The sequence below is a fragment of the Astatotilapia calliptera genome, chromosome 13, assembly GCF_964374335.1.
Source record: "Astatotilapia calliptera chromosome 13, fAstCal68.1, whole genome shotgun sequence".
NCBI classification, from domain to species: domain Eukaryota; kingdom Metazoa; phylum Chordata; class Actinopteri; order Cichliformes; family Cichlidae; genus Astatotilapia; species Astatotilapia calliptera.
The window spans coordinates 8,428,480-8,570,969 of record NC_137434.1 but is presented as its reverse complement, the minus strand read 5'-3'; the positions used below and the strand labels follow the sequence as shown (position 1 = coordinate 8,570,969).

Genomic DNA, 142,490 nt, shown 5'->3' with positions numbered 1-142,490 from the left:
AGAAAAGTATCGATTTTTGTTTTATAAAGTATTCAAATTAATTGTACCATTGCAAAAATGATAATTTAAAAAACTGTATTGTTTTTTCTTTACATGGCATGAATTAAAATACATTTTGCTTTTATTATTTGTTATCATTACAAGTAAATTATTCTTGGGGTTCCCAGGCACCAAGTTTGGTTTATGAATGTCAAATATTTTCAGAATCAGAATCAGAAACTTTATTGTCATTGTCATGAGAACAACGAAATTAAGAATGGTCCCCGATCATTGCATCATCCCTAGCAATATCAAAATATAAATAAAACAATAAAATTCAATAAATAAAATAGATAGAATACTTAAAATACTAATAAGATATAACAGTAAAACATTCACATACATTCCCACACACATGCTTCAGACCGTGCATAGATTAACACAAGAGTGGCGTGATGGACATTTTTTTGTAGTATTCAGATGTGTTATTGCAGTTGGATAACAGCTGTGTTTGAGTCTATTAGTCCTTGCTCTGATTGCCCTGTACCGTCTGCCTGAGGGCAACAGTTCGAACAGGGAGTGGCCAGGATGTGAGGTGTCTTTTATGATGTTTTGGGCCTTTTTAAAACAGTGGGCGTTGTGTAGAACTTCCAGTGTGGGGAGAGGGCAGCCAGTGATCTTTTGGGCGGTGTTAATGATCCCTTGGAGTGCTTTCCTCTGAGCCCCTGTGCAGCTAGTGTACCAGATGCATATGCAGTAAGTTAGAACACTCTCAATGGTGGCTCTGTAGAAGGACACCAGCAGTCTCTGTGTGATGTTATTCCTCCTGAGAATTCTCAGGAAGTACAGTCTCTGTTGGGCCTTTTTCAGCAGCTCGGAGGTGTTCACACTCCAGGAAAGGTTCTCCTCTATATTGACTCCCAGGAAGCGGAAGCTTGCCACCCTTTCTACACAGTCCCCATTTATGAATAGTGGTTGGATCTCTGCCTTTTTCCTTCTGAAGTCTATTATGAGTTCTTTGGTTTTTGAAGTGTTGAGGAGGAGGTTATTGGCCTTACACCATGACGTCAGCTGCTCCACCTCGTCTCTGTACGTAGACTCGTCTCCCTTGGAAATGAGCCCCACCACTGTGGTGTCATCTGCAAATTTCACAAAGATGTTGCTGTGGTGGCGAGGAGTGCAGTCGTGTGTGTAGAGAGAGTAGAGCAGTGGACTGAGCACACAGCCCTGGGGTGAGCCAGTGCTGAGACTCAGGGTTGAGGATGTGTGATGGCCAACTCTGACTCTCTGTCTACGGCCCGAGAGGAAGCTATTGATCCACATGCAGGTGCTGTATGGAAGCCCCAGGTCTTGTAGCTTGGCCACCAGTTTGTGTGGAAGGATGGTGTTAAAAGCTGAGCAGTAATCCACGAAGAGCATCCGCACATAGCTACCATGCCCTTCAGGTGAGTTAATGCAGCATGGAGTGCTGTGGCTTTTGGGAGGATGAGGGTTAATTAAGTCGATTGGATTATCAGTACCTGGCTGCTATTTACTCTCTCCATTCCTATGAAAGCAGTAAGGATCCTTAGTCCTTAGTTTGTCACACACTGCTTCTGCATTTTATTTTTTGGTAAATAAATAATGACACCGCGTTGTATGTCGTATTTTGTATGTTGTTGTTCATCTAATTTTACAAAGAATGGACCCTATAAGCAGACTTGGACAACTGACGTACAGTTTAAAAGGTTTATCAGGGTGAATAACAGACCGGGGGTTTATCAGGCGATGGCTGATAGTGGTGTTCAGGGTCTGTGAAGAGGGGGACCAGTAGTTTAACAAACGCCAGTTGGGAGCAGAGGGCGGCAATAGCTCACTGGATTTACGCTTAGGGTCCTTACCTGTCAAAGATGAATGCTGAGCTGTGAGAGGGGTACCTGGTGGGCAGGCTGAGGCTTGGAGATGAAGGGAGGAAGTCAGTAGAGGGTGAGCAGGCAACTGAGGTAAGTCCTTGTTTCCGAAGAGATTCAAAAACCCGAGTGATGTTGCTGTACAAGTATTGCTGTGGGCCTAAGACTCCAGGAGGGACTCCAGATAGGAAAGTTTCTCAAACAGTGAGGAGGGAACTCCAGGAAGATAACGAGAAAGCAGACGAGACCGAAAGGTTGCTGATCAGAAGTTGCAAAAGTCTTACAAGTTGACCAATGACTTGACCAATTTACCATCATAATAAAGACAATGATCTGGCAGGGAATCATTGCCACAGCCAGTCCTAAATACACAGCACTGATGAGTTGCAGGTGTGTGAGAGTAATCCCGGGAAAAGACAACCGCCCACGGGCAGAAGCACAGATAATCCACCCACCTCCCCACCTAAGAGAAAACAGAAAAAGAGAGAAAGGCAGAGACAGAGAGAGAGAGAGAGAAAGGAGGAATTTAGAGGAAGAAGCCCCGGCCTGCCCCAGATCCTACAGTAACAGTACTTTGTTTTTGCCATGACTGTATTTCTGGTAGTATGCTGTGCAGTTCTTTTTAGAGACACCGGATCAAACACACGTTATACCAGGACAAATTTATTTTTAACAAAAAACAGAGAACTCGAGGCCACATGACAGTTGTAAATGAGCATGAAAGCAAAGACCTGTTCAAATTAAATATACCCTTCATCTACTGCATCTGAAGCTTGGACAGCCCGTTGAAAGAGATTTAATTGAAGATGACAAACATCTTCAGTCGGCGAGACGGTGCTGGGATTCAAATGTCAGCTGTCAAAACTAAAATGAAACTTTCATGAATTGCGATGCAGCAGGTCACGGTTAGATTTCTCTCTGGGCTCATGAGCAAAGTTTATTGATTAGCAGGAGCAAAAACAAGGAAAAGCTACAGAAGGGCTTGACATGTGATCGATTCTAGGTCAAAGTTTCCTGAAGATTAGTTTCAGTGATCTGCAAGTCTGGAAACGCAGGTGTTTTATGAGCACTTTTGCCAGTAATCTGCTTTTCCCATTGCATTAATTCCAAATTTTCCAACCAGCTTAATATACAAGACTTAAGGTTAGCATTAACCCAAATATCACTTATAAAAGAATTTACAATAATCCGTGAGTGAAACAGGGCTGATTTGTTTCTGCTGTGTTACTTTAGTGAGACTTCATTGCTCAGAGCAAATGCAATTAAATATACGAAAATATCTTTAGCTGAAGGTTTTACTGTCTGCTGAGTTTCGTCTGGTGATAATGCATAAACAGGAGAATTTAGTGAAATGCCTGTCATGTCACTGTCCTCTATTTTAGCACTCTTACAGTGTTGCTGTGGGTCTTTGAGCATAATACAGCTTGACTAATCTGATCATCATCACACTTATCAGTGCTAATGCCATCAGTGAAATTAGTAATTAATGTCAGAAATTAGTTCTGCCTTTGAAAATGGCACACAGCGATGAAATATTAAACTGCGACAAGAATAGGAATGAGCTCTTTTTGTCTGGTCGAGGCCTACAGTGGTTTTATTGATCACTCTGTCACAGTGTCATCCATTTGTCTTATTGTAATGCAAGTTCTCAGACAGCTACAGCGGAGAGGGATTTACTTTCGGGTGGATAAATCATTGGTTTATGAGGGAAAAAGGAAAAAGTGATAGAGAGCTGAAATGCCAAACTTTTACACTGTCGTTTCATTTGTCTGCATGTTCTTGCAGCATGCATGAAAAAATGCCTATATGTCTTTTTTTTTGCAATGATATTTACAAGTTACATTTATACACAGCATGCATACTGGGATGCAGACATACAGAGCGTGACTGTGAAGTATTTTATTGTCTCTGCTCATAATTGGATCAGATTCCTTAGCTCCACAGATAAGCCAATAGTTTCTTGGAATAAGAATCTTGTCAGTGATTAATCTCTCAACCACTGAAAGCAGAAAATTGGTGGAATTTTAAAGTGGCTTTTCAATTCTTTCTTAAAATGAGTGCAAGATAAAATACTTCGATTAAACTCTGAGATGTACTTTCTTGTTGAGTGAAGCAAATCTATTGATTTATCTTGGGTTTGTACTGAGTACACAGCCTCCTATTTGGAGATGGTTCTGTAGTTCAACCACCTGTAGAGATACAGAATCATCCCCAAATAGGAGGATTGTATGGGACACAGAAGAGGCCTGAGGGGTGAAGCGAAGAGTGAGTATCTTCTAATTATGGTAAGCCAGATGAATAGTTTAAGGATATTTTATGTGTTAGAAGCAGGAAAAATGGGCAAACATAAGGATTTGAGCAACTTTAACAAGGGCCAAATTGTGATGGCTAGACAACTGGGTCTGAGTATTTCCAAAACTAAGGTCCTTGTGGGGTGTTCCCACTAGACTGACCCGTGTGGTCAACAGACAACAGACAAGCTACTGTAGCTCATTAGTGCTGGTTCTGATAGAAAGGTGTCAGAATACACAGTCCATCATAGTTTGTTGCATATGGGGCTTCATAGCCACAGACCAGACCAGCTGTACACCACCAACAGCGTCAACAATGGGCACGTGAGCATCAGAACTGGACCACTGAGCAGCGGAAGAAGGTGGCCTGGTCTGATGAACCACGTTTGATGAAACCTTGGCTCCTGCCATCCATGTGACTGTTACTGTGACACGTACCACCAACCTAAGCATTGTTGCGCAGCGTGTACACCCTTTCATAGAAATTCTAATCCATGATGGCTGTGGCCTCTTTCAGCAGGATAATGCGCACTGCCATGAAGTAAAAATGCTCAGGATGGATTGAGGAGCACATAAGTGAGTCTGAGGTGTTGACTCGGTCTCCAAATTTCCCAGATCTCAATTCAGTCGAGCATCTCTGGGATGTGCTGGGGAAACAAGTCTGATAGGTCACTACACCTCACAGCTTACAGGACTTCAGGGATCTGTTGCTAACATCTTGGAGCCAGATATCACAGCACAGTTTCAGCGGTCTAATGAAGTCCATGCCTTGATGAGTCTGGCAGCAGACGATGGACCAACACAACCTTAGGCAGGTGGTCACAATTTAATAGCTAATCAGGGTATAACGTATACCCATATATAATGTATATTTATACATCGGTTTGTTATTGTAAACATACCACTTACAACAACAATCTGTTTTACATGTTGCTTTTTAAAAACAGTGAATGTAAAATACTGGAAATTATTTATGTATAGTTCATTAGCTATTTGGTATTTACTGGATGCTTCTGACTGGCTATTTCAACTAACTTGGCTACTAGATTACATACAAATTACATACACTTTTAATCTTGTGCATCAGCATTATATAGTTTTATGGATAAAATTCATTTTTTTATTTACAGCAGATCTTTGTATATATATTAGGGGATAATGGCTTATATAGCTGGATCTTGATTACTTTGATCTTTTAAAGCTCCCTCAAAGGGCAGATTCGTTTCTGTCTAATCCTTTTCTGTCTAAGCTATATAAGTACAGCTTTTGAAATAGCCACCTCTTTATCTTATCCCTTTGAAGTCCCTACACAGCAGACCCCATGCACACAGATGTTTTCACTTAATTCACTTGATTAGCTCTCTTCTCAGGAGTGTTTGAACGAAATGGTTTGATTGTGTCTCCTAGAAGTTACATGTACTTCATTACTAAAATGTTTCCAATTCAATTTTGGTCACTAATGACATGTATAATCACTGGTTTATGCCCAAAAACTGAATTTATAAATAAAGCTGATCTGCGTCTGCCACTGTTGCATTAGCTTTTATTGAGTATGATCAGTATTCAAAGCATATGCTGTAAGATGCTGTAAGATACAAAGATCTCACTAAATTAGATACTAGTCAGGAATTTATAAGCTGTAATCTCCTCTCTTCCGCCTGCTGTTACAGACGTAGATACTAGACTTCCTCATGGACTTCTGTCAAGGGCTGAGGTTTAGCCCTAGAATGTCTAAGACTTCTATAAAATGCTAAGCACAGTTAAGACTCTAAATTTAAATAAACAGTATTAGATGTTTTTTTTAAAAAATGTTACCTCATCCATACATGTGACGCATGCCATGTTGCATACTGTTAAGAACGTTTCTGTTCCAAAGCGCGAGGGTGTGGAGGTTTGTCTGCGTCTGTCGCTCTATGAACTGTGGAGGCAGAGTCATTCACCTACCATTTAAATGGTTAGTGGTTTGCTCCCTGGCTCACACTGAAGTGTGGGTGTAAGTTTCACTGTTGTAAAAAGACATTTAATATATGGCTTATTGTAAAAAGTGCTATATTTGGGGCCAAACCTCAAAGTCTCTGTTGTAAGTTGTAACTGTATCAATTCTGATATCAGCTATTAGTTCCATTAGTTGTATTGGTTACATTTTATAACCTCCTCTTTAGCTTTATGGTTTTCCAGAAGTATCTATATTTAGATAAAATGGGGATGTAATAAGTTATTAGCTAAGAGCAGACTCAACAGATGTTGTGTACCACACAGCAAGCCATAGTAATAGTCAGGTAATTTTATTAAAGATACTCGGACACCCCACGGAGCTAAAGCTTAGCAGAAATCTGTCTGCTGCAGCTGCTTACATGGATACACCTGTCACTCAAGGGAGTCACATCCCAAAGAGGGAGGCTTTTAAAAGCAAACAATGACTTAAAAAGGTCTAATCAGTCAGAAAGTTTGTGTAGGATTATTAAAATATATTCTCAAGTGTCAGGATCAGGTAGTCTGGATGGGTTTTTTTCCCCCCCATTTCCTCTCCAGGAGGGTTTTCCTTCGGATGAAGTAACCTTCGGGGCCTTCCTGTTCTCTGCACCTGCAAGATTTATTCAGGAGATCTGTACTATCTACCATGGTGGCTCTGTTCTTCATCTCCTTTGTACTCCCTTCTGCTTCTCGTCTCCTGTTTAGAATCCCTGACCCACAACCTGCTCACCCACTACAAGAACCCTCCTGTTTACTCAATACCCCCTGGACTGGCATCTGCCCACAAACTCTCCACTGCACTCGTTATCCTAACTCCAGAACCCAGCCTGCCCGGAGACTTAGTCTCTCACTTCCTTTACTCTTTCAACAACAAGCAAGGATTTCTAATTCAGTCACTACAGACACCATACCCATTTATTTCTATGTTTGCCAGGCGTAACATTGTTTTTACCTGTCCACAGACCCTCCCTGACCCCCGACGTGGTAACGGCCCTCTGCCCGCTCACTTCACTTTTGCACCTTGTAAATAAAAACACCTGAACACCAACATTACTGTCTGTATCTGCTTACTGGGTCCAGTAAAGGTGAGATTGTTACATTAAAGTGCTTTTCCAGTTTTTAATTCTAAAAATATGAAACACTCACAAGCAACAACTCAGGGTGGATCAGTACAGATACTCCCATAGGACACTGAGACACACAATACAAAATTAAAAATTAAAAAGTTAATATTATAGTAATATGATGTTAATAACAATACCTTGCCTCACACCCAAATTAGGCAGAATCAGCTGTCGTGCTTTCAAAGTTTTTTTCCTGTTTAATCGAGAATTTAAACAGTTAACTGAACAACGTGAATCTTAATCGCGTCTTAATATTGCAAATCTTAATATTGCAAATCTTTGGTAAAGGTCAGCACTGGCACTATCATCTTCAGTCTGTGACTCTGTGTTTCCCCAGATTTCCTCACACATGGTAATTTCGATTGCATAACAAAGCCATACACTCCAGTCCTATACAATCCTATTACAATGGTAAAAGAAAAAAGAAAAAAAAGAATACATACTGACAGAGATAAAAGAACAAAATTAAAATATGACCAGCACTGTGTTTGGAAAAATGTCCAATTAAAGTTATTACCAAAGAACGTTTCTAATTCAAACTCGCCAGTGACAGTGAAACTCCATTAGGTGTGGGATCCCTGCACAACTGTAATTAAGTAACGGAGAAGGAGAAGTGGGTTGAGTATCAAACACAGACAGCTATCCAGCGTGTGCTTCTTCTGAGCAAATTATGCTCTCTCTTTTCATGCCATTCTGCTCTCTGTAATTTAATTTTAATACGATTCTAAGAAACAAGCCAAGGTCTACCATGCTCCTTGTTATTCATGAGAACTCAGCCTACCATCTGTTATCGCAACTAAGTCTGTCAAAAAAAAACAACCTAAATGTATTACACTGTCGGCTGCGATGTGTCGGGCGCTTCTGTTTTTTCGATGCACAACAAAAGTAGAATCATGTTACTGCCCTTTATGCTTTTTTTTAAAAAGTGATTCATCCCCTGTAGGCGCTTTAAAACCTCATCAGTTACAGATGTTTCCAAAACTGAACTCCTTTACAGTCTGCATCACATTACAAGTGCAATCAACTGTAAAAGGCGGTAAGTACATTGGCAATTACATCCCTCCAATATAGACTGGCCCCTAGGATTTTGAACATTTAGTGAGTGCTCAGGCTTTCCTTTTGCTAAATCCCTGTGCAATATGTAAATGCATATTTTGGCATGGCTAGAGGTCTAAGTTTTAGGTTAATGATATTTTATTAATTTTTTGTGGAAATAATTCATTCTGTTTAAGAGTGAATTATTTTTAGGCAAACTGGTTACTCTCCACTGACTGAGGGAACGAACAACGGTGATGCCAAGTTTAACAGCAAAACATTGCAAAGTAATCAGATGGGAAATTATATGAAGTTTAACTATATTACTTGTTTGATTCTACTGTTTACACTGCATGATGTTCTGCTGTGCTCTCAGTTGCTGAAAGTGTCTTTAGAACATCACGATTTTTTTTTCTTATCTTTATCTGACTGGCTAGCCCGGAGCAATCCCCCTTCAGCCTTCTCTCTAAAAACATGTTATAACTCACAGAGGCGACATCCATTCTTTGTCGTTGATCCTTTGTATCATATCTTTCCATCACAGATACTGCAATGGCATCCTAAGGTAAGCTTTCATCCTGTATGTAGCTGACAAGAGCAGCTGTGCTTCTAATGTGCATCAGCCTCTCTGTGGAGTAGACAGAAAACACACCTTTGGCAAAGAAGAATGATGGGACAGTAGCGGCAATACTGAACCCAGAGCTGCTTGGCATGGCCTTGCTGTAAGTCCTTCCAAAGGTGTTAGGTAACCCCTACTAACAGGGCTGCGCATTAACCTGCAGCCCAGCAATTGTCTAGGTGTTCATGACTGCCAAGGGAAGCTGCCTTGGAAATACCAGCGTATGATAGACTGAGCTGTCTGCACCCTCCTGCCCATTTTGGCACCAGCTTCTTCCAGATGACAGCTGGGAAGTAATTAGCAAACTACCACATTCTTCAAAATACAGAAGGACCTCTCTCTGTCGACATATAAAGGCGCAACCGCTCGATGTCAGGATACAAGTGCTTCCCCCTGAACTATGTGAAAAACGATCAACTGTTTCTGCAGGTTCAGCCTAAATCTTTTCATTTTGAGCTGAATGCTAATAATTTAAAGGCCGATGTAGCTCTAATAAAAATGAGTGTAACATGAGTAAATGAATCTATCCCCACTGTCAAAACACCAAAATACAGCATGGATACCTCCAAGTAATAGTTTCATAAAGTGGTAATCGAGGTGTGATCTAGCTTCTAAAACTAAATAAGAACAATGCAAGTGTGGCCCAATAAAGCATTATACATATTAAAGTAAGCAACACATTTGTTTAATTTTACAAGAATAGTAATCGCCCACCTTGTCTAATGCGCATATTAGCATAGCATGGAAACACAGTTGCTATTAATCACGTTAATTAAAGCTTTGTGGCTAAACTCTGTTAATGTCATTAGTAACACCTGTGTTTAAAACTACTCTTTTGCTGTATGTTTTTACTTTATGGACATACTCATAGTTTATGGAGCACCTCTTCAACCTGAGCCTGAGGTTAGGAAGAGTCCCACAGCTCTGGAAAACCTCCTGTGTTGTACCAGTGCCAAAGACTTCACGCCCCAAGGACCTCAACAGCTACAGGCCGGTGGCTCTGACATCCCACCTGATGAAGACCCTGGAGCGGTTGGTCCTGGCTCAGCTTCGGCGCCTAATAAGCTCATCACTGGACCCACTTCAGTTTGCCTACCAGCCTGGCATTGGAGCGGATGATGCCGTCATTCACCTCCTACATCGTTCCCTCGCTCACCTGGAGACCGCTGGAAGCACTGTGAGAATCATGTTCTTTGATTTCTCCAGTGCCTTCAACACCATTCTTCCCTCGGTTCTAAAGGACAAGCTGGTGAACTCTGGAGTGGACCATCACCTCACTACCTGGATCCTGGACTACCTCACCGACCGACCACAGTATGTGAGGACTCAGGGCTGTGTGTCGGACAGGGTCGTCTGCAGTACGGGGGCCCCACAGGGAACGGTTCTGGCTCCGTTCCTCTTCACCATCTACACTGCAGACTTCTCCCACAATTCCACCCAGTGCTTCCTGCAGAAGTTCTCTGATGACTCTGCAATAGTCGGCCTCATCACTGATGGGGACGACAAGGAGTACAGAGGTCTGACCCAAGACTTTGTGGACTGGTGCCAGCTGAACTACCTCCAGATCAACGCCAGTAAAACCAAGGAACTGGTAGACTTCCGCAGGCACAAGCATTCTCCACTGCAACCACTGAACATCCAAGGTATGGACATTGAGGCTGTGGACAGCTACAGGTACCTTGGTGTTCATCTGAACAATAGACTGGACTGGACTCATAACTCAGACGCCCTCTACAGGAAAGGGCAGAGCAGGCTGTACCTGCTGCGGAGACTCAGGTCGTTTGGGGTGGAGGGCCCACTCCTGAAGAAATTCTATGACTCTGTTGTGGCTTCTGCTATCTTTTATGGCGTGGTCTGCTGGGGCGGCAGCATCTCTGCTGGGGACAGGAAGAGACTGAACAGGGTGATCCGAAGGGCCAGCTCTGTTCTAGGATGCTCTCTGGACCCAGTGGAGGTGGTGAGTGACAGGAGAACGGCGGCTAAGCTGTCATCCCTGATGGACAACATCTCCCACCCCATGCAGCAGACTGTGACAGCACTGAGCAGCTCCTTCAGTGGGAGACTGCGGCACCCACGGTGTGGGACGGAGAGATTTCGCAGGTCTTTCCTCCCCACTGCTGTCAGACTCCATAATAAAGACTTTAACTGATCAAGCACACACATCCATACATATGCAATAATACTAAGTGCAATAATCCTTTCTGTCATCGTTGTATTTTTACTCAGTTGTATATAGTATTTGTATTTGTATTCTATTTTTATCTTATTGTATATTTATTTTATTTTATTCTACTGTATATAGTATTTTATTTTATTCTATTCTGTACAGCTGTGTACTGTATTTATTCTTATTGTATTCTAATTTTTGCCTCATAACTTTTGCACTGTCCACTTCCTGCTGTGACAAAACAAATTTCCCACGTGTGGGACTAATAAAGGTTATCTTATCTTATCTTATCTTATTTTAATGTCTTGTTTTACTCTAGGTATATGCTACAACTTGTTCATTCAGAGAATGCTACACACAGTTTAAACTGCACTCTAAGCCTCTTGTATTGTTTACAATGGTGTCATTCCGGTTATACCTTAGAAGTGTGCGTTTCCACTAACATGGCTAACTTGGAATGTAACACAAACTAACAGCCATCATCAATTTTATTTGTTCAACTGTGATAGTCTTGGTATGACAAATAAAAATGGCTGCCATAGAAAGGACATGCTGCTAATACTTGAAATGCCTTCAGGTTACAACAGTTCCTGTTTCTGAAAATGTGTTAAAGGTAAGCGTGTTATCATTCTGGCAAGGATTTGTTTTTGTAAGAATATTGGATTTTTATTTCTTCCTTGGCTCATACTTGACGCAGTGACTCGGGTTTTCTTGGCCTGTGTTAACCACGTTAGCAATATTGATCATAAAATAAAAGTGTAACTGGAAAGCATTAGCATGTGTTTTCATTAGCATCAGTGTCTTGATAAATGTTATCTTGGTCAGATATTTGTTAGACAAGAACGTGATGGGAAAGCTTAAAAAGGCATATTACAAATGTTGAGACTGCCTGTTCAATAATAATAACAATAACAATAATAATAATAATAATGATGATGATGATAATGATAAAAAATAATAATTTTGATTTTTGTGGCAGTCAAATTGAAACAGCAGAACATTTACTTTAAGTGTAGTTTTGCAAAATGGTCACTAGAGAGCAGCAAAATATCACTGAATCCTAGTTAGAAAATAGTTGAAACTGTATGTTTCTGTTTTTAGGCTCCATGCCTGTATCACTTGTATTTTAAAAGAAAAACAAATATCCTCAGAACAGCAGCATATTTACCTGAACACAAACAAGCAAACTCTAAATCACTCCCAGACTGGTTTTCATGTGTGTTTCCTTTTGGTAGGACACAAATAAGAAAGTTTTATTTATTTGATATCTATCCTGAGGCATTTGATCCTCAATAATCTAAAGTTCAAAATAAAACACCTGCACACACAACCGGAGGCACTGTTATGATAGTCTTGTCATGTCGGCACAGTGCAGTATTGTAGATGCTATTGTCCAAAAATACTATTGATAGAAATTCAGAAATAGGTACAGAGGGTGTAATAAAACACAGGCAAACATAAATTAAAATAAAGCATATATGGCAAAGACTTTTCAATTCTAAAGAGATTAAAAGGGGAAATTTGGTAGGACCACCTTTGTTTTTAAACACAGCCTGAACTCTCTCAAGTAGTCTTCAGGAATAGTCCTCCAGGCTTCCTGAAGGACGCACAAAGCTCTTCTTTGGATGTTGGCTGCCTTTTGTTCTGTTCTCTGTCCAGATGATCCCACACTGCTTCAGTAATGTCGATGTCCTGCCACTGAGGAGGCCAATTCATGACTGAGGGAGTTCCATTGTTTGTTTACTGTCCAGGTAGGCTTTCACTGCACTGGCCGTGTGTCTCTGCTGACTTCTCCAGTCCACTCCATAAGAGTGATGCCACTGATTTTCAGTCTAGTTTTTGTGTATTTTGGCATACCTGAGCCCTTTTGTCTCTGTTTCCATTTGTTAGGAATGGCTATATGATGGTCACTCTTCCACTGAGAGTGGAATCAACATTTCATTTGATCTGAGGTCACATTACAAGTCTTTGATGTAGACAGTTTCTTTCACCTGCCACTTCTTATTTTGTCTTCCACCCATCAAGTTTCCTCAGATTTTTTTTAAAATCTACACTGCAATCCATGTCAAAATATGCCAAGTTTTCTGGCTAATAGTTCTCTGGGAATCTGGGAATTTTATGGCTGTCGAATTTTCTATTCAGCTAAAGAAATGGGAAAAAAAACAAAATACAAAAAAGAAATTCCAGAGAGGCCGATAGTAACAAAGTGCCTAAAGATACAATTTAAAATTGGTTCTTTGCTGTGTTCATCCATTGCATTAGGTACCCTTTTTGTGCTTGAATGACTCAGGCAGTGTTAAGTGTCTTAATAAATACACTTGACCTGAAAATGGTGAGGTAAAAAAAACTTCACAAAGCCTGGAGAACTATTGCTGAAGACCACTTTAAAAATGTATTAGAAAATCTGGCTCCTTGGAAGCAAAATATAAAAAAAATGAGGGGTAGTTCAAAAGTTTAATACAGTCCTATATTTGCACAGGTACAGTGTGATCTATAGCCCTTGTGTAGTCACATGTTGCAGTGAATTCTGCAGTCTCTTGATGGAGGCAAGTGTTCTATATATCACCGGCCTGGTAATAAAGGGGTTATTCTTGCCCTTGGCTAATATACGCTAATATATGCCATATTCATATGGCATATATTAGCAGAACCAAGTTTCAGCTTCTTTTTGGCAGGCACCTGCTAGTGTTACTGATTTAAGATAAGATAAGATAAGATAAGATAAGATAAGATAAGATAAGATAAGATAAGATAAGATAAGATAAGATAAGATAAGATAAGATAAGATAAGATAGAACTTTATTAATCCCTCGGGTGGGTTCCTCTGGGAAATTCGATTTCCAAAAAAGCACAGCACCGACAGAAGTTACAGAGTTATACACACACACATATATATAAATACAGAGACAATATAAATAAAATATACGAAGGGGATAAATAGAATAAATAGGAATAAAAATAAAAATACAAGTGAATTGCACATTTCAAGTATTGAGTCTATTGCACTGTTGACTATTTACAAAAGTATTGCACAAAAGGTATTGCACAGTGAGGTGAAGAGGCACTACAGCTTAGTTGTTCCCTCCTTTGTCCTCCTGTTTCCCCTCCCTCTCCCCTCCAGAGAGGAGTTAAACAGTCTGATGGCGTGTGGGACAAAGGAGTTTTTAAGTCTGTTAGTTCTTGTCTTTGGGAGAAGCAACCTGTCACTGAACAGACTCTTCTGGTTGTTAATGGCCGTGTGCAGAGGATGCCTGGCATTGTCCATAATGTCCATCAGTTTCTTTAATGTCCTTTTCTCTGCCACTGTCACCAGAGTGTCCAGCTTCATGCCGACCACAGAGCTAGCCCTCCTGATCAGTTTCTCCAGCCTGGATGAGTCCTTCTTTGCTGTGCTGATTTCAGAAAAGCTGAAACACATCACATATTTCTCACAGTTTCAGTTGCAGATCTTCCAAGAAAGTTAAAGAAAATGATCAAAGACATCTATTTACGTTACATAGCAAAATCCATTCAAAGTGTTGTACAGACAAACTAATTAAAAATGTGAGAGTAAGTTAATGTAATAAAACTGTGAGAGAAGGAGATTGCATTAAAATTTTCATTTAAAAACAAATCTTTGATATTACAGTTATAATTCGTGGAATTATAATTTTAGGGTAAAAAAAAACCCCTCTATAATACTAAAGAGAGAAACCCAATAATTTTCTCATGTAGGTGTCACAGGTTGCCTTATTTCGACAATTCTTATAATATGTAATACGTGTAATTCCTATAATGTACACTAGGTGGTGGTATCGCACTGACTATTCGCCTCTTATCAATGAGCTCTGTGATTAACTGATATCAAATTTAATTTGTGCGATATATCAGCTCATGAGCTTATGTAGAAGCTCATAAACAGATCTGTGTAATCGCACCAAATTCATTCTGCTTTGGTGAAGCGCGCAGATGATTTTCAAAATATCTGTTTTACATTTTTCCATTGACCTAAACGCAGCAGCCGGGCCATTCCTGTATGCTTGCTTTTGCAAAAGAAGCTGCAGTCAGTCAATGCCCCAATAAAAGCATAATATGCAAATCATGTGGTGACATATGGGAAAGGATTTGTGCTCGAGGGCTTATGCGAAAAGCAGGTGAAAAAATGTGAAAGAAAAAATATTTAAAAGTTATGGTGCCTGTTGGAGTGCTACCCTGGCTATGGAGCAGTGGGTATAACGCTGGACATTATGGGAGCTTCGGAGAAGAGATGATTTATGCTGCGCTTGGTGGGTTTGCAGTGGCAATTTTGAACACTGAGATTTGAAATTTGCAATCACCGGGGCGTTGGTGGTGATAGAGTAAAGCTAACGGGAGAGACACGGAGAGAGAGAGGGAGAGGGGAGAAAGGAGAGAGGGAGAGGGGAGCAGATACTTGGTAACGCATCACAGCAGGACAGGCAATCGAGTCTAAAGGCGCCCAGCCAGCGACGGACACGGACGAGGAAGGTAGGACAATATGATAATGACATGATCACACAGTTATGAGTTTGTGGACACAAAGCAGAAATGGAGTGATGACTGCAACAGGGGAGAGCTTTCCACATAATCAATAATGTTTTGCGTGATCTGCTCTAGCACTTCACTCACCATGTGCCGCAATTTGCGACTTTTTTATGCTCACATATGTCTCTGACTTCGGCATTTGGTGAGGCAGTGCGTTTTCAATTTCCGCACAAAGAAGAGTTTTGGAACTACTTGCCTGGTGATGCAATTAATGTTTTAATGTGGTCAAATTTTACAGAAATGTTGGACATTAACCAGCACCTGCACTTCATTCAAGTTGGGTCGTTTTCTGGAATGCCTCCGTCCAACTGTTGCTGCTGTATCTTCTTGTTACGTTATTTTGTCAGAGTAACTAAAGAGTCCGTACATGTGAGGTAGGGTGCATTCTTGCGCAGAGGTGTCAGGTGTACGGTGTTATCTCAGGTAGCCCTGGCGACTCTAGAGGTGCCTGCTGGGAAGCGCCCCGGTGCCCACTTACTTATTCATGTGTCACCTGAACACCGCTGCGACGCAACGCTTACTTAGAACTTTTATATATATAAATGCGTGTGTGTGGATTTGCTTCATAAATAGGTGATGCTGCAGCTTTGCATAGTAGCGCCTGTGTACTTGAGGTTGTTATGAAGCTGAATGACATCTTTATATGCTTGCCTCTAGCAAAGTGAAATATGTGACTATGAGGAAAGAGTAGCCCAATCAAGTTCTTTCAAACTGTAAACCTGATAAAGTGGACAGAAATCCACTTTATATGTGTTTTCATGTATTTATTTATGTGAGCAAGCTTCTTACCAAAGCAGTAATGAATCACTTGCGATCAAGGCTAATATAGTAATATCTTTTTGCCTTAAACAGTATAATTCAGATTAAACATTGTAACCAGCAGCTGCAATTTTAATCGGGATTAATTAATTAAACAGTCACCAAGATTTTTGTGCCTCTGAGAACTGAAAGAGTGTCACTACTTTTATTGTAATCCACTGCAAGATCATTTTGGCCTTGGTAATCCCATATTCTGGCTTAATACTGTAAGTGCAAATATAATTGTTATGCTATTGTGACTTTGGTTATAATGTTAAAATATACCATAAAAACTATATTTGCTTGTTTCATAAGCCTTTAAAACGATTGTTAGAACGTGACCTTCTGTTCAAAGAATCTCATGTTTTATATTCTGCGTGTGATAAACTGAAGAGAAACTATTTCAGTGTTTCATGCATTATGTGGGGAAAGCACGCATTTGACAGTTGCCCTTTCTGAGTCACTGTCATTCTTTAAGTTCAAAAATAGGAGAAAAAAATAGTGAAACGGAGAGTCCATATCTGACAGACGCCTTGACTGACAGCCTCAAATGAAACCCAATATGAGGGATAGAGGAATGAATTGCAGATATGGTGACTGTACTGGACTGTTGTATGAGGTCTCAGGCAGGAAGCAGAGCAGAGGATAAAGACAAGAAAAAGCTGTAGTACTGTAAAGTTTAAGAAAGGTAAACTTGCGTAAGAGGAAAAAGTGGGAAGATAATGAAGAGTGTGGAAAAGTGATAGATATTAAAATGAGGCAAGTCATTTTGTTCTGTGGTGTTGGCATAATTGCTGCAGCTCAGCTAATCTGTGGAAATTGTGAGTGGAACCATTGGGAAAGGGCTGCTGTTAATTATCAGGTGTAAAAGCATCTGAACAGGCTGTGTACCTGCTCTTGAGTGACAAAGAAGTGATGGCTGAGTTGGTACTAGTTATTGGTATGTTTGTTTATTTTGAATTAATAGATTTCTAGAAGTCAGAATTGAGTTTAACAGATTTTTTTAAATTGTCATCTATGTACAGTGCACATGTATATTAAACACAGCGCTCTCCATATGACAGCTTTCAGCACAAAGCTCACAGATGAAAGGTTTCCGGCCTTTTGACTTTCAGTTTTAATAACTACACCACATTCCCTATGATTATAGCCATTGCATGTTTCCCACTTTTCCAATTTCTGCACCAGCCTCTCTCCTGGTCCAACTACGTGTGGTCATTAAATCAGCCAAGGCAGTCGGGTAGAACTGAAGAAAACAGGCTGGAGAAGAGGAGAGGGAAGAGGAGACGATTTAGCTCAGCCAGTTGTTTTACAGGTGCTGCCATCCGTACGGATGTGAACACAGGCTTTTCTTTGTAATGGTGTACAAAAGGCACATATTTGATCAGATCAATGACAGTGTCCTCTTAGTGAAGGAGATGGCTAAAAGAGTTGGTTGTAAACCCAACAATCCACAATAATCCTGTTCTGGTCTATTGCTACTAATCCTTGTATTGATTCTTTATTGTGTAAGTGTGAAACCATTATGAAGGAATTTAGAAATTGAAATTTCCCTACGGAGAAGACTGAAGCTTTTTATTCATTGTAGTGAAAACACTGGGGATTCATATCTAAGCCAGTAGCATTTACCATATTGAAATGCGTTCTCCCCTGGAAATAAACCATGCCATGTAAAACAAACAAAACAGCAATTTAATGGCAGCTCTGTGACAAATCCTTGTTGTTGGTATTTATGCCTGGAATACTGCCCTGAAGTCGGAGTGGAACAGAATGAAAGATGATGGAGGGGGAGGAGAGACAGGGAGGGCGAGGAAAGATGGGAGGCAGGACTCGTTGAGGTGAATGGTTGGGATGCAAAGGTCATCTGTGTCGGAGAGGAGCTGCTAAATGTTGTGTTTTAATCTTTCAAACAGAATAGACAGTCAAGTGCAGGCAGAGTAGCATGACTGTATCCTAACAGAGACAGAGACAAAAGGAGATGAATGAGTCTCTACAGGCTATCGGCTGCCCTGTGACACAGCTGTCTGTGTTTATGTTGTCTGATATACACTCGGGCCTCTGCTGGGACAGCGTTACCAAGCTCATCGCGGCGCATGAAGGCCAAGTGGAGAAAGAGCCTGGTGACAATACAGGCGTTTTATGACTGACATGAAAATTTGGGAAGGAAGCAATCAGTTCAGATTATGAGGGAGTTAAATTTGTTTAGCGTCACAGAATCTGAGCGTGAAAGAAAGAAAAATCACAGGTTAGCCCTGAATTGAGGGAAATTTAGTGTATATTGAAATATTTCTCTGATTATGGTATAAAAAGAAGGGAAAGAATTTAAAAGAGCTGTTTTAGGGTATCTACTGTATGGCTGACAGGAGTGGAGATAAAAAACATTGTGATCGAGTAAAATGAAAGTGGAGTTGAGAACAACAAGGACGTGACAGTATATGGATCTTGGCTTTTTAGCAGTAGATGGATGAGAGGAAAAAGTCACCTAGTATATCATTATGTTCACACCACATACTTATACCACATAAAAGCCTAAAATAAGAGCATTAAGATTGCGTTGTCACTGTGCACTTAGGAAAAAGGAGATGACAGGAGGAGATACAGCTGTCTGACTCTGCCGTGGTGTTTTAAATGAAAGTCTTATGAGACAACGAGCTGTAATGTTTATCTTTTTTCCCCACACAAAAGCCCATTATGATACTTTTTTTTGTGCATCATTTTGTGTTTGTTTTTCACTGCGTCGAATATGGATCTAGTCAACTGTTCTCACTTTTTCTGGGAAATTAATATTAAAGACATTCCTTCAGAACCGTTCTCGGCTTTCATAGCGTACATACATCATCATCATTTATCATCCACGCCTAAGCATTCAATCACCTAAACATTTAAAAGACTTGTATATCCACAAATGTGCTCCTTTACTATACTGTAATAACACATGCCTACTCTGTCACAGGTGTTGATTTTTGTCCCTGTGCTCTTTAGCCCACAGCCTCCGTGATTTCCCCAAAGTATTCGAATTTTGATTGGTTAGAGCACTGGATTTTCCAGAGCTTCATCCCAGTCTATCTTAGATGAGCTCAGAAGGCAGCAGCTTTTGTGGATCTATGTTATATGTTTTTCTCTTCTTTGCATATTAGAATTTTAGGTGTGTGTGAATGGGTGGATGACTGAACGTGTAAAGCGCTTTGGGGTCCTTAGGGACTAGTAAAGCGCTATACAAATACAGGCCATTTACCATTTTTAACTCTCAGTGCATTTGTAGTTGGAGTGATACACTGTCTTTGCTAACAGTTCACTAGACTTTTAAAAATTATCCCTGAGCCCATGTAGGGATTTTCACTGCAGAACCTTTCCTCTGAGGGGCTTTTATTGGTTTTTGGCCGTAATGCTGTTATTTCATATTTGTTAACCCCTTAATTCTTTGAGTATCATATTTGATGCAGGCAGTTTTTTGTGAGTCTTGGAGACTTCTGCATCATCAGTGTGATCCCCCCCCCCCCGAAAAACAATACATTTTTGAACAATAAAAAAATGGCAGCAAGTAAGATGCAAATTAACCGTTAAATATGGAAATTAACATTTAATTAATTTTTTTATTTACAGATTTGCGAGATAGTTCAATGAACTCTCAATTTTGTAAGAAACTTGGATTTCTGGCAATCATTTCATGGTTAGGCATTTCATTTTTTAGATTTTTCCATGTAAAATCCCTCTGGGATGGTAATTTTTTCTTATATTGAATCATCTTGTTAATTAACTGAGTTGTGAAATATTTCACCAGATGTCTCTTTTAAGCACTACACTATTTTTGCACTCTTTCCTTGCCCCTGCTCCAACATCCTTGAAACCCTGTTGTTACTGTTATTATCCCATGTAACACTGAACATGCTGAGGACAGACTCTTGGGTCACGCCAGTAAGACCATAATTGTTTTATTAGTAACTGTAATGTGATCACTGAATTTAGGAACAGCAAAACCTTATTATACATTTGAATGTGTTGCACCCAGTGCTGATGGTAACTTGCTTTTCACACGTTGTGGCGTTGGTCAACACGGGACAGGGTGTATCAATTGCACCTTTTCAAGCGTTTTGTTACAGGCTGCTGTAATGATGCGCCATTCAGTGCTCCCGTGCTGTTCTGGATAATTACCATCTCCTCAGGTTCTGTGTAAGCTGCTCCCTCTCCCCTACCGTGTTTTGCAAGGCACTACTGTCAGCCCATACAGGATCAAAGCCGATACAGGCATCTCCATTGGAAGAACAGTGTTGTCTTGGCATGTGATCTACAGTCCCCCATATCTGCTAGTGGGGAGTTAGTGATCTTTTATTGAAGGGAGGTTTCACTCCAGCTGCTTTCTCAACAAGCCAATCAGCAGGGACCAGCTTCGGCTCATCTGAGAACTGGAAGCTGCTTATGTTATGTTTTCTCCAGTTCATTAAGGCTTGTGGTTATTTGGAGTTTGGTGTACATATATACAGGGAGTGCAGAATTATTAGGCAAGTTGTATTTTTGAGGAATAATTTTATTATTGAACAACAACCATGTTCTCAATGAACCCAAAAAACTCATTAATATCAAAGCTGAATGTTTTCGGAAGTAGTTTTTAGTTTGTTTTTAGTTTTAGCTATTTTAGGGGGATATCTGTGTGTGCAGGTGACTATTACTGTGCATAATTATTAGGCAACTTAACAAAAAACAAATATATACCCATTTCAATTATTTATTTTTACCAGTGAAACCAATATAACATCTCCACATTCACAAATATACATTTCTGACATTCAAAAACAAAACAAAAACAAATCAGCGACCAATATAGCCACCTTTCTTTGCAAGGACACTCAAAAGCCTACCATCCATGGATTCTGTCAGTGTTTTGATCTGTTCACCATCAACATTGCGTGCAGCAGCAACCACAGCCTCCCAGACACTGTTCAGAGAGGTGTACTGTCTTCCCTCCTTGTAAATCTCACATTTGATGATGGACCACAGGTTCTCAATGGGGTTCAGATCAGGTGAACAAGGAGGCCATGTCATTAGTTTTTCTTCTTTTATACCCTTTCTTGCCAGCCACGCTGTGGAGTACTTGGACGCGTGTGATGGAGCATTGTCCTGCATGAAAATCATGTTTTTCTTGAAGGATGCAGACTTCTTCCTGTACCACTGCTTGAAGAAGGTGTCTTCCAGAAACTGGCAGTAGGACTGGGAGTTGAGCTTGACTCCATCCTCAACCCGAAAAGGCCCCACAAGCTCATCTTTGATGATACCAGCCCAAACCAGTACTCCACCTCCACCTTGCTGGCGTCGGACTGGAGCTCTCTGCCCTTTACCAATCCAGCCACGGGCCCATCCATCTGGCCCATCAAGACTCACTCTCATTTCATCAGTCCATAAAACCTTAGAAAAATCAGTCTTGAGATATTTCTTGGCCCAGTCTTGACGTTTCAGCTTGTGTGTCTTGTTCAGTGGTGGTCGTCTTTCAGCCTTTCTTACCTTGGCCATGTCTCTGAGTATTGCACACCTTGTGCTTTTGGGCACTCCAGTGATGTTGCAGCTCTGAAATATGGCCAAACTGGTGGCAAGTGGCATCTTGGCAGCTGCACGCTTGACTTTTCTCAGTTCATGGGCAGTTATTTTGCGCCTTGGTTTTTCCACACGCTTCTTGCGACCCTGTTGACTATTTTGAATGAAACGCTTGATTGTTCGATGATCACGCTTCAGAAGCTTTGCAATTTTGAGACTGCTGCATCCCTCTGCAAGATATCTCACTATTTTTGACTTTTCTGAGCCTGTCAAGTCCTTCTTTTGACCCATTTTGCCAAAGGAAAGGAAGTTGCCTAATAATTATGCACACCTGATATAGGGTGTTGATGTCATTAGACCACACCCCTTCTCATTACAGAGATGCACATCACCTAATATGCTTAATTGGTAGTAGGCTTTCGAGCCTATACAGCTTGGAGTAAGACAACATGCATGAAGAGGATGATGTGGACAAAATACTCATTTGCCTAATAATTCTGCACTCCCTGTATGAATGACAACTCACATGGTTATTAGAAGACTGGGCTTAGGTCACTGTCATAAAAACAATAAAACAGAAATATTTTAAAAATCAGTCAAAAACCTGATTAAAAGTAAAAAATTACATTTTTATTCAGTAAGCAAATAATAAACAGTATTCACATTTTTATTCTCAAATTTGAGCCGGCACACCCGGACTTCTCTGAGAAGTATGAAACTAATCAAGCATAACATTTAACCACTAAAGCTAGTTTGTTCTGTTCTGGACTGAAAGTACACAACTGTAATTTAGCATCTTAATAAAAAAAATAACACCTTTTAATTTTCAAAATGTTATTTTATAAAACAGTAAATTTGAAAATTCTGAGCATTAAAAATATAATTTTAATTTAAATGCTTGCTCACACTGGTGGATTTAACCATTACAGAAGCATAAAAAGTGATTTTGATTATTACCAATGCTGTTAGGTAGTTTGCTGGACATGTGTTGTTTTCCAGGATATAGTATCTCAGTGGCTATTGGCTTGATTTTCTCCAAACTTTGACGAAATCAGTTCACTCATAATCAGGGATCTGTGCCAGTTTGATTACAATTTCTACTCAGAAAGCACTGCATGCCCTGCAGTCCAAATGGCATCCTGTTTACACTGCACTCTTGTCATGTAAGTGAGGTTTGCTGACTAAGGGTTTCAGAAAGTCATGTCATATTGGAGATGAAGAGATCAGGAGGGCGGGAAGGAAGACATTACTCAGCTCATCAGAGCGGTGCTGCCCCTCCCTCCTCCCTGACAAAGCCAAATGTCTGCTAATCTGTCTGTGATCACTGTGCTAATGAGTGATGGCTTTTTTATGAGCACCAAGGGCAAGCCGAAATCACTCATTGATTTGCTGTAATAACCCAGATTTGGCTGCCTGCTGAGGTCCAACACTCTCCCCTGAAAACGGTGCCTTTGAGATTAAAGCAAGTCAGACACAATTGCCATGTAATCAATAATATTGAGTGGTGTAAGCCAGGAGACACCATGTGGGAAGGCAAGCCTCTTTGGACAGAACACACTGGGTTCAGACATTACTCTTAACTTTATGGTGCCTTAAAGGTATATCACTGTCAGATAAACTGTGGGGTTGTAAACCATTACACAGACATGGATCACCGCTATCCTAAACTTTACCACCACGACGTGTATAAAAATGTTTCCCTAAATATTAAACAGACAGTAAGTGGACTATTGGACTTAAATTGTGGTGTGCGTAAGTGTGAGAAACTTGTGATCCAACATTTACAGGTAAAGATAAGCTCCTTTAACCACAACAAGCAAGTCCCAAGAACAGCCCAAGGTTCTCCTTTTGAAGTGTAGTTTCGATGAGATGTACTTACCCACAAATAAAAAGAGCACGGCCCTTAAAAATATGTATTTGTTGTGTTGCTGATCTATATTTTAGTAGATATGATTTCTTCCAAAGCTTAGCACAGCGGTCCTCAAACATTTTCTGGACTACCCCACTTCAGAATCGAGTTGCGTGGTAAATCAGAAAAATGTAGAAAACACTAATAGCAGAAAAATGTGATGACTAAAAAGTGAAAAACATGGAAAAGACAGGTAGAAAAAACAGAAATGGGAGAAAGATGAACAGTAGCTCTGACAGAAACTGGGGAGCTGGTGGTGAAGGATTGATATATGGTGACAGTATTACCAGTGGAGTGGGACGGTGCTGGAGAAGGACCCAGGTTAGTTTGAGGACCACCTCCTGCTGAGTCATGTCCTCTGCAGTTTAATTGGCACATTTTGAGTTCAGTTTTTAAAAACTTGTTTAATATTAAAAACAAATATATTCTTTAAATCTGTGTCTTTGATTATACAAAGTTGTTTTTTTTGTTTGTGGACACATATTACTTGAACATGCTTAGAAATATTCTCCAGTTTCGCTTTTGTACATCGTTTATACAAAGTCTGCTATCAAAGAATTGGTTTTAAGTTTGGAGTGTGTAAGACACGTGGCCATGGTTAGTGTTCCCGTGGAGCTATGCCGAGTTTGATTGCAACCCTTCACCTTCCCACACTCCCCTACTGTGAAGTGATTGCAGTGATACATACTGTATGCATGTTGAACTGCACATGTTCACACAATAGGCTGAGTTAAATACTTAACGAATCTAATTACCATTTCATTTTCATTAATGTTTCAAGCTGCACTACAACCTAACAAGAGTGGTTGGGAATATGTTGTATTTCAGACTAATTGGCTTGTGTGATAAGATCACATTATGTGATTAGATCTTTGAAAAACTGATACGTTCTCAGAAACTTAAAATTAATCCATTAAAAAAACACAGTTGATTTGTGGAAGCGGCCATGTTGCCCTGCCATCTTGAATACAGTATACATTTATTTATGCTTCTTTTTGCTAAATTTATAATATAATGTGTTTCAAAACAAGCATTAAACCAGTCAATCAAACTGCAAACCTACACAAGCATTGCTGAAATGATTTTTTACTGAGTTTTCACTTTCCTTCTTTTTGTTACGTGTCCAAAGCTTGGATGCAGCATTTTTCGTTGGAACACAATGCTTCAGTTGTGCAGTCGGCTAGTGTTTGACTTTTCCTTCATGATGTTTCCATGTTACAGACTGGACAGGTTAGATTCAACACACATGGTGTTACAACAACATACATAATACACATAGTGTGACTACACACAGTAATATGTTTTAAAGGGGAAAAAAAATCACAGAATTAACAAACATGGGGCTTAAGTTCTAAACGCTGGTTTTGACTTATTTTTGATTCATTTCTCATCCTTATGTGTTGTCAGATAAAAACAAAACATGTAAAATCATCCTATTTCTGATGCCTACAGTTTAATGAGGGAGATTGTCCATGTATATTCGAAAGTAACTTTATTGCTTTGACCACAAACATGTTGTCCATCATATGTAAACATGTGTAATATGTCTGTAATAATCTATAAAATTTTCAAGGTTTGGAAGCCAAAAGGCAAAATGTATCAAAACCACATTAATCTAAAAGAATCACACCGCAGATACTGTAGACGCTGAGGGGCAGGCAGAGGTGTGAACATCAGACAGAGAGTCAAATCTTCTTCTAACAATGAGGCCAATACTGTCATAACTATGTGAGATCATAAATGGCCATAATTCACGTTGGAAAGAGAAAGTGAAAACGGATCTGGCTTCTGGCATCTGCTGCTGCATAATTCTCTCACAGCTGGATGAATGACGAGAGCCCCGCAAGGTGCAGGAGCAGCTGAGTGTACCTCAGCACATGCTGACAGCAGTATGTCAGTTACAGTGTATTCGTTTGATGGTTCACTAACTGTCTTGTGGCTCATATGTTGGTATAAAAATAGGAGTAATCAGTGGCTGATGCAGACCGTCATCTTAATTTCTGAACAGGAATTTTGAAAAATAGATAAAAGTTTCGAAATACTGCATTATTATAAATGTTGTTACTGTTGTGAGTGCAGCTAATCATTAAAACTTTATCACGCTTCCTAAACCAAAACCAGTGTGTGGAACAGGAACTCTGGTGCCCCGTAGCTGTTATCTGCTCTCCCTGGGGAGCACACTACCCAAAAGGTTCTAATAATTAGTTCCAACTTGCATATCAAGGCTCATCATTGGCATTACGTGCTATGACATGGGGACTCAACAACAGTCTTTACAGTGCAAAAAGCATGCAGGCTCCAGGAACAGGAACATAACCAAGATTATCCTTGTTGTTTTTGAGGATTATGCGCCACGAGTTTGTCCCCTAGGGTCAGACTGTTATCATAGAGTCATAGCATGTCCTGAAGGGTCTGAGGTAAAAAAAAAAATTCTGGAACCAACCTGAGCTGTGGTGCATCACACTGTTCCAGTGTGTTTATGTGTAAATTTCTTTGGCTGGACCAACGCAGTCGTTGCTCATTACCAAGCCTACTCATCGGATTTAGCTCGCGGCAACTTTTGTCTCTTCACAGAAATGAAAATTAAGTAGAAGGGCCACAGCTTTGACAGGAAGCATTCTTAGCATAGACTGGAGAACTAGAAACAGTGTGCTCCTGCAGAAGATCAGTGCATAAAAGTTGCCAAATTTAAATAATGCAGTTTTTTACTTTTTACTGAATTTTTAGAGTTAAGTTATTATGAATAACTTTCAAGTTTGTCATTTGCTCAAAGCAGTACTTAGCAGCTGGTTACTTTGCTTATGCCTCAGGCAGGCCGTGATAGGAGCCTGGAGTGATAGGCACAATCCAGGTTACACACATAGATAAAACAGGAGGCAGGTCGATGTGTGAGATTCCCTCGTCCTCCAGCTACAGCATTGTCCATCTGCAACTTTTGGGGGAATGCATGTTTGTGAGAATGTTTAATAACGAATCCACCTGCATCCAGGTCACAGCAGCGATGCTGATGCAGTAAGACTTTTTTTAATTTTCCATGGCTGCTCCCGACGCTTTCAGATCTAATGTGTCAGTCTCGACCAGTATCCGTCAGTCATATTCACCCATTTGTCATCTCAGAAATGTCCGTTAGCATTTGGAGGATGGCTGAGTAAGGGTCTGGATTATATGTGTGTGTGCGTGTGTGTGTGTTTGTGTGTGTGCAGGTAATGGACTGAGGGATCTGTTTCAGACAGCAATGTAAATATCCACCATTAATATGTAGGACAGGGTAAATAAAAATGATTTATATTGCACAACAGATATTTAGTACAGCTGTATTGTATTTAACAAGTTTGACACATTGTGTCAAATACCAATTAAGACCAGTAACAATATTTGATGATTCAAATATGTGATATTCTGATATACTATTAACCGCCATTTTTTCTATCGGACATGTGAAACATAAACGGATTTCCCTAATAATTTTTATGTGTAGTTATTTACTTGACTGTAGAGTTTATAAATACTTTCGTGAGGGGTCATGAGTTTCTTGTTCACACTCTCTGCTTGGATCAGTTAGTTGTTGTGTTCCTGCTATTCTACACCTGTGTTACCAACAGGGAAGTTGCAGAGTGCCCTCTGGTGGACAAATTCTCCCACATTAAGATGGTTGAAGGGTGTTTCTTCCATCTCAATCAAATTTTAATTTATCAGCCTTTATAAATAATGACACTGATGTGTTTTGTTTTCAGTTACTGTTTGGTTACATTTATCTAGTTCGGTTGTCATAGGAAACCCCCTTTCACAGCATTAAAGGACTTCTGTCCTACATGGGGAAATTTGTTGCAGTGAAGAATTGCCCAGTGTGTTCAGATGTGGCAGTAAGGGGTCTTGTCTAAATGTCAGTATTTGGTGGATTCAAAACAAAACTCCCCTGAAAGCCAGGTGTTCAGGGTCCCAGAGAGATAAATTCATGTGAATAAAAGAGGGGGGAAGGAAAGGATGAAGGGATGAGGTAAAACAAATAATAGTGACAGCCATACAGACTGCATTGTTACAGGAATTGAAATAAAAATAATGCAGAGGAAACTAGAATCCAAATGAAAACAAATGTGCCTATTGAAAGGGACACACATGCATAGCTAAAATAAAGACATATACACATACAAATACACTCACACACATATTTATACAATAAGCAATGACAGCCTATTCTTTACTTGAAATTTCTTTCTCACTCACCTGTAAATTTTAGCTGCCTTGCTGGAATTGAATCCACTGCATACAGAACACCTTTAACGGCACCACAGCAGTATTTGAATTGTATATCCATGCTTCTTACGCTGGTGTCTCTTTAGTCATTTGCCATTCTTCGCTATTAGATACGTGAAGGAAAAGCAGCCCTATATTTGCACCATTTTTACTGTGAGCAATGGCACAGTGGGCTTCAGGAAGGAGGAGGATTTGGAAAGATAACACTCAAAAATTAAGTTGTCACCAAATGAGTTTGCCTACCTGTGAGGCCCTGCTGAAACAAGGCACGGCATATGGACATAGAAGTACATTTCAAAATACTTGGCTTAACATAAAGTTTAACATACAAAACGAATGTTCAGAAGTGCCCAGTGTGTCCCCTGCACTGCATATGTCCATACGATAGTCAAACTCGCCCCATAGTTTTGCGAGCATGTCTGGAGACACTGCAGCCGCTGCTGTTGTTATGCTACCTACCTACTGTACCAGCAACCACATGAAACTCACGAAAACTGTCTTTCTAACAGTACGTGCGGTGATCGTTACTGGTGAATTAAAGGACTTTGAAATGAGTTGATTGTTTGTGATATACCCTGTGCTTGTGTTGGGGTATTATATGGCCAGAGAGCTCCAGCAATACTTGTAGTGTACAGGACAGCTGTATTATTTGACACACACATTTCAGCTTGTGGGCTTCACCAGGTTCACCATAAAACATACTGCAGACACCATTTGAAATAGGACAAGTATAATGAAAAAAAAAAGCTAAAGCACCAGTCATATAATTCAAATACATTACACCCACATGCCATTTACATACAGCCATATGGGTTCAAGCTATTCATTGTCCTGAAGCAGTCCAATAATAATAATTATAAACATTTAAGTGGTAACTTAAATTGGAGCAGTATGTATATATATACATATAAAAAATTAAAAGCCATTAAGAACTTCTGGCTCAATTCATCTGGAAATAAACAATGAAAATTGGGCTTAACCCAAGAAAATGCTTGTAAAATTGAGGATGAAATGTTGTTTTTCATTGATATATTGAGGATCAGGCCTAGTTTTGGTAAACAAAATGATCTGTCTGTATTCTGTGTTTGTCTTTTATCAGGTGCAGGTGATGTCGAGGAGTGTGGGTTTAGGTGGCAGGATGGCAGTCGCCAAGCTCCTCCTTGCCTTCCTCTTTCTCCACTCTTTCTGTGAAGGTAAGTCCTGGCTGCGAAGAATAAGGATCTGTAAATCCACAGACTAGACTTTCATTTTGTCGAGTGTTGGTTATTAGGGAAAGGTCTTTATGCTGCATATTTTATACAGTTACCATAAATCCCTGCAGTAGTGGATGCATTTCAGTTTGATTTATGACCGTGGATAAAAAGTAGCAAATTGTGGTTTTAGTTGGCAGCTATTTTTGTGAATATGTAGAACAGTGTGAATTTGAAACTGAATAACTGAAAAGGTTTTAAATCAGTCAAACTTCCCAGAATAAAAGGCTTTAAAAAATTTATGTGGTGTCAACATTTAACTGCAGATCTACCTTTGTTAGTCAAATAAGGTATCACGAATAACTATGGGTTTTCTAGTATCTTTATCAGTTACTAGGCAAAACAGGAAGATGCTAGTTTATGTTAATTAGGTTGATAGCAGGAGTAGTTGTCCTGCTTCCTTCTCTGTTTCCTGCGCTAAATGATGCTTTCCCACACTTTTTTCCTGGCCTGTGCACCTTTCAATCCTATTTCCCATTTTTTTCTCATTATCATTCCTTCGCTCACGCTTTCCTTCTCTACTCTCCCCCACTGTCTCTTGCATAATGTCTCACATTATTAGTGTTAAGCCATAAGCACCACCAAGAAAAAAATGTCTGGTTTGCTTCCTTGCTGAGTATGAAGGCTTTTGGGGGGGGCAGATAAAGCAAGGGAGAGCTCAGCTGTTGTGGAACGTCATGGTAACTGTCTCTCAGTGACAGGCAGGAGACACCTCCAATCACACGCAGCGCTGAAACAGCATGGAAAGTTATTAAGCGATTGTCACAACCTCTTTCCATCAAGCGCAATGAGTTTATCAAGATCTTCTTTCTCTGGAGTCCTCCAGTCTTTCACTTCGCACATTTTCTTTCCGTGTTGCTCCCTCTTTCTTCTCCTCACCTTTTAAATCCCTCTCTTTCTCTTGCCTCTTCTAACTACCCCATTAGCACACTGACCTTGTGCTTCTCTTGAGCATTACCTCCCTGATCCAGCAAATTGGATTTATGATCATCATTGTGATTATTTTGTAGCTGTAATCAATCCGCATTACTTTAACCAAGCCTGGTGTAAACCACAGGTACGGACAGGAGCTTATTAACCCTCACCCTAACTATCTTCAAACCCTGTCAAGCACGCTCCATGTTCTTGGCACTTGAGCGCTAGAGGCAAGCCAGAGATGAGCATCTTCTTCTGCACAGACGGGCACATGACTGAACAAAAAGCTCGTACTTTCAAAGCACCTATTCACTCTATCAAGCACTCTCACTTCAAACAAGTTGGCCTCCCCTTTCTTTTGCTTCACTGTCTCTGTGGTCTGCCGGCTTGTTCAGCTGATCAAAGACCATCAGCTTTGTTCGCTGATCTTTCCCCCTAAAAAACAGCTTGTATTGCTCTGCCTTCTGACATTACAGAACACTCGCCAAACACGGGACGCTATTAACCCTTTAACAGGCCCTTTTAACCTGTTGTGTTGTAATGGACAATCCCTCCCATACGTAGATCTTCCTACTTTTGTCTTTGCAGATGGTTTTTCTGTTTGTTAAATTTAAGCAGTTGTCATTAAAAATTAATACAAAGAGAAGACATCAAAGATAAAGCTGCAGTGGAGCTTTATCAAAGATAAAGCTCCACTGCTCCACTACTTTTTAATTCCTTTATCTTAAAGGAATTAAAAAGTAGCTCATTTTTAAAAAGTGCAGCTATTGACGCATTTTATACCACAGTACCTACACGTTGCACTAGATCTGCACCATTAAAATTAAAAAAATATTCATGTAAAGTTTTTATAATATTAAAATAATAATAAAAAATTGTTATTTGGGCATTTAGGATAGGACACCAGGAGTCTAGACTCTGGTAGCGATTGTGGGACAGGTGGTAGACATGTAGGACACAATATGAACGATTCACCATCAAAGACCAGGGAAGAGAAGCTGATTGGATCATAAAAGGCAGGCGAGAAGAAAATTGGATGAGTGACGATAACAAAATCAAGGATGAGGAAAGACTAGCCCTGTGATAGACTGGCGATCTCTCCAGGATGTATCCCGGCCCACATCCATTAACAGCTAGGATAGGCTCCAGGTACCCAGTGGCACTGAGAAGGATAAGCAGTTGAGAAAATTGAGGGAGAGATTTGGGAAGCGAACACGGACAGAACAGCAGGAAAAACCCAAACACCCAACTTGCACAAAAGCTTCCTTGAGGTTATTAAAGAAAGCTTTGATTACAAAATCCAAGATAAATGGTGGGAAAATAGAAAATGTCCAAAGTTTGATTTTGCAGTCAAATCAAAGTTTAATGCTGCCTGCAAGACTAACATCATGAACTGAACACACAGCTGTAGTGCAGTTTGATTTATAGACATTCATATTATGATGTTTGCTGTATAAATATTTGAGAGGGAGAGAAATCAAAACATGCTGTTGCCCCTTTTTTTATTTTAACAAAAGCAGCTATGTGCAAAAATATTACAGGAAGACCAATCAGAGACCATGAGCAACACTTGCTATTCATGAATTCTCAAATTCATCAAAGCACATTATTATTTTTTGATAAAAATGCCAAATTGCAGTTATTACTTAAATTCGTGAACATTAAAAATGCTTTTAGTGGTAAACTTCTGACTTCTGAGAGAAGAAGTTAACCTGGGATTAAAAGTTCAAGTTTTTAATAGATTTCTAAAATATTCTTTTTGTTGTTTTTAGGACAAGTTTTCTAAAAAAAAAAAAGTGAAATGTATCTTGAATTGTTCTGTTCTCCCCAAAGGCTCCAACCAGCCACCACGTTTCCTGAACTACTTCTTCTCGACCTACCTTCTCATCTATGAAGACACACCTATTGGTGAGTAGATTCAGCACACATCAGTACATTTTTATACTTCGTATTTTGAAAATGTACTTTTTGTGACATTTTTGTTTGGCAGTGTGATTTTTCTAATGTAAAATATGTGCTGTGGCTCCAAAAGGCTGGGATACACTGTTATGTGTGATGCGTCTACAAGGTCTAAAGTAAGTTAGTCTTTGTTTTGGCTTCGTCGCTGTACTCGCTGCACAGATATGTTCCGTCCTCTCTTCCTTGAATACAAATCGCGGAAGAAAAAGCAAGTCAAGAGGAATGTCATAAAAAACGCTGACAGTGATGGAAATGGATGTCCGTTATCATGATGCGTGTATATGTATGAGTCTGGTTGTCTGAATGATTCTTTATGCTATATAATATTAAGCTTGCACAACAGCTCCTCTTGATGTTGATGTCTGAAAGAACTCGTCCACATCGGGTACCTTTGTGTGATTATAAGCTTGTTCATTACGTGTCCCACTAGTTTTGGCTCTATTATACCCTGTATTTATTTTCTCTTTTTTTTCCATGTCATTTCTGTTGGTTGTGGTGATTGACAGGGCAATTTGAAGATGTCAGGCTTTTCATCATCTCTGAGGGTGTCAGTGGCTTGGAATTAAAATCCTTTATAGTGGATTGATTTTCTAGGAGTTTGTTTTTTATCACATGACCTTTACACTCTACCAGTCTGTCAACACTCCTAGTCTGAGTCTTAAATTGTTCACTTATGTCTACACCCTGAGAGCTGTTTTCTGCGAGTGGTTGCATGTCACGGGCATTGTCTTGTGTTTTTAAAATGCACCATCAAGCTGTCAATGTCATCTCCAGTGTCATCATCTCAGTTAAATGTTTTGTACTATAGCCAGGACAGACTACTGTATCCCACAATAGGACCTACTGTAAATCTGCATAATCATGACCTCAAACACCGTTGCCCTCAATAGTTGCCTGGTGTGCCATATTTATCCAAAAGGACAAAGTCGGTTCTGGCGGAAGGCCATCTCTTCATAAACTCAGCTGCTGTTCTAACCAGTGAAGGGCATGGATATGTTAGTGGGTGGCATTACTAATTTCCCTAACTACTCCATTCCACATTCCAATTGCTCTTAGGCCATGAATTATTGTCCTCCTCTCAAGCAGCTGGACGTTGGTACAGCAACGCCCTCCATTGGTTTAGAGAGCTGTCAGTCATGTCCTTGGCCCGGTCTGTAATGGCTTACTCAGTAATGTGATTGTGAAGCCGGCTTGAATGATCAGACAGTGACAATTTGTCAAGATTATCGTTTATTAGCTCAGCAGATGTCCTCCTCTAGGAGGCCTTCCAATTCATAAACACGTAAACACACAAATGTACTCACACAACCACACGAGCCTATGAGTCAAATGTTGGTGTGTTATGTGAGGAAAGGATGTGACCTAGTGAATAATAGCTTAAGATTCTTTTTCAACCTAAACACCTACAAGTGTAGGTGTACAGAAGCAATTACAGCTGCACTGGATTGACGTTACGCTTGCTTTTCATTTGAATAAAAGGCCATAATGAAAAAGAACCCGCATATTTTCTCATCTCAAGGTTCGGTGCAAAGATTGTGCAAAGAATAAAGAAGTGTTAAATTGGCCTTTCAGGGCACAGTGGAGGCGATTTAATCATATTCAAAACTTAATATGTTCCTCTGTACTTCATTAGACCATTATTTTCACACAAATTTGATGAACGTAAATGAGCACCTGTCTGGCTGACTGGAAGCCAAACTGCTCAACTTGAGCGCAATGATCAGGTTTCCACAGCCACAGTGATTGGTTACATTCGGTTACCATGGAGGTTGCTGGATTAAGTCATTGTGGTGGTGTAACAGTGGTTCGTGTGAGCGGGCTGTCTGAGATGACACCAAGAATTAGTATAACAGGTACAAGAAAAACAGCCTGGGAAAATTGCTGTACATGGATACTCGTGGAGACACTTAAAACACCTTTTATTTGGCCTTGTCTTTTCAGCAGATCGGTAACTTCAGCACATGGCCTCTAAGTCAGTATCCTCATGCCTTCGTACACCATGCAAAAACACATTCAATACAATATTTATCAGGCAGATGAGGGAACACATCCAAACATGGATATTTCACTCACTTCTCTCCTCCTCTCAGCAGCAAGGGATTTGATTTGGGAACTGGCACAAGTTGTTTGAAGGATGCTGCGCAGATGTGTGCTGAAGATGCATATGTAACACAGTGGGATTACGCTGTGACTTGGTGTGAACTCACACAAGTGACATATACTGTATACTGTCAACATACTGGCTGGTCAAATGACTCCGGGGACAACGGCTAACTTGTGGGCGCTTCCAATATAGTCGGTGAGCCAAATCTTCCTGCTACGTGCTCTGACCATTTTGAATAAATAAAATTTTGCTTTTAGGAAGCAAAATTGTGGTCAGGTGATAGACAGTAGTTTTGAGATTATATTTCAGCAACTACAGTTCTTTTTGCACCAAACACAAACGCATGACTGGTCAGCAGAAATCAGTCTGCAAGCAAACAGAAACCAGAAAGCTTGTTTCTTTCCTACGCTTTCTTCTTCAGATTTCTCCTTATACTGATTATTTTGAGTCCAACAGAGGTTCCATTGTTTTTCATGCCCAAAATAAGAACAATTTCAGTTTAAAACACGAGTGAGGAGGACCCAGGAGAAATCTTTTGCCCACCCTGGCATGAACGATGCTTGTGATTATGTTGCATTAGTGGTCTGCTGTACACTGCAGTTATACAGTGATACATGTTATAACATATATTTTAATGTTTTGTTTGGAACCAAATCCTCTCCGCATTTATGTTCAGTCTCTGCATGTCCGTGTGTTTGTGTGCGCATCTCTGTTTAGTTCGAGTCTACATGTGTTCACATTCAGTGACTTTTATTCATTTATTTATTTTGTCACATCCAGGCAGTGCGATCATTCGGTCTTGGAGGGGAGGGCAGCTAAACAGAAGAGCTGGTGTTTAAATGCAATGGCAGATAACAGTGTGTGTTGTGTCAGGAAATGGGATGTGTAATTAGACAGAGAGAACACTTTGATTAAATGCTCTCATCTCCTAATCCACTTTGCCCTGATTCGGCAGATTAAGCTCTCTACTATGTAATTAACTTGTGGAAACACAACATTTGTCGCAAAAACTTCCACACTCTGCTGGGAAGGTTGATGTATGTCTTGTAGTTTATGCCAATTAAGCAAAAGGCTTTGCTGCCTCGTTCTGTTCAACAATTTGGCTCGTGCTTTAACCTCATGCCAACCCATGATCATTTATGTGGGATAAGGTTTTTTTATAATCATTCAAAATAATTTCTTTTCTTTTTTTTTTTTTTTTACCAAGGAAGTGAGAATCCTCAGAGGTCCAAGAAAACAACAGGAGATAAGCTTCTGTGTGCTGTTTGCATGAATGTAGGAGATGTGTTTCTGAAGCAACCCTTTGAGTTATTGTAAGTTGATCATATTCATCATCAACCTGAACAGAGAAAAAAGTCTTTATTTCCTATAGATCACGTAATGGACATACATGACTGGCATATATGATATATATGCCAGGTTTTTTATTAGCCAAACTAGATCTTCCTATCTTACAGTGTATTTTCTTCTTTCTCATGTTTTCTGTCTGATTTTAGAAGAAGCTAAACGAGACCTGAAGCATGGCTCTTCGAGTCACTTTCCCCCCCTCCCTCTCTCCTTTAGTCTGCATGAAGGATGTAGAGCCATAGCTGCATCTCCCATTACCAGGACACTATTAAAACAATTAAAATAACAACCTTCTGTCAGAACGTCTTCCCTCTCCCGTTTCTCTCTTGCTCTCCTCTGCACCCTCACATTCCTCGACTGCCACAGTAAATACCTTGCACTTTTAATTAGCTCTGTGGCGTACCCAATTCAATAATAATTAAAGAGCAAGAGGTAGCCCCAAGGAAGAACTTATTAAAGTGTTCCCCTAAATGTGTTGATAATGTCTGTGTACTCTCCCCAGCCAATTCCCCACTGTCAAGCATGCTCTGCATTAACTGTGGCTCGTCAACTCTCTGTTTTCTGGACACTGTCTCTTTCTCAGCCTTCTAATTCGGTCGATCGGCTCAGTCAGCTTGCCCGCATGCATTGAAAAAGCGGTATTTATAATTTTTGTGGGTTGTTGTGGGTTGATGGTGTCCTAATGTGAATGGTTTTTATTTTTACTGGATCAATACTTTTTGATAGAGTTGTCTTTATCTGACATCTAAAAGCAAGTGTTTGAACCGGCATAGACAAATTTGGTATTAAACAGGTCATGGCAGGGGCGATTGTGGAATCAAGCATTTAGATTTAGGGGAGCTCAGCCCCCAATCATAGTGTGCTTGAAGTTAATATAAAGGGTTAAAGGGAATATGCTGTTGGCACATGTTGTCAACTTTCTGCAACCTAAATAGTTGTATTACCTATTATAGTGTCTCTGAATCATTCAGAAAAATAATCCCAGATTTCAATAACACACCCGTTTTAGGGTGCACCCTTATTGTCAAACCTAAGACAAATATCATGTTGACAAGAATTTTCTACAGCCAGTTAACTATTTGTAGTAGAGGACATGCAATATCAAAGGAGAAACATGCACAACATTATACCAGTTTCTTAACCACATACAGGCACTCAACCAAGTCATCAACGCAACATTATTCAGATATTTAAAAAAAAACAATCTATCATAAACCTGGACTTGTTCAATTTTGCAAATCTTTATTGTCAGGTTGTCCTAAAAAGTCCCAGTGTAATGATATAAATATAGTGAATGTGGTCAAAACAGAAGATACTTTGGATTTATAACTATGCGGTTGATTTTGACTCTTACTTCTTTCTTTTTGCTCTCTCTCTCTTTTGCTGTCACCATCCTGCTCTCATTCTCTTCCTCTGTGCCCTTGTGCTGTCAATAAAAAGATAAATGTAACACTGAAAAAACATTCCAACTCAATAAAGGCATAATTTGATTCAAATCAACGTATGATAATATTCTAATTGAATTTGCTGTTGGCCATTAACATATGAGGTAGCCTTCCGACCAATGTTCCCTCTAATTTTTCACGTGTCTGAGCGAACACACAAACTCCCTGAGCGGTCCCTTGGACCACTGTGAGCGACATCAGACGCGTGCACTGTGGTCACGCCGGCATCTAATCCATCCAAGTTACATGGTTTATTAAAATAATCAAATTACAGCATTTACATTTATGTTAGACTACTTTTAATTAACTGCTTTAGCCCACTTACAATGAAAATTTAAAAAAATCTAGTCATTGACCTGTGTAGTATGTTAACACTATTGGAAGTAAAAATAACTTGTGTTTTCAAAATTGGAGTTCAACTTTCTTTCTTTTTTTTTCTTTTTTTTTTATAAGGCTCTGACTTGTAATATGAGTCTGTGGTCTGGGAGAGAATCTGTAACTCTCTGTCTCCAAAATACAGTATATAATGACCAATGTTGGGCAATTAATTATATAGTTACTTCTTCAAAAAAGTAACTCAGTTTGGCAAACAACAAAGTTTTTTGCAGCTATTTTTTTTTAATGCAGCCAAGGCATTTTTAAATAAACATTTCAAACTATTTACAGAACAATCAGCTGATGCCACACCAATTATTTCTAATTTCTGTCCACTATGAGATAAAGGAGAACAACAGCCGTATACCTGCAGGCCTGACAACAGGAGATGTATCACTCCTGTAACACCTGTAACATTCAGTAGTCGCCTCATTGTTCTGACACACACAATAAAACTATTGACTACACTACACACTAACTGCACAAGATTTGCGCTAAATTGCGCAAATCTCTCATATCTCAAAGCACCGCCGTCAGTCCTAAAAATTCACCCCGTTTCTTAACAACTAGATGCCACATTGCCATATCATTTTTTGATTGATCGACATGGTACTTTTTTGGACGAATAGGAAAGGAAGAGGGGGGTGGGGTTTGTTTTTGCTCATAGGCGGAGAGAGCTTTCGAGCCTTTTTTCTTATAAAACGCCGTTTTTACCGTTTCTTCCCGCAGTAAATATAAACAACGATAGTATTCAGGAAGAAAACCAAACATTGCATATTTTTGTTTATCATAACTCTGGTTTTACGTGGCCTATCAACACAATTTAAAAACTGGTATAAAGTCCACACTTTTTCCATCAATTGTTCCGTCTGTCCTGCTCACATCTCCAATGGTTGTACACGTTGTCATTAACGTGGCTTCACTCCACATCAGCCACGCCGCTTTGCTAACTAAAACACCGGTGTCGGCACATAAGGACGCTGTCATAGCCTGTCAATGACGTTGATTGGCTGCGTATATGCTTTATTGGCTAAACTATGGGATAAATTGGCATCGTTCTAATCCCAAATGGGAGCAGCCAGTCACTCACTGACTAACACTGCAAAACAGGATTGTTGAAGTATTCATTTTAATTTCAATTCAGGTTAGATTTTTTTTGTGCGCAACGCAGATTTTCTGTGCGCAGAGACCGTGCCAGCAGTGCGTAATTGCGCACGTGCGACTTGGTCTCACCTGGATTTAACTTCAATTTTCCTTTTCTTTAAGAAAAGGAAATATATATAATGATGGAAGAAAAAGAAACTTCAAAGTTTCTTTCTTCCCTTTAATACAGTGTCCTTCCCTTTATTTATTGCAAACAACCAATGAAAAAAGTACATCAGCTCCCTGTCTGGCATGTAAAAATATGCTAGCAAATAAATTGGATCAGAAAGGTAAAATAGCCAATAATCTCTTAGCAGTCTAACCTACTTTAGCACTAACGTTTTTCAACAGTATATAGAGATTAAATGAGCAGACACAGCAATAACCCTATGTTATCAGAACTAATGTTTCAAGTATGTATTTTGAATTATTGTGCATCATTTATTTGTGTCGTGACATTACATCTTCATTTTCTTTCTGCTGACGCAAAGTAAGTCTCGTTTATTCATGACAAACCTAGCTGTCGAAGAATGCGAGGCCTCTGTGTGTGTGCACTGTGGCATCAAAGCATCAGGAACATCAGACATTTAAACATGTTTTCACTCTGTGTTCACTTCCATAGACAAGATGGCAAAATATAAGATTAGAGCACATTGTCAGAAAATAATACTAAAATGTGTTATTCCTATAATAATAATAATTATTATTATTATATATTATATATAGTTTGATTGATTGATTGAATCTTTATTTTGAACATGTTGAAAAAGTACAACAACATAGAATCAAAAGAGACAAATGAACAAAGCAAAACAAAAGGCAAACGAACAACCACAACTACAAATAACTTTCATGTTCAAAAAGGAGCAGGAAGAAGCATACGCTTATTTAATCCCACCCCCTTTCCACTATCCACTAATCAGTAGACTGCAGAAATACCTCCTCGCAATTACATTATATGTTACGTGTATTTTTTATATGAATTATATATATATTAGGGGTGCAACGATATTCGTATCGATATTGAACCGTTCGATACAGTGCTTTCGGTTCGCATATGTATCGAACAATACAACATTTGTAATTTATTTTATCAACTTTCCTTCTGACGATGCTGTCTGTGTCGAGCGCAGCTCCACTGAGCGCTCAACACAGACAGCATCGTCAGAAGGAAGAGCGCAGGGCAAGCTAGCGAGACAGAAGTTAAGCTCTCCTTGCAACATTCAGATCTGGCGTTTGGAATTATTTTGGTTTTCATGTGACGTATGACCCTGAAGGTAAGCGAGTCATGGACTAAAGTAAAACAGTATGTTGGATGTGCCATGCAATGCTCAATTACATGGGTGGGAACTAGTGTGTTAGCGCAGTTAGCTCGTTAACGTGTTGGCCGTCTAGCCCCATGCACGATCGGCGGTAGCTCGTTAACGGAGATTTGCCGTGTTGTGGCGTTAAGGTCATTTCAACGAGTTCAACCTGAAAGCACTAGTGGGAACACAACGAATATGACTGCACATTTACGCCGACATCATCCTAGTGCAAAGACAAAAACAACAAGCATGCTACTAACTTTAGCCGAGTCATTTAGACAGCTGTTAGCACGTGATTCTCCTTATGCTGCTAAGAATATAGCCCAGAAGAAGCGGATAGTATAGCTTTTATTTTGGAAAGAGACATTTCTCTGTAATAAACTCTCTTTTCCAAAGATGAGTGATTCCTCAATCAGATACAGGGCTTGCAATATCGCTAGCCCGACGTCCTGGAGCTAGCGATTTTTTTCAGTCGGGCTACCAAAATCTCTCTTCACACACACACACCAGGCAGTCCCGCTACACACATCCCGAATACATTTCCCATCAGGCTTCATCCTTAAAGGGCCATGCCTGTAACACAGGGCTTGCAAAATCGCTAGCCCGACGTCCCGGGGCTAGCGATTTTTCCAGTTGGGCTACCAAAATCTATCTCTTCCCTGCCCGTCGGGCTATTGTAGGAAAAATATATGTCAATGCTTTTGCATTCTTTCAGAAATGTAGCTGGGTAATTATGTCATTGGCATCGGTGAGCCACTGTCAATATGTGACATATTGAAATCGCGTTTGAATTTGCGCTTGTTTTTTGCTTTCACTTTGCAATCCTGCGAACTGTGTATAGAGAGCGACAGCACTGATCTGTGAGTGATGATAATTTGTGCACCAATTCCTCTGACATCGTCTTATTAATCGTTAGCTTACTATGCAAACATGACAAGTGAAATCTCCCGCAGCTTAAACATGTGAGAGGTTGATCGCGCAGAGAATCGCTGAGCTTATGTGAGTGCGTGTGTAAAAGCAGCAGAATATATATTTTAGTTCTGCTGAGCCAAATAAGACAGGTCAGGGTGAAGAAGTGACAGCCAAAGAAAAGCTTACCACAAAACGGAGAAGTTGTGACAAATCAGACTATAAGGCAAAAAGAAAGTGCAGCTTTATGGTTTCATGGACAAAAGAATTTCTGTGGCTGCAATATGACGAGCTAAATAACCAGGGCTGCACATAAGTGGTCCGCAGGTGCGCATTCGCTGTCAAAATAAAAAAACACGCACAAGGGTTAGGGTTAAATTTAAAAACTGTACTTTTGAGTTAAAATATATATTTATAATTTTAATAAATGACAAATTAAAAAGGCATGAACATTTTTTTTGTATCGAAAAAATATCGAACCGTGACACCAAAGTATCGAACCGAACCGTGAATTTTGTGTATCGTTGCACCCCTAATATATATATATATATATATATCTTTCTATCTATCCATACATATATATATATACACATACACACATATACACATTTTCAATAACCCCAGTAACACCTCAAAGGATACACAACCTACAGATATATATACCCATACCAACATACCCGTGCACCTGCACACACATGAAAATATTGGACAAGAACACCCCATCAAATCTCTCCCTCCTCCCTGTACCCTGCAAAAACCATATCCTTAAACCGCTGTTTAAACTGTGCCATGCTCGGACATTGCTTCATCTCTTTACTTAGTCTGTTCCACAGCTTCACTCCACACACAGAGATGGAAAAATATCAGTTATTTTTAGAGTCACTGAAACAGGATTTAGGCATGCATGAATGCCCTGAAAAAGGGTGTAAATTTGCCTATGTTTTATTGACACTTCAGTTGTCTTACTTATGTTACATCAGTACAAATTCTAAAGTTATCCTTTTAAAGATTTTGTTGTATTGAAGTTGTATTGATGTTTAGTCAAGTGTGCAAATGACTTTCTTTTGTTAAGATTTGTTGGAAAGATAAGACAGACTTCAAGGTCAGTTGTGCTACCTTGAAAATAACATTTTCAGTGTAGCACTATAGTGTTTTGAACCATATTTCTGCAGCAATGAAAATCTCTCGGGAACCAGACATGACTGATTTTAATGTTCAGAAAATGACTAAAGAAACATGAATGCTCCTTTGAGGCTTTTCTCTTCCTTGAGAGGCATTTGGAAATCATATCTAATTCCCCATTTGTTGCACCTGGCTGCAGATGAGGACTGCTTTTTTTCTGCTGCTGATCAAATAATTGGCCAGACTATTACCTGCTTGGAGAGAAAAACCTCATACCTGGCTGACACTACTGGTGTGAACCACTGACTGAGGTACAGACTCCCCCATCTTTGGCTCTGAGCTTCTGCATCATCCAGCAATACATTTTCTCTCATTTTAAGGCTCCAACTACACTGTGGTAGCATTTCCTAACACTAACACCTGCTCCTCCTACCACATAGATGTTATATTATACTGTATATATACTGTATATTATAAATATACTTAAAATTATCTTTGCACTACTTTGATTTGACCTATGTTGCTGTCCACCAAACCGCTCTGTTTTGGTGGACAGCAACATCTATTTTTGAACAAGCAGGAATCTAATATGTGTAACATTTTAAAGATGTAATGTTTTTAACAGTTATGTGTGAAATTTTTTAAACCTGCTGAATAATATTAAACTTGAGGTTTTGTCCCATTCTTGCAGAAAAAAATCTTAAGATCTCACAGTTTTAACACACGTTTTCAACATGGTGCAAAGAGCTCACACGTGCTCTAAAGTAATCAGCCAAACATTCGATCAAAAACTCAATTGTCACATTTTTTGTCACATTTAAATATATTTAAATATATATTTAATATATAAATATATATTTAAATATATAGAAAAAAAAGCAAAACACTGAGTTCAAGAAAGTTGCTATGTTTTCAAGTATTTAGTGTTAGCCTTGAAAGGGTCTATCTCTCCGTGAATCTTTTACTTGCTCATCAGGAAGCACAGTCAAAAGCATTTAGAACGATTGTGAACCCTTAATTTTTTTGACATATTAAATACCTCAACACACTGGAGGGCTTTAACAGGACTGGAACATGCCCAGGAATCTTTTGCCTGTCTTTTATGTTTTCTGTGGACAAAGGATGTTGGAACAGAACAGAAGACATAAAAGAAGAAGTAAATAAATATGAGTAGTGATTTTTTTTTAAAAAAAACAGAAAGGGTAATTAGGGTACTGTCAGGAGAAAATGACAGGAGAAGTTCCTCCAAGTGTTTATTTAGTTGTTTTTAGCATATCAGCTGGAATCTGGGACCGTCTCTCGGCAGCATGCATGCTCTAGATGTTTGTTATTGTTACTCCTAGCGGGGCAGCCCATTGGTCTGTTTTTACTCCCACGTTTAGTCCTCATTTAGCCAAATCAGAAAGCTGTGTATGTGTTCTTTTTGAATCTCTGGCAACTGCTTTTGCATCTGTCACTGTGAGTTTGAGTTGGTGGATGTGCTTTGTGCACGACAGTGACTGTGTCTCTGGCTGTGCATGCGCGTCTTGGTTTTATAAATCCTATCTACCAGCTGCAGATGTGAAGTATTCCTTCCTGCTGAGGTTTGAACCATCCGATCTCGGCAGGATATGAGTCCTAACATGTCCGGGAGATATTCTTAATGACTGGAAGTTTTTCCTCTCCACATGAAGAGTCTTCGCCTACCTCAGTTTAGGAAGGGGATACACTTGATCTTTTTACATCTTGTGACAGCTCGCTGCTGTCATTGAGGTGGTGCATTGACTCCCACAATGGCTTACCAATAATGCCAGCAGACTGCCATCCAAGAGGGACCTCTGTTTTGGTTTAGTCAATCATCCCTTATCTCTCCCCGGTGGTGCTTTGCTCCCCCTTTCCTCCCCCAGGAAATAATGGGGTCCACAGTTCAGCAGTGTCTGCAAACACACCATCCATCATGACGCTGCGCTGTGCTATATTGTCTGCGCTTACCTAGCACGTGATATGTTAGTGCTATTATGGCCCGTGCAAACGCTTAACACACAGGTCGTCATTGCAACATTGCTTCCGCTTTTTCTCGAATGCTAAACATCGTGAACACGCTTAATTTTCACTCGTCTTTTTTCTTTCTAAGTATCTGACTTTGTCATTGCTTTCCTGCCCGCACGGTATGCTGTGTCTTACTCAGTTTGGAATGATAAATGATACTGGTGGTGTGGTGGAGTGAAATGTTACCCACAGTATGCATTTCCAATGCAGCCTTTTGGCATGTTTTCCAGGAATGTGCCCTCCAAGCCACTCAATATTTAATTTTTGTCCAGGAGAAAAGTAACATTTTCACCACTCAAATAACAGTTGATGTACAGTAATTTGATATATTTCATTGTCAAACTGTAGTCAAGACCAGGTTTGGAACAATAGCTTTCAGCGTTATCTGTAAATATAAGAGCTATATATTTTGGAATTGTTAATCCATAATAACATGTTACGATTGTGTTTTTTAAAAAACATGTCATTCTTAAAGATAACAGTTTATTACTTCAGCCAACCACAAAAATTTCCCCCCAAATATTTCCAACATTTATATCTGAAAAGTGCTGCATGAAGTGAAATTATTATGAACTAACTATAGCCGTTTTGGCCTTAGTTAGCCAACTTAATCCTGGGAACTAACACCTAACAAAATCATTGCAAGTTTTATTTTAAGATTTTTTAACCATCTGTCATTTTTTCTTTTCAGTGACTTCTTTTTCTTGTCTGTATATACTGCTGTTTAGCAGCAGTGTCATGCGTTCTGCATGAAAAATTTCTAAAGCAAACGTTATACCTTTAAAACTATCTTTCCAACAGTGTAGACTTTTTCTATGGGTGGTATTAAACTGAATCTATGCTGCAGTGTAAATGTTAAATAGACTGGTTCTCATATAGTGCTTTTCTACTGTGAGCTCCCAAACTCACACGCCTCATTCACCCAATCAGACCAGCACGTTTTTATATACCCAAGTTCCTGCAATAGCTGGGGAATCAATCTACCAACCTCCTAATTGGTGAACAACCTGTTCTAAATGCTAAACCATCATATCAAGAAAGGGCACGTTTGATTGGCTCTGATATGTCACTTTTGACTTGAATAACGGGAACGACTCGGCAAGCTCAACTGTAATTTTTCATTTAATTTCACTGCCTGATTACTGTTGACTGTTTATAATTTTGTAGGTATTCCTGGTCATTTGAGGCTCACCTTGAAACAGGTCTTTGTGGAGGTGATATAAAAGTGTTTATTGTCATGCTCTGAATCATCTTCACAGGTCAGCAACCTTTTTAAGGTTTGTTTAGCTGTAATTCGTCAGAGTTGGACTCTTAGACATTTCAGAGTGTAGTGATCTCTCTTTATCTCCCTATCTCCTTTAACACATACTGCTTCTGTGGTGTGCCCCGCTCCATACAGGGTTACTGTCACGGCGGGGCGCGCCGGCGTGAGGAATGAGGTAGACCCAAGAGCAGACACGGTGGAGACAGAACTAGGTTTCCAAAATAAGGCAAGCCTTTATTGTGGCTGCAGGCATAACAAAAACACTAGGGGACACTGAAACTGGGAAAACTAAGAAGACAGAGAACACTGTGTAAACTAAGAAGGCTAAGGCACTCTGTGAAGGAACTATGGAAAAAACTATAAACACAGAGTAACTAAGCAGGCTATGAACACAGTGTCACAATAAGGGAAAATACGAGGTGAGGATAACAGACGATCTGACACTGACACAAAGACACACTGGGCTTAAATACACTGAGGCAGTCATCAAGAAATTAGAGACAGAAGGGGAACACAGCTGGGAGGAATAAGACCTGATAAGACAGAAGGAACAAAGCTAGAAACACTGACATAAGACGGGAACATGAGCCTTCAGAGTAAAACAGGAAACAAGACACCACTAAACAAACACGCAGACACGACACAGAGAGATAGACTAGACACTGAACTAAACCTGCAATAAACATGAGAACACAAAAACCTACGAACTAATCCCTAAACAAGAATAACCGAAACATAGAGTCATAATCATCATTATCATCATAATAAGAAAAGAATCCAAAATGCACACCAAAAGCATAATTCAAAATACTGGGTCAAACTGACCCAGAACCGTGACAGTTTTTTTGTCTTATGACCAGACAGTGTAAGAACGTTGAGAAAAATACAAAGGCGGCGGAAGTGTGAATAACTGTAGGCTGTTTGTGAGATCTTTCTCAGGGTTGTAAAAGTTAATTGAAATTGTCTGTGGGAATGTGCTGCGACACCAGGTTGAGCAGCGCTGCCAGTGCGCCCAGCGCCCAGCTGACAGGCCTCACCGCGACGGTGGCAGTTGTTAGATTAGCTGACTAATCGAAGCTGGGCTCTCACACCGTGATAATCATATTTAGACCCCAAATGAAATTTAGGTTTGAATGAAATTCATCTGTATGCGGGTCTCTAGAGTTTGAAGAATATACAGCACAAGAATTTAGACAAACTAATCTGTGTCACTGGACAAGACACTTACTTGTGAGCTACTTAGTTTAGAGTGTGAGATGGGGGAACATCAAAATCATCAATCAATACCCGAATATATCAGTTTTGGTAAAAAGTTCAGTCTGTTGATCCGTTTGTGTGTGTGTGCAAATGAAATGCCTCGGATTTAAACCCAGTTTAATCGCAGTGGTATCCAGAGGAATTGCCTTCCACCTGATCAGTACTTATGCATTTATGTAGTTTTATATTTAGCTTCTTTTTTTTCATTCTTTCTCCTCAAACGTACTTATTTGTTCAGGTTTTACTGTTTTGTTTACTTATGCATTTGAGCATGTGTATGTGTTAGTTGTATGTGTGCACATGTTACCCCATTCTCCTGTAGTGAGGGGTGCATTGCTGGATGGCGGATCAGCTTCTCGCAGCTGCTTATCTGGCCCAGGTGGGTCACGGCTGATACCTGCCTGAGCCACGCAGAGCAGCTAACCTGGAAATTGATGTTTCACATCAGCGACCACCTCTCTCTGCTCCAGTGCAGGAAAGCTGAGGAGGAGGTATGCATATATGTGCGCATTTCTTTCCATGTGTGTGTTTGTGAGAATGTATCTGTTGCTGTCTCTCTTTGCTCCTTTGAAGATGGACATGCATATGGCGGTTAGTGTCGTGACTCAAATGCTGATACAGATAGGCTCGGGGTTCTTTTATGCATACGGAAAAAGGCCTTCTTTTTAATTATAAAGAAGATGTAAATTCAAAAAAAGAGAAATTAAATGTCATGGAAAACTCTTAATGGTCTTTGAAACTCAGAAGGTCTCAAATACCACAAGAGATGATTTTCAAAAATCGCTTAACTAGGTTGGGATAATTTTCTGAAAATTACCCGAGCATGATAGAAGAAAGTGAGTTCCAGCTGAGGCAAGGACTTGAGTTTAGTGCACATTTTTTTTGCAACACCTCATTTTTGCCATCAGCAGCATCAAAGTTGCGATAGTAACAATACTACGTTTTTGTTTGCTTTACATATCACAAAAATGCGATTGCTTCTGGAGCAAGATATTTGCTAAACCTTCAAATTATTGTTTGGATGACATGCTAGATCAGCCTATATCCTGCGGCTTGCAGTGTGTAATATCACCGTTGGGTCGTCAGAGGCTGGTGTGCATTCTATGAAGAAAGGTTATCTCGTCCTTGTCTTGAAAGCTGACATTTGTTCTCATAAAGGCCATTGTGTTGGTGCCAGATGGAATTAACTGACATGTGGGGTGCCTGCACTCTGTCCCTCATTTTGTGGACCAGTCCCTGGCTCGAATGTGCTTCCTTTGATTTATTCTATTTTAATAATTTTGGTCTGATTATGTTCTCAGTATACTTACATTCACATGCAAAACCACTACAGCCTTTTCAGAACACGTTCATACATTGTGACTTTAGCGGTAGCTCTTTTAAATATGTGCGTGTTTGCTGTAAGCTCCGTAAAAGGCCAAGAGGGCATGTGAGTGTGTTTGTATCTGTATCCTGTAATGTTTATGTGGTTTTTCACGTTGGTGCAGTGGTGAGCTGGAGTGACTGCAGTATAATAGAACTCGTCCCTTTTATCTCACAGCCGAGATGATGTGTGACACAAGGCCTACTTAGAAGTGCGGATCACTTTTTTAAGGAATTAGGCAAGCTTGTCTTCTCTGCCTTTCTTTTTAGCCCCCATTTTTGGTTGGTTGGTGTTTTTTTTTGTTCTCTGCTGTTTGTCTCCAGTTATTTATTTATTTTTATTACAGATTCTGAGCTTTTCCGCTGTCAGTCATTGTGTATTGTAAGGTACCTGCATTCACGCCAGCACAAACTCGCACACTTACCATACAAAATACGAGGTTGTTTGTGCTCACTTTTAACCCACACCTGTCACAGTTCTCGGGTGATAGTGATGACAGTGCGTCTTGCTGAAGGAGACGCTGTTTTGTTCATGAGTTTGTTGTTGTTCGCGAGTTTGAGGACGACACGGCGGAGGGGGGCGGCGTCGCAAACCGATAAACCAGAGCAGCTGTCATTGTCCAGATCTGTCCTGTTTTTTTTTTGGGGGGGGGTTATGCCCCCCCTCATCACTGTGTCCCTTTCCCCAGATTGACCAAAGAGGTCAATTGCCAATTTGCCAGTGCCAATGTCTTTGTCAGGAAACAATATTAATTTTGGCTAATTAGGACCTAAAGCTAATGAGCACTACAGATAATGAGCTCATTTATAATCCATAAAACAACTGCGGCGTGTTATGGGATGGAGGGAAAAAAACTGTGATGGTGGCAAATTCAGCTGCAGCGTAACAAACAGTCTGGACATATGCGTTTACACACACACACACACACACACACACACACACACACACACACACACACACACACACACACAGGGCATCCTCTTCAACACACTCATGCTCTCTCCTTTTCTTTCTAATACACAGACACTCACATACATGCACGCACACACACTTAAGGCTCTGGCATGTCTGCATTGCAGTCCTGTACTGGTCAGCTTAATATATTTTCAGCCAAGCTTTTCAGACAGTGACCATCTCGTCCCCTTTATTTTCTATGTGCATCTCCTCCCTTCTCTCTACCTTTGTAATTCCAGCTGTTACCTGTCTCACACAGAAAACAGTGGGAGTTCAGATAGGAAATGTGATGTGGAGGGAAAAGAAGAAGAAATGAAAAGAAAAATTGGGGGGGAAATATCATGGGAGGAAAGTGCTGGAGGAATATTGAAGGAAAAAAATGAAAAAGAGAGAATGAAGGATTAATGGAAGGGAAGAGGCAGGCTGAAGCAATAAGGGGGTGAAGGAAAACATGGATGTGAAAGTGATACACACATGGAGAAATTGGAATAGATACTGGCAAAGGAGGCAATGAGAGCAAGAGGGCTTCACAGCAGATGGACATGAGAGAGAGACAGTGGGAGAGGGAGAGAGAGCAAGAGAGAAAGAGAAGCTGAAGATAGAGCTGTGGTTGTACCTCTGCCCAGCCAGACAAAGTCCAGCTGGCGTTGACTTGGCCAGTTAGTCAGCTAAACCTAACTGAGCTGGAGCTGACCGGGATCAGACATGCTCGGGCGGCATCCAGACCAGAGTGTCGTTTTGCAACTGTTACGGTACACCTGTCTGGTGAGGCCGAAGTCCCAGAGAGATTCCCGAGCTTGGCTGCTGCCGCTAAGTTATGTTAAGTTTCCAACAATAAAATAGGAGTAATGTGATGCTATAATAACGTGATCCAGGGGTGTCAAACATAAGGCCCGGGGGCACGAATTGGCTTGGCAATTACCGTAATTGTCGGGCTATAAGCAGCTACTTTTTGCACAAGCTTTGAACCCTGCGGCTTTTAGTCAGGTGCGGCTTTTCTATGGATTGTCCATGATTTTTGTCATATCGTAAGACGATTTGTTTTGTTTGTTCCGCTGTTGTACGGCACTACGTTGCCTGGCGGAAGGATCGGGGTTCAAGAGTGGTATGTTAGTCACATGTCCGTCCGCCAGGCAACGTAGTGCCGTACGAAGTAGCGCGAAAAACAAACTTCAAAGTAGCGGTACGCGTTCAGCGGGAGGCGTGGATGATGAGTGGCGATAAACTTGCGAAAAGCAAGTTATGCTCAACTCCACCGGTGGATTCTGACAGCGTGGAAAAGTGTGAAAACATCCACGATCACCAACGGATTTCGAAGGGCTGGACTGCTGCATGATGGAGAGGAGGACACCGCCACGGCCCTTCAGAGGGTGTTCGACTCTGACACTGACAACGAGGATTTCTTTGGTTTTGAAAGTGACAACGAAGGAGAGAAGCGGAGAGTGGATGACGAAGCCATCCTGAGCCTGTTTGTATCCGACACTGGAGGAGAGGACTTTGGTGGTTTTAGTGCGCAGGAAGAAGAGAAAGATGGTGGTGAATGACTGACTTTTCTTCTTCTTAAAGCCGTGTCACTGCACCTGAGCCTAAAAGGTAGTCCGAATCTATTTTTTCTGGTGTGCTGTAGGCTACTGTTATGTACTACATGTGCAAATATGTACCCATAACTTGTTTTTCAAAATATTAATAAAAGTGATGTCTCCAAACAGCCATCTCTTTCCTGACAATTCCCTTTGTGCATATTCTCTTACATATGATAAGTCAACATTGAAACACCTGCGGCTTTTAGTCAGGTGCGGCTAATGTATGTACAAAACAGGATTTTCCCCTGATTTTAGCTTGTGCGGCTAATATTCAGGTGCGCTTTGTAGTCCGGGAAATACGGTACTCAATCTGGCCTACTGGACAGCTTTGGAAAACATGAAGAAATGCATAAAATTTGGACTTTTAGCTGTATTTTCATAAATTTTACAGCTTTCTCTTTACTAACATGGCCATTCTTGCTGCACTAACGTTCATTTGATTTTTCATCATCTACTGCAGAAATGCAATTTTTCAGCATTTCTTTGTCACATAGAAAAAGTGAGACACATTGTTGAAAATATATAATATATTTAATATATAGTTAAAAATTACAAAATAAGTATTGAAAACATCACCATTTTCCAAACTAAATATATTTCTCAGGGTGCTATTGACATTTCTCCAGGTGTCGGTAACAACCCATCCAATCCATACATGTCGGTGGCAACTTGTGAAGTCGACAGTTAGCAGCATGGACGGTCAGCATCAATGCTACTTCCAAGATTTCCAATTTTGCTTTGAGAAAGTTGTGTTGTTCCTTTGCTGTTAAGAGATATCTGCGACTTGAGAACTTGCTGATAAAAACAGAAAGGTTACCATTGCTGTCTGAAGCATTTCAGCTGGAACTGTTCCTTAGACAAGGCGGGACACTTAGATAGACACTGAAGTGGATACTTCAACACCATTTTCGGTATTTTCAGTGTTAACAAAAAAAACAAACATTTATTTCCACAGACAAGTCTCCATTAAGCTGCTTTTTATAAAACTTGAGAAGAGTTTTATAAAATAACAGGTGTGTTTTACTGTCTTTACATGTAGCCCTGTTTTACTGTGTAATCACTCTTTTGTAAATGTATATAGTCTTGTCTTTGTACATGCAGTGTTCCTCATGAATCCTGTTCCTTTAGGTTCTGTATTTTTTGCTCGTACCTTTTAGACTGTTTCTCTCATTTTTGTGCTTTGCCAGTAAAGACATTTCCTCATTACCTCTCCAGACTGTGTCTTGTACTTGGAACCTCTCTTGAACATCATGCCACATAACAGAGGATGACAAGTATTTATTGATTGGCAGCTTTAGTATTACCAGTAATAATTACTTTACTGACCTGAGGTGCTCAGATAGCTTGGTAGTTATTTAATAAATATTTAAAGCATGGGCATTTTGTAAGCTTTCCAGGAACTAGAATGCACTTCAGTGCAACTCATCTTAGTCTACAACATGTCTCCATGCAGTTCCTTGCAATATATACATAGAAATTGCAAAAAGGCCTGTAGAGTTTGAGCTACAGACTCTACAGGCCTCAGCTGAATGTTGCCTCATGTTAAATGTTAAAGCTGTTGACAGTACAATGAGAAAAAGACTGGACAAGTATGGCCTGTTTGGAAGGGTTGCCTGGAGAAAGAAATCCTCTCTGAGCATTGCAGCACGGGTTGCAAGCTTGCATCTAAACAAACCACAAAACTTCTAGAACAATGTCCTTTGGACAGATAAGATGTTTGGTTTTCTCCAAATGTGGTGCTGTGCATCATGGCCAAAGACAGCATATCAAGACAAATACGTCACAGTAAGCATAGTGGTGGAGGGATGATGATTTGGGATTGTTTCACAGCCAAAAGGACCTGGGCATCCTCTTCTGTACACCACAGTGTTCTAAAGTCAAACATGAGGCCGTCTTTCTACTGGATCATCACTCAGTTTTTTCACACACTTCTGCATTTTGTCTCAGTTTTTGTTGTTCTTTTTTCTTTTTATTCTTTGTTGTTGTTTTTTTTAAAGAATAAGCAGGACTTTTTTTTTTTATTTCAGAAGGGTTCCATATTAGTGACAACAAGAACTTTAGCTCACCTCTCACTTGCCAGAGCCTCATTCTTGACCCTAGCTCCTGCCTTACCCCCAACATCTCCATCCACATTCGCAGGGCTGACAGAAACAACATCAACCTTATATTTCAGCAATACAGGGGACAAATGATAAACATGTAAACGGGAGAGAAAAGGTCAAAAGGGAGAAGCTTTTGTTTTAGTGTGGATGTGTTTATGTGTGTGTGGCTTCACGGTGAAAGTGGCATGTTCCATTACCCGACCATGATTTAGCTTACTCTGAGGTAATAGTCAGTCCTGGAGGGGTCAGCAGAGGGCCAGTGTGGGAGAGGAGGGCATGTAGGGAGAGAAACGAGAGGTAAACAACAGAATAAGAACTGGCTTGAAAATTGAGCTTAGCAAGAAAAAACAGATGAAAAGAGCAAGACATGAAGAAAGAAAGAAAATGAAAAAACTGGGCATTCTTCACAAAGTGCCGTTGTTGATGGACATTTTGGCATATTGGCAGGAGTGGTGCGGTTTGGGTTGGATGTGTGTGTTTTGGGCAGGCATTTGCTTTTGTGACAACGACAGGCCAGGCTGGCTGAGCCGTCACTCCAGAAGCCTTAGCAGCACACAGCCACCTGTCCACTCCTATCAGCGCTGCCTGTGTCCCTCTGTCTGGCCTCCACAAGCAGGACGGAGCGTGACGAGAGGATGACAAAAAACGAAAGCGAGAGAGAGAGAGAGAGAGTGGGGGAACAGCAAGACTGTGATGGGATGGAACAGAAAATAGCAAGAGCAAAGAGCTTTACTGTGTGATCGGAGACCGAATGGAGCTGCGTGTGAATTTGCAGTGACAGGTCTGTCCCCCTTCACCAATGCGTGGGATGACTGTCCACTAATGTCCTTCACTGTCCTCCAAGTTTCTCAGCGTGATTGGTTAGTCACAGCCTTGTCAGTCAGTGTTTTCATCACTTCAACATTTGGGTGTATTAGAAAGCCAATCCTGAGCCGGACATCCAATCAAATGCCTCTTCCTCAGATCGCCGTGCGATCGCTCTTATCATACGCAAGGCAACCAATGATTCGTGTCTGGACGGAAGTCAGCTTCAGAAATTATTTGCTAGAGTTTCTAATGGTATTCTTTTATGTGAATTATTTCTTTTTGTCTTTAAAATATACTTAAAATAATCAGAGTGTTAGGATGCCTGGGTCGTTGACACAGGGTTTTTGAGTTTATTATATTATTTATTATTTCTAGTCTTTGGTTTCTTTGAGTTCTGTCTTATGGTTTATGTCTCTGTCTTCTCTAGTTGCTCTGTCTCCCCTGTCAGCTGTATCCCCTTGTCTAGTTCGCGTCTCTGTGTATCCTTAGTTGCTATATCCCCGTGTCCCGTCAGTGTCTGTGTCTGCCCTGGTCCCACGTCTTTGTTTCCTCTGTTGCAGTGCGTGTGAGTCTGTGTCTTTAGTTCAGTCTGTGTCATGTTTCCTGTTTTATTCTGAAGGTCCTTGTCTGAGGTTAATGTATCTGGTTTCGCTTCCCCTTGTCTCGTTAGGCCTGATTTGCCCCAGCTGTGTTTCCCTCCTGTTACCCATTCCCTGATTGCTCCCTCTGTGTATTTAAGCCCTGTGTTTCTCTGTGTCTGTGTTGTGATCTACCGTTTATTTTGCTGTGTGTTTTGTCTGCCTGTATAAGTTATTTGGATTCTTACTTTTGTTCTGTTTGAGTTCAGTATTAAAGCTGTTTCAGTTTACGTTTGTCTCTGGAGTCTGCACCTTGGGTCCTTTTCCTGCCTGCACACAGCCGTCACATAACACAGAGTTGCAGTTCCCTATGACATTCATCATTGTGCACCTTAAAATACACAAAAACCTTGATGCCTCTTCTTCTGGAATCTCAACAGGAAACAAACAGATCACTTTGACTTTGTTCTGTTTTGGCAAGGTTACAGCATAGTGAGGAAGAATTTTTATTTTAAGCTGTGAACAGGTACCCAAACCATTTGTTTCCAGTACACTTCGCCTCCTTTTTAAGCTCTCTAATAGCGATTGCCTCCTTTCTATAGAAGACAGCCATGAATCTGTACACTACATATGCTACATTCACAGTCAAACTGCATGTTTCTTTGTGCTTCTCTCAGACATTTCATTAATCACTTAAACAGAGGTTCCACAGGAAATGTATATCAATATGAGTACTTCTACATTTTCATAGCTTATAAATATGTTTATCTTGTGTTACTGAGTATGTTCAGGCTGTACACAAAAGTTATACGCACAGATGTTGAGTGTGTGCTTTAGGAGGCGTGTATTTCTCTCAGGAGTGGCTAAAGAAAAGGCAGAGGGTGTCCACTCATCCGTGACAGATTTAGTCATAAATCTGTCGGATTAATACACAGCCTCTCAAGGACTCTTATGGTGTATGTTGTTGAAACACAGGAGTCACTTAAAGCCAGACTCAAGGTACAATTTGTCTTTGGCTCGATTCCACATCGCAGTTATTGATGTCACCAACACGTGTGTGAACACTTAAACATAAGTACACGTGCATACAGGAGAAAGGAAGCTGAAGAAAAGGTGAATGAGAGGAAGATGAAATGGAATACGGCAAATGTTTTGTTTCAGAGGAACTTTTGGGAAGATTTTTGTGTGGTAAATCTACTTTGTTTTGCAGCAGCAGACAGATATAACATCCTTTAAAGGGTTCTAGCTGTGATTTGTGTCCACTACCCAACAGGAACATTGTAGTCCTCTGCAGTTTTCAATTTACAAATGGGTTGCATTTGTTTATTTGAGACATAAAGACTTGGAAACATTATTGGTGAGCCATTTTCTCTTTTTTCCCATCTTTTTATTGTTAGCTATTTAACTGACCACCGTGGGGGAAAAGGTTTTACTGTCAGTCTCCGTATTTATTTTCATCCTACGGGGATATAAACTAACAGCATGCATCCTTTTTTCAGCTATTAAAGATGCCTCCCAAACACGTACTTCTCTCTTTATATGGAAATGGAGGTCCAAGCACTTATTTTCTGGCCACCACACTATTGTCATTCCAGGTAGATCTGTTTAGTTTACTTCTACGTCCAACTGGCTTCCCCGAGGCAACCTGTATCTGTAGACATTAACAAAGCGCACAACACCGTGGGCATAGAAAGCAGCAATGAGTTGATTTTAACTCATTTCCATCTTATTTCTAAAGGAATAGAAGAAAGATTCATTTGCTGTGTTTTTGACTGGTGGCAAGGGTGTAACTCATTGCATATGCCCCCAAGAGGTCTCTTAAAAGCATGAGTCTGAAACTGCTTAAATCCCTTGATGGAATCTGACTCATAAATTAGTCTCAAAGTGTTTCACATGAGCCAAATTGACTGATGGAGTTAAGTTTGTACGTTGCTATGACTGCCGAGGGTTTTAACTGAGAAGTGCATTGTGCTTGATGCTTGAGAGTCCATTTCTGTCTCTTCACTCACTCAGGATGTGTTGTGAGGATCTCACATTGCACCTCACCTGTGTGAGGTGTGGAAAAGAGCAAAAAGTTATTTTATTACATCCAGATCAATTCTTTCCCCATATCATTGATCATTTATTGTAACTAACAAATTAATACCTCCCTTGTTTCAGAAATGCTCATATGGATCCTGCTGCTGTCTGATGCTCCAGATATATATAATGAATTCATAAGAAAGACAGCTACAAACACATGAAAGTATTAAACATATCATCTCTACAGTGCACAACAAGACTAGAAAATGCAAATATTTTAGAAATTACTCCAAAATGTGTTTAAAACTTATATATTGTTGTTTATTTAAACTTTTTTCTGTCCGGAAATGCAGGTAAATAACCGTAATTTGTTGATTTAATCAACTACTAGTTTTTGTAAAACGGTAAATGTCAAAATGTATGCATACCAACAAAAATTATCATTTTGATTCAAGAGATTGCACACACAGGTGGATTAACCATTAAAAACATGACTGTATCATGAACCTTACATTGGGAAGTGGTCTAAAAAAATTGATAAAATTATTATTGTTGAGTCTCAATATCTGATTTGGGGACATATTCTGTCCTTATTTCCGTATTTTTTATATATTTTTATATATGGTGAATATAGAAATATTCCACATGCATGTGAGGTATTCTGTGATTTCAGCTCACATACTGACACTGGCCAGAAATTCTTTGTCCACATCTCAGCACCAAAACGGATCTTCTATAAAACATAAAATATAAATGACCAGAATATGCAGAAGTCAGGTTTTGCATACCTGATTTCTTTAAAATCCAAACTCTTTTCATCTTGATTTTGTCTCTCATACTTACCTCTTCAGTATCATGTCCATGACAGACTGAGATTTTTCTAAAATTCAGTGTCACAGTAAAGTATTTACCTCAGCTAAGACAAAGTCAGTAATAGGTCAGATTAACAAGATTCACCATAGCACATATTCCATATACAGTGGGGCAAAAAAGTATTTAGTCAGCCACCGATTGTGCAAGTTCCCCCACTTAAAATGATGACAGAGGTCAGTAATTTGCACCAGAGGTACACTTCAACTGTGAGAGACAGAATGTGAAAAAAAAAATCCATGAATCCACATGGTAGGATTTGTAAAGAATTTATTCGTAAATCAGGGTGGAAAATAAGTATTTGGTCAATAACAAAAATACAACTCAATACTTTGTAACATAACCTTTGTTGGCAATAACAGAGGTCAAACGTTTACTATAGGTCTTTACCAGGTTTGCACACACAGTAGCTGGTATTTTGGCCCATTCCTCCATGCAGATCTTCTCGAGAGCAGTGATGTTTTGGGGCTGTCGCCGAGCAACACGGACTTTCAACTCCCGCCACAGATTTTCTATGGGGTTGAGGTCTGGAGACTGGCTAGGCCACTCCAGGACTTTCAAATGCTTCTTACGGAGCCACTCCTTTGTTGCCCGGGCGGTGTGTTTTGGATCATTGTCATGTTAGAAGACCCAGCCTCGTTTCATCTTCAAAGTTCTCACTGATGGAAGGAGGTTTTGGCTCAAAATCTCACGATACATGGCCCCATTCATTCTGTCCTTAACACGGGTCAGTCGTCCTGTCCCCTTGGCAGAAAAACAGCCCCATAGCATGATGTTTCCACCCCCATGCTTCACAGTAGGTATGGTGTTCTTGGGATGCAACTCAGTATTCTTCTTCCTCCAAACACGACGAGTTGAGTTTATACCAAAAAGTTCTACTTTGGTTTCATCTGACCACATGACATTCTCCCAATCCTCTGCTGTATCATCCATGTGCTCTCTGGCAAACTTCAGACGGGCCTGGACATGCACTGGCTTCAGCAGCGGAACACGTCTGGCACTGCGGGATTTGATTCCCTGCCGTTGTAGTGTGTTACTGATGGTGACCTTTGTTACTTTGGTCCCAGCTCTCTGCAGGTCATTCACCAGGTCCCCCCGTGTGGTTCTGGGATCTTTGCTCACCGTTCTCATGATCATTTTGACCCCACGGGATGAGATCTTGCGTGGAGCCCCAGATCGAGGGAGATTATCAGTGGTCTTGTATGTCTTCCATTTTCTGATGATTGCTCCCACAGTTGATTTTTTCACACCAAGCTGCTTGCCTATTGTAGATTCACTCTTCCCAGTCTGGTGCAGGTCTACAATACTTTTCCTGGTGTCCTTCGAAAGCTCTTTGGTCTTGGCCATGGCGGAGTTTGGGGTCTGACTGTTTGAGGCTGTGGACAGGTGTCTTTTATACAGATGATGAGTTCAAACAGGTGCCATTCATACAGGTAACGAGTGGGGGACAGAAAAGCTTCTTACAGAAGACGTTACAGGTCTGTGAGAGCCAGAGATTTTCCTTGTTTGAGGTGACCAAATACTTATTTTCCACCCTGATTTACGAATAAATTCTTTACAAATCCTACCATGTGAATTCATGGATTTTTTTTTCACATTCTGTCTCTCACAGTTGAAGTGTACCTCTGGTGCAAATTACTGACCTCTGTCATCATTTTAAGTGGGGGAACTTGCACAATCGGTGGCTGACTAAATACTTTTTTGCCCCACTGTACATGAACAGGGACTGGTGCATTGGGGTGTGCATGCTCTGTTACCACACTGTCAGATATACCACAAACAGAGACTGCTGATAGCTATTGCAGCCGAGTATATTCAGTAGAATTTCCTTCTGTATGTGTGTAAGTTTATAGCACAGCTTTATGGAACAACATTATCGGATATTACCCTGTTGCTTCATTCAGGTTACTCTATCGCTCTCGCTTTTTATGATATGAGTGTTTGCGTCCTTGCATTGTGCTGCAATGGCATATAATTTGCACATGCTCTCGTTTGCTTTTGTGCTTTAGCTCTGCGCTTGCTATCTGTGATGCTGAAAAGTGTACGGCACTGTAGCTTGGAGTCACACTCTCATAATCACAACTGTTCTGTTTGACAGATGTGAAATTTATTTCTGCTTCTCACCACAATCTGTTTTCAAATTTTCTTCACGTGGTAATCTATAAAGTGGCAAATGCTTCACTTTAAAGTAGAAGTGCGCTGTATGAAATTAGCTCATGCTGCCAGTTAACTTATGACAGTGTTTTCCTGTGTGAATTTTTGATGGCAGTGATTGATGTGAGGCAGCGCGGCTTCAGCTTGGCATTGCTGATGTGTTTGAAGGCTCTCTTTGTCAGCGGATAGACAGTGCAGTAACATGAGTGGCATCATACTGACTCATCAGCCAAGTGATTGCATGACTTCAGTCTTACAGGCCCTGCCTCAAGACAACCCATCAAGTATTTATACAGAGCAGGTAAAGATCAAGATTCTCTCCAGCACCATCCTGCACAGTCAGTCAATCTCATATAGTTCGAGGTGGCTTCATCCATTCTTTCTTTTTTTTCTTCTTTTTTTTTGTTTGCTCCTGCTGGTAGACAGCTGAACATTGCCCATATATCCATTAAGCCTCTGTGCTCCATAAAATTTAAAGCTATAATTCACTGCATGCCTGAAATTGCAGTGCTGACAGTGCCTGTCCCAGTGAATCAGAACTCAGATGAACGAGAGGTCTAGAGATGTCACCAACATAATAAACAGGGCTTTGGCCTACAGCCCCTTTCCTTTCCCAAGCCTGAGGCCCCAGGGCAGGGCCGAGGCTAGTCCCCGTCTAACGCGCACGACTCTTATTGATCCAGCAGGGATTGATGTCCTCCAGCGGCTGATTTAGCTCCCCCCACGGGCCCCCATGCCTTTTCTAAAAGGTTGGGCTCAGTAAAACATCCAGGTGTTGCTCTCTATAGGTTAGCAAGTCTTCCTTGCTTTTTTCCTCCTCCTCTTCTTCCTCAGTTTCAGGCTTATGCCTATAGTGGTAGTGTGAATTTCAGTCCTGACATAGTGAAGCAAAAATGGTTTGTCTTTACGAACTCATGCTTTTGGAAAAGTGCTTGCAGTAATGGGGTGTATTTGTTACTCCCTTTAAGAAACATCATTGTTCTTCCTCCTCCCTTCCACTAACATCTACCCTCATTTTTCGCTGTTTCCTTATTGTGGCCATCTCACACTCCAGCCCAGACATTTAAACCTAAATGCTCTCATTGTTTTCTTTAAGCTTCTCAGTTAGGTATCCGTCCTCTTTGATTCTGTAAGCAGGTGGAAAGTGTTTTTATTTAACATTCATTCAACATCTTTATGGAACCTTCACAGCTTGAATGAGTAATCTGAAATTTGTGGGGTCTTAAGAAGACAGTCTCAGATACTTGATCTGCAAATCTAACAAGATGCGGTAGCTGTTTCAGTTCAGTCCCTAGATGTTTTTGTGGGCTTACCTTCCTTTGCTGTGTTTCTGACCCACTCATTCTCATTCCTATGCTGCCAGAAGCAGCGGATGTCACAGAGATATGCACAAGGTGTCCCTCAGGATCTGTGCTGTGATTCACTGGTTGCAGCAGTGTAGGATGCTGTATGAGAGGCTAGATTTAATTTCGTTTTGTTGTTTTTTTTATAATTGAAGTCTTTATTTGTTTTTAACATTTCACAACACAAAAACAAACAAAACAACCAACAAACAACAACAGAAAAAAAAAACTCAAATCAGTTAACTCAAATCTTTAAGTCTAATTTCGGTTTTTTTTAATGTTTTATGCTGTTTAACTTTTTTCTCTCTGATTGTTAGTTATATTTACACACAAAGCATCTTGATCAAGTTCATGATGGCAGTTCTTGCTGTCCTGGTAATGACGATGTCTCTGACTTTGTGACTTTAGTGTCACTTTACAAACGTGAATACAACCAAAAAGTGGAGAGAAAAGTGAGGAAGTAAGAGGTTCCGAGGACAATCGTAGAGAGAAAGGTGAAGTAGAGAGATGGTTCCTCTCGCCCATTGCTCTTGTCATGAATGCAGTGTTGCAGACTAGAAGGGATGGGGAGGGGGCAATATTAATGTGCACTGTATCATTCATAACAGTAATACTGGCATCACTTGCTGCTAAATAGCATCATTTGTCAGGCGAAAGGGCTTGGTGTCACAGTGTTAGAGATAAGCATTAGAGGGATACCTACGCTACACACACACACACACACACACACACCCAAACACAGCTGTGTATATGTGACTTTAGAGGACATTGCACTGACTTACATTCATTTTCTTTACTCCAACCTAAACTATAACCATTAGTTGCCTTACGTTAACCAAAACATAACATTCACCTTACATGTTAATACTTCAACCTAAATCATGACCCAAAGTATTTTACACCTTTTTTCTTTACCCACAATCCTGAAAATGAATCCTAATGTTAAACTAACACAGCATAAATAACTTGAAATGAAAAAACACAGTGTTTCAAAAATCTGTAAGAAAAAAACCAAAACAAAATGATACAATTAACCACTTTTCTACAATTTGTCGTTTATTGAAATGTCTAAATCTTTTTTCTACCTTAATTTATGCTAAGAATGTCTTTCACCAAAGTATAATATCCTAATACCTCAGAAATTTCCATATTTGAGGACAAAATAAATTATGTAGATCCTATTGTCTTTATCTAAGTACACCCATTTTGCTCTGTTAATGTCTATAACCTTAGGCAAGGTTAAAAAAAATCTGTTAATAAAACAAAACTGACCCACAGGAGCCAGAAAAGAAGTTCTCAGGCAGTGTTATTGGTCTCTGCACTAAATCTCTATGTAAAAAATTTATTTATTCCAATAATATATAACTGCACACATATTTGGTGATATAATATATTAGCATCTAGAGCAGCCCTTCGTTTGTCTAATCACGGCAGAGAATCTAACTCATATTCTCAGTAAGTTGGTCTCGGTTCATCTTTCTTCTCAGCAGTAAGAGTTAATCTTCCACAAGACTGTCTCTCATACATAGTCTGAAATGAACATTTGTTATCCTTCACTCAAGTGTATGTCTACCCACGTGGAGCAGACAATTCGTTCACAGTCGAGAGGGCCAAAAGGAGGAGGAAAAAAACAGTTATTATTGATGACTATGGGGTAAAATGCTTAATTTGCACCGTCTTCAACCAAATTATAACTCATATTGAAAGCAGCTGAATTTGCATAAATCTCATTAGACTGCAATGAGAGGGGTTCATAAATCGTTATATTAATTAGTCATTTTTGCCACCCTTTCATAAGAAAATGGGGTGTATTAATAAAACGAGAGGGGTGTGTGATTGTGAAGCCTAATTGGTCACTGTATTAAGCAGTGTGGTGCGCAAGTGACAGATTTGATTTAGTTTGGCTTCACTTCTGTTGTCTGGCCAGGGAGGGGGGACAAGTGTTTGTGTCTGTGCAATTATTGAATGATCTGTTTATTTTCTCTTCTGTCCATGCACTCATTTTAAAAAAACAAACCTGTTCCTAATTAACAGTCAAATGCTTACCTCAGCATATATCACCCTGAGGTCAAGAGGCAGTCAAAGAAAATTACACCCCAGATTAAGTTTCTGTGTTTCCGTGAGGTTATCCTGTCTTGACATTTAGGATAAATTCTCACATTTTTGAATTTACAAACAGCATTTTTTGCATTAACAGTGTGAGCACAAATAGCAGTTACAAGGCAAAGATAAGCCCACAGTGTTTTGGTATAGTCTTCTTCTTCTTCTTCTTCTTTCGGCCGATCCCTTAATCTCCCTCCATGTCATCCAACCCGTGACAACAATCCTCCGCCTTTGTCTTTGGCCAACACAAGCACAGTTTCCACCGGCACCCTGTTGGCCAACAACACTGAGGACGGTCATTCTTAACCTGGACCCCGACCGATCATTGATGAGCCGTGTGTTTGATTTGGCAAAGATTTTTGCCGGATGCCCCTCCTGACATAACCCACATTTATCTGGGCTTGGGACCAGGGAAATACACTGGCTTGGCTGGGTTCTCGCTCTAGTCCATCCATTCATTTTCCCAAGCACTTATGCAGCTAGTGAGGAGGGTGCTGGAGCCCATCCCAGCTATGATAGGTTGAGAGGCAGGAAACAAACACAGGCAAAGTCTGTCACCGGACAGATCAGAGGCACAGGGCAGAAATGAATAGGAATTTCAAACTAGGTATCTGTGAAGTGACAGTGACTGGTATCTTAAAGTATTTTATGTACTGTACGTTTTGGACTTTAGTGAGGAAAACCTTGCCTCTGATATTTGTGAAAAAGCTTCTAATCCTTCCCGGATTCATATATTTCTTAATTTTTTTAATATATATAATATTATTTACAATGCTGTGCACAGGCAGTTTGACCCTGGAGGGTAATGAGCCTTGCCAACCAGCTTGGAGGTCTTGATACCGTCTTCTGTGCCGCTCTTAAACACAGCCTCATGATACATCTGTCCAGCGTGGCGGATTAACCTGCATGATAGCACGCCACCTCTGGTTTTGATTAGCCAGCTTCTACTGTTTATGATGAATGAAGCCCGTGAGCTGCTGCAGCTCCAATTAAAAATCCTTTGCTCCTGCACGCTACTGCATTTCTTTGTGCTGAGCAAGAAATGTCGTCAAGTCGTCTTCAGCCGTTACACTACCAGGACATCTGGAGTTTTACAACATATAGTTGTTGTGGTTCTCTCTTTTTTAGTAGGTTTCCTTGAATATAATGTTGAGAAGTCAGAGTTTCTGTCACAATCATGGTACCTTGTTAACTCTTTTGCATTTTATTTTGATGTATTTATTTATATATATATATATTTTTTGATCAATTTTTAATGCAAGGCTAACTTTTACATGTAACATGCAAATTGGAAATTCTGATAGGACAACTGCATTTGTGTGAATATTCAGGAATTGCATGCTCTCACAAATCAGCGCTTTCTAAATTGGCTCAGTCATTAAAAATTTGTTGATGCCTACTTTGACTTTGCAGGACTTCTGACCTTTGACTCTCTCGCTGACAGGTTCATCGGTGGCCCAGCTGAAGGCAGATGATCCTGAAGGCGAACCCCTCATCTATGGGGTTTCAGGAGAAGAGGCCATGAAGTATTTCGCTGTGACCAAAGAAACCGGTGTGGTCTGGCTTCGACAGCAACTCGACCGTGAGGTACAAACAAACAAACTCGTGCACACACATACTAAATGCTACACACACGCTCATACATTACCAAAGCAAATGCACCGGGTACAAGAAAAGACACACAGAACAATTTTGAAAATAGGATACGCGGCGTAAATTATCAAATGATGAAAGAGTCCCGAAAAGTGCAAAACAATGTGAGGGGAAAAGCACAAAGGACGTCGAGCTCAGAGTGGCTTCTGTAGCTCCTTTTTGTTTTCTGTCTCTGATTTTCTGCTCTGCTCCTTTGCTTTACATGTCTATGCAAATTTTGTGCTGATATGGATCTCTGTCTCCACCAGACCAAGTCAGAGATGCAGGTTGAATTCTACGTGAGTGACAATCAAGAGGTAAGAGACCGATTTGCACTGCGTTCATAGTTGTGACACATTTCTTCACACGCTGACATCCTGCATATAGCCTGACCTCATATCACACAGAGGCCTTGCAATCTGTCTCTTTTTCAGTCTCTCACTTTTACACTTACCCTTATTTCTCTTCCTCACATGACACCTGTCCGACTCAACACAGTATAGTTGCTGAAACAAGTGACATTCCACCTACTCTCCCCAGCGAGAAATCTGTCACACACCTGTCCTGTTTTCTTTGACTCTGAATCGTGGCTTTGTGTCACATTTACATTGACTCTTTGTCAGGAAACGTGTGGCAGTGGCTTTGGAACTATTTAACCAAGGTGTTTCTTTCCCCAGGTGGTCAAAGACACAGTTAACATCCAGATCGGAGATGTGAACGATAACGCCCCAAACTTCCACGGGCAGCCATACACTGTCAATATTCCAGAGGTGAGGATGCCCGGACATTATTTACCGATTGTACTCGAGTGGAAATGAGACTGTGATTTTATTCATTACTCTGGTATACATGAAAAAGAAAAGTCATCATATGCAAGACAATTTCTGTATAATTTGCTGGTTTTTTGAACATCAAAACAATGTCAAAGTAAACAAAAAACTTTTATTTCCAGTAGAAGAACATTTTCCTCTGGAATCTGTACTTCAAACTGATGAAAACTTTGGAAAACAAAGAGCTGCAATGAATTTTCAGAAACACTAAGGAAACATAAATAAAATTCACCTCACGTCATGCCTATTGCAACAGCTGTATCTGCACAGTGGCTACGTCTGATTTATGGTGATCATCTCCTATTCATAGTGCATTTTTGTCTTTGCCATGCTGGAAATAGCAGTGTTTTGCTGCACCTGTGATCTTCCCACGATTTCAGGAGTTGTCTTCCAGCTAATGTTTAGAGAATGTGTACAGCCTCCTTTGCAGGGAAAAGAAAACTCCAGTGCAAACCTCAATCTCTATTCTCTCCTTTTTCTGTCCTCCCACTGAATCGGCTACCTTCCTTCTCAGCTCTCACTTCTTTCCATCTTTGTGTCTCGTCTATGCCCTCTCCCTCATCTAATCCTTGATATGAAGTAATTGCCAGAGTGGAGGACTTCAAACAGGGACTGAAATCCACACACACACACACAAACACATACACATCCACAAGTCTTGTTGTGTTTATATTGAGCACATACCCCTTTGTGAGTCTTCACCAAATCTTCAAAGCCACTGGCTTTTTCTCTCCCAATCCATAAAGTCAGGCAAATAAATGGGAGAAATAAGGACTGTTTAGACGAGGCTGTTTAGATCACCCACCAGGGAAGATTCTCTCAGGCCATTGCATTGAACCGCCACTAAGTTGTGTGGGACTCACTTATAGTCCACATGCAGACGTTTCAAGCTCTGCAAACAACAGGATTCAGTTTAGCCTTGAGAAAGCCATTAAACAGGGCTGCGTTTGACCCTCAGTCACTCACATACTGTTAGTTCCCTTGCATCACTTACTGAATTACTACTGCTGTCAATCCTGGCATCCTATTGATTAAAAAATTTAAGCTTATTTGTTTGAGGCTACAGAGAGTGGAAATAAATCAGACTCCAGTGTAGTCCCAGGCAGTACATACATCCGAGTTTTCCCCAGCATTTCTTTACATTGGAAATAGTGTAAGCCTGTAAAGTGAGCCATCGCTGAAAAGAAAACATGCAAACCATGTGTGTGTGTGCAAACACAATGTTAGACTAATGCAAGTGAAATATGTTTTATCACACATCTCAGTGAACTAAACTGCGTACTTTGCTCGACAAAATGAGACACTGCAATTTCATTCATATTTTCACGACTGCGTTGCAATCACAATGCAGCACACAGTCCAATCTGTACGCACAGAGCTCTTTATTAAGCCGCTCTCTTTTCCACTTAAATCCTTTGCCAGTTTTGGCAACTGTTTTCCTTCATTTCAAGTCAGCCTCTTCCTCATTTTGCCCTGTTTCTCCTTCCTCTACCCTTTTCGCCACCTTATATTATTTCTCAGCAACTTTAGTTACCTGCATTTTTATGGCCTCATTACTTCCGTGACCCTAGGCGACCTTTAGCGGGCAAAGCAAACATGCTGCAACATCACTTCATCATGCTGTCACTCACTGGACATGCCACAATGACTGCGGGTTAAAGTGCCATCAGCGCATCAAAGGAGAAGATGGGAAACGGCGATGAGTGTGGAGGATGAAAGAGTGGCAGAAGTAACAAAGCAGAGGCGACAAACAAAGGATTCAAACAATGAGATTTACCGCAAGTGACAGAGAACGCAGGACGGAAAGAAAAGACCAGAAACAACACAAAGATTCTCGTGGGTTTTTCGAAGAAATAGGACAGGAGGTGTTATGAAGTGAGGCTCGACGGCACTGTCCAGATGAAGCAATGTGAGTGGCAAGGTGAGCAGTGCAGGAGGCAGAATAGCAGAGAGTGTGTGTAAATGTCATTTTAATTTGTAGAGCCATAAAGAGGGTGAAGGGGAGCAGGTGGGCTGCTAGCATTCCCTCTGTCAGTGCTAATGAGCTCGCCAGATTTACAGCATCCACACAGTTAGGCAGCCAGCAGCAGAGACCGGATACAAAGAGCGACAACTATTACCTAAAATAATGTTTTGATGGAACAGCAGATGGGCTACAACACAAATCCATTACTGGATGAGAAGGCAGAGTGAACGTACAACACACTGAGAAGCATTTTTTCACATTCCCTAAACTCAACAAATAGTCCTCTATAAAGGGAGCCCTCTGTTGACAAGCTCAAAAGCTTTTGCTGAGTGTGCGTCTGTGCAGCACCGAGATCTGAGCAATTTGGAGCCCATCCGTTATTTAAAGACCAACCTTCCCAATACCTCACACACTCCTCAGCTCAGCTGCCTGACCCTTACACTCACCCACCGGGAGCCGGTCAGTGCCACTGAAATAATATCAAACGCCACCAGAAACAGCTTCTGTTAAGTGCGCCCAGTGTGTGCCACCTCCTGCTGTTCAGACAATCCTTGTTCTTGAACACAGTTTCCTTCTTTTTTATTTTTTTAGTCATTTATTCTCATCTAATCCTCGTTCTCTCCAGCATTTTTTTTGTCATTCTCGCTTACGCACACACACACACACACACACACACACACACATATATATAACACCCAGCACGCCCCTGCGGGCGGTTTATCCTTCAAGCTCGGGTCCTCTACCAGAGGCCTGGGAGCTTGAGGGTCCTGCGCAGTATCTTAGCTGTTCCCAGGACTGCGCTCTTCTGGACAGAGATCTCCGATGTTGTTCCCGGGATCTGCTGGAGCCACTCGCCTAGCTTGGGAGTCACCGCACCTAGTGCTCCGATTACCACGGGGACCACCGTTACCTTCACCCTCCACATCCTCTTGAGCTCTTCTCTGAGCCCTTGGTATTTCTCCAGCTTCTCGTGTTCCTTCTTCCTGATATTGCTGTCATTCGGAACCGCTACATCGATCACTACGGCCGTCTTCTTCTGTTTGTCTACCACCACTATGTCCGGTTGGTTAGCCACCACCATTTTGTCCGTCTGTATCTGGAAGTCCCACAGGATCTTAGCTCGGTCATTCTCCACCACCCTTGGGGGCATCTCCCATTTTGACCTCGGGACTTCTAGGTTATACTCGGCACAGATGTTCCTGTACACTATGCCGGCCACTTGGTTATGGCGTTCCATGTATGCCTTGCCTGCTAGCATCTTGCACCCTGCTGTTATGTGCTGGATTGTCTCTGGATAGCGTAGTGGTTAAACTACACGCCTTTGGAACAGAGGATCGCAAGTTCGATTCCTGCCTGGGGCGTCTGTATCCAGTAAGGGTCCTAAGGCTAGACCCCCTATGCTAAGCAAGCCTACCGCAGACATGAGCGAGACAGATAAATATGAAGGCATGCCGGCTCGGACGTCGCCCGGATCAACAAGGTCCGCGTCAGGTGTTGAGGAACCAGGGCACCCTGACGAAAAGTGGGCTACTGGAACAAGAAGGCATCGGTGGGCAAGGGACGAAAACAGGGCGTTGTTGGAATGCTACTACGCAAGTAACCCCGGCGGAAGGGGCTACATGAATAGGATGAGGGACATATATATATATATATATATATTTATTAGGGGTGCAACGATATTCGTATCGATATTGAACCGTTCGATACAGTGCTTTCGGTTCGGTACGCATATGTATCGAACAATACAACATTTGTAATTTATTTTATCAACTTTCCTTCTGACGATGCTGTCTGTGTTGAGCGCTCAGTGAATCTGCGTTCGACTACTCCGCCTAGGCTGCACTGTCGAGCGCAGATCTACTGAGCGCTCCACACAGACAGCATAGTCAGAAGGAAGAGCGCAGGGCAAGCTAGCAAGACAGAAGTTAAGCTCTCCTTGCAACATGGACCTCCCCCACCCTCATTTAGATCTGGCGTTTGGAATTATTTTGGTTTTCATGTGACGTATGACCCTGAAGGTAAGCGCGTCATGGACTAAAGTAAAACAGTATGTTGGATGTGCCATGCAATGCTCAATTACATGGGTGGGAACTAGTGTGTTAGCGCAGTTAGCTCGTTAACGTGTTGGCCGTCTAGCCCCATGCACGGGGCGATCGGCGGTAGCTCGTTAACTGAGATTTGCCATGTTGTGGCGTTAAGGTCATTTCAACGAGATTAACCTGAAAGCACTAGTGGGAACACAACGAATATGACTGCACATTTACGCCGACATCATCCTAGTGCAAAGACAAAAACAACAAGCATGCTACTAACTTTAGCCGAGTCATTTAGACAGCTGTTAGCACGTGATTCTCCTTATGCTGCTGAGAATATAGCCCAGAAGAAGCGGATAGTATAGCTTTTATTTTGGAAAGAGACATTTCTCTGTAATAAACTCTCTTTTCCAAAGATGAGTGATTCCTCAATCAGATACAGGGCTTGCAATATCGCTAGCCCGACGTCCTGGGGCTAGCGATTTTTTTCAGTCGGGCTACCGCTTTCTCTCTTCACACACACACACCAGGCAGTCCCGCTACACACATCCCGAATACATTTCCCATCAGGCTTCATCCTTAAAGGGCCATGCCTGTAACACAGGGCTTGCAAAATCGCTAGCCCGACGTCCCGGGGCTAGCGATTTTTCCAGTTGGGCTACCAAAATCTATCTCTTCCCTGCCCGTCGGGCTATTGTAGGAAAAATATATGTCAATGCTTTTGCATTCTTTCGGAAATGTAGCTGGGTAATTATGTCATTGGCATCGGTGAGCCACTGTCAATATGTGACATATTGAAATCGCGTTTGAATTTGCGCTTGTTTTTTTGCTTTCACTTTGCAATCGTGCGAACTGTGTATAGAGAGCGACAGCACTGATCTGTGAGTGATGATAATTTGTGCACCAATTCCTCTGACATCGTCTTATTAATCGTTAGCTTACTATGCAAACATGACAAGTGAAATCTCCCGCAGCTTACACATGTGAGAGGTTGATCGCGCAGAGAATCGCTGAGCTTATGTGAGTGAGTGTGTAAAAGCATTTCAGTTCTGCTGAGCCAAATAAGACAGGTCAGGGTGAAGAAGTGACAGCCAAAGAAAAGCTTACCACAAAACGGAGAAGTTATGACAAATCAGACTATAAGGCAAAAAGAAAGTGCAGCTTTATGGTTTCATGGACAAAAGAATTTCTGTGGCTGCGATATGACGAGCTAAATAACCAGGGCTGCACATAAGTGGTCCGCAGGTGCGCATTCGCTGTCAAAATAAAAAACACGCACAAGGGTTAGGGTTAAATTTAAAAACTGTACTTTTGAGTTAAAATATATATTTATAATTTTAATAAATGACAAATTAAAAAGGCATGAACATTTTTTTGTATCGAAAAAATATCGAACCGTGACACCAAAGTATCGAACCGAACCGTGAATTTTGTGTATCGTTGCACCCCTAATATATATATATATATATATATATATATATATATATATATATATATACACTTCACACAGATACATTTATTCAGAGTTTATAGCCATTATCTCTACTCAGTTTCCAATGACCCCTGCAAAGCATCACTATAGTAAAATGTGCTTTTTTTTTTATTTTGGTTGAGCCCTCCACTCACAATATTGCAGAATTCAGATAGCATATCTTTTTCATCCTCTAGTCAATACTCTCATTCACCCCTCCCTACAGTAAATATGCAATGCAGTGGAATCCTGTCTTGGATAACGCAGTAATGATGAACATGAGATTGTATAGCCGACTTCTGACCAGCGCTGTAATGCGGTGCATAGATGGATTAAACGTATTGGCAAACAAGCAGACAGGCAAGAGGCTCCTAGTGATATATACCCAAACTTTATCTGTTTACTGTCTCTCAGGTATGTCAGGCAGGTGAGCAAATCCCTCCTCAGCCTCTATTTTCTATCAGCCATATCTCAGTGTCCCTCTCTAACCTACGGTAATCTCTGATGAACTATGGCTGATGATATAAAGCAGAACAACCCAAGGTGGAAACCCTTCAGGTGAAAGTCAGACATCTAAAGAAAGAAAAGCCCTCCATTCTGGCGAGTTGCTGTGCCTGTTTTTGTTTCTTTTCTTTTTTATAGAAATATACTATTAGGACTCATTCTTAGAAACTCTAGCTAGACAAATATCTATCTGCTTTCTCATATTTTTGATTAATTAGAGGGTTTTACCTGTTTATGCGTTTGTTTTATAAACGTGTGGAATTCAAATCTTCATTGTTTTAGCTTTCCGTTGTTGGCTACTACTTTCTCCCACAGGTTTGAGATGGATAGCATGAAGACATTTCACATGCTAAACACACAAACACAGAGGCAAATGCACTCATATTTTAGATAATATTGGCAGAGGGTGTTTGAGAGCTCCTATTATGCCTGCGAATGAGCTGTTTAGTGCTTGATGTAGGCTTTGGCAGCAAAGCAGAGGCACCTGCTATTTGATGTGCCCTCTGTCGCTGTCAGGTAGAACATAGACAAATCTGTTATATTCCTTTCTTCTTTGCCTTTGTTCACTTCTGAAAGCTGAAATTCAATCTCTACTATTTTATCACCTTCTGCCCTGTATCTTAGCGGGTTGCAGCATCTGAAGGTAATTTGTTTACCAGGTAAGAAAAAAATATCTTAGCCTAAAAAGCAAATACAGTATATGGATGCCTTATATCTTTACATTTGCAAGGTTGTCTGAGAACTTGAAAACAAAAGTCTTGCTTGTTGTGAAATACATTTCTTTTGAAATTATCCTCATGAAATATGTGTTACTGAGTGTTTACATATCCCACATATGCACTGCACGCAAACACAAACACACTGCACAGAAACACACACCTGCTTTCGATATGAAACTCGCAAACTCACTCCCTTTCTCTTTCATTTTCTCCCCCTCTCTCTCTTTTTACCTCCTAAAAGTCGGATTTGGCCCATAATTATATTAGTATCATCTCTCCTGGTCTCTCCTATGGTGAAATTGAATCTAGTGGTTACAGAGCTGAGTGGTGGCTGGTTGACAGGCGCAGGCCTCGAAGAGAATTCTGCTTGACACTAAGACCCTGAGCCCCATAGGGAGGGATGGAGGGATTTATGAAGAAAGAGGAAAAAAATGGATAAAGTGAGAAGGTTAAATGGGAAGCAGTCAATATTTTACTCACCTAAGGCACCATTTATAACTTTCCACTTTCTACAGTTTTGGTGCACAGAATCTAATCCTAGGGAAACGTTGTACGTCCCCATTTTTGGAGAAGAAATGGGATGCTGTTCGAAATGTAGAGAAAAACCAAAAATGATTTCTAACCACGTAAAGCCTTTGGCGCAAATAGTATAAAGTCCGCTTGAAAATCTCGTAACTAATTAAGCAGAAAGGCGATGAATAATATGACTGGCAGTGTTGGGGTAATTGTTACTTTTCTTAAAAGTAGTGCAGTACATTACCTAATTACTCACCAGAGAAAGTCATTCATTACACTGCTCATTACGTTACTCTCTTGTTAATCTATAAAATGACCTGAAACACATTGGCTCATAATGATGTTATACAAACAGACTGTCCCAGACCCTATCGTAATGAGGACACACATAGGACCTATGAACACAAAACCGACAATAAACCGACAACGCAACGATCAAAACCAGCCTAAAGACACTTCAGTTGACACAGTGGTTCTATTTCAGAAACATAAACAGGACTGCTCGTCACTGCTGTTTTTTACCTGTTGAAGTTCAGGCTCTGGCTGCTGGGCCGGGGTGGGAATGCACTCATCTTTATCACTCTGGGTTCTTGGCTAGCTTTGCGTTAGCTCGCTGTCTGTGCAAATGCTTTCAGCGGACTTGAGTTCTGTCAGCAGTATAATGCAGTCGTCTCCATCTTGAACACAGTTTGCGCTTTACCATCACTCTCTTGTCCTTAAAGTAAGTCCATATCTCTGCAGTAGACTGCTCCACCATTTATTTTCCTGCCCTCACACACATCTGACATCAGTTGACTGTAGCACAACCGCGCAGAAGAAAAAAAACGTGTTTTTTAATTTGCCCAATGTGCAGATAGGGGCAGAATCTTTGTTACTTTGTTACTTTGCAAGTAACAACATAATTGTATCTGTAATGTAATGACAAAAATTAGCACGTGGCACATTAATACGCCTTACACCCAACACTGAGGACTGGGTGTGGGGAGTGGAAAATTGAGATCTATGTTTTGTCCTCTGTTGTCAGCTAACAGTTTACATCATGCCTACTTTTCTGAAGTGTTGCAATAGGTAAGCTGAACTTCATGTCTGCATTGCTCATTCTGAATGGAATAGGTTCTTTTCTTTTTTGACTGATTAATTTTTAGACTTCAGTGAGCCTTTCTGGACAAAATAGCTACTTAAGGGAGTTGTCAGAGAGATTGTCGAGCCTGTACACCAATTTTTTCCCGCATCCTTTCCAGTCCAAGGGTTAACACAACACATACTGCCAGGGCATCACATACTCTGCCATTCGTGAAGGTAAATCACCTTCTCTTCCTCTCTTTATCTTTCTGTCATTTACTTTATCCCGCTGAGCATGAAGAGCACCTTGATTTGTGTGCTACGCAGAGATGGGTGGAGAATTTGTCTGTCAAAAAAAAGGGAGGGCTCATGTTTGCGAGTGACCATCGGAAAGTGTATTTCGGGGAGAGGGAGACAAGGGGAGAGAAAAAGCGAGGAGTAAAGAAAGTAAGGTGAGAGCACACAAGGAAAGCCTGGAAAGGGGCAAGATTGAAGGGAGAGGGAGAACGGTGTGCACTCCCAAAAGCCATTAAAGTTTGATTCACCCACTCCTCACTCTTTGAATAAATCAACCTGTCGTTCCCTCTCTCCCTTTCTTTCAAGTCTGTGGTTCCCACCTCTCTGTGCCCACCCCCACCCTGCCTTTGGCACTCTCCTTCTCTCTAACACTCCGTTAGCAGAATTGTGAATTCTGACGAGTTTTGCCAACATAAAAGACAGCTACGCATGTTGTCAGTCCCTCCATATTTTGTAGCTGCTTGTGTTAATGTTTATGTGTGTATAGGAGACAGAGGAAGATAGAGTGCTAGCTCTCATGGCACTTTTGTGTTTTTTAGACCTTTCAAATACACGATTTAATCTGACAGCATCTGTACGTGTTGGCTACATGTATGAATGAGCACCCCGGTGTCTTTTCCATAAGTACTTATCTCTTTCAACACAGCACATTTAACGGATCGGCACAAAAGATTAGACCAGTCTGATCTATAATGGGACGTGTTTGTGTGTAGTGAGCGCTGATGTTTGTTGTCACTTTTGAGTTGTTCAGCTCACTTAAAAGTTTGGTGAATAGGATATGCCGCAGAAATATGGGAAAATATAGATTTTTGTCCATCATGTAGTAAGAAAATTTTTACTTAATTCAACCACATCATTTGTTGTACCGTCTAATCTACGGTGTATGACAAACGTTCTCCATCACTGGATGAATGAAACTGTGAGACACATTGCCGTGAAAGTCACCTACAGAGTTTGGCCACCATGTGCCACGACGACAGCGTCATTACACCTCTCTGAAACTCTGTGTGTATATATATATATATATATCTACTAGGGGTGCAACGATACTCGTATCGATATTGAACCGTTCGATACAGTGCTTTCGGTTCGGTACGCATATGTATCGAACAATACAACATTTGTAATTTATTTTATCAACTTTCCTTCTGACGATGCTGTCTGTGTTGAGCGCTCAGTGAATCTGCGTTCGACTACTCCGCCTAGGCTGCACTGTCGAGCGCAGATCCACTGAGCGTTCAACACAGACAGCATGGTCAGAAGGAAGAGCGCAGGGCAAGCTAGCGAGACAGAAGTTAAGCTCTCCTTGCAACATGGCAAATTGAACCTCCACCACCCTCAGTGGCGTTTGGAATTCTTTTGGTTTTCATGTGACGTATGACCCTGAAGGTAAGCGCGTCATGGACTAAAGTAAAACAGTATGTTGGATGTGCCACGCAATGCTCAATTACATGGGTGGGAACTAGTGTGTTAGCGCAGTTAGCTCGTTAATGTGTTGGCCGTCTAGCCCCATGCAGGGGTAGCTCGTTAACGGAGATTTGCCGTGTTGTGGCGTTAACGTCATTTCAACGAGATTAACGCTGACAGCACTAGTGGGAACACAACGAATATGACTGCACATTTACGCCGACATCATCCTAGTGCAAAGACAAGTGGAAGCAGACAAAAACAACAAGCATGCATGCTAAAAACTTTACCCGAGTCATTTAGACAGCCGTTAGCACATGATTCTCCTTGTGGGGACCTGATATGTTTAATATTGTGGCGAGCTCAGACAAGGAGGAGACGGAGGTATTGTTTGGTCTTGCTTCCCGTGAGCTAGCCAGGGAGCACAGCCGTTTATTGACATCTGCAGAAGAACACTGCCGCTAGCTAACTGCTCAGCGCGGCAACCGCACAGCAACAACAACACACAGAGCGCCCTCTGACCCCGGAAGGACACACCGTCGCAGCGAGAAGGCGTCACCCGTCACTATGGCAACATAAACAAAACATAACTGTACAAACAGAACCCCGAACAGCCCTGACCCGCTACATAGCCCCCACCTAAGGGGTCAGTCGTCCCCGACGACCCCATTGCCCCACACAAAGTCCTGCAAATGTCCAGGTGCCTTCTTTTGGCGCACCGCCGGTCACGACCGGCGGGGGAAAAGTCACTCGGGTCAGAACATGGGGTGCCACCATCATCCCACTTCTGACACTAATGTGGCGAGCTCAGACAACGAGGAGACGGAGGTGTCGTTTGGTTTTGCTTCCCGTGAGCTAGCCAGGGAGCACAGCCGTTTATTGACATCTGCAGAAGAACACTGCCGCTAGCTAACTGCTCAGCGCGGCAACCGCACAGCAACAACAACAACAACACACAGGGCGCCCTCTGACCCCGGAAGGACACACCGTCGCAGCGAGAGGGCGTCACCCGTCACTATGGCAACATAAACAAAACATAACTGTACAAACAGAACCCCGAACAGCCCTGACCCGCTACAATATGCTGCTGAGAATATAGCCCAGAAGAAGCGTATAGTATAGCTTTTATTTTGGAAAGAGCCATTTCTCTGTAATAAACTCTCTTTTCCAAAGATGAGTGATTCCTCAGTCAGATACAGGTGTTACCGCGCCAGATCCGCGGCCCCGAACCGTAGTAAGGAAACCTCTGGCAGTTACTTGAAGGTTCCGTAACTGACTCGTAGCCGGCAACAGCTTACTATACAGGTCAACTCCGCTAGGAAAAAGATCGAAGGAGGCGTAGGAAACTGCTTCACCGAACTTTATTTCTTCTCTAAGGCACGAACACCGCGTACAGTGGGCTGAAACAGTTTACTCACAGCGAGCATCGCCGACACAACTCTGGCTGTCGAGGGAGTTATTATATTCCTTTTATTTATTTTATTTTCGTCTCTTCTGTAGCTAACCGTTACTTTTCCCCCTTCTCCGCTTTCTCTCTTCACACACACACCAGGCAGTCCCGCTACACACATCCCGAATACATTTCCCATCAGGCTTCATCCTTAAAGGGCCATGCCTGTAACACAGGGCTTGCAAAATCGCTAGCCCGACGTCCCGGGGCTAGCGATTTTTCCAGTCGGGCTACCAAAATCTATCTCTGCCCTGCCCGTCGGGCTATTGTAGGAAGGAAAAATATATGTCAATGCTTTTGCATTCTTTCGGAAATGTAGCTGGGTAATTATGTCATTGGCATCGGTGAGCCACTGTCAATATGTGACATATTGAAATCGCGTTTGAATTTGCGCTTGTTTTTTGCTTTCACTTTGCAGTCGCGCGAACTGTGTATAGAGAGCGACAGTACTGATTGGTGAGTGATGATAATTTGCGCACCAATTCCTCTGACATCGTCTTATCAATCGTTAGCTTACTATGCAAACATGACAAGTGAAATCTCCTGCAGCAAGCTTAAACATGTGAGAGGTTGATCGCGCAGAGAATCACTGACCGTTATGTGTGTGTGTGTAAAAGCAGCAGGATATATATTTTAGTTCTGCTGAGCCAAATAAGAGACGTCAGGGTGAAGAAGTGACAGCCAAAGAAAAGCTTACCACAAAACGGAGAAGTTATGACAAATCAGACTACAGGGAGTGCAGAATTATTAGGCAAGTTGTATTTTTGAGGAATAATTTTATTATTGAACAACAATCATGTTCTCAATGAACCCAAAAAACTCATTAATATCAAAGCTGAATGTTTTTGGAAGTAGTTTTTAGTTTGTTTTTACTTTTAGCTAATTTAGGGGGATATCTGTGTGTGCAGGTGACTATTACTGTGCATAATTATTAGGCAACTTAACAAAAAACAAATATATACCCATTTCAATTATTTATTTTTACCAGTGACACCAATATAACATCTCCACATTCACAAATATACATTTCTGACATTCAAAAACAAAACAAAAACAAATCAGCCAACAATATAGCCACCTTTCTTTGCAAGGACACTCAAAAGCCTGCCATCCATGGATTCTGTCAGTGTTTGGATCTGTTCACCATCAACATTGCGTGCAGCAGCAACCACAGCCTCCCAGACACTGTTCAGAGAGGTGTACTGTCTTCCCTCCTTGTAAATCTCACATTTGATGATGGACCACAGGTTCTCAATGGGGTTCAGATCAGGTGAACAAGGAGGCCATGTCATTAGTTTTTCTTCTTTTATACCCTTTCTTGCCAGCCACGCTGTGGAGTACTTGGACGCGTGTGATGGAGCATTGTCCTGCATGAAAATCATGTTTTTCTTGAAGGATGCAGACTTCTTCCTGTACCACTGCTTGAAGAAGGTGTCTTCAGAAACCGGCAGTAGGACTGGGAGTTGAGCTTGACTCCATCCTCAACCCGAAAAGGCCCCAGAAGCTCATCTTTGATGATACCAGCACACGCGCACAAGATATGAAGTTGCAACGCGTGTTTGCATACAAAAGATTTTCTGGAGGAGGACAGACATTTGTTTAAAACTCTTAAAGATGTCGAAGAAGCTCCTTTAAGCAATTACTTTGGTGTTCCTCTACCTCCAAAGAAATGTCAGAAGGAGTCCGAACCACAAAAGAAGCACGTATTCTCGGAAAAGTGGTTGCAGGAGGTGAGCTGGCTTCAAACAAATGATGAACGCACAGAGATGTGGTGCGGAATGTGCCGTGAAAATCCCACTCTAGCGGACAAAAACAGTGCTTTTTATATGGACGCAAACGCGCGTTGCAACTTCTTATCTGGTGCGCGTCTTTTATTTTGACAGCGAATGCGCACATGCGGACCACTTATGTGCATCCGTGTAAATAACATAATGTTCTGCCGGGTGTGTTGTTGATTTTCTCTTGATTTCTGAGTCGACAAGCGCCTTTGTTACTGGGACCAGTCATTTTAAGAAAGGCCCCCATTAGAACCCATGAGAAATGCAAGAAATGCATTATTGCTCAGTCTGCAATATCTTTCCCAGAACAAACACCAATTGCAAATAACATACTAAAAATAAACCTGAAAAATCTGTTTAGAACAGCGTACTATGTTGCAAAGAGTGAACTACCACTGGCAAAATTTAGCAGTCTTTGCAAACTTCAAAAAGCAAATGGCCTAGATCTTGGTTCCACTTGTCTCTTACCCGTGACTTCAGTGGAAATTTCAAATTCAGGATCTGACACAGACTGATTCATGTCCTACACAGTTCTTACAAGTTCATAGAAATTTCTGTTCAATTAGAACCAAGTATTTGAGTTGATGATTGTAATTTTTATACAATGTTGTAATTTGTTTTTCAACAATTCTTTGATTAATGTTTTGTTTCCTTTACAATATTATACTTTAATGTATAATATTGTAAAGGAAACAAAGCAGGAAACAAAACATCAATCAAAAAATTGCTCTCTTTTTTATTCGGGCTACTTACATTTATTTTGGGCAACCAAAAACTGAAGAGTCCCTGCCCGAAGGGCTACCAGGGATTTTGAAATTTTGAGAGCCCTGAGATATATTTATTTTTTTTAATTACTTTTGTTTCAGCAACATTAAATTTAAAAACTGTACTTTTGAGTTAAAATATATATTTATAATTTTAATAAATGACAAATTAAAAAGGCATGAACATTTTTTTTGTATCGAAAAAATATCGAACCGTGACACCAAAGTATCGAACCGAACCGTGAATTTTGTGTATCGTTGCACCCCTAATATCTACATATATACATGGGTCTTTATATATGTAGAAAATCTTTCACAAGTGTTAGTTAGCTTGGGTTCTGGGGTCTGCAGTGTGCCACAGTATATGATTTACATCATTTTCTTTGAAAAGACTGTCACCCTAGAAGAACCTTCACTGTAAGGGGCCAAAACATTGACAGCAAAATTTCCCCCAAAGCGTATGACAGCCACAGTAGTTTCTATTTTTTCGTCTTTTGCCACTCATCTGTATGCCTGAATGACAAAAAACTGTCACAACTGTCATAACCTGATGATATGCATCCTATATCTGAATGGGGCTTATCATAGAATAGTTATTAAAAAAAGAGTTTTACTAAAAAAGGGAAGAAATTAATGTCTGAAAAATATTTGTTTAGCTCCAATTAGTGCCTTTATCCTCACCATGGCTCCATTCAGCATTATGCAAAATCCTCAGTGACTCTTTCTCTCTGTCTTCTTTTGTGTTTCAGAATCCCCCTCCCTCCCTACACATTTGTTTCCCCCCCTCCCTTTTATAACCTTTCCAATTTTTGCAAATCTGTTTTGGTTGTCACTTTCACTGTTGAAATGGTAAGGATAGAGGGTCTAAAGAAAAATTATGCATATAGTGGAACTATAGAGGAAAGGAGAAAGAAGAAGAAGTTGATCGATAACAATAATGTGAGAGTATTAACAGACTAGACTAGAAAGGGATCAAAGACCTAACAGTACCATCATTTCTCAGTAGAGCAGTTCACTCACAGACCACAGGTTTACTTCAGGTTTCTAGAGTTTCTAAAAGTAGAATGGGAGGCTTCAGCTATCGAGGCCCTCTCCTGTGGAACCAGCTCTCAGTTGGGGTTCAGGAGACAGAAACTCTTTCTACCTTTAAGATTAGGATTAAAACTTGCTTCAGGATCAGGTAACCCCGAATCCTCCATCAGTTATGCTGTAATTGGCTATGGCTGCTGGGGGAACTTCCAATGATTCACTTAACCCTTCCCCTTCAGTCACATTCAGTCCCTGTTTATCTGTATCGCTGCATGTCGGTAAAACTATTGACTGCGCTCTCCCATAGTTTGTGTTTTGTCCTGTTTGTTGTTTATAGTCTCTTTATGCTGCTTTTATCTCTTCTCTCTCACCCTCATACACAAATAGCTGCCCCTCCACGAATCTAGCTGTGCAAGGGGTCCCATCCTGTTCTTTCTCCCCATTGACGCCAGTTGCTTGCTCATAGGATATCATCTGCTTTTTAGGGTTCTTTCTCTAATATTGTAGACTTTCTACCTTGAAAAAACAACAACAACAAATGAATAAAATTTACCTAGAGACTGGTGTTATTCTAACAGTCGTGTGAGTCACCACATACAAGAACAAGGGATGTCTGAACCAGCTGGCAGGTAGGGACTTTTGTGTGTGACATGCACTCCTCATAGGTTTTGTCCAGGTTCCTCCCGCAGTCCAAATATGTGCATATTAGGTTTGTTGGTGATTATAAATTAGCTGTAGGTGTGACTTTCTGTGTTACCCCTGTGATAGTCTGGTGGTCTGCCAGTGGTCCACCCAACCCATCCCTGCTTCTCACCCAGTGCAAATCGAATAACAGGTTTAGAAATACTGTACTTACATATGGTACCTACAGTCTCCTCCTCCTTCATAGTCCTTCATGTCCTCCACTATAAATGTAGCATTATGACAGGGTTAAGTGTTTATAATCATGCACATTGCGTTAACCACATGCAAGATTGCCATTTTTTTATTTTTGGTGCCATTTCTTCTGTGTATTTAAAGTTTTGATTCCAGGTTTAAGCGAGCTGTGTTGCAGCGGACATGCACTGCAGTAACAAAAACAATTCTTTAACTAATTAAAGTGACAAACAGATGTTTAAGCTCCAGCTTACAGCCCATGATTGTCAGATATCTGCTTCATTTTCAGGTTGTCATACTAGTCACTCAGATATGTCTAGTATCGTCTTGTCTGGCACGTCCTCTTATTGAGCAACCCGCCACCAGCAGCTGAAAGGATTAAGTGATAGTATTTTTCTAATGTAACTAAATGTTACTTGTTTTGTTCATTCTTTTGAATCACCAATCATAGCATTGCTTGATCATATGCCCCAGAGGTTTTAGATTGTATATCGTTGCAAGAGATTTGCCCTGCGTGTCTTTGTTCCTGGAGGGCATAAACTGGTTTTATTTTAATTTTACCACTAGCAAATGTCATATTTCATTTACGCTCCTAGTAGAGCTGTGAAAAGGGATATTAATTATATATTGTAAATAAGCACGTGCTGGTTTCTAGCAGGTTACTTTTCCTTTTTGGGGATTTTTTGATTTAATCTTTAAACACACCATTCACACACCATTCGTTTTCTTATTTTCTGTCAGACTTCACTGTCTCAGTATGGCACTGTGTTGTTTCTGTGATCATTTAGTGTTTGTACATTTCAAAATTATATTCCTTCCAGTGATTACAGTTAAAAGCTCAGCAAAAAAACCCTTTGTGTCAAACTAAACGAGCAAGAAAGGACAACGGGTTGTAGGATTGCACATTACTGAGGTCTGGAAGTTGGAAAGGAATGCTGCACACTGACATTGTATAATTAGGTACCCAAAGAATAGACCACTCCTCACTTTTAATGAACAAAAGATAATGTAAAAATGTACTGTACAGTCATGAGGAGTTTGTTATTCTGTAACAGTTTGCTTTTGTTTGCTTTGTTTAAAGTCAATGAGCTGAATGACAGCTCAGACAGTCTTTCAGATACAAATCTTTGGCTTATTGCATTTAGATATTTTGTGTTATAAGCAAGTTTTGCCCGTCCCCAGTGAACACTGATAATAGCAACAGTCACCAAGATTCCACTTCATTTTTGTGAAACCCCTATTGGCGACGGCCCCCTTCTCGTCTCCATATTGTGTGATGTGCCCAAAATAAGAGCTTTGATGTATAACTGAACAGTGCATTCGCCCACTCCTTTCCCCCCAGTGCCCTGCCAGGACTTAACTTATAGATAAAGCAAATGTGGGGAGGAAAACCGAGTCTCTAGTTACCATGAGGTAATATAAGATTTCCTACAAATGAAATAATAAAATGGTGTTATGAAATGCTGAATGAGCAAAGGAGGCTGAGACAGTTAAAGACACAGACAATCCTTGACACTCCACTTGCTGAGCACTCCATCACTGGTGTCACGTCTCATCAACAAGATGTTAATTTAATTTGACAACATCACATTGTAATAATTGAGATTAAGATAGAGCGAGGAGGAAAATGAGACAATGGAAATAAATGGTGGAGATATTTGCTTTGGAAGTACCAATTTTCATCTAATGATCCTCTTAAAAAAAGACAGGAAAAGAAAAGGGAGATGATTATATGTGTTGCCATTCTGTACTGGTGTTATTAGTTCTGCCTTGCTTTTTAATTAGCTATCATCATGTAATATACACAAAGCCCACCTAGTTATTCTCAGCTACGTTTTGCTGTAATAAAGAGGCTGTGAAAGTGTTTTTGTCTCATTTATGCCCATCTTCTTCCTATATGCAGTACTTTTCTTTGCTCGATTATCTCTCTGTCCCACTCTTCTCTACTGCAGAGCTACATGAAGTGATTGCAAACGGACCCCGGTAGTGCAGTGGTTTCTGTGTACTGGCTGTCAGTCTGTTCAGATCTGTTTGTCTTCCCGTATCTGACATTTACATTTAGTTTCATCTATTTGCATCTATTCCATTCTATTCTATTCAGGCAGATAAACAGAAGGTGCGATTGCAGGACCACTGCTATGTTTACTTTGCAGCACACTGCTGATGTATCATCATACGTCTATCTTATTCTTCTTAGTCACGAGTGCTACATACTGACACGTCGGGAAATATACTGCAGCTCCATAGATAGTTATGTAGGACAACTGAGTGAATTAAAAATAGGCCCATTTCCCTTTATGCTGATAAGTTAGCTGCATCTGTTGCCAGATTGGGAATGCGTCTACTGGACAGAAAAATGTTTTTTCTCACATTAAAAAAATCTGTTTATTCTGAGTGGTCTAATTCACTACAGGACAGAGGACTATGTTATATGTAGATGTGCTTCTACTAGCCTAACAATGCATTTTCTATACTGACATGACAGCAAATTTCTATGAGAACCCATCATAGTATACCACCTGAGTGGCAGAGGTGGCAAACTATCTGTGTTTGTTTTCTTAGTTTTTTATCATTTCTACCAGATACGTCTGCTTGCCGTCTTTGCTGCCTCCTGTTTATAAACATATCAATAAATGCAATGTCCCTTGAAGTTGTTAAAATGAAAACTACATATCTCGTAAAGTCCCTCAGCTGATAAGAATACCCATCCAATCCAAAGAACACCCTTTTTTTTAAAACTTTTTAAAAAATATTGTGCTTGTTTGGGTCCCTGCTGAAAATCAAAGCTTTCCTTTGGGGAGTAACCACTGGCCTTTTAAAATCCTAGAATAATGCATGAAAATGAAAGGGGTACTGGGGTTCATAGTGCAGGAGAAGGACAGTCTGCTTATATGTGGTCAGATGTGTCTGCAGTTGCTTGAAGTCTGTGAATTATGCATTGGAAAAAGAAGCATGTAGATTTCTACTGGTGTCTGTGTGAGTGGGTGTGTGCAAAGAGACACCTGAGACATTAAGACTCATGGAAGTAGAGCCCCCTTATGCCCTCGTGGTACCCCATGCCCAAGGCTACAGATAGAGAGAGTTGTTGATATAGAGTGCAGCGTACCTATAGGACCAGACTACAGAATGGAGAGATTCAGGGCTACAGAGTTCAGAGTGAAGTGAAAACACACAAAAAGCTTGAAATCAAGGGCACACTGGGGAAACAAGGCGAGAGTAAAGAAAGGCACTGGGGGAGGGAGAGAGAGAGCAGGGTATCTTTTGAATAGCACAGAGTGCATCAAATCCCGTGTGCTGTTTAGATGAGATGGCCTCAACAGCAACCCTGGCATCGCAGTTCGTTTGATAATGGCATGTGTAAAGTGCAGCTTCCCTTGGTCATCAGCCTTAAACACTAGCACTGTTGCACATGCACGGTGAATTCCACTTGTGATTGTTTAAATATTACTTTAAAACCAAAATGTTTCCACTGTAAAAGAGTGGTGGACACAGGCCATGCAGGGTGATGAATCAGAACATGAAAATTGCGATGCGAGGTCAATAATATCCTGGGTAAAAGCATGAAATAGTAAAAAAATTGAGTTTTTAGAATTGTAGAAGATTCCTTCGATCAGACATGAGTATGTGGGGGGCAGGGATAGAAACGCCTATCCATCGCTCCGTCCTTTCTCTAAACTGCTTATCATCATTGCTGGGGGCTATCCTAGAACAAACTTAGTGAGTCATAGATTGGACAAGTTTTCAGTCTTTCAGCATCATCACTTTTAGACAAGCATGCGCACCCTCAGTCAGAGCTACCGGTTGCCAGTTAGTCCAACCTATCTGCGCACTCTGTCAAGATGTTTTAATGTTGTGGGGATGTCATCTTTTTGTGCCAGAGGCAGAGAAATGGTGACAGGTGGATGAGATCAGAACAGTTATCCAGACTGTTGTTAGGTGACCAAAAATATATAAGACCTATTAACCTATTAATTATGTTTTTTAAGTCCTCTATATCTACATCATCAGCTGGTTTTTTGTAACTTGAACCAGCGGTCCCCAAACTTTTTTCCGCCAAGGACCTGTTTATGTCTGACAATATTTTCACAGACCAGCCTTTAAGGTGTCGCGGATAAATAGAACAAAATAAAACCAGTGCGGCACCAAAAAACAAAGAAGATTTATTCCTAACACATGGAAAAAGACCTAGGGAAAATGAGTTAACGATAAAAACTATGAAAAATAATGATAAAAACTGATAAAAGCGCTGAAAACCATAAATTTCACACCCGAGCCTCAAATCTCACAGCCCGGTACAAGCAACTCACGGTCTGGTAACTGGTAACGGTCCATGGCCCGGGGGTTGGGGACTGCTGACTTAAACCCTTAGTTTGTTTAAGTTAAACAAACTGTGAGCAATTAATTTCACAAAAACGTTGGATTTAGAAAGAACTGATACAAAATGAAAACACACATATGCAAGTTGATATGCTTTCTTTTGGGGGGGGTCAGAAGGTTCAATAAACTCCAGCTTTTTGTTTTCTTTTTTAAGTGAGTTTCATAGTTCAGGCTTTACACGGTTAGTTTCCTTGAACCCATTGAGAAACGGTAGAAAAGAAAACGTAGCCCTTTGCTTAAATAGTGAAATTTGTGTGTCAATACTGACAAGATAAATATATCAATCACTGATGATTTTTAAGAGCAAAGTAGACTTATGGTCACGCTACAAAGAAACTACAGCAATGAGAGGACTATACTCTGACCCCCAGTAGGGGTTTTGAGACATCTCATTAAATGCATGCAAAATGTTAAAACCTTGAAATGTACCCCAAAAACCCAAATAAGTACCACAAATCAAATTTTGAGCATCTGTGTTTTTTTTAACAAATTAGCAAATTAACAATTTTTCAAGTGAAGCCCCGCCCTCACAGGTTTACATAAAGATACCAAGTCTTAGCATCCAACACACGCAGCCCGTTTGGAGGTCAGTTCCCAAATTTTAAGTTACAAGGAATCTTTAATCTGCAGGTCTTTGCCTAAATCCTTTCCCACTACTTCACTTCATCTCTCCCCTCTATGTTACTTCTGGGTAATTACCCATTTACAGTGTTTCCCTCACTCCCAGTGAATTCAAATCAGATCACTTGCACTGGTGGGTGACTGCAAACATAATCCAGCTGCCATAAAAAGCCTCTGGACCACTATGTAAAATTGCCATTCACTACTGGATTATGGGGCTTTGCGTTATTGTTCCAGCTGTGTACCTTTACAGGTGATCGCGCTCACCTGTAAAATAAAACATCAAGAGCTAATTGAGCAGTGTGCAGAATGAAGCTGTACAGGCGTACGCTCTGCTCTTGGTCACATACCTCCCATATGCACACACAGAAGCGCAAATACAGGCTGCCCACACATACACAGAAATGCGCGCCTCCCTTCAACCAGTCCCAAATTCCCCTATGTCTTTAAAAGAAAGTGCAGACTGATTAAAGTCAGAGTTTTATGGGGAACTGTGAAGAATATGACAAAATAAATAAATAAAGCCAGAGTGTCTTGCCCCCTAGGCAACAGCCGTTTATATGATAATCAGCTCTACTCTAATTTGCATTTAATTCTATTTTAAAAAAATGACTTCTTAAAAAAGGGAGTTGGGGAGGACAGGAAAATTGTGTATGAGAACAAGATGTTCAACAGTAGGAAAAGGAAACAGGATTCATCATCTTTCACTGTTATCCATTAAGCAGTCACTGGTAATCTGGTAATCACTGATTCATGTCAACTACATTTTTGCATGAAGCAAATGAAGCTCATTTATCTTGTTTGATCGTTTTTATTATTCTTGATAGCAGCATTATAATGTTATCTGGACACTGGGATGCTAACACCTTCAGCATGCCTCTTATGTTGTAATAGCAGCCTTGAAATGGAAAGCCATTAGTTGGGAGCTCGGCTTATAACATGAATAACATGAATTAATTTGCCTAAAATCATTAAAAATGCACTATGCTAAAAAGCAGAATTTACTAAACTAACCAATTAGAGAAGAATTTAGAAGTATAAGATCTATTTGCAGCCTGACAAATACCAGAAATGCATTATGCTCTGATGTAGACTTCAGGATTTAAGAATTCGCTCAACTAGTTTGTCTGACCTCTACCTTAAGAGAGCATAAATGAATGGCCTCAAGTCTCAGAGGACTGAAGCAATGTTTCACCCGTCCACACACAAACCTTTGTAGAGCTCTAAGTTAAGTTAGTCATGAATATAATAGCTCGTGTCAGCTAATACGAGCAGCTGTATGACATTTTAACTGGCAAAAACCTCCGTGAGTGTGAGCTAAAATTGCTGCTACCCGAATGCTATGTACACTAAGCTGTCCTCACGAGACTGTCAAAGTCAATTTTAAAATGTGCATTCCATCTACAAACTTTTGCATTTGAATTTGAGAGAAATTTAAGAAAAAGGAGCTTCCCTACCTCCAAGCAGCAATAGTTTCAACCACAGCTACAGGTAACTGCTTTAAATAAGGCAGGAAAAATGAGTTGTACTTTTAGTACTCTAAACCGATATGGATAACTTTCCATAACAGGTAAAAAAAAAAAAAAAAAAAGGTTGCAGAGCTGGCTGATGTGATTTGGCCTGTCCTTGTACCCTTCCCCTGGGATCTACCCATCTGTCTCTCTCTGGCTCTGTGGATTCCTGCAGCATGCTGGGCCTGATTACCTTTACATTTAAACAAACAGCTCCAGCTCTTTGGAGGCAGTCAGCCATGAGCTTTGACAGGGGGTTAGGCAGTTTTGGGAGAAGACTGATAAGGAGATAAATATGTTGTCTTTTCTCCACGGAGAAAATAGCCAACCCATACATACAAACACACGCCATCCACTGGAGGCATTGATTCCCTATCTCATAATCCTCTTACTTTAACCATTACTGCTACCTCAAACCTTTCCCCAAACAAAGTCCTACTTTTAAAATATATTATTTTAAATAGTCACCCAAACTTGAAGCAACATAAGACTTTTCAATTAATACTCCATTATTGAAAATAGTAAACACTAAAATTGAAAAATATCAGCCAAACAAAAAAAGCCCCTCAAAAAGATCTAAATGGAAATTACAGGAACACATCATGAATCCTTGACACTCACACGCTCTCACACACACTGGGAGGCTGTCTTTGCCTTTCAAAAGTGGCCCCTCTCCCTGTCTGCTGGTGTGGAATCATTTTGTTCGGCTGAGTGCTTCTCCAGAAAATCGCAGACGGACCATAGAGTGGAGCGAGAGAGAACAAGAAGGAATAAAAGCAGGTTATAATGTAAGACACTTTTTGGACATCAGTTCCTGTATGGTACACAAAGACTTGCACCACATTACTGCAGCGTATTAGGCCTTACTGACTAGTTTAACAGAGGGGGGTCAAACGATTTAGAGAGGAAAGACTAACTGCCATTAGAAAATGACTGATAACTGTTAGAGAGGCATGCCTATAAAATATTGTCAGTATATACATGGTTAGATGGCTTCAGGTCAGTCTTGAATGTGTTTAATCCAGAGAGTCTGGTGGCTCATGCCAATCCAGCCCATTATTATGTTGATTTAATTTGTCTCCAATTCAGCTTGAAAATGTTTATTTGGGTTGTGATCTGGAGGTCAAAGTGGATAAAGATATGAATTGAAGATAGATAGATAGATAGATAGATAGATAGATAGATAGATAGATAGATAGATAGATAGATAGATAGATAGATAGATAGATAGATAGATAGATAGATAGATAGATAGATAGATAGATAGATAGATAGATAGATAGATAGATAGATAGATAGATAGATAGATAGAAGGCTTTCAAAACAAGCTACCAGAATGACAAATTCTTGTGGTCAGAGTTTTCAGATAAGTGCTTCTTCTTCATCTTATAATGTACAATAGTGGTTTAGCCCAGTTACTTTCATTGATAAAATTAATTTCGGATCTTGATTTTAAGAGCACAATGTTTTCTCTTCTGCTTTGTAAAGAAGAAGATGACTTAGATTTACAAGTGTGTGAGGGGAAATATTTTTCCTCCTATGGTCACACAGTACAATAAACTGCAGTAACAGAAAAAGAAACTTTACACAGGACTGGTAATTCTGTTTACCTCAAGTCCTGCATAAGTCTTATACATGTACGACTCTGGGGCTAGTGTTAGGATCATCAGCGTAACTTTGTGCTGAACACTGGGGGGGTGTCAAGATCTCTGTCTAAATAAATAAATAAATCTGGGTAAATTCCTAGATGATTAAACGTGCAACTATTTTGCTGGTAATACCTGAAATGAGTAAGGAAAATCAACAGCCTATTTATGCAACGTAATTCATAATTTTATTGGGGGGGGGGGGGGGGGGGGGGTTATATATTAGTTGGGTCTTATTATTGGGGGGGGGGGGGGTCATAACCCCCCTAACCTCCCTTGAAATTACGCCCCTGGTTAGGATGGCCATTGAAGTGGGATCCTTGAGGCAGAGATAAGGTGCCGACCAACCAGGGATTTATTCAGCAACACTCAACGACACAGAAAATCTAACAAAACAAAATAAAAAAATGTTTTGCTCACCAGTGACTTGTGGTCCAGCAGCAGACTCCAGACTTTTATTGACTGCTACTAATTGAGTCCTAAGCCATATCTGATACAACTGTATAAGGTTACATATTAAACTAAACTAAAGGCAACACACAGCTTGCATAACAGTCTTTATTAACATTAAATCAATACAACAGAAAAGGCAGCAACTATTAAATTCACATTTCCCCACTTGGCCTACAAGCTCTGATCTAAATGAGAGCAGATATGCCTATCAGGTTACCTTTGAATGACACTCAGGATGGCTGGGAACTCTTTTGGCTCAAACACACAGGTAAAGAAAACAGTCTTGCATTTAAAATCTTTCAAAACTTTAAAACTATTTTAACTTTAAAACTTTAAAACTAATGTATATTTCTGTTCCTAGAGCAGACTTTCACCAGTACCAGCTGGAAGTCTATCCACAAGGAAGCAACTACAGAAAAACATCAATCAATAAAAGATATACAAATAGTATCACAGTTACTCATGTGTAAACGAAGACAACCTGCATTACAGCAAAGTCAATCTTGATTATTAGATTATAGAGACTGTTTGCAGGTGATGAGTTACACCATGAAATAATAATGGTAGCATATTTAGGTAAATTTAATCTCAGCTATTTCGCTCTAAAAGACAGTCAATAGTTGTCCACACTGTAAATAGTTGCACTAAAATCCTTAACAGTTAAAACACCCACATCTTTCTGATGTGTGTTCTCTTAAAGGATCCCACATTTAAACATTCAAAACACTTTGAGAATTGATCCAAAGCAACTGGAAATGTTCTTTTAGACAGATTTCACTTTCTACTTCTACTCGACAAAGCACACTTAGACAAGTACAGGCAGTTGGCTTATCACTGCTAATTCAGTGAATTATGAACAAAGCACACTGGGTGTCTGCACAGTTTCCATCCCTCATGTTCAGAGTTGAGCTCACTAACAGTAATTATACTGCGAGAAAGCATCATACCTGCAATTGGAGTTTGCAGTAGACTCCACGCTGTCACTCACGCATTCAGTCTCTTAGCTCAAACCTGGCTCAAGATAACACTCAATACTCTGGCTGAAATGATGGTATCAGACACGTAAGCTTTACAAGTGGGTCTCCTAAGGTTAGAGGGCTTTATGAGGTGGGTTTCCCATTTCCACCTCAGCCCCAAGTCCAGTCTCCATCGCATTATCACAGGTACATACTACTGCTCACTGCCCCTGGGAAATCACGGGCTATGAAGGAAGCCCTGTCACAACATTTACCATGAGTGGAATTGTAATTACTGACATATTTTTTTATGAGACGGGCTGTTTCATTGGTTTGTAAATGTTACTGCCATGACATACAGTATTTAAACTTGCTATTACCTCCCTTGAGAAGTGGGCTTGTTTTGCTACATGGTTTCATCACCGACCTTATTCACTGAGTTTCTTTGCAATAAATAATGAATGTTAAGCCACAAGCTAGGTTTCCCGAAGCTCGGGATCCTGGACATGTTTCTGGAAACTTACAGGCCACCGTTATAAATATAACACGCAACACAGCCATGAGATAAGTAATGTGGACTTAAGTCATAGTTGAACAAGTATTAGTCACACAAACAGAAATAAGGGTTAAAAATCCCAAAGTTTTAAAGTAAGATGAACCGCACTCTTTTTGGCAGGGTATAAATCATTTTTGTATAATTTTCCTCATTTGCTATCGAAACCTCGCAGATGAAGGACACTTTATCTTGTTTCAATACCAGTGAATTATTGATAAGCTAATTTCAAATGTGAAATATGGTTTTGTGTGTCACCTCTATGATTAATTTAAGTACTCTTGTGATTCACCTGCTTCAGCATCTCTGCCAAAACTGCATACTGTGAAATTATTGCCAGCTCATGGCCTCACCTATTTATATGAGAAAGTCTTACATACTGTATATACCATGTAACTGTGCAGTTCGTGCCTGTATTTTTTCAGGATCTATTTTACTCACTGACCACTTTATTCAGTACACCACTGCTTGTAAGTGCCCATATCTAATCAGGCAGTAACATGGGAGCAGCATATAGGCATCGTCAAGTTGAGCTGAAATTCAAACTGAGCATCAGAGTGAGGAAGGTTTGGGGAACTGTCTGGCATGTTAGACAGGCAGGTCAGAAACTGATGATCCACTGAGAATTTCCCACACAGCCATCTTTAGGGTTTACAAAGAATCGTCTGGAAAAAAAAAATATCCAGCAAGTGGCGCGTCTCTGAGCAAAACTAGCCGAACTGTTTTGAGCTGATAGGAAGGCAACAGTAACTCAGATAACAATGAGTTACAACCAAGGTATGCAGTAGAGCATCTTCGAACACAACACACTGAACCTTGAAGCAGTGAAAAATTGTTAAACAGTTAAGAACACCAAAAATGTTAAAAATGTTGCCTGACCTGAAGAGTCTGGATTTTTGCTGTGACCTTTGGATGGCAAACTGGAGGCAATAGAGAAAGAAGACTGTGGGAAAACGAGACACAGTCGAGCAGAATCTAGCTAACGAGACAAAGAGGAAGCAAAAATGAACACAATGCACACAAAGCAAGAGACAAACAAAATAAGACAGGAAGTAACTAAACACCTGACACAGAGATGAAGAAGGAAAAGGAGGAGGAAGAACAAAAAACAAGAAATTGATTATGAACTATAACTATTAGCAGAACCCAGATAACTAATCTTAAAAAAAGTCTGAGAATATAAATACTAAAAACAGAGAACCAAAAAAGGGCTAAAGGGCACTTAAATCTTAATGGACTAAGGAAACTAAAGACTAATATACAATGAAACTCAAATTATAAGCAAAATTTGGAACTAATAACACAACTAGAATAAAGAAAAGACAAAACTCAAAGCACTGAGTCCACGACCCAGGAACCATGACAGTTTACATCTCTCCACCTTGAATCTCTTCCTCACATGTTTCTCTCACATCCTTGTAGAGATTAGCTGAGATGCAAGGAAGGAGCAAAGGAAGCAATGAGAAATGTTAGCATCACACAGCACAGGCACTGTTCTCAGATTGCCCTCTAAATGACTTTAAACAGCTCGCCTAACGTCAGTGTGGACGGCTCCTGTTTACTTGTCTCATATTCTTTGACTAAGCTGTAAAGCACTTTGTGACACCTGCATTAGAGAGGACATTTTTTTGCAAATTTTTTCCACTTTGTGGGAATTCCCGACTGTTTTGTAGCATAGGTTTCAATAAAAATATCATGTTTGAATGCAAAAATGTTGCTTTATTGTACGACAACACTGACTGTTAATTTTAGTAATCAGCATGGCGAGATCTTGTACTGGCTCTAAGGCTACGTTCACACTGCAGGTCTTAATGCTCAATTCCGATTTTTTGATCAAATCCGATTTTTTTTACTGCTCGTTCACACTACAAATAAAATGCGACAGCAAACGCGCTCTAGTGTGAACGCTCAAAGCGGCCCGCATACGCAAAAGAAGATGTCACACACAACGCGCTCTGTTTAGACCCAGAGCAACAGTATTGTTTGACTGATGGCCCTTAATATAAAGACTTCGGACTTCACGTTTCCCAATTTTTGCTTTAAGTTATTTTGTTATTTACATAATAATGTAAATAACCTAATAATGATCCTTATTGCTGTTTAAGAGAGGAGCGGTGCTTCAAAGGATAGCTGCAGATTTCTGTCAGAATCTGCAGATTATACAGTACAAATAAAATGTTTACGTTGTCTTCCCAACAGTTTCACTGACATCTACGCTGGATGGCCAGGAAGCGTTCGCGATGTCTTCTCGGGCGCTTCTCTGGCGCTGATAATTGGCTTCAGTCTTGTGTCGGTGACGTAAAAGGTGGATTTAATGCGACTTGACCGTTCAAACAGCAGTCGCTTTCTAAAACATCGGATATGTATCGGATTCAGTACCACATACGAAAGTGACCCAGATCGGATTTGAAAATATCGGATTTGCGCCGTTCACACTGTCATAGCATGATCGGATATGGGTCGCATAGGGTCAAAAAAATCGGATTTGATGCACTTTCGCCTGCAGTGTGAACGTAGCCTTAGTTTCCTGGTAACATAGCAATAGTGCTTTTTATTCTTCTTACCTGGAGAACTGGACCATTAATTTTTAAAAATATGTTTTAAACCGTTAAGTTGTCACACTAACAGGAATCAGCTAATCAGAAACCAAAGCCATGTTTTCTTGGTCAAATCATTTACCCTTTTTTGTAAGGGAACATCTGTCTGCCCTGCAGTTCTGCACTTTCTCCTCATTTGAAATACATTCCCTCACATAGGTCGGAATAATGTCGGGGTAGTGTGACAAGGTGCCACATGTGGGAGGCAGTGATGGAGGGACAGAGGTTGTGCGAGGCAGAAAGTGAAAGGGCGAGCTGAGCTGGTACAATCACATGCCTGCTGGGTTGCAAGCGGAGAGCAGACAGCTGGGGAGGAACTGAAAACCTTCTGAGCAGTGTAGGTGTAATCATGGCTCTATTGTAGTGAACAGTTGGGCCTCTGGCGCTGCGAGCAGCAGGGAGCCGAAACCCAGGCGCTGCCCCTTCAAATCACCATGTCTTTAACATTTCTGACAAAATAAGAACAAAACATTGTACTTAGAAGTCTGTAGGCTGGCCATCGGCTTTACTAGGTTGGATAAAAAAACTTAGCGTGACTTTTATCGTAGTGATAGCATTTTTAACTTACAAGTTACTCGCTTAATCGACGGGTCGCAGATGGATTTTTGGCCGACAGCAGCAGGGCCACACATTTGGAGTAGTTGGACGTTCAGTTAGTTGCTTTCTGTCAATCCATTTGTCTTATTAAGTTGGGTTTTTTTTAAGATATAGTGAATCACATCATCATACGGTTTGAAATGACAAAGTTTCATATTTGTTCTGGCTTTACTCTGCTAGGATCTAAGGTGACTATATGTCACAATCAACTGTTGAAATTTTTTGCTAAGCCTGATTTATAAATACTAATTATTATAAAATATCCCTTTCATTAAAAAAAAAAGTCGTTACACTTTTCTCAGATATGATGTTTTTTTTAAGGTTTGTTTAAGTTGCATTCAGGTGCTCTACTCAGAAACATTGCAAAAACTGTCATGTTGGGCAAGAGTGTGGTTTATTCAGCTTGTATACCATCATTAAAAAATTGTCACTTACTTCGAAGCTTCTGCCACCCAAACATGTTAAATAAGTAGATAAATAAGCTCCAGCTGACACAGGCCCAATCAATAAAACATTTAAAAGTATTTAAAAGAGCCGCATCTTTTGCTTATCACCACTGATCTCTAGACCATGTGGCTAGAAAAGCTCACACTCAATACACCTGTCTTTTCTGAGCAGTGAAATCAATGCAGTTTCTGTGCTGTTATAAATATCATAGATAAGTAAATCCCGAGCAAATGAAGCACTTAAGAAGGAAGAAGCATGGTGGCGTGAATCCAAAGTAGCATCAAGGGCTTCGGGTTATTTTTACAAGACGAATGAACTTAGACTTCGTCAGAAAATGTATTAAACATATCCAGTATGTGCTAGGAAGAATACTAGAAGAATACTAACTAGCTGTGATGAAACATTGTTTATCTTGTTCAAAAAATACACGCATTATGGCATAAATTCAGGGGCTGATGGAGACCAATCTGCATTTCCTCAGAGAGAAGCAAAGTGCAAAGTATTGGTGCTGTTTTTGCAGTCTTTTGTTTAATGAGCAGCAGCGATATGCTACCAGCGTGAGCTGTATTAAATATCACATCCTCGGTCTTTGAGGAACTGTAATATCAAAAGCTTTAAATGTTTAACTTTATATATTTTACTTGTTTTTCTCCTCTTTAACGAGCGCTGTATTTTCTTCTGCTTTGTAAGAGCCGTGTTTAACTATTTGTCGAATTAATTGAATAAATAATAGAGTAATTTGGAGCTTTTAAGCTCGTCCAATTGAAGAGCATAATTTACCTTTACACAACAGTGTGAATGAATTTGGCTCCATACTGAGAGTGACACACTAATGAATTAACTAAGTGCACTCTTGGACAGAGTCTAATCTCGTTGTAGGGACTGCTCCCTCAAGGACTCCTAGAGGAGACCGCTGACATTTAACCAGTGGAATCCTCACAGGTCCAGCCCTCAGGGGATTCAAGCCCTGTTAAAGTCCGACAGAGAAGCTGCGGCGTGTAGTCCTGGTCCATCCAGCTCTGACTCTCTGCGGCCTCAGAAGTGCCGCTGCCATTAAAAACCGGAAATTTTAAACATGGAGGACTAGTAGTGGAGAAGGCAGGGCAAACACACCGTACGATAAAGCAGAGGCAAAGTTAAAAGCGAATGGGGACCCCCTTCTTTATTAGAAATGTCTCATGGTTGTTAGTGACAGGCCTTCAGTTTGATTTCCTCATCTGTATTCTCTGTCTTCCCCTTCCTTTTATCGCAGTCTGCGTTCTTTCAGTCTCCTTACAACTTGTAGTCTGTTTTTCGTGTCACATTTACGACCTTCTTCATACTTTTGTCTTTGCAGAGTTAAGATGAAACACTGAAATAGTACGTTTTCATTTGCTTTGGAGTAGAACTTACACTGTTTAAGGTTTATTAATTGATATTAATTGGAAATCATTCCTAAGAAATTCTGCTGCCTATGTTAGTCAGAGGACTTCACTGAGCACATCAGAGGTGTTCAGCTAATCTTGGACTGTTCGATTTTTCAGAAACGGTCCCAGCACCGTCCTCTGGGTGTGCATGATAGGATGTGATCTGAAATATTTTGGTTAAGTGTGTCTTGCATAAGCTATTTATTCTCAAGGATTTGTCTCTGTCCCTGATAAGAATCCTTGGCTACTGCAAACTGTGCACAACATGCTTGATAAGAAAGGTGATGTACCAAGAAATTCACCAGACGTATATTGATATTATATACATTATCTATGACATAGAGTACTCTTCGTCCAGCGCTTTGCCTTTTAAGTGCTGTCTGACAACTGGCATGACTTTCTTTTAGCCACACTTCTACAGCCTAATTGACGTAATGCTGCACAGGCAACTGTCCAGCATCTATCTATCTGTAGAGGATCTCAGAGGTATTACTGAAGTGAGCACTACTTTCTTGGTCACTTGCCTTCCTTCCTTAAACTTTTACTGAGTTGGCTGAAAGGCCAAGTCAGAAATGTGCTTCCTGATTTCTTCCTTTTCACAATGATGCCCACAAAGCTCCTGGGAAGTTTCATCGATGCCGCAGTTTCTCTCACTCTTTCATTGATCGGTGCTGCAGCATAATTGTATTTTGAAATTTTTTGGACTATAGAAATGTAAGGATACTTTTTTTTTGCTCTGTTATTAGGTTAGTAGGTTCTGTAAAATCTATCAAACTGATTACAATAACACAGGTAGCAATTAAAAATGTCTTTTTTTTTCATTTTAAATATTAGTAGGAGTATTTAGTGGGAGCACTTTTGCATTTGAGGGTTTTTTATGTTCATTTTTTATGCATTTCAGCGTTACTGTGACACAAAATTAGTATTAGCTCTCAGTTAATATTTGAATTGTACCATAAACAGAATGCTCCTCCATCTCTATCTTTCTATATATCTCTGCTGTATGTGTCTCCTTCTTTCATAAGTAGCAGTTCTCAGAGGGAGAAGAGTGATTCCCACAGTGCACTTCAGATAAGACACAGCAGGGAACTGTCTTCATCCCTCCTCAACCATCTCTCCACTTAACATTCTTCTTCCCAAGGAAATAGCCCCATTTATTCAAAAGCTGCAAAGCACTGTCAAGGCTTATATGCTGGAATATGTGCCGTGACAAACCAATTGGCTTTTGCTCTTTTGAAGATATAGGTAGTGACACATACATGGTTCTCAACTAGCATTCAGTAGTATCCAGTTTAGCTGCCAGTGCTCACCCATTCTTGTGTCCTTGTTGTTTACTGTCTGTCTCATTTATGGAGAAATGATTGCGTAGTCTTATAGGTTAATAAAACCAGAATTATTCACTGCCTTGTATTTTGCGCCTGGTCACTCACATCGACTTCACACGAGTCCAATCAATAGCCCAATAGGAAGGGTACTGTGACCAATTGGAAAGGAGAAAAGTGCTAGTAGAAGACAGTATTGTGTAGTGGCTGCTTAGAGAATATTTCAGGCCGTGGAGCTCTCTTTAGTGTTGGACTGCTGGAATGCAGAGAAATCCATCAAGAGGAGCTGACGATCCAAGGAAACTCTTTAAATAGGTTGCTTTATTGTTTTGCTCTTAGTATTAAAATGCACCGTTTATGCAAACTGAGCAGTTTGACCTTCAGAGACTAAAGGGAAGCAAGAAGATAAGACTGAATAATGTGACTGGTTAATGTTCGCATTCAGTTTTCAGGGAGAGATTCCAAAAAAATCGAATAGCGGCTCAGACGCGAGTTTCACCCTCACGCAGGCGAGCCCGCTAACCTGAGCAGCACCACACTGGCACACTGACACATTCTGCTGAGAGTTGGTCATCTGCACATCCTGGCAAAGCTTTGAACTGTTGTTGCTTGAAGTGCTTTGAATGCTGTGCCTCTGTCAAATCTGAGAGATCAAAACTGGTGCTGGCGTGTGCGCGCGTGTGCGTTTACATATATGAGCGCGTTGCGTTATTTACCGAACCTTGCGGCGTTTGACCCTGGCGGTGTTTATGAGTTATTGTTTCACAGGTTGCTGCGCAAAGAGAGATAGAAGGTGGCATGCTTCAGGGGAAGAAAAGGATACACACATTCTTTATCCACACACACACACACACACACACACATTTAGATATCATCCTAACACTTTTTCCAAAAAGTGCCACACACACACACACACATACATGCATTCACCCAACACAACACTTAACCATCAAACTGCCTCCTTGACATCAAAGCAGAATTGATAATGTCGACATCCATTCCACACACACACACACACACGTTACATGCAACAGTATTTAATTAATTCACCTAGAGTTTGATTGCGTATATTTTCATCCAATTAATTTGTTGCTGTGCTCGGGTGTCGCGCTGCAGGCTGTGGGGTACCTTTAGAGGTGTTTCCAATTTCCTCCTAAGCAGACAACTTGACAAACGTATTAAATATATCAGAGAAATGCAGCTTAGATGTTTATTCAAATGCAGTTATTGTTGTGGGGGAGTGGATTAGTAACTCTGTTCCTTCACTCGGCAATTGTCAGCCAGGTTACACTCAAAGTGATGCAGCAGAGCTTCTCAGGGACCCAAAAAGAGAGAGCAGAGCATGGAAAGTGACTGAAAGCTGTCAGCTCTGGTTGTTGTTCTCAATTTTTAAAAATTAGTTTTTATTTTCATTTTTTTCTAACAAGAAATAGATTTTCTGCTCTTCCTTTTTCGCTCTTATTGCCACAGTGTCGTTCCCTGTAGTCAGAGCAACTGCACTAAAAGAAATATAATGTTAACCCGAGGCCTCCGATTACATCTGAGCATTCACAACTTTCAGACCTACTTTAAAAAAAAAAATTTTTAAAAAAAAGTAAATTATATTAATTTTCACTACATAAATCTGAGAAACGATCCGGGACCCCGTCTGCATACATTACACAACACAGCGAGGATTCCAGGGGTAAAAAACTTGCTCTGTTACTCTCGTTGACATTTGTTGCTCTCCTTAAATTCTCATATGGCAGTCTAGCTTAATGTGGTTGGACAGACCCGTTTGCGATGCTGTTTATGTTTGCATGCAGAGACCACTCCGAGAGAGCAGAGCACACATTTCATTACACAAATTACAAATGCGTACACACATATGCCCACGCGAGGTCTGATTCTGCTCATACTGTCTACCCCCTCTAACCCAGGCGTTCACACACAGTTACACAGTTTCATGGACTCTGACACACCACTATTTACACACACACACACATGCACATGCAAATAGGCTTCTACACTCCCCTGACACCAGTGCAGACAGACTGTGGGGTCAACTGCTCTCTTACTGTGTCACTTTAGCTCTGGCTCAGGGCCCAGCTCAGTTCAACACTATGACCTCCCCATGTGGTCACACTCTGCCCCTGCGATAGACAAGACCACACACACACGTAAACGTAGACACCCATACATACACACACATACACACACACACTCTCTGGTCTGTGTCTACAGGTCTGGTAAACAGGAGGAGAGAGTAGAAGACCTGTGCAAGTGGATTTTATTTTTCTTTTTTAGTGGAATATCAGGATGCGTCCCATCCTCCTTCACGTCCTTTCCCCTCTGTACCTGTACACATTCTCATTTCTTATTAATCGTGCATGTATTTGTGGCTGTTTTGAGATAAAATTCCAATTAATGATGCCGTTGTTCCACAGACTTTTCGGGCTACCTGGAAAATGTGTGTCTTTATACAGCCTTCTCTTTTTTTTATTTAATTTTTTCTTTTGTTTGTTTGGTTTTTTATTTCACACATGACCCTCTGGTGTAGCATCTTGCAGCCTTTCTGGGCATTTCATATATCTTTGCTTTTAGCTTTTTGATACCCAAGACCATTTCTGTGGGCAACACAGATAGGCAATGCATATATTTACAGACAGCAAAGCGCAAGAAATACTTTCTGTTGTAGGGATAGATGCATTATTGTAACAACAACAGTTTGCCTTACCCCGGCAAGTTGCTCTTTCACTTGCAAACAAGAGGGTTAAGTCTGCCATAAATTTGTCTTGTGTGCCTGATCTCCACGGACAACTCAAAACCAACGTTGGGGTTATTGTTTCACATTCGCGTCAGTTTAGCTGTATTACTGAAATCATTGCTTTTATTTATCCAGATGGACTACAAATACTTTGTTATTAGATGTCATTATTCATGGGAAACACTGCTGGGGATCAATCGCAATCACAACCAAATTGTTTTGGATAATAATAATTATTAATTAAGTTAAACTGCCATCTGTTGCTTTCGTAGTTAATAAAACCTGTACCTGCTTCATTCTTTATTTTTCTCTGACTTTTAAATGTAATTATAGGAGCTATGTGGGCGACCGTGGCTCAGGGGGTTGGGAAGCGCATCTGTAACCGGAAGGTCGCCGGTTTGATCCCTGGGCTCTCTGTCCTGGTCATTGTGTCCTTGGGAAAGACACTTTACCCTACTTGCCTACTGGTGTTGGCGCGACATGGCAGCCTCGCTTCTGTCAGTTTGCCCCAGGGCAGCTGTGGCTACAACTGTAGCTTGCCTCCACCAGTGTGTGAATGTGAGAGTGAATGAATAGCTTTGGGTGCCTTGAAAAGTGCTATATAAATCCAATCCATTATTATTATATCTTCCTGCATACACTTGGGTTGTTGTTTGTATATATTCACTTCTCTGTGTGTCTTCTTTGATGTGTCTTTCAGGACACACCAGTGGGCAGATCCATATTCATGGTAAACGCCTCCGATCCAGACCAAGGCACTGGGGGCAGTGTTCTCTTCTCCTTTCAGCCACCTTCTGCCTTTTTCGCCATTGATGGAGCCCGAGGCACTGTCACTGTGACCAGAGCTCTGGACTATGAGACGACGACAGCCTACCAGCTCACCGTCAACGCTACGGTCAGCACACATACAGTATCAAAACTTAGTCTCTGTTAGCAAAATTGCATTAGCGCTGTTAAATGTATACTGTGTTTGTTTGTTTGTGTTTTTTGGTTTCTGAAAGGATCAAGACAAAATCAGACCTCTGTCACGGCTTGCCAGCTTGGCTATCACCATCACTGATGTCCAAGACATGGATCCCATTTTCACCAATCTGCCCTACAGTACCAACATACAGGAGGATGTTCCCCTGGTCAGTAATACAGTCCCACTTTACATCTCACCACCACAGTGTGTACCCTCTTCAAGCAGCTTTCGTCTTTTCTTTCTTTCCATCCTGCTCTGATGCCAGAACATTCAACTTATATTTTACCTCATTTCTCATATCCCGCTCCTCCTGTCTCATGCTCATGTTGCTCTTTGATTATTCAGTAGGTGTATACAACTCGTGCAAAGAAATATGATTAAAAACAAAGAGTTTCTAAAAGCAGAATGGGAGAATGAGCCTTTAGCTTTCAGGACCTTCTTCTGTGGAATCAGCTCCCAATCTGAATAGGATACAGATGGTTCGTACTTTTTAGGTTAGGCTTAAAATTCCCCCTTTTGAAAAAGCTTATAGTAGATCAGCTGACCATGATTCCTCCCCTAGTTAGGCTGTAACAGGTCTTGGCTGTGGGGGTTTCCCATGATGCTATGAGCATTTCTCCTTCACTCACCTCTATGTGTTTACAATTGAACTCACAGTGTGTCTTTTGTCCTGTCTCCCTCTCCTCACTGCCAAGTCTGGTTCTGCCAGAGGTTATTTCCTGTTAAAAGGGAGTTTTTCTTTCCCACTTTTGCCACGTGTTTGCTCAGAGGGGTCATTTGACTGTTGGGGTTTTCTCTGTATTATTTTTGGGGCCATACTTTACACTATAAATTACCTTGAGGTGATTGTTGTTGTAATTTGGGCTCTATGGTAAATGGCCTGTATTTACATAGCGCTTTACTAGTCCCTAAGGACCCCAAAGCGCTTTACCTATCCAGTCATCCACCCATTCACACACTGGTGATGGTAAGCTACAGTGTAGTCACAGCCACCCTGGGGCGCACTGACAGAGGCGAGGCTGCCGGACAATGGCGCCACCGAGCCGGGGCTCGAACCGGCAACCTTCCGATTACAAGGCGAACTCCCAACTCTTGAGCCACGATCGCCCATCTATAAAAAAAACTGAATTGACTCTAATTGAATGACGGCATGATATTTCACATCTTATCGTCACTCCTGAGCCTCCAACACTGGAAATGTTGGAAATGCACCCAAATTCAGTCCAGTGCCCCCATATACAGCACTGTGGTGGTTGAAGATGGTAATTACTGTTATAGATTTACAATCCTCATCCATAGATGCGAAGCCCCTGCCAAAGGTCACAAGGGCTACAGGATTTCTGGTCTTATGCGCTCATACTGTGGCATGTGTATGAAGTCTGGGTATAACATGAAGTACATTAGGGACTCAAAATGGCCGTAGCTTTGTTTCAGTTTCAAGTAGGTTTATAATGGGTATGTGATACACTAAATGTCTGTTTCTCTGTACACCATTATGTTCACTCTCCTGGCTCAGCTCTTAAACTCAGTTCCCAGGTGGCTAATGGTCCAGCTACTGATGTTTCCACTTGTAGAGAGAGAATTACACACAGGGGCATAACACTGTCCGTCCCGATTGTGGTTTCTCACTCTATCAGTTTTCGTTCTGTCTCGTCCCCAGTCTCTCACCCATATCAGCCCTCCGACTCACACAACAACCCGCACGTCCCTCGTTCCCAGCCCGAATGCGCTGTAGTAGAAATGTCAAGTGCTACATTTGCATGCATATTAACGGGGCGTGACGGAGTCGAAGCCCGGTGTCTCCCGGACTCTCTGATTCATCAACTGTCACCAGGAAGGTCACAATAGGAGGAAGGGGGGAGGTGTGAGGGTATGGAAAGAGAATAGGATGTCGGGGTGGAATGAGAAAAAGGTGACCGGAGAGAAGAAAAAAAGCCAGGTATAAAGTTAGATGAGGGAATAAGAGGGAAGATTTTTTTAAAAAGTGTCCAATTACATTGGATTGTAAAGTTAACATTAGTAAGTGGATTCCAGATCACAGCAGCTTGGAAGCTTTAATCCTCAGTAATACTGCCTCGGAGTGCCTCATCTCTTACCTCTAACAGTAGGGGGCAGTGTCTAATCCTATTACAGTTACAATGTAAGAGCAGGTCACGGCAGATACACAGCCAAAATCAGAAATCTATTACTTAGCCCTGTTGACCCCACTACAGACACAGGATTACAACAGTGCTTAAAGCCAGACACATAAGTACAAGCCCGCAGCAGCACCACACTTATACACAGACACTCCTTCAATGACCTCATGTGGTATTCTGTGTCATTTCCATTATGCAGTGTTTGGTGGTGATAAGCCGAGGGCGTACAGTGACGGAATGAGTGTCAACTGTTCTCAAGGCCCTTGACATTTACACGTAGAGATATCAAACTTGGGTCCCTGTCATAGGTCATTTCTCAAAGGTGTAAGTGCGCACGCTCTGTTTCTACCTTTCCCTCTCTGGCGGCCTGTTTGTTTCTCTGTTTCTGTCTTTCTTTTATTCCTGGGCCAATCAAGCAGTCATCCAGGGAAAAGTTTGACAAAGGAGTAGAAGAAATGCTTTTTTTTATTATTATTATTTTCATATGAAATCACAGGGCAGGGTTTTTAGCTGTTATAGCTGTGAATCTGTGCTCGGACTGACGTTTAAGCCCCTTCTAGGACAAACGCAATTTGGCTGTCAACTCAATGAGGAGAAGGAGAGGAGGATGGGGGGGTAATGCACTGTATAGCTAGAAATGAAAGGATGAAAAGAGGGAGAAGAGGTTCAGTGTATACATGTTAGTGTGTGTCTGCATGTGTGTGAAGGAGGGGAGGGATTGTATCTTTGACGCTTGATTGAACATATTGCACTTGTGTGGACAGCTCGAGAATATTGCTCATATTACTTCAGCATCACTTCTCCACACTCACTTTCTCTATTCCTCTCTTAGTATGTCCCTGCATCTTTCTCGTTTGTGTGTGTGTGTGGGTGTGTTTCCCCCTCAGTTTGTGATAGGTGCGAATCAGTCTCTCTAAAAGGCTTGTAATTGATTCTGCTGTAATTGGTCAATGACAGGAGATGCTTTGGCAGAAATGGAGCATAAACACGTCTTAGACACAATTTGCAGGATCAATGGGAGGCAGCCTGCTCGGGTGTGAGTGAGAGGGCTGAGATGGGAGTAAGGGAGGGAGGGAGGAGAGAAGGAAGGAAGTAAGGGAAGGTCTCTCAATCTCACACTGCAGCACAGGGGTTTTTAAGTACCACCGCTGCGTCTGATTGAGGCAAGAAGGCTGAGAAAGCTCAGCGGATCAAAGACTTTTCAAATAGCTTTCTGTCTTTCGTTTTGATTTTTTTTCTTCTCTTTTTTCAGCTGTCACACTGTGGTTTTGTTGAGTAGCAGAGTCATTGACGCAGCAGGGGAACTTCGAAACAATGAAAGGAGAAATAAACCCCAATGAAATGCTAATAACACACATAAAGAAAAAATAGTTTGTGATTTGCCTGCACTTTTTACATTTTTTTCCACCCTCTCCATTGAAGAGATACAAAGGAGGATTGGAAATACGATACTGTTATGCTTTAAAATTTGATGGGCACGTCTTTGTGAGAGATAAGTGGATATTTACGGTTTTGATATGCCTAGGAATATTCTGTTAGCTTGTTGATGCTTTGGTTACAGATATTTGATTCACCGGTATAAACTAAGGTATCCTGTCCTGATTTTTAAAAGAAGAAAAGAGAAAGGGAGATTTCAAACACATTCAAGGCGTCTATCATCCTGTGTGCACATAGCAGAGGACAAAATAGCATGTAGTTGTATTTTATTTAGCAAAAACTGCTAACTGTGTCCCAAGGGTTTGATGTTATTGTTTTTTCTCTGATTAAAGTGGAAACTACTTTTCAACAACTAAAAAAATGTGTCTGTGAAGACTGCATGCAGCTTACAGGTTATATTTGTGCGTGCGTGTGTGTCTCTGCAGGGATACGAAGTGCGGAAGATAACAGCCATTGACCAGGATCTTGGTCGACCAAGAGGAATCGGCTACACCATCATCACAGGTCTGAGTCACATAATCGATCTGACATCCGCAGCACATAGAGGGGAATCGATCACCTCTTATCATAATTCCGCAGTAATAATAGACAAGTCTCATCAAGCACAACAGTCAATAACAGCAGAGAGGAGCGCCTCAGAATTGGAGAATAGGCTTGGCTCTGAGCATTTATTAATCACTGTTTTGGTTCAGTTATGCAGAAGTCAGCTTTCATTTTGTGTTATCATTCTTAAGTTGGCTTGTGCCATCAAAACAGGATTATGATTTGTCAGCGTGACAAATTTTACCTTCGGCAGACGAGAAGGATGCCACGATTTTTCTGTTGTCGTCTCCGTTTGCGGTTTTTTTTGTTTTGTTTTCTTTAAGATTTTGTTTTAGATTTGAGATAAAGGGCCAAAACAAATGACCGCCATATTAAGCTCACTTCGGAAATCCCTGACTTGTGTTGGTGTTACTATATCTGAGAGCTTTACTTTGGAGTTGTACAGCTTGTATGGTGCTGATAAGGATGAAGCAGTGATCCTGCATTAAATACTCAGTTTTCTTACTTCTGCCAAGGATATGATGTTTATGCCTGCCAGTTGCTTTGTCTGTCTGTCTGCCAGGAAGATATCTCACAAACTGAACTGACTTCATGAAAGTTGGTGGACAGATTGACCCTGGGGCAAGGTTGCTTAAAGTTAAACTTTGGTGTTGATCCGTATCTGGGGATAGACAGGTATTTGTAATGACATGAATACTATATTCATCCTTCCGAGGCTCAAGGAATCAAATTAATATAAAGATTTCGTGAAATAATTATTGTTATGAGTACTAACGGCATGCAGCAAAAGCATTGCGTATTAACTCTGCACACACTTTGTAGCTTTGTGTCTTAATCTTTATGCGCCACTGCACCACTTTGCTCTGTAAAACTGGCTTCACATGCTTCGTAATCCTGTAAAACTCGTTGTTAAGCTTGCGCTAAAGGTGCAGATGGATATCTGGGAGAAGTTACAACAAGAGTAATATTGACTGACTATGTAACAGGATAAACTTTAAATGCACCCCAGTATTATGAATATAACTAGATTAAGTGAATGATTCAGCTGTCATGTTTACACCTGTGCCAATTTATCTTACAGTTAGCTCTTAATGCAGGAAGCATAACTCAGAACAGCTTAATGACATAATGATGACAATATCCTAAATTCCTCCTGCTGTAGTCAATTACTCTCTTTTTTAAGATGCTATTATTTTGTAACTACAACTCTTAATCAGTTTAAAAGAAAAGGTATTAATGAAAAGATTTGCTGGGATTAATTGCAATAAATTACCTTTTTAAGACTGAAGCTTCTGATCGAAGAATGGAAAAAAGCATGGAATTAATATAGAATTTAATTTCCTCTAAGTGGAATAAGTGGAAGTGAATATTAACATTAAATATAAATAACCCATACTTACAGTAATGTGCAAAAGTCTTGAATCACCACTCATTTCTTTATGTTTTACTTCAAAGTAGCAAGACTGTTGTTCAAGAGCTCGTGAGGCGATACTTATCAAGACTTTCTGAACATCTTTCAAAGACTTTCTTTGGTTATTGTGAGAAAGGCTGAAGTATATCAAATTACACAGGAGAGAGGTGCAACAGTGAGTGTCTGCAGCCCTCTGTAAAACACGGTGGAGGCTCCGTCAAGGTTTGGGACTGCATATCTGCCAGTTCAGCTTGATGATGATCCCAAACACACTGCCGAATTCGTTAAAAGCATGTTGACTGTCTAATATCTCTATAAATTGATGCACTTATCTCCTATTTTCCTATCAAATGATAAATAAATGACAGGTAGCTGAAGGCTTTTGCACAGTCCTGTGGCTTGAATGAATACTTAGTAATATTTATTGAGAGAAATGTAATCATATTGCCCAGTATACCCAGCTAATCAACCTTTTTTAATTTTCTCCAAATCAGTAGTCACTGTGACGCCATCTTGCTTGAGTCCATTTCCTTATTTTAAACTTAAGCATGCTCGTTTTAAGTTTCAACGTTGCCCCAGGGTAATTGGCCTGGACAAATGTTTATAGAGTTAATTACTGGAAGGCAGACTTTTTTTTGTGCACATGGATATGAATGTATTTTCATGTGCCAGAAAAGCAGAACTCATGGAAGTGGATGCAGGCCAGACACAGACAGATCGAGAGTTGACTGCACATTAACTTAATGTTAGTGCTATTTGTTGACATCGTATCTGAAGAGAATGGAAAACAAGTTTACCTGATGACTGTTCCATCAGTTTACCCTCAGCTGTTTCTTTTTTTCTCCTCATTGATGCACATTAACACCTGTTTTGACACGGGGACGGTGAGCCACCTGTGCAATTTACAGAACCCTACACAACTTGTGAAGTGATCTAGCCGTGCTAATTGTGTTCATTTTTCTTTCTAATGTGTCAGATATTACAATTGACTCACAAAAAAGAATGCAGTAATTTTGACAGCACTATTATAAATTATTCTTGACTGTCACAAAGCTTCTGTGAGCGGCAAATAGTCAATTTAAATTATGATTTATATCTGAGTAATTGACCCAGTTGTGTTGCTTGTATGCATCACAGCCGCTGAGCGTATCAGTCAGACTTGTGCGGCCTGTTTGAGAATACAAACCTGAATCATAGTTAATCAGGAGAGACATGAAGCATCTCTATTTCTATTAAGATAAAACACACAAACACTTTTGACTCTGTTGTCCATCCACTGCTGCAATGCTTCTTTAATACCCCTGCAGGGTGTTTATTTCAACCACAATCAGTGTTTCAGTCCTGAAGGACGAACAATCCCTCAAAGATCCTTCAGGACTGAAACATTGATCTGCGTGGTGGAAAATAAACACCCATTGGGAGGATTACAACCGTCTGTGGACTGTATCCTTTAAACTCTGCTTGCCCCCTGTTGAGCCCAGAATGGCCAGGATGGAGGGACATCGGTGCCTCCACTATTGCCAGCTGGCTGATAAGGGCTGGCACCGCTTGATATGCTTGGCACACCATGGGAATTTGTGGTGATAAAGATATTCAGTCTTCTACCATCTGCTGAGTCACTGCGCAATCTCACAGCTGAACGAAGGAATTTGACCCTTTGTCCACGCATGTGCGCAGCCATGCATTATTTGTGAGTGTGTGCGCTTGATAGCTGTATGCTCAGGACAGAGAGGCCACTGCCCAGCCCACTTCTTTACTGAGCTCACCATAAACCTGCTGCTCCCATTCAGTGCACACACCTACTCAGTCTTACTTACCGTCTGCTGCCACATGTTGTATTGTTGTGTGTGTTGTGCTTGTTGCAAAGTTGAGCTTGGCTGAGTTAAGCTCTGGAGGAGAAAAGCATTAAAAAGACATTAATTAGGTGGTGCGATGTATTCCCGGTCGTTGCAAAATCAAGAGTTATAGCACCGCACTAAGCCCTTATGGAGATGGAGTCTGTAGGCTTGATAAAATCATTATAAGTTTGATAGATAATGGAAGTTGAAGGGTGATGTAGTGCTAGGAGATAAAGGTGGGAGGGTAAGGTTATATGATGATGCATTTTGCATGGATATATGTGTGTGTAGCCTCTATATGTGTGTGCTTGTACATGCACGCTTACACATATGCCTCTGTCTATCTGCTCAGATTGGTGCGAGGGCGTGCTTGTTTGCAGACTTAAGTGTGACTCTGCATGACTCCTCTCTTGCCTTCCCGCTCCTCACCCCGAGTGTCCTCTGAGACTGCGGCTCACTCCTGCGGGACTCGTCTCATTAGTTCAGTAATTAAGATAAACGAGGTTTTAATTGCAGCTGTGATTCACGCTAATGATTGTGGGACTCAAGATGAGGATTTCCTCTCCCTCCTCCAATCAGAGGAGTGTATCTGGGATTTGATGTGTACATGAGATAGAATCACAGCAGCGCTCTGCCCGCAGTGTTGCAGTTGTTATTTTTTTGTTATGATGAAGGAGATTCAGGGTAGCGGTTCTGATGGTAAATCCCCGGTCCACAGGGTGAGACTTAGCCCTCTTATTGGACCTCTGACTCACTGCTCTCATTATATATCACTTTAGCAATAGCCCACTGCTGAACTATCCACTGGATTTTTCCTGCTCTAAACATCTGTGGGGGGTTTTCTGACCCAAAATGCTCCAACAATTCCTCAATTACTGGAAATGAGAAAGAAAGGTTTTATCGCACACCTATAGTGGCTGTTGCCTTAAACAAACAAACATATTCATGTATACTCCTGACAGAGTTTTGGTTTTTTTAAGTGTGGCTAAAACACAATCTTTCTTCTGAGTTGATGGTCGGTAAATTACTTAATGCTCATCATTGTCAGTGGTACTAAAGTCGCTCCAAATATACAAGTTACTTTTTATTTCATGCATTTATTACTTAATGATGTTGATTCCTGCATATCTTAAATGGGGCGTGCAGTATAATCATCAAAACAGCTTAAAAGCAGCTTAAAAGCAGCATTGACCATGCAATGTGCCTGCAAACAAGATTAAAAGACAATACTTAATTCACGTTGTAGTAATCATGTTAGCATGCTCCTTAGTGCTGAGAGGCATGCTGAATTGAAATAAAATCAGTCCAGCATGCCTTTTTGCGATTATTGTATTTGTCATTTTTGCAAGGCTTTTTATTTGGGAAAGTTGTGCAGCAGATCCTTATTGATTACTCTTAGTGGTCCTTCTTCCTACTTATTCAGTCACACATCTGCCATGTAATAAAATTTAAATACACATTAAAAACCTTTTTTTTAAGAAAAAGAAGAAGAAAGAGAAGCTCAGTCATTCAGGAGACTAGGGAGTAGATCTGTGGCTCCTCCTCCTTGGGGTAGCTTGTGCTTCAGGTGTTTCTGTATGAAAACATTTGACCTCAGGATGGATGGTTGGATGGATACTTGGCACCCAGATGTCTTTGGAATCAAATATCTGCGTGCTTAGTCTTGTTTCACCGCTTGCTGTGACTCCTGTTCCTCTCAGGAATATCAGATTACATGTTCCCATGACAGTTCTCCTCTAACGCTAGCATCTCAACTTTGACTCAAGTTGTTAGATCTTTGGAAAGATTTGTCAGATTAATCCCTCTAAAAGATAAGATCATAACAGCTTTGCACCTCTGTCATCACTGAGATGATGCTCAGCTATGCTATCAAGCTACAGCAGAGCTAAAGAAGAAACTAAGCACATAAATAAATTGCGACTAAAAAGAAAGGTAAAGATCAAAGAGTACACAAACCCGGGGTGTTTCTGACTGATGAGCTTCTACACCAATGAGCTTCTGCCATAGCATTGTATTACATTATTCACATCTATAGCATTACATCATAGCTTTTGGACAGCAACTCAAGCAATAAACAATCCCAAAACATCAGCCATCATCTGCTCAAACCCATCCCTGAGGACGACAGGGGGGAAACACAGACAACACTAGTCAGTCTCAATGACACCCCCAATGACCTGAGGAACTATCACTCTAAAGCCCAGATGGACTCATTTTAGCACAATGTCTACTCGCTACATGCTCATGTCTATCTGCACACATATATGCTCGGACAGATCACCTACTTCACACTTACAGACAGATATTAAAGCACAGTATTCATCTTAAGAAATATAAAAAATACCCAATATTGACCTACTGAACATATTTTACCTGCTAAAAAGAACTTTCTGTCTTGCTTTCTGTGATTTCTATTATAGAGGACTTGAGGCAAGCAGTCTTGCCCCAAAAATACTGCTGTCCGTTAGGATAAGAGTTAAGCTTGTGTAAAGTTTCTGTAGCCTCTCCTCTGCGCTGTAATAATAGTGTAAGAATAAGCAGAATAAACGTCAGCCTTGCGTCTCACAGAACGAAAGGACATCCCCCAAGCCTTTCATATCAGCCTCTTGTTTATCTTTGTGTGCTTGGTTCTATCGCTTTTGTCACATGCAAGCACAACTAATCCCACTCTAAGCTCCTTCCATCGCTACACTTTTCTTTCCTTTTAGACCATTCTTCCTTTCTCATTGTAGCGTCTTCGTGCTGGGAAACTGCAGCAAAGATGTTATTTAATTTGCAGCTAAAGTAGTACAGATTTACAATATCATCACTGGGTATTTTGAAGTCTGTCAGGAACCTGAAGAGCAAGACCACATATTGCACGTACACATTTGCCTATGGACACAGAGACAGAACAGGTGTCCACTGTCCACTGCACTTAGTATTAGGGGGGCATCCTCTAGCCTGCCCTCAGCAAAGCGGTGTCACAGGTACGGCCATGCCATTTCCTGCCTGGACACACTGATAAGTTGTAAAGGCGATTATTTCCCGTTGTCTGTCTTTCCCCACATATCTTTATCTCTCAGTACTGCTACACCCTGATGCTCTGATTCCATGCGACTACTGCCTAACTTGTATCAGCAGACATGTTGTAATATGGACAAGCCTAATACCTGTTATTCTATAGGGAGCTCTTATTGTCACTGTCGCATCACGGGGATTTCTCCTGGTTTTCAATTAGACGCTCTGAGGCTCACCACAGCCCGGTGCTATGTAATCTCTCAGGGAAGGCAGATAGTCTGCGGGATGCTGATTGTGACACAATCCCAGGACTAGTGATGTCTAGTAGAGTGCAGCAATCAAATGCAATCACAGCCAAGTCCAGGCCTCACTTTGTTATGGTGTGATCAGCCTCAGCTTTACAGCAACTAAAATGTGAAGTCAATAATACTGATCATCTCCTTACGATGCAAAATCTGCTGCGTTGTGAGGACATGATGCTCACATCTTTGTGGATGTTATTCTGACATGTGCTAGCCAACTGGATGTGGTGGAAGAACAAGGACACCCCGCATGGCAACAACCCTCCTCAAAGGCATCAGCCCCTGCTAGCAGAGCAATGCATCGTGAAAGAGCACAAAAACTGCACAGCTGTTCAAATTCTTTTCCACTATTGATCTCAGTTATTGGTCTGTATTTTAATTGTAATAAAAGGTCTATTTTGCTTTTGTTATATTTCCAGCATACACTGGAGGTTTATCAATTGCTGTTCTGTTCATTTACCCTTTGGATAAAGAGGACACCACTGGCCTTAAGAAGTGATATTCTAAGCTATTGGCTTGTGAACAACAGCATTTCCCAATGCCAAATCCAATTTCCTCTTCTGCTGTCTTCTAACCCGCTGCTGTTTTGTACTCTGTGCAAAAACTGACTTTGTGTTGTCTAGCACGCTGCAAAAAATCAGATAATAGGGTAAATCAGTCTAGCCTAGTCTCACTGAGAGACACCGACAAGATTTTTCGCAAACACGCTGCTACAAATACACTTCAAATACACACACTAGCGATAAGACCACACTGCCAGTTCAATACTCAGTTGAAAAGAGACTGTGACGTCTTGGGCTGACAGACCAAATCCAGGAATCAATAGCTGTAAGCCTAATTATTTTTCATGAGACCTGAAGATTGTAGATCGGGGATACATTTATCTGTGACCAGGATGAGAATTGTGTTGGTCTGAGGTTAGGTTAGGTCAGTGGCATCTTGAGCTAAAGTCATTGGAGGAAGCGCACAGAATGTTTTAATGCTGTTTGTTCCTAATAAATATGTAATAAAGTAGGATTTATGCCCTGTCCAAACTGCAGTTGGACACTCTCCCATTCCACCCACACACTTCCAACAATGGTCATGGGATGACTGTGTCTTCAATTATTTGTAACGTTACCAAACCAACAGTATTGTTGTTGGCCAGCAGGGTAGAGGTAAACTGTACTTCTCTTCCTCTTTCTTTTGTTTGTTGTTGTTCTTACTTAGCTGTTAATTTCACTTTTCACACATAAGTCAATAAAAAACTAAGCTATGAGAAAATGTTCAGCTGCAGGTAGAAGAGCCAAAAGCTTGGCCTGATCATGTCACGTCGATGGGTGTGGGATCATGTGCAATGTCACAGAACAAGCAAATTTGACTAGTTCTTTTGGTAGAGGCGCAAAAGGCTAACATCTCATTGGATTCACTAAGCACATTCAAAGATAAGTGGCTGCAAGTGCCTGTTGTAAAATCAAGTCAATAAGTACTGCTATGGAAAAAAATTCCACTGTTGTTCAGCAATCCGCCCACTCGTTACTGGAAAAGCAGCATTTGTCTAAATGTTTAGAGCAGGGGTGTCAAACAAAAGGCCCGGGGGTCAGAATTGGCCTAGCAGAGACTCTGGTCTGGCTCATTTGAGAGCTTTGGAAAATGTGAAGGAGGGCATATATTTTAGACTTTTAACTATATTTTACTAAGTTTTCCTACTAATAAATACCTTCCCCATTCCCATTCATACTGCAGTGAAATAATAGATAAAGAATCAAATGACAGAAAAGTTCTTGTTTTTTCACTATCAACTATAGAACTTTATGAGATTTTATTGTTTGGTTTTTTTTTTACAATGCGTCCAGAAAAAGGACATTTTTTGCAAAATACAAAAAAAATAATCTTATTTATAATTACAGCTGTCTGGGCAATGAGCTTTCAGTACTTTTTCCATAAGTTCACATTTATTACTTATCATTTAAGTCATGCTGACAGATTTATTTTATTTTCTACAGCAGTATGTTTTATTATGTACAAAAAGTGAGACATGCTGCTGAATATACTGACAGAAATGGGATGCCCACTTAAAATCAAAGTGGGTTGTATGTACATGAAAGTAAAGCTTAATTTATACATCTGTAGAACCTGTGCAGAGCATGCAACGTAGCCTAGCAAATGGCCAACACCATTAACAGCATTTACACAGGTTGCTGGCAATGAAGGGGACCCACGTCTCTGGAGCTGCACATCAGGTTACAGCATAAGTTAGGCTTTAGGGCTTCAGGTGGCAGGAAGGGTCAAAGCACAAAGACCGCTTACGTGCATCTTACTAGCTGTGTCAACCTGAGTGATCTGTGGTTACAAACAGAAGTCGGTTTCATCTGCCACACATTCTCAGACAATACTTGTCCTTGAATCTTTTCTGAAGAAAAAAACTTTTGATGAAACTAATTCATTTAGTATTCATGAAATGCAGCTTGTCTGCCAATGGCATTATCACTTCACATCGCAGACACACAGGAGCACATGCATATGCACTAGTAGCTGTCATACACTAAAGGGTTTGTGTGAATGCACGGATGAGCACGTGCATAAGCAAATCAGTGTAAGTGAGAAGCTGTTCATTTAGATTTTGAAGCGAGTGTAGTTTGAAGACAATAACTAAAACCTCATCATTAATATGAATGCCTGTAGGCGTAATCCTTAAAAGTGACACTAATTTGTGTACATTTAGCAAAGTACACAAAATCTTAGCCCCGAGCCTCTAAGCACTGGCTGCTTGCCATATCACATTACTAGAATGTTCCAGCGCCCCCATGGTGTTGTCACCAACTAGAAAAAACAGTTGTCACTAGCTTAGTCATGGCGATTACACTCGGAGAAGTCCTGTTTCGGCTGTCCTCAAAAGCTCGAGTTTTGGAGAAAGTCATTGTTATCCACACGTCGCACACCCAGTTGAACTCATCAGATCAGATCCTTTATATCTTCTGCTTCCAGGGCAATCCTCCCATAATAACTACACGTGTAAGTTTTCCACTTTTGCAACTTAGAACACGGAAGTCGCCCAGAATCACTAGCATGTTTCCCCCCCTGTGTCTACACTCGCTCCTTTGCTGTTTGTGAGGGAGTGAATTTCAATAACAAAACTGTTCTCAGGAAATAAGCCTTCACTCCATTGTTAATGATGCAAGGGTGTAAATGTGTTTGTCAATACATAATATGAGATCTACACTCGTGTTTTCCACCTATTCTTTGGTAATGCCGAGATTCTTCAAAAGTGGCAAATTATTTGGATTTCTTTTATTTTGTAATTGTAGCATTGGCCATTGAAGCTGTTGAGCACATTATAAATTCCCAGAAAATAAGAGCTGCTTGTGTGAGTTTGTGTGTGTCTCAGTGCCTGTGGGCATTTCTCGAGGTGTGTGCGTGAGTGGATGAATTTGAGTGTGCAGGCCCACTCTAGACAAAATCATGCCATGCTTTCTCATTTTCCAGTCCAGTACTGTTGGTAATGTGAGAGCATGGCTAATCCCCTGGAGTCTCACATCACAGAGTCAAACTCTCCTGGTTAACACTAGATGCACTCTGACACACACACGTACACAAATCTTTGAATTTCTTCTTAGGAGTTTGAAATTGAAACAGCAAAATATTAACACACACAAAACACAAATTGAAGTAACAAATTTGAATTTCAAAATTCAAATAAAGAGTTTATTGCTATTTGTGTATAATTTGGGTGCGTGTGTATCTTTGAACAGCAATTTTCATCCGTTGGGGGTCTAATCACTGTGTCCTAGCAGAGCACTGGAGAACACTTTGCATCAGCAATTAGATTATGATTATATTTTCTTTCTCAGTGGCACCTCTGAGTCACCCTGTGTAATTTCAGTCTGTCTCTCTGGTCAAGCTCAACACAGCGGTGCCTAGGTGGAAGGCCCCTTCAATGGAACCTGAAGCAATGAGTCAAAGCCTCTTAACGGATGCATGCAGAGAGTACAACCAGCAGCCTGCTGTTATCTCGCAAATGTACATTACAGCACGGCACTCTAGAGCTTTTTGTAGATGCGCGTGTTTGTGTATGCACGATAGCCGCTCGGCCAGGTGAGCACCCAGTCGTCCGGGCAAGGGGCGGCTGTTGGAGAAGATTGGCATTCTAGTCAGGCCACTGAAGCTGACAAAGCAATTTAGAGGCAAGATGCCCACACTGAGTGGGTCTAAGTCCCTGATGCGCGTTACCCTCCCACCACCTCTAACAATTGTTGTCAACATCAACTTGCCTGCCTCTCCCATCAGGCAAAAAGAAATGTTGCAATGAATGTTGTGTCAGCTTAGTGTCACTAGTGCGTAACACAAAGTGGCAGTTTTTTTGTGTTTTTTCCCCCCCATGCACACTCTTACAACAACACACTACTACACTTCTCCTAACAAGATACTTGGGTCTAGCGGTTACTGCAGGATTATTACATTGATTACATGTGGCCTTTTTGCAATATTCTGTGTTATTGATCCTGTGTTTCATTGTCTTCCTGCTTCCGATAGTGGTCATTTTCAGTGTTCCACACCTATTAGGACTCAAAGGAGCTTGCAAAGAAAAGCGTCTGGACTTCTTTAAGTTGCTTGAAGATGTTTCACCTCTCATCCGAGAAGCTTCTTCAGTTCTAAGGTCAAATGGTGGAGAGTCCCAGATATAAACCTAGTGGGAGTAACCCCCCACAGAGGGACAAAAGGACCCCCTGATGATCCTCTAATCGCCTGAGCCAAGGTGTGAAACTGGGTGTGGGTCCCAATAGGCCAGAGTTTCGGGTGTGTTCATTGTGAAACCTGGCCCCACCTTATCATGCGAATTCCTGAGGTCAGATGGCCCAGGATGTGAGTGGGCGTTAAGGCGTCTGGGAAGGGATCTCAAAACTGGATTATAGATGGCAGAGAGTTGGTGTCGTAAACCCCCGCCTCTGTTCAAAGATGGTCGCTCACAGTGGACATAGATGGCTTCTTTCACTCCTCTTTCAAACCATCTGTCCTCTCTGTCCAAAATGTGAACGTTGGCATCCTCGAAAGAGTGTCCTTTATCCTTAAGATGCAGATGGACTGCTGAGTCTTGTCCTGTGGAGGTGGCTCTTCTGTGTTGTGCCATGCGCTTGTGAAGTGGCTGTTTGGTCTCTCCAATGTAGAGGTCTGAGCATTCCTCGCTGCACTGTACAGCATACACCACATTGTTAAGTTTGTGTTTTGGCGTTTTGTCTTTCGGGTGAACCAGTTTTTGTCTGAGTGTGTTGCTGGGTCTGAAATGCACCGGGATGTCATGCTTGGAGAAAACTCTCCTGAGTTTCTCTGATACACCGGCTACATAGGGGATGACAATGTTGTTGCGTCTGTCCTTCTTATCCTCCCTCGCTGGTGTCTGGGCGCCCTAAACGCCCTAAATGGGCGTTCTTAAAGTCAGCAAAGAGGCACAGAAAAGAAGACCAGACACCAGCGAGGGAGGATAAGAAGGACAGACGCAACAACATTGTCATCCCCTATGTAGCCGGTGTATCAGAGAAACTCAGGAGAGTTTTCTCCAAGCATGACATCCCGGTGCATTTCAGACCCAGCAACACGCTCAGACAAAAACTGGTTCACCCGAAAGAAAAAACGCCAAAATACAGACTTAACAATGTGGTGTATGCTGTACAGTGCAGCAAGGAATGCCCAGACCTCTACATTGGAGAGACCAAACAGCCACTTCACAAGCGCATGGCACAACACAGAAGAGCCACCTCCACAGGACAAGACTCAGCAGTCCATCTGCATCTTAAGGATAAAGGACACTCTTTCGAGGATGCCAATGTTCACATTTTGGACAGAGAGGACAGATGGTTTGAAAGAGGAGTGAAAGAAGCCATCTATGTCCACTGTGAGCGGCCATCTTTGAACAGAGGCGGGGTTATACGACACCAACTCTCTGCCATCTATAATCCAGTTTTGAGATCCCTTCCCAGACGCCTTAACACCCACTCACATCCTGGGCCATCTGACCTCAGGAATTCGCATGATAAGGTGGGGCCAGGTTTCACAATGAACACACCCGAAACTCTGGCCTATTGGGACCCACACCCAGTTTCACACCTTGGCTCAGGCGATTAGAGGATCATCAGGGGGTCCTTTTGTCCCTCTGTGGGGGGTTACTCCCACTAGGTTTATATCAGGGACTCTCCACCATTTGACCTTAGAACTGAAGAAGCTTCTCGGATGAGAGGTGAAACGTCTTCAAGCAACTTAAAGAAGTCCAGACGCTTTTCTTTGCAAGCTCCTTTGACTACGATGACCTGGATGACTGAGAACCTTCACAGACCTATTAGGACTGTCGGCCAAAGAAAAATAAGAGCATCTGCCGTTTTAGCAAATGGCCCAAAATGATTGTTGGTCAAATTAATGTTGGGAATCATTTTGGTGACCATAGGAATTATTAATGCTGACCATGAGGGGCTGTTTCATACTGATGGTCTTGTGTTTCTTTGGTTTGTTTTAATCATAGCGATTGCCTCTAAAAAATTTGGGGGGTTTTAAGTATTATATTTGACTTAAGGCAAATAAGCCACTAAGTCTAATGTTAGCCAACAGCTTGGAAAACATCAGACTTACTGGCTTATTGGCTCACTAGTCATTGTGCAGTTCATCAATAAGGTAGTCTCGAAGCTGAAGGATAGGTTTTATGATGGTTTTAATCCTTGTCAGCATCTTTATATTTCGACAGACAGACAGACAGACAGACAGACAGACAGACAGATAGATAGATAGATAGATGCCACTTGTCATCAGTTACATAACTAAATTCATTATGTAGGCTGGATATGATCAGCAGTAGTTTCTGTGCCTTCTACATCCTACTCTCCACCTTTTGGCCTCAGTCCAGGCCAATTACCCCAAAGCTTTGCTCTCTTTGCTAGCTTGGCTCCTCTCCTCAATGTTCATTCTTCTGTAGTTTCCCTCCCTTCCATTCCAGACTAGATATAGGGCAATAATAGAGTGCCGACTGGGGAGTGGGGAACGCAGGCATGGGTTAATCTGTTGACCCCTAGTCGTTGTATACTATAGACTTACCTCAACATGTTTCTCTGAAGTCTAGACCTCAGCTATTACTCTAACCTATCTGAAAGAGAATGTTTCTTAATCCCGCTCAAAGTGTAGGTCAAGGTTCACAGTGTTCTTACTTGTGAATGTAGGATTTCAGAAAAAGGGAAAATAGCATTTATCATGTCATATAGTTAAAGGAAGTTAGTTTAATCATGCAAAAGCTAATGAAAAGCAATCATGTCTCAAAATGTAAAAAGAAGAATAAAGTAAAGTAAAAGAAGTAATAGTTGGTAAGCTACAAAAACTATGACTGATTTATATTATTAGGACAAAACTGGGGGATTAGCTACAACAAATTTCTGGCCAGAACTTCAAATAGTATTTCAGACAGATCTGTTTCATTTTTACTGAATAGACCTTAAAGTAAATCCAGTATACATTTGTTTGTAATCTGCCAAAACTGGAGTAATGTTAGCCTTGAAACCAAATAAATTCAAGAGCTCATTTTTTATTTTTCTCTAGGCCCTCTCCTTCAGACACAACACTGATGTGTGCCACAAAACACCCTGCCATATGTGCAAAAGGCTTCAGTATCAACTATGGTGAAGTGTAACCACACCTGTAAATGTTTAGCTCTCGCTGTCATTGCCACCAAAAGAGTCCCTCTAAGTGTGCGTACTGCAGCAGGTGCTTCCGACCATCCACACAGGTGCAGACTGAACGATCAGTTTTCTGCATGGAAATAGCAAAAGAGCATCCTAAACAAATGCTTTAATGTCTTAATGCTATTGCAAATAACAAACATAGCATTAAATTTGACACAGGAGGCATGCACAGTCCAATCGTGTGAGTGTCTCTCGTTCAGAGTTGTGCCATACTGAAAGCGATACATGTTAAATGTTGTGGTGCTTAAGATTTCAATAACAAGTTTTAGTTAAATGTGACCTGTCTATGATGCTAGCATGTTCAAATTTAATTTTTGAATACAGGTCATTTAATGCAGGCCAGTTGTTGACTGAATTCTTACATGCATGAATTTGGTACACGCAGTTCACTGATGGGGAAATGTTAAAATGAAATTTTAAAAATTTCCCCAAAGCGGGCTAACAGGGACATTAGTAGTGTACGTGCCTTAAACTAGAGCTGGGATGTCGAGTCGTTTTACATCAAATGCCACATACAGCTTACATTAATCTCAAATGGACCAGACTAGTCAAACTCTCCTATCTCAGTATAAGCACGTTAAAATACACATTAGATGTCTCAGATATCTCAGTATAAGAAAAAGAAGTGCAATTTCAACAGTGCGACTTAGTTTTTCTACATTATGAAAAATACTGCTGTAGTAAAGGAAAGAAACCTATGGTGCATTATGTAAAACTTGTTAAAACCAATAAATAAATGTGTCCCAAAAAAATTAAACAAATCTGTCAGCATGACTTAAATTCTACGACCTAAATTGTGTAATATAATTCAAAATGAAAATTTCTCTTAATTCACAATTTAACTTTTTTTTAACTGGAGCCATTGTAAAAACAAATCAATAAAAACTCCATAAATTTCTATAGTCAATAGTAAAAAAAAACTTTACTGTATCTATTATTTTACTGTTGTATGGAAACGTCTTTATTAGCAGGAAAAGCTGTAAAACCTCTGAAACTACAGGTAAAAATTGAAAAGCGATGCCGTCCTTTATATTTTCTAAAGCTGTCCAGTGTGCTAGTCTTTTCCAGGCCAATTCTAGTGCCCTGGGCCTTATTTTTGACCACCCTGGCACGCAGCATAATGGTGTGCTGATGTGTAGTACTCATTTTTGTCAGATGTTTTTGATTTGGTTGCGGCTGGATTATATTTTATCTGTTCAGCATTATTCGATTTTTGATCATTCCCTCACATTAACCTGTTTAACCTGCAGTGTGCGACATCACAGATGACCTGCTGTGGTGGCCGCTGTTAAAAGTGTTAAAGTGCTCCATGTTAACACGGTGTAATTGAATTAGTCCTAGGTATGTTTCCCATTCATTCATTGATCTCATTTAGTCTTGTCTCCTCCATTGTTTGCCTTCAGCTGAACAGATTGCTGTAATAACATTCACATTTATAAAGTGCTACTTACCAGAGATTTCAAAAGGGCTATTCACGTCTCATATAACACATCATCGGCGCCAAGGATCACACTGAAAGTGTAAAGGCATTAGCTTCTCTGAGTGAGACTTGAGCATCTGATCTGAGAGAGGGAGATACCAGGCAGTGCGGGGCTGGAGCAAGAGAACATTAAAAGTGAAGAGGTGAGGGCCATTGGGTGTACTTTTGTTTGTGCTCTCCATCTGCTGGGTGTAATTAGCAGGGTGTCGGAGAGAGAGAGGGAGAGAGAGACAGAAAGAGAAAGTGTCACAGAAAAGTGTGAGAGAGGTGTGAAAGTTAACGAGAAGGACGGTAATTTGAAAAGGAATAGAGGGAATAAGAAAATATTAGAAGAGGACTCAAGTGGGCCTCGGTCTAATATTTTAACCTGTTTAATTGAAGTGAATGGATAACACCAGGCACACTTGAACTTGTTAATGAGAACAGTGCAGCGTTCATAATTTGAAATGCTCCTCTCTGAAGGAGTGCATGGAGTATGACAAAGTTAATGCAATTTATCAACCCATGCAAAAAGGGGTGACTGCAGTCAATCTGTATTGTAAGCCTATTATGTTACAGTTTAAGAAATTCTTATAAGAATTATAAGATTCTATTAATACCAAATTATACATCCAAATATGTTCTTGAAGTTCATCTGTGGGTTTTAGTTTCTAAGTAAAGATTGTTTTAAATTCAAACTTAAAAACATTTGATGTCCTACATCCCATCCTTTCTTACTAGCATGCGTCGTCTTTGATGCTTTTATCGCGACTTAACTGCCAATCAGCAGCACAAATGATACAGGAGACCCATGGTGCACGCACAAATGGTTTTATGCCTGCATATGAGAATTCACAGACAAACAAAACAGTAGCCCATTTATTTAATTTTTAAAAAAGTCTCCGTGACACTAACAGTGATAATAAAAAAAGATCTTTCCGATATCAGCCACGATGCTTGTAGTTCCCGGGATGTGTAACTATGCTTGCAGTCAGTTACTGACAGCATTATCACTACATAAATTACAGATGAACTCAATAAAGAAGTGAAAAAGGGAAGGGGAGTGTGACAGAAATAAAGCGGGTTTAGGAGAAGCAGCTTGTGGACAGGTTGGAGGAGGTCAGCCAGCCTAAGGGAGGTACAGAGATAAAAGACAGCACAGTGAATGCAGTATCCATATTACATGAAATAGAGACTTGCACATGGCTCATCCACCACCTTCCCTTCCAAAGGATTCTTGTTGTATCCCAGGAGACATGTTGAATTATCAACTATGCAGGTTTTGTTTCTCTCTCTGACTTTCTTTGGTCTCCCTCTCTCCCTCTCTCTCTCACTCCATCTAGGAAACACGAACAGTGTTTTTGCCCTGGACTACATCAGTGGATCCCTGACAGTGAATGGGCAGCTGGACAGAGAAAACCCCCTCTACTCAGCAGGATTCTCTCTGACTGTCAGGGTGAGCTGCCGAATGTGGGGGGAGTTATTGTGTGGAGGGACTGTCGTAGGCTAGAGAAGAGACTGAAAGGCTGCTTCACCGCTGGATTAAGAGAGAACTTTGATATGAAAGTGTATTCTATATAGTCTCCAAAGACCAACTAAACAGATCTCTTAGACTGGATATACAGTCTGTCGCTTATGCAGGAAATCAGTTAGAACTAGATATGTATGATGTGCGTGCAGTATATCTTTAGATGCTTTGTCAATATGCTTCTGCACAAATGAGACTCTGACAAACTCAAGTGCTTTTATTGGGCTCATTAGTGGCCATATTCATGCTTGCGATTCTGTGATAATGTCCCCTCCAGAGGCTCGTGCTGAATGAGCAGATATTAGAACAAGGGGAGCAGAGAACAAGAAAGAGGAAGAGGATTTAGAGTCCTCCTTAATGCTGAGGCCTCCTTTGTTCCTCCATTTTTTCCCCTTTTCTCTTGTTTGAAGTAGGTGTGATCTCTGAATCCCTCTATCCCTCCATGAGCCAAGTCTGTCTCGCTTGGCTTTTTAGCATGTCACTCCTTCCCTCTCGCCCCCCCCTTGTCCCCCCACCTCCCAACCCGGAGCCTTGCCACCTTGTCCAGTCCTCCACTTTTGTTGTCATTATTTCTTCTCCTCCACCATTGTACACCGAGTGGTTCCCACAGGGTGTGAGGGCGCGTGAAATGGATTTCCAAGTCCTGCTGAAAGCGGAAAGATTTGTGAACAAAGGCCTCATTTTTCTGTGTAGTTACAATATTCCATTCGTGATCTTGATAGCTTGACAAGTCAAATCTGCCACACCTTAAGAGAAATGGCCTCTCTGGCGTTTGTGCATTTACTGATTTGGCTGCAATTATTGGTAATAAAAAGCAGGTCGCGTGACATTTTTATACGAGAGACCATTGAGATACATTTGGCTCTGAGGTTTAATACAAAAAGAGATTCTGGCAAACATATTCCAGGCTCAGGCTTGTCTTTTTAATTGAAATCAATAATTACTAACCAGAAAAGTAGAATGAGCAAAAAGGCTGGAAAAGAAAAAAATGTCACCCAAAAATTTATTTATAAGATATGGATTTTTCTCCCTCCTCTCTAAATTTTCTCTCCTCTTCTTGTGCTTTCTTAGCCGGTGCTGCTATTGATTGGAGTGTGCCGTAGTAATACAACTAATTTCTCAACTTCAGGCAGCTTAGATAGCACTGAGCACGTGGAGGTGGAGGTCAAATTATTCTGGAGCACTGTTACGAAAGAGGCTAAACTATCTGATTATCCAGACTAGCATGTTGTTTCTGCTTCTCCTCCTATTGCCTGTGACACTCGTTCGTCAATAAAAGACAGTGGTTGCCCCTTTCTATCATTCCCTCCTATTTTTTTCATTTCAGAGGGCAGCCATCTTCAATAACTGAGGCAGGCAAAAACAGAGTGTGTGTAATTGTGTCTCCTCAATTGGACTTCTTTCACCTAAATCTCATTGTGTGTTCATGCGTATGAGTGTGTATGTGTGGATGTACATGTGCTGGCCTTCTCTTGGCCTCACTTTGAGCCTATTTCTGTGATTGCTTTTAGGCCGTCTGTCTACCTTTTGATCCAATAAATGAACAGCTGTAAATACCGAGTGAGATTGCGTGCTGACCGTCTCCATCCAGAATGACATTTTCAGTCCAATCAAATGGATCGCTCTCTCTCACTCTCGCTATGTCTCTCTCTCTCTTTCTCTCTCTGATGAACATTTCCTGCTCTGGCTTCCTGTTAGGCCACCGAGCTGAATGATGACCGCAGTCCATCTAGGGCAACTGTGGTGACCACCTTCACCATCCTGTTAATTGACAAGAATGACAACGCCCCGAAGTTCAACAGTTCTGAATATCGGGTCCGCATCACCGAACTGGCACAGGTGGGCTTTGCCCTGCCCCTCTTCATCCAGGCAGAAGATAAGGACGAGGTGGGTAGATCACATCTTAATGGTTTCCACTATTCACAACATTTGTATGCCCCTGTGCTGACAACAGCTGTAGCGGGATGCATTACGTTTTTGGCTTCTCTATTCTCATCAACACCTTTCTTTTAATTACACAAGAACATTTGATCAGACTCAGGAATGAATGCAATATGTCCGGAACATCTGAAGTGACTTTCATGGCATCTGTTGCAAATATTCTCATGTCAGTGATTGAATTTAGCGGTTACAAAACCAGTTTTTGCCCACAACTGAAGACTTCTTAGATCAGTGCTGGCAAAACTTTACACGTCAAAAGTCCTGGTGCACAAAATAGGCAGACAATAACACAATCAAACATTAAAGTATTTCCAGTGACAACTTCAGTGACCTTTCAAAATTATGTCCAAAAAGGAGTAGTAAACAATTTCTGATGAATAACTGCAAATATTCAACACACTTTTTTGCCCCAAGTCCTCATCTAGCAATCCTCAGGGCTGTGAGCCAGGCTCATCTAGGGGTGGCCAGTTAGCCGGTGAAATTTCCCCCTTTAGTAATGCTGATGGCTTACCCACCTGTGGTGATAGCCCTGGGTGGATTATGATCAATCGACCATTTCTTGTAAACCTGGTGGGGCTTTTGTCAGAAATGTGGTAATTAATCAAAATGCTACAAGTGAGTATTTATCTATTCATATCATTACTGAACTGCAATAATTTGAATAATGGACACAGTGTGACATCTTCAAGCTAAAAATTTATAGAAAATAAGCAAAGATAGATGAAATCTGTTGTTTGTTTTGTTAGAAATCTTTTAATTTAATTTTGGGGAAACATGAAATGTCTAACTGGATAAAATCATGAAATCATGCAACAAAGACAAAGCATGTCTTTAGGCATTCATCAGTGCCATAACTGAGGAAAATAGGTAAATGTGACAGTATATTTCTTGTTTGGTAAGATACAGACATACTAAAATATTATCATTGATCTTTTGTAAGTTGTCTTTGCATGTGGGATACTGATTAGTTCAATCCTGGCATGCTTTTAAAGATTATATCAGATAAAAGATGCTGTCTTTACCACATTCTAATATTCTGTCTGCCTTAGACCTTTAATTTTGCTACATAGTTCTATTGTACAGTACAGTATGCTAGTGTAAAAGAGAACAAGAGTAAATCAGGATGTGACAAAATGTTAGATGTATTTTTGCATTCCTGCATCATACAAGCAGATCCAATATTCAGTATGAAGAGAATGTGATTAGTGCAATAAATAAACCTGATTGGAACACGCAGAATTGATAGTTCAAAGTTTGTTTTTATCAGATTTCAGACTTTTTACTTTCAGTTGGAATAGATCGGCACTAACAAGCTAACAAGATACATTTTAATCTATCTTGTTATCTTGTTTATAAATGCACAGCCAAAAAAGAACATCAGCCACTCTGTGAAACTATATTTCACTATGTCATGTGGATTGTGTGGATTGTCAGCAGGAGTGTGCTACAGCCTCCTTTGGTTTGCCCGCCACTTCCCATTTACTGTATCTATCAGCCTACTGTGGTGACACGCAGTCACATACACTCAGACACCAAAATATACACAGAAGTCAAACATTTTAGGCTTGCTCTGTCTCACTCGTTTTCTCTCTCCCTCGCTCACATATGCACACGCTCGCTCACACCAGCGCATTGGACTCGACTACAATTTAATTTGCTCTGGAAGAGATGGGATAGAGCATCAAATTATACCTAACGAGGAAAATCAATCACCTAGGGTGCAGATAAGCTGAAAACTAGTCAACTCTGATTGATTCAGGCGCAGTAGCCGCCAGGGTGGAATTTGACAGATAACTGTGAGTCAAGTGGATAGAAAAGAAGGTAGAGAATAAAGAGAAACAGACTTGCGGAGGGGAGAGGAGAGGAGCAAAATCATAAGTCGTAGTAATTGGTGGAGCAGGAAGAAAACAGTCAGGAGAGGAATACAGCACTTGAAAGGAGAGATAGCAGGAATATTTAGCAGCAGGTCTGTTTATCCATTCTAGGGATGGCGTGTTTGCTTCTGCCTGTGTTCCAGCAGCAAGCAGAGAAGAGAGCACTGCAAGCGTGTTGCTGCACGCAGGTGGGGTGACGACCCAGACACCTTGGCATGAGATAAGAGGTCTCTCTGTAGGTTAGCAACCAACATTTTACCACCACCAATATCAGCGTTCGCTCAGGGGAGGCTTCCAGGCACCTAACATATCTGGGCTAAGATTGCTTATTGCAAATGGGGGAATGGCTCCGAGACGGTTTTAATTTACTAGATTCGCCGTAGATGCTGCATTCGAAAGCACTTACCAGAATCGGCGCATTAGCAGCCCCAGCTCACTGTTAAGTCATCATCATGCAACAAAACAAAAGACATCAAAAAGAGCTTAAAAAGCAAAGTGTCACATGGAAAAAATATAAAGAGAAAATGCAGAAAACGTATTCCGGGGCATTTTAAACTCTACCAGTCTTGCATTGTTACTCTGCTGTGATAGAGCCACGAGTACATCAATTGCAAGGAGTAAAGCCCACGAGGTGTTTTTTGTCTTGCAGTTTTTTATTGCTTTTTTGATCTTTTAAACCTGCATGTCATTGCCGATACACACAAACTCATTCACACTCCACTACACCTGCTCTGTAATCTCACTCCTTCCATGTGTAAGGGATTATAGGCAGACATTTCTTTTCTTAGACTATGACACAAGTGGTAGTTACCTCTCTGCCTGTCGCTGCCTTCATATCCTCTTCTACTTGGCTAGCATCTTTAAAAACTTTTTGCTGCTGGAGCTTGTCACTAAACTTTGTGGCAGTTGCATCTGACAGGATGCTTTTATTGGGGGCTTCTAAAGGCAGAAGCAAATGGACGGGCAATTACGTTTATGGGCAGTTTGAGGTGACATCCCTGCATATTGGATGGTCTTTTAAATAGGAGTCATCAGCCACAATGGTTCTCCCACAGACGAAAACAAAAACAAGGGGGCTATTTCAACTGGCAGCATAATGCCAATTGACCACGCCACCCGTCTTCCTCTGTCTGCCACAATGGCTACATGATTGGCTGCCCTGAAGCTTTATACATCAAGACAGGAAGGACCTAGAGATGGGGTTTTTTCTCCCGCTCAAGAAAGCCACAGGTATTTCAGAGATGTGATGTCACTGGTTTATATTTACCCATAATGCATCTGCACGTGGGGATTTATCTGAGGAAAAAGAAGTGGAGAAGGAAAAGATGAGTTGGGGTTTTTTTTCCCTCCATTATTCCAAATTTCATATATATACTTTTTCATTACACATAACTGCAATGACACAAAACATAGTATTTCTAAATCAGTCTTCATGTTCACATAATCTACATAATCATAAACATTGTGCTGGCAACTTACGCTGCAGTGAGCTAGAAAGCAAACACAAACGAATGTAGCTGGATTGAGGTAGATAGTCATGGTTGTCACCAGGGATCACGTCAACCCCTTTTCCTCTCTCATAAAACACACAATGTGCGCAAAGCATATGGTTTTCTTCTCTGGCTAGGTATTCATGCAGTCTGACTTACTCTTAGAGCTCTGTGGGAAATAAATGGGGAATAAATTCTGTGTATCACTTAAACTGTGACCCAAGTTTTACAGACGGAGAAGTGATGAATCTGTGGTATGGGCTATGATTTGATTCTTATGTCTGATCACAGTTGGACCTTTCAGTGTTACTGTTATTAATATTCTGGCTTGTCACTTTGTTCTTTTTGTACAAAGTGCACTCCTCCACGCCAAATGCATCCTGAAGGAATTTTCGAGTTGGCTTGTTCCGTCTCGATTTAACATTTTCTTCACTGGTGCATTGTTTGGTGTGCCTTTTTATAACTGCTTCATTATGAGCGTTCAACATATTTCACAGTTGTTCTCAGAAAAGAAACATCCTGCTCAAGACTGACAATAAAAAAGCTGCTGCCTACATGCTGATCCTGGTTTTGAAGATCATTTATTATTGTTAATTAAATACAACTCAAAATTAAAACTAGGTGGGGGGGGGGGACTTTCAAGAAAATAAATGAACTAACTGAAATAATATTGTGTGCTCAGAAAACTAACTAATAAGATACCAGAAATATGAAATATGTTCATATCAAAGTGACCCTGTTGAGGCTGTGTTTGTATTTGGCTATGTAGATTTATATATGATATATGATATATGATCATAATAACCAGAAAAAAAACTAATTAGAAAATATAAAACTCTAATAATCTATTATTTTAAAGTACGAACACAAACATGTGACATATTGAAAGAAAAGTTTGGAATAAAATAAAATAAGATAAGAAAACCTTTATTAGTCCCACCCATGGGAAATTTGTTGTGTTACAGCAGAAAGTGGACAGTGCAAAGTTACAGTAGCAAAAATTAAGAAAAACACTGGAATACGATAAGATAAGAAGAATAAGATACTATATACAACAGAATAAAATACAGCGTTGTCAGAAAAAGAGAATAACCCTTCCACATCATTCATGCATTTGTACAGGTATAAATTACAAGTATCTCGTGTCCTGTCATCAGCGATACATTAATCTTTAGTATAGCTGCAATTTTATCATTTTACCAGCAAAGACAGAGAAATATTTAAATGAAAACACATGAATATCATACAGTTATTACACTGTTGTTAGTACATGTTATTACCTAACACTACTAGACTATGTGCAGGCTTTTGATATACATCATTCTAGGTACAACAGCCATAAATGCGTGAAAAATATGTATGCTGTCTATCTATCCTGTCGAGATAGATAGACATGTTTTTTCCCCCTATAATTAAATGTGATTTCTTTTGACTTGCTAAATATACAGTGCCATGTATCGTATACTGCACATTTCTCACTCATAGGTTAGACTCAGTATATATTGCCACCTGACTGTGCTCCATCTTTTAAAAACACAATTTTCTTGCTCTTATTCTATCCTCTCTCTTATCCTTCCTATGGCAGGGGGTGCACAGCATGTTCCAAGTGTTTCTGACAGGAAACAATTCAGAATACTTCACCATCTCCCCCACAGCGGTGCAAGGGCGTGCCGACATCAGGATGAGGGTTGCCATGCCGCTGGACTACGAACAGATTCGCAGCTTCAGTTTTTCAGTAAGTTTTTCAACTTAGTTTGAGTAGTTGTGCCCTGTAGATTTACCTGAGAAACCTGCATCACCCCAACAAAGCATAGCTGTTGGTTTTTTTGATAATATCTATTAAAAAGCCTAAAGTAGCTTAAAGATTTATAATCAATGGAAATGAACTGTGGACCAAGCCAGAGCTGTGAAAAAGAAAATCCGAATGTAACTTCATTATGTTTCTTGAAAAGTGTTTTAATTTGTTTGGACACAAGGCACAGTTAGACTGGAGCAATATCTCTTTCTAAACAGCACCGAGTTGTTTGAACAGTGAAATTGCTATTTTGTCACCTCAGTTTAACCCCGAGTTGTTTATAGAATCAGAGTAGCACACTGTAAATCTTAAATAAATTATTTCAGTAGCAAATTCAGATTACACTTTTTAGAATGCAACCAACAGCCTCCATGCATAATAATCTGTTGTTTTTTCCTTTAATCATTCTTTATATCTGAGGAAACATTCATGTGTCTGTGTGTATTCATTGCTTCTGTTCCTTGCTCTCTCTCTCTCAGCTTTATGCAAATGAATCCATGTCGGATCATGTGGGATTTGCTCGCGTCTTTATTGAACTAATCAATGAGAATGATAACCGCCCCATCTTCAGCAGACCCCTCTACAACATCAGCCTCCCTGAAAACACACCACCTGGTACATCGCTGCTGCGCATCCTGGTGAGTTTCTAAGTGAACCGCTGTGTGGTGTTTACACAGCTGGGAACGTGATAAATTACTCACAGAGTGGGGATTTATTCCTGGAGAGAAACTTAACATGGCTCCAAACAGATTACAATAAAACCTGGCTTGTACTAGTAACTTTTACAGGGCTTGCTTTATTGGGGATGAAATCTTGAAGTGTTTGTTTAGCCCACGTGACCCGGTACTCTCTTGAGACTTTCCCGTACGAGTAAGAATTTAATGTGACCCAAGCAAGGCAGTGCCTGAAACTGAAAAACACAAATGAAAAACGCAGTTACCTTCTCATCTACTATACTGGGCCACAGTTAACCAAATTACTGACAGCACAGTGGTTTAGGGAGAGAACAGTAGTGTGGTTAGTCCATATCATTGTTTGGGCCAGATAAAATTACCTTCAGAATTAAGATTTAAAGTTTCATATTACGCTAAACTTCTTTGATCTGTAACAAATTGAAGCATATTGTAGAAATGCCAGTTCTAATTGGATTGTTGTTATCAGAGGAGGTTAAGGTGTATTGCTTTTCATATTGTATTGAAATTACAGATGTCAATAATAATGGCATGACTCCATACAAAATAATGCAATTTAAGAATTGAGTTTAGGATATTTTTTTTATCATATGTTGCATTATTTATTTCCTCCATGTCTATCATTGTTATGTAGTTTCACATAGCTTGAAGTAGCTTTGTAGCTGCTCCACCTCATGATCTCAGGGTCCCACCATTTAGCACCTGCAGCCACTGCTTTAATCAGATGAGGAAACAAAAAAACAAAAGCATCTCTGACTGTCTCCTCATAAGTCTGCATTATTATTCATTACTAGTCATCGCTGTGATGAACGCCCACAATCCACTAGAAACATGTGCCAAAAACCACAGTGTGAAAATCAATAGTGTTTATAGACCAGTTGTTCATGAAACGGAGATTGCAGGGCCGTCTAATACCCAATAAGTATAGCTGGTGTTGGCCTCGTGCTGCAGCATGTGGTTTGCCTTGGAATCCTGATATCTGGCTGTGGGGAGTGAGTGGACTGTAAACAGAATGAAATGTGACGGCTTCAGTGAGGAATATACACTGGCATGACTGACAGAACTCGTATACCCTGTTAGATAAAGGTTTCGATTGTCTGACCTGTTATCAAACACACACAAAACTGCACTGATATAGACATTAGTCCTCTGAGATTGAGACGTAACATGCATTTTAAAGAGGCGTTTAATATAGTACACATTTCTAGGTGGGTTTTGAGACTGAGAAATAACAGACACATACACACCTACAGGGTACAGTATATACAGTATTTAATATTAAAGCTGTGGAGCTTATACTTTTGACGTCAGATGAAAGTCCATGACTGTCTGTACTCTTTGACCTTCTTTGGTCTTCACATGGTGCTTGGAAAGTATTTTCTGTTTCAGTTGGGATTCTTTCTTTTTTCTGCACTATGAAATTTTCTTTGCAAAGATGCAGATGGCGTCTCCTGTCTCTACAGAAATGAAAGAGCACTTGTCTCTGGCAAGAGAGGAATCCATTTGGTGCAGGTGTCCAACTCCAGGAAAAGGCAAACAGCTCCAGACTTGAATATTCCCACTGACATGTTGCAGCTCCTCTAAAATCTCTAGTCATCTATACGCTTTCATGTTTAGAGACTTCTACACATAGTCTGATGTCAGTAATACTACTTGATGGCCATTACAGTGCTTTTGCTGACTGGAATCGTGTTTTCTTCATCTTGCAAATTCTGTATCTGTGGTGAAGTTTGTGCTCTTTTGCTCTGTGGGGCCAAGGCTAAGTGGTAACTTTCCACTTGCTTTATTAATGATATTGCCACCTAGGTTTTAAAGAGCCGGGGAAATCTTGTTTCTAAGTTATTAGTTTTTGTTTTGATTCCACAAGGGAAGGCAATGCAACCTAGCCCAAGGACAGAGACTGGAGCAAGGATGTGTTTGGAAAAAAACACATTTTAATTTCCCTTTCGATAATAAAAGGAAAACAATCTGTAAATAGAAGGTAACCTGACTCGATAAAAGTCAATAAAAGTGACTAAAAAGAGTAAAACAGTTGAGCATTAAAATACTAAAGGAAAAGAAACTTAACTTGTCAAAAAAACTTTATTCATAAGATATACACCAGTACATTAAAACAAATGAAATAAAATAAACTACACCAGCCTGACAAACATGCTGTTACAGCATAGTCCAGTCTGTGTTACTCTGTCCAAGATTTCAGATCAAAGCATGATCCTTTCCCATCCCCATATCAAACAGCCTGCCACAGACAGCAAACACACCTCTTCCCTCAACACTGTGCCTCCCTCCTGATACTACAACACTGGGCAGTGCTGTTGGTAAAACAGAGCTGCTGCAAACAACTCTGATACCGACACAGCTCCTAATCCCGAATGCCCCTCTGGAACTCCTGCTATCCCGACACTAGTCCAGCTGCTTTACAAAGAGTTGAAACAGGTTACTAACAGAGGTGTGCGAAGCTCTGGGCTCTGCCCTTTGGCTCCTCCAGATTTGACTATAGCATCTAGCTTTGGGTCTCGTTATGGTCGGTTAGTAATGGCAAGGTGTTTGTGGCAGCACATCTTCTACTTTGGCATCTTACGCTGGCATTCCCCATGTTCCTCTGCTTTAGGCTACTTATAATATCTCTGGGTATTGATCAGATCTCCCACCTATATCTCCATATTGCAGCTACTAAATGTTCCTCAGTGACCTGCCCCAGGCTGAAATCCTTGGCAGCTTTCTCTCACACTCTTTATTTAGGTCAATTTTACAGTCATTAAATCTGGCAGGTTATTAAAACTACACATATATCAATTAAAATCAAGACATCTAAAAACAAATAAAACCAACAACAAGCAGAAAAAAAAGCTAAAATGCTACAAGCACAAAATAAACAGGCAAAGGACATAAACCCAAATATTCTACCTTGTGACATCCCTCACCCCTTTAATGGTGGTATTTCCTAACACCTTAACCTTCATCAGCAGCTGCGCACCCTATCCCAGGTGGGGGTTGCTCTAAGGCCACGTCCACACATAGATTTGAAAATGGCGTTTTCAAAACGCTCGGCGTCCACACTAGCGTTTTCAGTCATTTTCACGGAGTTGTGCGTCCACATTCCAGTACTGCACATGCGTGAAACGCAAGAAGATTCGACCTGCCTCATTTCTGTCTGCCATTTATTAGTGATGTGCGATACCACTGATTTCCTTTCCGATCCGATACCAAGTAAAATTCAGGGTGGTATCGACAAAAATGTAATGTTTCATTGTATTTCATAATACAATATTGTGGCATGCAGAGGAATCTTAACAAAGAAGCTCACAGAGAGATTGAGCTTGCTGTTCAACCCCAAACTGGTAGGGGGAGCTCTTTATTAAAACACTTGCCGGTGCTACAATGTGTCTCAGGGGTCAACAACAGCACAACAGAACTCACTCATGGTACAGCACTCTCTCTACAAAACAACAACTGTCAGTGACTTCATAATAATGTAACCATAAACAATAAAACAAAAACATCTAAACAGCAGCACATGTCCCAAGGCATGATGGGAGAGAACTAGCTGCTCCCCCAACATGCCACACAGCCCCCACCTGAGTGGTTAGCTGTCCCCAGCAACCAGCATGTCCATAGCAAAGTCTCTGGACTCAAGGGCTGATAGGGTGCCAGGCGATCACGAAGGAGTACGACCACCCTGTTCCATTTGACCAGCCACACCCTGTAGACCACGTCGGACAGCCTCTCCAGAACAGTGCAGGGTCCAACCCACTGGCTCATCAGTTTGGGGGAAAGCCCTTTCTTCCTTTCCGGGCTGTAGACCCACACATGCTGACCTGGCGAGAGTCCTTCCCCCTTGCAGCAGCTATCAGAAGCTCGCTTCTGCTGGGAGCCTGCGTCTCGGAGAGCCTGCCTGGTCAACTGGTGCACCTCCCATAGCCGGGCCAGGAGGTTGTGGAGGTAGTCCAACCCGGGGTCCCCGCACACTGGTCAGGGACTGCATAATAGGCCTCAGGCCACTTAGTGAAGTAGTCCATGGCAACCAGGATGTAGCGCTTCCCCTGGCCAGTGGTGGGGAAGGGTCCCAGGATGTCGACTCCGACCCACTCCATGGGAGCCCCCACCTGATACTGCTGCAAGGGGGCATGAGAGTGTTGGGAAGGCCCTTTCTGAGACGTGCAGGCATCACAGATGGACATGGAGCTCTACATCCTGGCGACACCTGGGCCAGTAGAACCGAGACCGAAGTCGCCGCAGAGTCTTGGTAACTCCAAAGTGTCCTGCCCCCGCCACACCATGGACCAGCTGGAGGACCCTGGACCGCAACTGTTGAGGTACCAAGAGCTGGAAGACCTCATGGTGACCCCCGGGAGCCTGCCAGCAGTGATAGAGGAGGCCGTTCCGGCTTGTGAGGTTAGCCCATTGGGAGTAGAAAGCCTTGGTCTTGAGGTCCAGTGCAGATACTTCTGGCCATGATGGTCTCTGACCGGCCCCAATCCAACACTGAACCTGTGAAAGGGCAGGGTCTTGGTTCTGGTCATGTTGCAGCTGTTTGGGATCCATGGCCTCCAGACCCTCAGTGTGCCCTGCAGCGGACTGGACCTGAAGACTGCTACAGTGCCCACCTGGAACAGAGTCATTCTCATGGCCACCCTGTGGTGACGCTATCACTAAAGTCATGCCCTCCTGGTCCTCCAGGTGTTGGCAGTACCTGCACTGTTCTTCCTCACAAGGGCGTCGGGAGAGGGCATCTGCATTGGTGTGGAGACGTCCCGCCCGGTAACGAACCTCAAAGTGGTAATCTTACAACGTCTCCAACCACCGGGCTAGCTGTCCCTCCGGTTCTTTAAAGCTGAGCAGCCAAGTGAGGGATGCATGGTCTATGCACAGGAGGAACTTCTTCCCGTAGAGGTAGGGTCTGAAATGGCAGAGGCCCAGGATGATGGTCAGCAGCTCTCGACAGCCCCCACGCCCGTGTTGCTGGCATCGGTGTCCACGACAAAAGGAAGATGCAGGTCTGGGTAGGCTAGCACCGGTGCCTCAACCAGTGCAGATCGGAGCCAATCAAACGCCACAGCGCAGTCCTCACTCCAGTGGAACTCTCGGCCCTCCTGTGTGAGCCAGTGCAGGGGGCTTGCAATGGTAGCAAAGTCCTTGACAAAACGCCGGTAGTATGATGCCAGGCCAAGGAAGCTCCGCAACTCAGCAGTATTGCCTGGAATGGGCCAGTCCTTCACAGCAGCCACCTTCGCAGGATCAGTGGAAACCCCAGCTCTGCTGACAATGTGACCCAAAAAAGTCGTCCCCTTTCGGAAGAGGTGGCACTTTTTGAGGTGGAGACGAAGGCCAGCCTGGCGGATAGCATGGAAAACAGCAGTCAGGTTAGCCAAAGCTTTCTCGAAGTCTGTTGCTTGGACAAGGAGGTCATCCAGGTAGACCACACAGCGGTCGTGGGGAATGTAGAACCCTCTCCATTAGGTGCTCAAATGTGGCTGGGGCATTGCAGAGGCCGAAGGGCATCACCTTAAACTGCCATAGTCCCTGACCAATGGAGAAAGCAGTCTTTGGGCGGGCCTCTGGCGTCAGCTCCACCTGCCAGTAGCCACTGCTCTAATTGAGGGAATTGAACCAGCAGGACCCAGCAATGTCGTCATGGGCATCGTCAATCCAGGGCAATGGGTAGGAGTCCTTGCATGTGATGCTGTTGAGTAGACGATAGTCAACACAAAACTGCCAGGTACCATCCTTTTTCCGAAACAGTACGGCCGGGGCTTCCCAGGGGCTGTCTGAGGGTTCGATGATGCCCACCTCTGCCATTTCCCTGATCTTCTGCTCTGCTGCGGCACGCTTGGCAAGGGGAAGGCGACGAGGGCAGAGGCAGATGGGCCGTGCATCCCCAGTGTCAATGTCATGTTGTACCAGCCTGATTTGCATGCAGTCCGCATCTTTGGCTGCAAAGATGTCGGCAAACAAGTCGAGTATCTCCCACAGCTGCCGTTGCTGATCAGCCTGGAGACCCTCGCAGCTCCTCTGGTATAAGTCCTCGACAGCTTGCTTGGTCTCTGTGGACAGTTGCTGTACTGCTGGTGAAGGAGAGGCCCTTTCCACCGCCAGCGGCGACAGGTCCTCAGGCTTCCTGACACTGGCTGAAAAAGTGGAGGCAGGCAGCGGGACTTCCTTGGTGGTGTGGAGCTTCACAGCCTCCGTGCCCAGGTAAAGGATTCCTCTGGACACGTACCCTGTGGCCTCCCATTTGGCCAGCAGGTCCAGACCACTGATGCATTGGTCCTGGATGCCGGCTAGCCAGAACTGGTGGTCCACAGTGCAGTTAGCAACAGTCGCCAGGAGGGATCTTTCCCCTTTAACTTTGGCACGCTCCCCCGTGACTGTGGTGATGTGGAGCTGAGTAAGCTGCCAACCCTGCAGTCTTGGGCTGTCAGTACCAGGGAGGACTCCTGCCTGTACCAAGGAAAGCGTAGATCCAGTTTCTATCAGGGCTCTACAGGTGGTGCCAGCAAGGTCACAGTCCGGATACAGTCCCTGTGTCTGGCAAGCCAGCCAACCCGCAAGTGTGATTCGGAGGACAGATTGGTGGTGGGGGGGCAGTTCTTCCATTGTGCCACCCCGCCTTAGTTTAACGGCAGCTGGGGTGCCAGGCGTGCAATGTGGCCTGGTTCTCCACACCGATGGCAGTTGTCCCTGGATTAGCCACCTGCTGGCCTATTCCCTCGCCGAGATCGCCAGGGTGGTGTGATGGTGGTTTGGAGGGCCATCTCCTCCTGGTTGCTCCTTTTGTACTTCATTTGACACACTCGGTGACTTGTGCCAGGGCTGCGTGCACCTGAGCTGAGCACATGCTCCACTCTTTCTGCCTCAGTTAGAGCTGCTGCCAGGGTTTCCGGTGCATGCAGACGGATGTGCTCTTGTAGTCGTTTTGGCTGGAGACCCCGAACGAAAGCCTGGAGAGCAAGCTCTTCTTGTGCTGCAGCATCAAAACCAGGGTACCGTCTTCGTGCGTAAAGACGAAGGTCGGCAGCATAGGCACCCAGACTCTCCTCTTGTCTCCGTGGGCAGCTGGCAATTTTATCTCAGGCATCATCTGCATGTGTACGGAGGCCAAGCCTGCTCCGCATTGCTCTGGCAACAGCAGGCCAACTTAAACACTCTTCTGGCTGAAGATCTGTGCAGATCTGCAGGGCCCTGCCTTCCAAGGTGAGGGCAACCTGGACAGCTGTCTCCTCTGTTGACCATCCATTTAGCTGAGCAGCCAGCTGTACCTGGATAAGGTAGGTCTCTGGAGGTGCCTCCCCATTATAGCGTGGCAGCTTCATGCTCCCCCAGACAGGAGCCCCTGGTGGCAGTGTCGGCTGTACTTGGTCCAGGAGGCATTGGCGTTGTCCCCCTCAGCTGCCAGCAATGAGGGTGTGCTGCTCCCAGGCATCACCCTGAGTGGAGGCTGGCTGGCTGCTCGTTGTCTTGGAGCCTGCAGCATGCCTTTGCAGCTCCGACAGCTTCCCAGTGGGCAGGGGTGTGAGGCTCCATCTGGTAAGCCCAACAGATCTTCCCCTGGCTGGTTTGCTGCTGCCCGGGGATCTCCCTACTTCTTTGGTTGTGCTCCATTCACTGCTTCCAGGCAGGTGATAAGCTCCTCAATCTTCCTCAGCTCCTCTTCCTCTTTCAAAATAGTGGCCATGCTCTTGGAAGCCCTCTTTTGACACCTATGTGGCATGCAGAGGAACCTTAACAAAGAAGCTCACAGAGAGATTGAACTTGTTGTTCAACCCCAAACTGGTAGGGGGAGCTCTATATTAAAACACTTGCCATTGCTACAGTGTGCCTCAGGGGTCAACAACAGCACAACAGAACTCACTCAGGGTACAGCACTCTCTCTACAAAACAACAACTGTCAGTGACTCTGCACCACAGCGTAAACACAACATTCAAGATAACAGTTAAAAGTAACGTAACCATAAACAATAAAACAAGAACATCTAAACAGCAGCACATGTCCCAAGGCATGATGGGAGAGAACTAGCTGCTCCCCCAACACGCCACAATATATAATTGTATTATGTAATTGTAGTAATAATAATATAAGTATATCGCTTCATAATGATTACAGGACATCAGACTACTGTACAGAATAATCATATAGAAATAAAAAAAAACTTGAAGTTGTGCACTGTTTGAACACGTTGCCTGCCTGCAGCATTAAAGGACTCCGCGAGAGACGCCTGTCTCGCCCTAGCAGCACCTGTCCTCCTCCTCTTCACTTCGCCTCAACATAAGCTCATCATATTCTGTGATATGATTTACTCTGAGGTGTTTGACGAGGTTAGTGGCGTTGCCACAACACCTCACTGTCTTGCCACATGTATCGGAAACCGCGTCTTGGCTGTTTGTGGAGGTAAAATACGTCCACACATGACTCCGTTTACGCTCAGCCATTGTTCTGAGTGCACATGCCAGGGGCTGCGACACATTTATACAGCCGTATTTTGCATATGACTATGAAAGGCGTAAGAGGAAGTAGTTCCTTCAAATTTAGAAGATCCGAATGATATAGTTTCTTTCCACTGTGTTCCTGTTAATGATAAACTACAAATTTACCCCAAAGTACTAAAATATCGATATTTTAATATGAGAATCGATTCTAGAACATAAATTACTAGTATCGGAAGAATCGATATTTCAGTATCGATCCGCACACCACTTTCGTTTATTTACTTTCTGGCTCATTGAAACGTCACTGCAAAATTTTGAGGAAAAGCACCGAGTTTTTGTAAATGGACTAACAATGAGGTGGAATTGTTGCTGCGAGTAACACAAAAGTACAAAGTTGCAAAAGTGAGTGAGAATTAAGGAATTTGAAGAAAAGCTATCTGAAGCTTGTACAAACTGATATTAATCTTTAATAGGGCTGTCAAAATTGAGAGCAAACAAAATTGCTGTATAATGCCCACTGCTATCTTTGTTTAATTGGTCACATGACTGCATCACATTGCTAAAATGCGTCATCGTTTTCAAAAGTCTCCGTTTTCGCTGCCCACACTGCAACGTGAAAGCACCGTCTTCAAATGTATTCGTTTTCAAGAGCGTTTTCAAAACGCTGCATTTTCCTTCGGGGAAAACGTTATCTCAGTGTGGACGGGAGGCCAAAACTGAGAGAAAACGTGTGGACGTAGCCTAAGTTTGGGCCAGTGAAATGCTGAGGTTCTCGTACCGTCTCTATGAGCTACAAAGGAGGAAGTCGTCCAGAAATAATCAAATGTGGCCTGCCTCAGACATCTGCTGTTAAGGCTCAGCCACTGGGACAACACAGAATTTCTATTTCTGTTCATCAGCTACACTCTTTGAGATGACAAAGAAAAGACCTGTGCCTTACAGTCATTAAACTGTTTATTGTGGGCAGCAGCTTTTGCCATCTGCTGTCGAAACATATATATATATATATATATATATATATATATGATTTTTATTTTATTTATTAGTTATTAGTTTATTCGTTTTTGTTTTGGGTCCACAGGGGAGAGCAGCGCAACCTAGCCCAAGGACAGAGATGGGAGCACCAATATTAACTAAAGAATTTATTTTATTTTTCCCCACAATAATACACGAACAACAATCTGTATAAAGAATATATTTAAAGTCCAAAGGGAAGCAACAATTTTTTTTTTTGAAAAGATACATTTTTATATTAATACAATGAAATGAAATTAAACTACACCAGTCTAAGGAGCAAGATGTTACTACACAATCCAGTCTTTATTACTGTGTTCAAGACTTTAGACCAACTGGCCGTTCCCAAAGCTCAATCCTTTCCAGTTCCCATATCAAACAGCTGAGCCACAGCCAGCAAGCAGTCCTCTGTGGTGCGATGGTTATGTCGGAAATATAAGGAGGCCCAGACGGTTCTGGGTAATGTTATTTTTGTTGTACTAGGGACTAAAGTTGTGCACAATGATGGATGCTTGTGCCAGGATACTGGATCTCTATGATTTCCCATGAGTTTAAATGGTAAGGAAACATGGTGTGACAAGTGGGATAGTATATACCGGCGTTTGGAAAAGCCTGGGTGAGATCGCAGACAATGGAGTTAGAGCAGCTGCAGGGCGTGGATAAGGCCCCGTTTCCAGGCCAAGTGTGACACTCGGCTAAAGCCACCAGAGCCTTTTGACTTCAGCAAACATTAGAAATGGGTGAAATGGAGTAGATAGTTTGAGTGTTTTCAGCAAGCTAGTAATCTCCACACAACATCAGAAGACAACCAGGTAAACATTCAGTCATGTACTGCATGGGTGATGAAGCGGACGCCAAGAGGAGGGGCTGAACTTGTCTGTCAGTATGCTACGGTGAGAGATGGACTCCACAGCTTTTTTATTGGCAAAACAAATGTGGTATATGAAAAATCATCCTTTAACTTGAGAAAACAAGGAGAAAATGAAACTGTGGACTCATCTGTTACTGATTTATATTCTTTGGCAGAACGCTGCAATTATGTTGCATGTTTCATGATGAGCTAATCAAAGACAGGCTGGTTCTAGGATATAAAGATATACACGTGGGTGGGATACTGTGGGAAAAAGAGAGACATGCTTGTTAGATAGCGTTATGAGCAGAGATAAACATCTTCACGAGAAGAAGAAACTCAATAAGAGGGGAAAAAAGCCCAGCCAGTAACATGTATAGACTAGTAGACTGTCTAAATGCTAGAAATGTGGAAAAGTCCCTCAGACCCCAAAAGTGGAGTGTCCAGCAAACTGTTCGATCTGCCATTATAAAAGAGTGTGTGCCTCATCAAGAGCAGTGTATAAGGTTCAGGAAGAAGACAACATATTCCTTGGCATCTGCACTCTTCTCTGCTCAGCATACCTGTTGTTGAGGTGCTAGGCCTGGTAGCTCAAGTAGTTAGTGTCAGCCTAGAGACGCTGAAGAACAAATATTTGAAGGTGTGCAATGGTCTTGGTCTGAGGTAGCACCTATTTACCGTCAAACTGAAACCCAGTGCTATGCTGTTCTCTTTAAAGACCCCACAATGGATTCCCTTATCACTAACTCTGAAAGCCAAGAAAGACCTAGAGTGAATGGAGAAGACTGGAGTAAGGAGAGTTGATGAACCACTGGATAGCAGTATGATGGTGGTGTCTAAAAAGACAAGTGATCCTTACATATGTGTTGACTTCACTAAGCTCACTGAGTCTTGACTGTAACATGAGTCTTTTGTAAATCCCTCTAGCTAAAGAGTTTGCTAAACCAACAACCTTTATGACATCACTTGGCCCCTATTCTAAAAGAGCATGATGTCAGAGGTTGTTGTAGGTCTGGATGGATTAATGTGTCACATAAATGATGTTGTGATTTTAGAGTGTCCACGGGAAGATTCTTGTATAATATATTGGCACAGGCATGAAGAGGGCATACCTGGTCATTGCTGTAAGTTTAAGAAACACAGTCCTCAGTGGTCTACATAAGGGACATCTATGAGTAGCCAAATTCAGGGCACGTGCAGTGGAGTATATGACAGTCTAGCTTGAGTCAGCAACTGAATGAACTAGTTTTGAAAATAAAACTTGCACTGAGGAGCATGCTAACCACAGAGACCCACTGCTCCCGGCAGATCACCCGGAGAGACCCTGCCAAGACCTGGAGGCAGATCTGTTTACACTGAAAGGGAAAATGTACTTGCTGGGAGTGGTACAGCAGATTGCCTTTCACAACTAACTGGAAATACTGCAAAATCTAAGATACTGTCATAACAGGCTATGTTTGGAAAAATATAGCAATCCACAGAACCTAAAAATCTCCTGCCACATTCTTTCTGCTAGACATGCTATGACATCAAATGCAGAGACCCTGGTTCCATGTACTGAAGGGTCAGAGCTTGACCCTTTGGGGCCTGTAGGTTTTTTGGTGGTTGTTCCATTGAACAGGTGTGTTTGCTGTGCATCCTCTTGGGATCTGGGATAGCTAAGGTTACTCGGGTCGTTGGTTTGGATGCTTTTGTGTTCTGCAACACTTTCCTAAGCAGTTCTAGAGTGCCTTGTCCATCATTAGGGAGGCTAGGGATTCAAACACTGTGTTAGGTGGAGTGAGCATAAGTAAAATGAATCTCTTGCACTAAGGTTTCCCAGCAGACCATTGGATTGTAGCAGAATGACCAGGAATTAGTCCCCTCACCTGTTACTGTTTTTCCCCTGTGATTGTATGGCTGGTCAATGTATATATGCATGGACACATCAATCTCTCTGAACACCCTCAAGGTCAACACAAGATGCCTAAAACCAAAGTCCTTATTTATTTTTGGCTCTTCTCTATTTTCTTTTCTGTAAGACTCATATTAATAATCTGTTTGTATAGATTTGTTTACCTATGTGGGTTTGTCATAATGTAGTTAATTAGTAATTTAGACAGTAAGTTAGAGTGGT

General features: G+C 41.2%; 1 protein-coding gene across 1 annotated transcript; it reads left to right on the top strand.

The window, feature by feature from the left end:
* Positions 1 to 29,245: 29,245 nt before the first annotated feature.
* On the top strand, positions 29,246 to 130,041 carry LOC145419802 (cadherin-23-like). The gene is made up of 12 exons (XM_080288318.1): positions 29,246 to 29,300; positions 32,106 to 32,180; positions 63,856 to 63,998; positions 64,313 to 64,360; positions 64,721 to 64,813; positions 100,678 to 100,872; positions 100,979 to 101,107; positions 104,942 to 105,020; positions 122,107 to 122,219; positions 123,990 to 124,178; positions 129,182 to 129,331; positions 129,871 to 130,041. Exons 1-12 carry the CDS (start codon positions 29,246 to 29,248, stop codon positions 130,039 to 130,041), a joined length of 1,440 nt encoding a protein of 479 aa, XP_080144444.1.
* The last annotated feature ends 12,449 nt before the right edge of the window (positions 130,042 to 142,490 follow it).

What these genes read in the sequence shown, in the direction of transcription:
- LOC145419802 (XM_080288318.1), top strand. Translation starts at nt 29,246, where the DNA reads ATGGCAGTCGCCAAGCTCCTCCTTGCCTTCCTCTTTCTCCACTCTTTC. An exon ending in CGGCTACACCATCATCACAG is followed by an intron (nt 105,021 to 122,106) that starts GTCTGAGTCACA and finishes CACTCCATCTAG; the next exon opens with GAAACACGAACAGTGTTTTT. An exon ending in AGGCAGAAGATAAGGACGAG is followed by an intron (nt 124,179 to 129,181) that starts GTGGGTAGATCA and finishes TTCCTATGGCAG; the next exon opens with GGGGTGCACAGCATGTTCCA.